The 104,918-nt window shown below is 36.6% G+C and overlaps 9 protein-coding genes, 1 long non-coding RNA gene and 2 other non-coding genes across 12 annotated transcripts; 8 read left to right on the top strand and 4 right to left on the bottom strand.

Moving 5' to 3' along the window:
* The first annotated feature begins 12,305 nt into the window (after window positions 1-12,305).
* Window positions 12,306-18,652, top strand: LOC104698780 (ABC transporter G family member 38). The gene is made up of 21 exons (XM_087456331.1): window positions 12,306-12,731; window positions 12,839-12,959; window positions 13,129-13,217; window positions 13,360-13,444; window positions 13,547-13,706; window positions 13,772-13,848; window positions 13,936-14,080; window positions 14,171-14,472; window positions 14,654-15,252; window positions 15,348-15,508; window positions 15,599-15,702; window positions 15,771-15,906; window positions 15,985-16,056; window positions 16,131-16,234; window positions 16,316-16,651; window positions 16,747-17,037; window positions 17,116-17,199; window positions 17,277-17,410; window positions 17,492-17,891; window positions 17,982-18,236; window positions 18,332-18,652. The coding sequence occupies exons 1-21, from the start codon at window positions 12,424-12,426 to the stop codon at window positions 18,587-18,589; spliced, it is 4,221 nt and encodes a 1,406-aa protein (XP_087312457.1). The 5' UTR covers window positions 12,306-12,423; the 3' UTR covers window positions 18,590-18,652.
* Window positions 18,653-18,748: 96 nt separating this feature from the next.
* On the bottom strand, window positions 18,749-21,002 carry LOC104790610 (uncharacterized). The gene is made up of 6 exons (XM_010516389.3): window positions 20,847-21,002; window positions 20,407-20,739; window positions 20,175-20,320; window positions 19,814-20,090; window positions 19,448-19,720; window positions 18,749-19,375 (listed from the first exon to the last, which is right to left on the bottom strand). Exons 2-6 carry the CDS (start codon window positions 20,716-20,718, stop codon window positions 18,896-18,898), a joined length of 1,488 nt encoding a protein of 495 aa, XP_010514691.2. The 5' UTR covers window positions 20,719-20,739; window positions 20,847-21,002; the 3' UTR covers window positions 18,749-18,895.
* A 1,097-nt stretch (window positions 21,003-22,099) lies between these two features.
* LOC147942382 (uncharacterized) lies at window positions 22,100-22,541 on the top strand. Its single transcript, XM_087456036.1, has 2 exons — window positions 22,100-22,241; window positions 22,360-22,541. Exons 1-2 carry the CDS (start codon window positions 22,100-22,102, stop codon window positions 22,539-22,541), a joined length of 324 nt encoding a protein of 107 aa, XP_087312162.1.
* A 173-nt stretch (window positions 22,542-22,714) lies between these two features.
* Window positions 22,715-23,347, top strand: LOC147942381 (uncharacterized). Its single transcript, XM_087456035.1, has one exon. The coding sequence runs from the start codon at window positions 22,715-22,717 to the stop codon at window positions 23,345-23,347; it is 633 nt and encodes a 210-aa protein (XP_087312161.1).
* Window positions 23,348-32,810: 9,463 nt separating this feature from the next.
* LOC147942380 (small nucleolar RNA R71) lies at window positions 32,811-32,917 on the bottom strand. The gene has a single exon (XR_015560508.1). It is a non-coding gene; the product is annotated as a small nucleolar RNA R71 (small nucleolar RNA).
* Window positions 32,918-42,949: 10,032 nt separating this feature from the next.
* On the bottom strand, window positions 42,950-43,617 carry LOC147942379 (uncharacterized). Its single transcript, XR_015559555.1, has 2 exons — window positions 43,359-43,617; window positions 42,950-43,282 (listed from the first exon to the last, which is right to left on the bottom strand). It is a non-coding gene; the product is annotated as an uncharacterized LOC147942379 (long non-coding RNA).
* A 1,628-nt stretch (window positions 43,618-45,245) lies between these two features.
* Window positions 45,246-62,116, top strand: LOC147942377 (uncharacterized). The gene is made up of 6 exons (XM_087456034.1): window positions 45,246-45,273; window positions 45,358-46,841; window positions 58,884-59,089; window positions 59,192-59,441; window positions 59,879-61,476; window positions 61,546-62,116. The coding sequence occupies exons 1-6, from the start codon at window positions 45,246-45,248 to the stop codon at window positions 62,114-62,116; spliced, it is 4,137 nt and encodes a 1,378-aa protein (XP_087312160.1).
* On the top strand, window positions 55,950-56,056 carry LOC147942378 (small nucleolar RNA R71). The gene has a single exon (XR_015560523.1). It is a non-coding gene; the product is annotated as a small nucleolar RNA R71 (small nucleolar RNA).
* Window positions 62,117-83,222: 21,106 nt separating the features above from the next.
* LOC104790609 (proline dehydrogenase 1, mitochondrial) lies at window positions 83,223-86,356 on the top strand. The gene is made up of 4 exons (XM_010516388.2): window positions 83,223-84,403; window positions 84,975-85,626; window positions 85,712-85,952; window positions 86,050-86,356. Exons 1-4 carry the CDS (start codon window positions 83,834-83,836, stop codon window positions 86,087-86,089), a joined length of 1,503 nt encoding a protein of 500 aa, XP_010514690.2. The 5' UTR covers window positions 83,223-83,833; the 3' UTR covers window positions 86,090-86,356.
* Window positions 86,357-91,565: 5,209 nt separating this feature from the next.
* LOC104698779 (uncharacterized) lies at window positions 91,566-91,964 on the top strand. Its single transcript, XM_010414173.1, has one exon. The coding sequence runs from the start codon at window positions 91,566-91,568 to the stop codon at window positions 91,962-91,964; it is 399 nt and encodes a 132-aa protein (XP_010412475.1).
* A 7,724-nt stretch (window positions 91,965-99,688) lies between these two features.
* Window positions 99,689-101,008, top strand: LOC104698778 (uncharacterized). The gene is made up of 3 exons (XM_010414172.2): window positions 99,689-100,128; window positions 100,329-100,556; window positions 100,687-101,008. Exons 1-3 carry the CDS (start codon window positions 99,689-99,691, stop codon window positions 101,006-101,008), a joined length of 990 nt encoding a protein of 329 aa, XP_010412474.2.
* Window positions 101,009-102,330: 1,322 nt separating this feature from the next.
* Window positions 102,331-102,957, bottom strand: GDU6 (glutamine dumper 6). Its single transcript, XM_010516387.2, has one exon. It carries the CDS (start codon window positions 102,910-102,912, stop codon window positions 102,577-102,579), a length of 336 nt encoding a protein of 111 aa, XP_010514689.2. The 5' UTR covers window positions 102,913-102,957; the 3' UTR covers window positions 102,331-102,576.
* Between the last annotated feature and the right edge of the window lie 1,961 nt (window positions 102,958-104,918).

Below are 104,918 nucleotides of genomic sequence, written 5' to 3'. Positions count from 1 at the left end.
AAGTTGCTAGATAAGGCTAAGTCTAGAGATTATCATGAAGCATGCTAAGAGATTAGATGTTTAAAGTGATTTTTGACATTAATGATCTGATTCTTAAAGCCTGTTTAGTATGGTTTCACCAATGAGAGTTGGGTTAGGATGTTACTAAACTTGATTACCTCTGTCATGAGAGTGGATTGGTAAGCCCTTAAGATCATTGTCTAAGGATTAGCTCTTTGTTGATTGAGTTTTGTTAAGCAACCTAGATAGATTAAGTTTAATACCAACCAATAATTCTCATCCTTAGGATCTATTTGCTACTTGTTTGCTTCTGTTTCTTGCATTTAATTACTTGTCTTTTTCTGCTTTATTGTTTCTGCTTTTAGTTTTAAGTTTAATCTTCTGTTCTGCATCACTCGTCCATGCACTCGACCTTGGTTCATACCATGCTCGATCGAGTGCTAGGTCGAGCTCCAGTTGATTTTCTTATTTATGCTCTGCTCTTTTCTAGTTTTCTCTTGTTACTTCTGCTTATTAGTTAATTCTGCTTAGTCTTGTTTATTGCACTTGTTTAGTAGCTTAATTTCTGCTTAGTATTTCTTTAAGTTGTTTTGATTGCTGCATTTTCATTTCTGCTTCATTAGGTTGATAGATACCACCCCCATATCTGAATTGGCTTAACTTGTACTATCTTGATTGCATCTTTTGTGATTAGCATAATCCCAATTGGATTGACACCTTAAGTACTACAATGCATAAGGTTAATTGAACCTACTAGGATAGAGACACAAAAATCGTAGTATCAATTGTCTTTCTTATGGAATTTGAATACTTGCTCTTGGTAACTCTAAACTCGGGTTGACACTTCATTTTTGCCAGTCTTTTCGTTTAACCCAATTTGTTTTTTCCCTACCCTTGAACCCAAACCTTTCTTTAAAACTCTATTGTGAATTGTTGAGTGAGGCCTTTTCATTGTGTTATAGGTTCACATTGACAGTATTGAGAACGACAAAGAACTGACTCTTGTTTTAGCTAAGTTAGAACTTTTGGACTAGCTAATAGAATCGGTTTTGAAAGATAGGTGGTTAGCATGATTATTTGGGTTGGGTTGGGGAATAAAAGAGAAATTAAAGAAGAAAGTACCTAAGGTTCAGTTTAATTAGCCCTAAGTCTCTAAGTAAAAAAAAAGAGAGGGAAAAAAGATCTTGATATAGTCTCCTAGAAAAAGAAAAAAATAATATAGGAATTTTATTAAGAGTTTAGCAAAGATAGAAAAATAAATAAATAAATAAAAGAGCTAGATGTTTAAAGTTTAAACCTTGGGGATTGTAAAAAAAAAAAAAGAGTTAAAATCAAGGTTATGGGTAGTTTTACTCTAGGGTGTTGGACATAAAGAAAGTGAATAAGAAAAGGGTAGATTATCAATAGTTAAGCTTTGTTTGCCCTAATTGTTCTCAATCTTAGATCGTTTTCACAACTGTCTAGCATTTCTCCTTTTGAGAGTAAGCCACCCAAAGTTATTGTTTGAAACTCACCTACCAAAAAGCCTTACCCTTGAAATCGATTGAGCTTGATTCACTTTCCATTTGCAAGAATTCGCCAAACACTTTAATGAATGTGAAAGAGATGTTCTTTGGAATTGTAAGTCTTTACTGATAGTGGGAGGATGAACTAGATCGATGCATGGTAATGAGCAAGGAAAACTATTTGTAAGTATGTTGATTGATCTTAGCACCGTTAAACTATTTTTAAGGACTATAGCTTGAATCCTTCGTTTAGCACAAAAAAAAGGTTATGAGTCCCCATTTTCTTACCTCATCCTCCTACTTCCTTGCTAGAGGACTAGCAAGATTTAAGTTTCGGGGTCTGATAACTCTCAAATTTACATGTTTTAGACACCCATTTTTGTCCATATTTTGCATTATATATACCTAACCTTAGCATTTTTAGGTCTTTTACTGTAGGAATTTGCATTTAGGCCATTTAGGGTGCTGCATTCTTGCATTTGTGCATTTTCGATGAAAACAGGTCCTTTAGAGCCTAAAATGGGGGAAAACAAAGTCAAATCCGAACATGTACCCGTAGGAGCTTTTGAGCAAGAAGAACAGTCTGATGCTCAACCCGATCAAGGAGGATCTAAGAGCAGGAAGAACAACCCGAAGACCTATCCGAGGAGCCACCCGACTTGAACCTCGTGCACCGCCTCGAGCGACTCAAACACTTTTTCCACTTTGTTTGGAATCGTTTTTATTTTCTTTTGCATTTCTTTATAGATTTAGATATTGTACTCTTCTACTTTTACTCTATTTTTCAAGACAATGCAATCTTCCTCTTCTTGTGTTTTTATGCTTTCTACAATGAGATCTGAGTAGTGAAATAAAGTTTCTAGGGATGGGATAGACAAATAAGTATTCTTGATCGGTTAGGATGTCTTAGCTTGAATGTTTGTTTTATATAATTTTCCTTCTAGATTGATGTTCTTAATGCTATTTTCAGACCGAGAGGTTGAGACTAGATCTAGGGTGTTTTGCCATCGACATATGTTGTTGAAATGCTTGAATCAATCAATGCTACGACATCCCAAATTGGTCAGGAACACTGAGGAGTCGATTACCCCATCCTTAGGAGCTTTCACATTTTGATCTTTTAGCCTTTTATTCATAACTCGACCCCTTATCCGAAATGATACTCGATCATCAGTCTCTTGTATACCTTCGATCTGTTCATACTCTTCTTCTTAATACGATCAAGCCCACCCGATCATGTACTCGAATGCTTGCATCGAGTGCTTAGGTCGTGTGGTTCTTGTTCTTTTATTTACCTTTGCTTATTTTAGGATTGTTAGATAAAACCCCAATTATTGTTTGGGTTGACTTGCTTGTCTTTGATCATATCTTATCTGTTAGCAATACAACTATTTGGATTGATAACCATTTGTACTACAATTGCATATGGAATTGATACCCTGGGTGAAAATCCTACTATCAAAGCCACCACATCCTGAAACGTGTTACTTTCCTTAAAATTACCAATTAATCATTTGAATCCAGAATCAGAGGAATTCACTTTTCTGCTTCACACAAACCATCTTTCGCCGCCTTGGGATCTCGAGTACTTAAACATGAGGTAAATTCCCTTTCTTTTATTTTATTTATAATCTTTGGTAGGTTTTGAACTTATAATAATACGCCTAGAATTGCAAAACATGGTCCGCACTTCTGGTAATGTTGCTTTCTATGAAACCTCTCCACCAACAGAGAGCGATAATGTCCCGTTTATTTGTTACTCGGCTAACGGCGGGCAAGATACGCCAAGAGCATTACGACTTTGCCTTGTCGCTTTGTGGATTTGGGGCTCAACACTATAGTGCTTGGTCATCATGGCTTTGATCTTGATGTTTTTCTTGTTCAATGCTCCGGCCAGCTCGTTAGTGGTGAAGGCACGCGGTAATCCACTCTTTATAGGTCTAACAGGCACGTTGCTCCTTACATCCCGCCCACGCTCCATGACTTCGACTTAACAAATATTGGGGTGCATAGTTGCCTAAAAGTTGGTATCCAAGTTTCGTACTATGTTATGTCTACGCTCGAGATATATTGCCTCTTAGTTACATACGGAGGAATGTTGGCGATCTCCTTTATCCTTTTTTTGATTGGATACAATGTTTTCTCCAGGCTTGGCAAAGCTTTCAAGCATGACCCGCATCAACTCACGATTCAAGAACTCAGTGACCCCAGAGGGTGGAGTCCTTACTGGTTCTTCGTCAGTTGTTCCCTCCGGACCTGCTTTCGGGTGGACGTTGGTCTCCATGTTTCAATATCCGGTCTTGTGTTGCTCGTCTGGCTCCGAGCTCCTCTCTGATATGCTGTTTTGGACTTCACTAGTGTTTGGCGACTCGGAGGATAGTGTCGTCCGTCCCCCTGGGAGGTTTGGGGCTGTTATTTTATCAAGCAGAGTCCAGCCATTGTGATTCTTCCTATGTCTTTTCTTTAGTAGTAGAGTGAAATAACGTAGAACTGTGGTGTAAGTGATATGATTCTCTTAAAGAATCGACACCTTCGAGTTGGTAGATAGAGACACCTTGATTCTAAAGACGATAAAACCTCAAGAATAAGGATGGTGGAATGACTCTTGATATACCGGCTTGATCTCTCACCCTTGCACCAAAAAGATTGGACCTCTCAGAATCGCACCAAGGAGATCAGGTTTTGACTGTTGGAATCACACCAAGTAGTCAGTTTTGATTGTTGGTATCACACCAAGCAATCGGTTTTGTTCACAAATAACAGAAAGGAATCACTCTTAAAAAAAGAGAAAAAGTTTATAAATTGTTTATTTCATTGCTCTTACATGAGTTTATATAGGAAAAGAAACTTGGTAACAAAGCCAAGTAGTAATTATTCTTGAAACTAGAAAACAATAAAGATAGTAGGTTGAATCAAGACTCAACTCTTCAAGTTTTCCTTTCCAGTGTGACTCTTGAACTCTATTTTCGTCAGTCCTCTTTCATCAAAAAATAATGTGATTATTTTGGATTTTCTTGGATTTGAATTAGGCTCAGAGTGGGCTGGAATTGATAGATGTCATCCCCAATATAATTTTTCATACTCTCTTTGGCCAAAAGCTCTTTTAATAGCTCATTAAGTGCCTCATTGACCTTTTATCTCTTTGACTCATTGCTCCAATTTGCTGAGTCATTTCTTCACCTTGGGATCAGTAATAACAACTCCCGGTTGCCAAACATAACTCTAAAAGCTTCTAAACCAATTGGACCTATAACTCTTCAGGTGAACAACTATCGTATCCTTGTATTATGTGGACTAAAGCTTGTATTCTTGGGATTTGTGGAAACATAAGAGATCCATTGACATCCTCCAACTTATGTCGTGTCGAAATTGATGCATAGTTGGTCTGTGTAACATGAACTTTGGCTCATAGGCGGCACCAATTGTGCAAACTGTAAACCGAGCGGTTAACAAAAGCTCAATAGATTCAAGAGTTAGATCCGACAGTTTTGTATACAAGAATTGCTAACTTTCGGAAGGGAAAAGCTAGGATTTTCTAGTCACAAACAGGGTTACGGCCGGTGGTGGCCAATCGACAATTATGCATTATAAATATTTTGGTGATAAGTTAACCTCAAAACTTTTGTTGATTAGTACATATTACATTATATTTATTTATTTGGACAAAAATTACATTACTTATTAGTTATTACAAATAGTAAAACCCATCTGTTTCTCTAATTATGAATAGTAAATATATTAAAAATTAAATTAAGTTTTGAAAATATACTATTTTGAAAAGAAACCCATTAAAATGTATTGATAAGTCCACAATTTGTTGTATATGTGTATGTGGTATTAATTTGAAATCTGGTTAACAATATACCTTATTGAAAAATGAATTTTTGATGAATATGTTTAAAGATAGACACCATGATCATTACGGCACTACCTATCCATTTGACGGTTGCATGCTTGTAGTGTTTGTTTTAGTTAACGAAGAATATATGTTTACGAAAGATATCTTCAAACACTAAATGAAGCACACACAGATAATCTTAACCGTGTAATTAATATAGTAGATTGGTTTTAAGTGTTTGGAGATGGGATGATCAAGAATGAATGTCACATTATCAGCGGAAATGTAACATTCGCGAACCAAAATGTGCATTTTGGGGAGGGTGTCGATCGACACCAACATTTTTCTGGTTCGGCTTGATTTATTCATTGATTTGGGTCGGTTTGGTTTAAGGAAAACCATAGGACCAGACTATTTAAGTGGGAGAATGACCTAGGTCGTGTTTTTATTGTGTTGTCGCCTCTGAAAACAGAGAGAAAATGAGAGAAACAGTTTCTTAAGGTTTTTGTGAGGGTTTGTGAGTTTTGAAGGCATTTTTGGTGAGATCTTGCTGTGGGAGTGAAGATCCAGGGCTAGGTACGTGTTAGAAGTTTGCTGGGAGTGTTGGATTCGTCATTGTTTGTCAGAAACTTCCTGCAAATAGGTGAGTGAATGACCATGGCTGATCTAAGCCTGTGATTCCTTGTTCTTGCTTGCTTGTTGCTGTTTTGTGTGTTTTTCTTGCTGGGATTGATTGGTACAGGTTTTTACGGATGTATATGGCTTGGGGTTTCAGTATTGGGCGATTTGGTGGAGTTTGGGAACAAAATTGGACTCTCGGCGTTGAGCGGATTGCGGTTGCCGAGGTAGTGTCGATCAACACCAATTGGTGTCGGTCGACACCAGTGAAGCGACATCAATCGACACTATGGGGTAGTGTCGGTCGACACCTCCCTTCCAACGATGATGTTTGTTTTCCCTGGTTTGTATGTTTGTTTGTTGATTGTTTTGGACATTGGTATCACAGTTACTTGTGTGTACAACCCAATAGATGGGAGGATTGCCTCACTGAGTGTTTATCAAATACTCATGCATCTCAATTTGTGTTTGTGGTGCAGGTAAAGGCAAAGTGTGATCGTGGAATCAAGGCAATGAAGAGGAGAATGTTCTACGAACTCGATTGGTTGTTGTCTGGCATTACTAGGTTGCTAGAGTTGGGTTTTTAGAACTTGCTAGGTTTCTGGTTCCTTGTACATTGAACTCGATTGGTTGTTGTCTCGCATTGAGGGTGTGTGCTATTTCTCAGGAGCCGTTGGGTTTGGAGGCGGCTGATAGAGCAGATCTTCTGAGCAGGGATGTGGGGCTGGTGAATGCCTCTAGAGAAGGATGTGGGGCTGGTGAATGCCTCTAGAGTTGCTGGTTCGGAATATCATGTCTTTGCCAATGGTACCATACTTGTGTACAGTCTGATCTGTGTGCCCAAGGATGAGGAGTTGAGGCAGGAAATCCTAAGAAAGGCTCATGCGAGCATATTCTCTATTCATCCAAGAGTGACCAAGATGTACAGTTACCTCAAGAGGTACTATCACTGGTCGGGATGAAGAAGGATGTAGCTAGTTGGGTCGCAAGGTGCAATGTTTGCAAGCTAGTGCAGGCTGAGCATCAGGTTCCAGACGGGTTGCTGAAGAGCCTTCCTATTCTAGAGTGGAAGTGGGACATGATCAAGGGTTGCGAGAGTCTCGGACTTTTGATGCTATTTGGGTTATTGTGTACCGGTTGACTATGTCAACACATTTTCTGGCCATTAAAAAGACTGATGTAGCAGCGGTCTTGGCTAAGAAGTATGTGAAGGAGATACCCAGATTACATGTGGTGCCAACGAGTATTGTGTCTGAGAGGGATTCCAAGTTCACTTCGATGTTTTGGAGGGCGCGCACTATGGTGCATATGAGTAGAACTTATTATCGCCAAATAGATGGGCAGTCAAATAAGACGATCCAGATGCCAGAGATTTTGATGAGAATATGTGTGTCGGATATGGACGGGTTCATGGGCCTAGTGAGAGGACTTGAGACCCATTAAGAAAATTGGGGTCATGGACTGGTATTAGACATGGGGCCTATTGAGAGGTTGGCGGTCGGGGCGTTACAAGTGGTATAAGAGCCAAACCTAGACGAGTATGGAGTCGAGTTGACTCACACACCATCGGGGGTGACGATATTAGTGCGCAACGAGGACGTTGCTATCTGTTAGTGGAGGTGAATTGTGATATCCTGGCTTGCGGAGAGGTTTAAAAGAATTGATTTATCCACCTATGTCACCAAATTGCACTTATCTTTTCGGTGAAGGGTCTTGAGAGAACTACAGAGTTAAGTGTGCTTAAGCTGGAGTAGTCTTAGGATGGGTGACCTTCAGGGAACTGACTGTTGAAACTTTGCAAGTGAGGACAAAACACAGGGAAAGATCATGTGGTGATTTGTAGGGACGGTAACAAGTCTTTAAAGCCTTTCGGACATAGAAAATGGACCATCGGGTATAGATGGGCTCACGGGTCTATTGAGACGACGTGAGGCCCATTAAGGAGGGTGGATCCATGGACTGAGATTGAACATGGGGCCTACTAAGAGGTGGTGGTGAGGGAGTTACACTTGCACATAGTAATTATACTTTTAGGTTTTTTAAAATTTCATTAGTTTTACCAAACCTTCAAATTATTATTTTTAGTTTTACAGTTGATTAAACTTAATTAACCTATAATTATGTGTTTTTATGCATTCATATGTTAATAACTATTATTTTTATAACTTTGTCATCGTAACTTGGTTATTATTTACCAAGTGACCTTAAAAATATAAGGAAACACTTGTTTAAGTTCTTTCATAACAATTCAAAATTGATATATTTCAAATAATTATTCATTTATAGTATACATCATTTAAACAATATGTATTATCAACACTTTTTTTATGTTTTATTAATTCATTCTTAATTTTGTTATTTTCTACTTTTTATATGGTAGTACCAGTTTTATCTGAGTTATGCCAGTTTTACTCTCTTGTTTACACATCTAATGAAAGAAAATCAAACATTACTAGACTTCAAAATAAGTTTCAAGATAGAGTTTTGACATAAAAAATTAGTACTACATAAACCAAACATAATTCATAAATAATTCAAACATGAACATTAAAAGAATCTCAAATAACAATCATTGGATTGCTTGTCTCCGCTGCCTTTTCTTCCGCCTTCTAGGTCGAGTTTTTTTGTTACTTTCTCCCAGTAGATGCAAACCTTTTTTTCCCCTCTTTGTTTTCTGATTCGGCAGAATGATCAGCACATCTTTGACGTCATCCGGGACATCCCACCGATACTTATCCGGTACTAAGTAAATTATCTTGTAATATGCCATTGCCCACAGTTCCGTCCAGTAATACTTATGTACCAGCCACGAACCGGATTTCCGGTTTGTGCATAAATCGACGCCAAGGTAGAGTATCGATCAATGCTCGTAGTTGGTTCATGTATGGGTTAATTCTAATATCTCTGGTTTGACTCGGTTTGATAGGGAAAAACATAGGGATTACCTATAAAATGGAGTTTGACGCCCTACGACCCTATTTGGCCGTTTTCATTCCAGAGAGAAGAAAATTAGAGATTTCTTAGTGTGTTTGGAAGGTGGAGAATAAGATCAGAGTGTGGGTGTCGAGTAGAGGTTGTTCGAAAGCTTGGATCTTGTTGTTCTTTGTCAGTTTCAACCAAAACAAGAGGTGAGTGCATGACCATGACTTATCTAAGCGATTAGATCTGTTTTGTATGATTTTGTGTGTTTGATTGTTTGTGTTCTTGTTTTTGAGTGTTTTTTGTGGTGTTTGTGGCCTGTTGAGGGTGGATTTAGCATCACGAACTTTGTGGCGACAGTTGGAGCCGAGAGGAGTCGGGAGAGATCGTGTTCGGCGATGCTTCACGCGACTGCATTGATCAACGCAAGGAGTGCATCGATCGATGCACCAAGGGTTTGGGTGGAGACACAAGGAGTGCATCGATTGACAAAAAGGGTTCAGTGTCGACCGTGATGACAAGGAGTGTGACTCGACGCATGTGTTCAGAGTTGTCTTGTTTGTTTGCTTTTGTGCATTGTTTGTGTTTGTCTTTTTGGTTGTGTGTATAGCCCAGTAGATGGGAGGATCGCCTCATTGAGTATTTGTGATAATACTCATGCATCTTAATTGGTGTTTGTGGTGGAGGTAAAGGCAAAGTGTGATCGTGGAATCAAAGTTATGATGAGTAAGATGTTCTAGCGGATCAGTTATTTATGCTATTGATAGTGTTGGTTGATATTGGGTTATTCAGTATTTAATTCATTACTTTACTGATAATGGTTTATGTATATGTGGGTTGTATTTGACTGGGGTTAGGATGCTAGTGAGTATTGGATCACGAAATATTATAGTGTTGAAAACAAAAAAACGGGTCGGTTGTTTTAACATAAAACACAACTCATGGAATGGGATATCCTTACCTTCATAACTTTGGAATGTAATGAAAGCCGCCGGTGCGTGCACACAAGGGTACCTTTGAACATCGAAAAACTTGCAACTGCAACTTCTCAATCGCAACTTCACCAAATAAGGCTTTCTTTCACTATCAATGACATTGTATTCAAGTTTGGAAGTATTTAACTCTGCACCTTTAGTTTCTCACCAATTGCCCATAAATCTCGTAAGTAGTTCTCCACTAAAGAAATAAATGTATTTGCAACCGATCCAGACATGGCATCTTTCCAATGTTCATTACACAATTTAGAGATTTTTTAAGTATCGCATTAAGCATGGTAATAAGGAGTACCTCGTTGCGTCTTTAAATATGCTATTAATCGATTCCTCATAGTTGCTTGTGTCTAGATTGTATCTTTCTCCTGTAAAAACACATCTCACCCATTTTTCTTTCTTGAAAAACTTGTCAGTATGTTTAAAACATATATGACTATATTCGCTTCTAATTCTTGGTTTTTTCAAATTTTGCCTAACAATGTGATATTTGGCACTCTACTTTTGTGACACATGTCTTTCTCGTTAATTTTAAATTTAACATTATATTTTTTAATTTGACTTTATTTTATTTGTTAAAAAAACTATAATTGTTGGTTTGCTTTTTGAATTTTTATAAGATTGTTACAAAAATATATTCCTTCGATTTTTTAGTTTTAGCATCTAATATAATTCATAATAAAATCATATAACTTAGAACCTAAAAAAAAAAAAACTATCAACCCAACTAAAAACCGAAACCAAATTAATTTATGATAGACTAATTTAAAAATATAGAAGATTTTCTAATATATATATATATATATATATATCACATTATATTCAAGAATCATGTATAATGTATTAAAGACACAACTCAAATTTGTATTTAATAGTATTCTTTTCTTCTTTTTTTGCCAACCATTTAATAGTATTCTATAAGTTACAGTTTGACTGTCTTTAAAACATAAACATATGTACTAAAAAAATGGTTTTATAACATAATTATTTTATCTCCCCCATGAAATATATGTATATATAAAAACACTAATTTCTGTTAGATTTCATTTCTAATATTTTTAATATAATTATTATTTTCATTTGGTTAAATTAATTAAATTTTATTTTAAAACTTCTCTTTTGAAAAAAATCCAAATTATGAAAATTTCTCTATAAATTAATAATTCTTATTTTATTGATAAATTAAAACTTCTTTAAATTAATAAAATTTGATAATCCCAACTTAATTAATTTAGAGGTTTTACTGTACCTTGGAAAAGTTCTGAATAATATGTGGATCGGTAACAAACTGAAATATCCTCTTCTAAATCATATGTCATGTCTTTTCATTTCCTACCTATATAATGAACCTCAACAAAAAAAAAAAATTGTGCAAATGGTGAGTTTTTCCTTTGGATATAATCGACATACTAAACGATGCGAGATGGAATTGTCTTCCGACTGAACGGTCTTAATCCCATCACGTCCATCGATGTTCTCTTAAACTATTTCCACAAACTAGAACTGGAATGTTGGTGGATCGACAACTCTAACTGATTTTAAGAATTCAATTGTAGCATATATTTAGCTAAAGATGGTCGTGAATCAGACAAAATTGGTAAAAGTCTCATGTAAGCGATGAAATAAAAAGATATCAAACGTTTCATATTTTCTCTTATTTTGGTTATTTGTTTATTTTATTTTTTTCTTATGATCGCCGTCGCGCGGGAGGAGAGATGGCACCACAAGGCTTCGTGGAGAGTTAATGGCCGTTCCTACCTTGTCACGGATCTTTAAAATCATTGATTCTCTTGAGATCCCTTTTGGTTCCTATGTGTTCCTCTCTCTTTCCTCAATGATCCTATGTCTCCGTCTCACAACTTCGAGATCTTTTTTCTCTGTGAGGCGAAAATATGATTCTAGACTTGAAAATCTGTTTATGAATCTAGAAGCCATTGTAAGAGATAAACCCATAAAATTAAAATTGATCTTCCTCTTCGTCTTTAGAACATGAAAGGATATCTTGTTTTTTTTTGGTTTGGTATTATATCTGATTTACATGTTGTCATTTTTGCTTATTAATCATTATAATTTGATTGGTTATTTATTTTAAACCAGGTGTCACACATGCTTGAATTTAAAATCTGAGGTGTCAATCTCTGGATAGAAACATACTAATTTTATTGTATTGATTTGATAAAATAATATGATAATAATTTTTGTGAAAATCATTTATAAAGATATGGTCCAAACAACTCCTTTTATTAGTTCATGTTGTATGAATGCAGACACTTGTTTATTTCGGTGAGGTGTAGAATCTGTTTAAGATTTGGTCAATTCACTAATTAGATATAGTCCAAATATTTGAATCAATGATACATAGATACAGTCATAAATAGATCTAGATTACACTAGTCACCAGAATCCACACCTTCTTAATTATTTCCAAATTGTACATGTGATTCAGTGTATCATAATATAATCAGGGGTCTATGAAATTCAATAGTCCTGTTATTTTTTAATCACATGTAAGCAAAGAGTTGTGAGAGAAAGAGACTGAACGAGAAAAGAAACGATGGCACACTACAGAGCGAGCTCAGAGGAAGAGAACATGATGAACAGGGCCAGTAGTAGCCGAAAAATCGAAGAAGAAGACGAAGAGGAAGCCATGAAAGTAGCGGCTATGGAGAAGTTGCAGCGTCTTCCGACGTACGACCGGGCAAGGAAGGCTGTTCTTAGAGGGATCACAGGAGGTTTCAAGGAGATTGACATGAAAGATCTTGGCTCCGCGGAGAGAAGAGAGTTATTCGATAGAGTGATGCCGATGGATGACGAGGATTGGCATGGAGAGTATCTACGGAGGCTAAAGAGTCGTTTCGATAGGTAAATCTACTTTAAAATATTAAATTTCTTATGTGTAAGATTGTTTAATCTGTTAGATAATAAACTTTGTTTTTTTTTTGTTACTATGTCACAAACAAAAAAACCAGAGTCTCTTTGAATCTACCAACGATAGAAGTCCGATTTGAGGATTTAAACCTGACCACAGAAGCCTATGCAGGAAGAAAAGCTGTTCCCACAGTCATGAACTCATTCGTTAACGTTGTAAAAGTAACATCTCATTCCTCATTGGATTTCTTGTACAACAACAAAAAAAATCATTTGCAAATCCATTTTGTCCTCATTACGTTTCTTGTATAGCAAGAAATCAATTTGAAAATCCATCTTTTTGGCATCTCTCTGATCTCGCCTAATCGTCTAGTTTTCTATTAAAAAAAAGGGTATTGGGACGACAATCGGAGTTCTTCGGATTCAGAAAAAGAGAATCTCCATTCTTAAGGATGTGAGCGGGATCATCAAACCCGGCAGGTTCATCAACCATCCTTAGCTAGCTATTCGTCCTTTCATTTTTGTTTCGATTCTAAATCCGTTTATGATATTTGTGTGTTTTGCACCAAATAATTTACAAAAAATGAATCAATTTTTCATTTTGTTTCTTTTTACTACACAGACTGACTCTACTTTTGGGACCACCGGGCTCTGGAAAGTCTACCTTACTAAAAGCATTGTCTGGAAAGACAGAAACTGGACTAAAAGTAAATAGACACACTACTTCAATCTTTGAAAGATATCCAAAAAAAAATGTTTTTTTATTGGTATGAAGCAGTGATATGATAGTGTACTTGTTTAATGGTTAGTCTACAGGGAAAGTGACGTACAATGGGCATGAATTGCATGAGTTCGTGCCAGAAAGAACTGCCGGCTACATTGACCAATACGATGTTCACTTGCCGGACTTAACAGTTCGTGAAACATTAAAATTTTCTGCAAGATGCCAAGGAGTGGGAACAAGCTACGGTATAAAAAAAAACATGATCCTCTTTATTCTGTAATGATCTCTCCAAACTAATTATTATTGACAGATATGCTTGCGGAGTTACTGAGACGGGAGAAAGACTTGAATATCAAGCCAGAGCCTTACCTTGATGCGTTAATGAAGGTACAATAATGAGAAATTATTAGGTAGGTTAAGAGATGTTAAAATAGAATTTTTTTTGTCTTTATAATGTTATGATATTATTTACAGGCATCGGTTATGAAAGGTCACAAGGAGTATGTAGTCACAGATTACGTTTTAAAAGTCTTAGGACTTGAGATGTGTGCTGATACGATAGTTGGGAATCATATGAAAAGAGGAATCTCTGGTGGGCAAAAGAAACGCGTAACCACTGGTATCGATCGATCGATGAGGAGTTCTTATTGATAGTGTTTCGACGGTATATTGAAATGTGTTCTTAAGGTTTTTGGTTTGTTGTGTGTAGGTGAGATGTTGGTCGGACCAGTGGGAGCTTTCTTCATGGACAACATTTCAGATGGTTTAGATAGCTCTACGACGTTTCTGATCGTCAAGAGCATTAAGCAAATGATCAAAGTTTTCGATAAAACCGCTCTTATATCTCTTCTTCAACCTCCTCCTGAGACATTCGAGCTCTTCGATGATGTCATTATTCTTGGAGAAGGCCACATTGTTTACCAAGGCCCTCGGGAAAACGTCCTTGAATTTTTTGAATCTATGGGGTTTAAGTGTCCTGAAAGAAAAGGGATAGCTGATTACTTGCAGGAAGTGAGTTCTCCGACAACATTCTTGTTTTTAGTGAAACATATATATATATATATATTTATAACTCAGGAGGGATCCTAAAAGCTTCCTAGGCCCAAGACTAATCTCCTAGGGCCTCCGAACATATATTTTTCTTTTACTTTGCGTTATATACTAATCAAGAGATTACACTTTTCATTTTTAGATTTTATCCAGGAAAGATCAAGAACAGTATTGGGCTAATCCAGAGCTGCCATATCGTTATGTATCAGCACAACAATTCAAGGAAGGCTTCAAAATGCACCATTTCGGGAGCACAATGCAGTCCCAGCTTGCAACGCCTTATGATCGATGGGATAATCACAGAGCAGCCCTGACAAGGACGAGATATGGAGCTAGCAAGTTGGAGCTACTAAAGGCATGCTTAGAACGAGAAAGAATTTTCATGAAGAGGAACTTACGCACTTTTCTCTTGAAGTCACTTCAGCTCTTTATCAATGCAGTTATAATCACAGTTGTGTTTTCACAACAAAAGGAACATCACAGTACGGTAGAGGATGGAACCATATACATGGGAGCTATCTATTTGGAAGTGCAAATGATTGTATTCTCTGGTTTTTTCGAACTTCCCATGACTATTGATAAGCTTCCAGTGTTCTACAAGCAACGCCATTTCAGCTTTTACCCATCATGGACCTTCTCATTACCAACCTCAATCATAACCTTCCCTTTATCCTTCGTTGAAGTCTTCATTGTGGTCTTCTTTACTTATTACTTCATTGGATATGATTTTACCATCACATCGTAAGCTTGTCTTAACAAAACCATAAGTTTTTCTTTGCTCTATATATTTATTGTTAACCGCTTCTTTTTCTATTTTTTGTTTTTTGTTACTATAGGATCTTTAAACATTACTTAGTTCTAGCATTGTGCGGACAAATGTCGTATGGACTATTTCGGTGTATTGGTGCAGTGACTCGAAATCATGTGGTTGCAAACACAATGGGATGTCTTGCTGTGATGTGGCTAATGACATTCAGCGGCTATGTGTTGTCGCGAAGTAAGTTTTAAGGAGGTTGTTGTTGTCCATATTGATTCTTTTAAGTGTATGATCCATAAGCTATAATTAGTGATGCATTGTGATGCGCAGATCAAGTACACAAATGGTTAACATGGGCGTATTGGACATCACCAATGATGTATATACAGACAGCTGTTTCGGTTAACGAATTCCGTAGCAAGTCCTGGAAAGATGTAATTTTCTGGAAACCGTAACACATTTTTTGGAATCCATACTTTTACTTATGTACTATTATTTGCAGGGTCTAGGAGTTGCGGTCTTAAAATCGCGAGGATTTTTTGTAGAAACTTACTGGTATTGGATTGGACTTTTAGCATTGATCGTATCTACAATCATGTCCAACATTATTACATCTTTGAGTCTGGCTTATCTTAAACGTGAGTGTCCTCACTTGCTCTTCCTACATCTATGTATTAGATCAATACTTTTAAACGTAAAAGTTTTTACTTTTGTAGAATATGGAGTATCCAAGTATGCCGTTATACCAGACGAATGTGGAGAGACTGATAGCAACGATATTATAACGGGTAAAAAACTATTCATCTCCTTTAAAAAATTCATGATTTTTAAAATATATGGTTAAAAACTTAAAATTATATAGGAGTGGCAACAACGAGAACATGCAACGACAAAAAAGTTCTTATACCTTTCAAGCCTCTATACATGACGTTTGAGAACATCACATATTCTGTTGATACTCCGAAGGTATGTGAATAACATTTTCAATAAGCGTAAGAGATTATTCAAAGACTCAAGTATATAATCTTTATAAAGAGGAATTTGTAGGAGATGAAAAAAGAAAAGGGCATAGCAGAGGATAAACTGGTCCTATTGAATGGATTAAGCGGTGCTTTTAGGCCGGGTGTTCTTACTGCACTTATGGGCGTGAGTGGGGCAGGCAAAACTACTTTGATGGATGTTTTAGCCGGGCGTAAGAACACAGGATACATTCACGGAGATATACATGTTTCTGGATTTCCTAAAAAACAGGACAGCTTTGCCCGTGTTTCGGGTTATTGTGAACAATCTGACATCCACTCCCCTCTATTAACAGTCTATGAGTCTCTTCTTTATTCTGCGTGGTTAAGGTTGCCCCCTAATATCGACACACATACTCGAGAGGTAATTAAGTGTTTTATTTAGTTATATAATATAACCAAAAGATCACTGTTATAAGATTCAAGAAACCATATTAACTAATAGAAGAAACGTTTCAGCTCTTTATTGAAGAGGTGATGGAATTGATAGAGTTAAAAGCATTGAGGGAGATGTTGGTTGGACATGTGGGAGTTAGTGGGCTTTCGACCGAGCAAAGAAAAAGAATGACAATCGCAGTAGAGCTTGTAGCAAATCCTTCTATTCTTTTCATGGATGAGCCAACATCCGGATTGGATGCAAGAGCGGCCGCAATTGTCATGAGGACTGTTAGAAACACTGTTGACACTGGAAGAACTGTTGTATGTACCATTCATCAGCCGAGTATCGATATTTTTGAATCCTTTGATGAGGTAACTTTGACTTATTATTATTCTTTGTGTTTTTATTACTTGTACCTTTAGCTATGCACCTAACTTTCATTTGTTTAGCTTTTCTTGTTGACAAGAGGAGGAGAAGAGATCTATGTTGGTCCAATTGGCCACCATTCCTCTCAACTAATTGAATATTTTGAGGTAAAAGAGAGAATAAGTGAAGTTATTCGATTAACACCATCTCATTCCTCATAATAACTGAACAAGAAAAATTTTAGGGAATAAGAGGAGTAGGAAAAATAAAGGAAGGTTACAATCCAGCAACATGGGCCCTTGAAGTTACAACAAAGGCAAAAGAAGATGTTCTTGGTGTCAGATTTGCTCAAATATACAAAGACTCAAACCTTTACATGTAAGTGGAGTTGCATTCATAAAAAAAAAATTACTTGAGTCTTGAACAATCTCATAAATATTTGTTTGTCTATGGATGCAGGAGAAACAAAGATTTAATTAAGGAATTGAACGTGGTTCCTCCTCATGCACAAGACATTCATTTCTCAACAAAATATTCAACATCCTATTTCACTCAGTTCCAAGTTTGCATGTGGAAACAGCACAAGTCATATTGGAGAAATGTTCCTTATAACGCAGTGCGTCTCAGTTTCGGGGCTGCTGTTGGGATCATGTATGGAGTCATCTTTTGGAGCCTCGGCAAAAGAAAAGGAACAAGACAAGATATCTTCAACAGTGTAGGTGCAATGTCAACTACTATTGGCTTCTTAAGCTCACAAAGTGCGGCAACTGTGCGTCCTGTCGCTATGGCTGAACGTACTGTTTTTTATCGAGAAGCCGGTGCTGGAATGTACTCGGCTCTACCCTATGCATTTTCACAGGTACCTTCATTTCTATGTACCAATTAATAATCCTATATCATATGCATGTTTTGGTTTCTAATCTTGAAAACATGAAAACCATTTTTGAAGGTGATAATCGAGATTCCATATACAATGGCTCAAGCTTGTATCTATGGAGCTATCGTCTACGGGATGATAGGATATGAATGGACAGCTTCCAAATTTTTGTTGAACATATTCTTTACCTTCATCAGCGTCTTGTACGCTATATACACTGGTTTTATGGTCATGGCCGTAAGTCCTAATCAAGAAATCGCTTCGATACTCAATGGTATCATATCCACATCATGGAACGTCTTTTCAGGATTTGCCATTCCTCGCCCAGTAAGTAACCAACCCTTTTAGTTATCGAGCCTCTTTTTAAAAGTGTTTTAACAAAAATATTCACAATTAAATGTGTATATTGAAATATTTTGCAGAGAATGCCGCTATGGTTAAGATGGTTCACTTACGTGTGTCCAGGGTGGTGGGGACTGTACGGAGCGACAATAGCTCAATACGGGGATGTAGAGACTCAGCTCGATACGGGTGAGAAGGTTGTTGAGTTCATGAAAAATTATTATGGTTACGAATACAGTTTCTTGTGGGTTGTTTCACTTGCCCTCATTGCTTTCTCTTTGTTTTTTGTAATTATTTATGCTTTCTCTGTTAAGACTCTCAATTTCCAGAAGAGATGAGAAAATTTGTGGACACCAATACCTCATTATCTACTTGTTTGTTATGAAATTAAGTTTGTGTTATCGGATGATATCTTTTGGTAATTTAGTTTTTGAATGTATCACTGGAAGCTTAACAAACTCTTTGTCCTCGTTGGAACCATCTTACCAATCAAATCCTTATAGGAAAAAAGTGATGTAAATAAAACCAAAAGAACCGGATTAGATATGTTTCAACTTGGAACGACAATAACTAAACCTATATTGTCAAGAGTTTGATTTATTATTACACTTGCAATATTCTCAAAGAAAAATGCGAAAATAAATTCATACCTCTAGCTTAAGAAACTTAGTGATGACTCCCATCATTTCACCGCCATGGAAACGGCCAAGACATCCTCTTGCAGCTGCAGTCTCATTCAGCTCTGCAACTGAATCTCCACCAATTGCTGGAAGAGCTTCCCTACTCCCACTGTCTTCTTCTTTTCCGGTGACATCTTCACCTGATTCCACAACCGTTGGAAGTGGAAAAGGGTCCAAAGACGTCTCTAATAGAACTGATTCTCCTCCAACTGCGTTCACAAAGTCTCTTAATCGGCACATTGTGAATGGGACAGGCTCGAAGCTGTGGTCTCCATACTCAACAGGAGTAGAATGATCACCAGTCACACATAAGAAATACTGGTAATTTGTACAAGACTCAGCTTGCCATAGAAGCTTAGCAAGCTGACGTATCGCCTTATCCACAGCTTCTAAACCTCGAACTTTGAACATTGTCGCCTTGTCATGGCCAGCATCGTCTATAGCCTGCAAGAATATAAAATCAGACAGGAAACTTTGATGTTTTGGGATAAAAGACAGAAAAAAAAAGGTCGTTACCTTTATGTGAAGGAACCCGAAATCATAACCATCTGACCTTCCTGGTTTGTGCCCGTCCTCTCCCGGTACAAAGACATTAGGGCAGGGATTCATTGGAGCTGAGAGCGCATTGGCTATAGCAGTTGCTTTCGATGTCAGAAGCGTCCGGTAATCTCCAGTGGCTCCTGGAGCTTCTAGAATATCAATACCAAGAGACATACCAAGTCCTGCTATAATCTTTGTTGGTGCTACCATACACGGCCACAAGCCGTGCTTCTCTTGGAAAGGAGGTACCTAAATATACAAAACCCGTAAAAAGAGATGATGATACAAGAAAGCACTTATAAGCATTTCTACTACGAGGCAACATGATTCTGAAATACAGACCTCGATTCGAATACCACAGCCTCGTAAAAGGACGAGATTGGCAATATTCTTGCCTTGTGCAGCTCTCTCTGCATTAATCGGGTGGGAAACAAGAATGCGTGATATCTCCCTGGATAACTCGTTAACTACTTTAGCAGTGTGATTGGCTTCTTCTGATTCATCCAAAGGTTTAGCCTGAAGAAGCAAACGGTTATCTTTCAGTGGGTCTGTTCCAGATATATTCCCACTAAGTCTTGGCCCTTTTACAACCACACCACATCTATGTTCCGTTGCATATCTATAGGAACAAAAAAGCCAACCTTAAGCCAAAAAAACACAAGCCACCCAAAATCAACAAAGCCTCAGGAAAACATTTTGCAACCTGACTCTCACTTCATACTCAGGGAAAGATGGAAGTTTCATGCCATCAAGAGCTGCACAAAGTATAGGACCTTCTTCTTCGAAATGTCGATCAGCTCTCCTACTAACAACAATCCCAGATGTCTCATCCAAAGTTGCAAAATTAGACTGCAATAACAAAAACTAATCAGAACCTATAAATGACAAAACAATGTTACAAAACAAGAAGATTAAAAAAAAAAAGCACCACAAACCTTGAAAGCTATATCACCTGGTGACATTGCTAATCCAGCACCCATAGACTCAAACGCACCACGACCTCTGTAATAAACCCTTGGGTCATAACCCATGAGAGAGAGATGAGCTGTGTCACTACCACATCCTAATCCAACTTCAACTGGATCCATCAAACCATTGATCCCAGCTGATGCAATTGCATCTAGATTAGGTATATTTGCTGCCTGTAATGGAGTTTTGTAACCTAATTTTGGTATTGATACATCTCCTAAACCATCGATTAGGACAAAAGCTACTCTCATTTTCACTTCTCCGTGACCTTGTTCCATTGTTTTGTTCAAATGGGTAATCTTGCAAACGAAAAAAAAAAAAGGGGAAGAGGTTTTAAGAATTCAACATCAGAAACAAAAACGATATAATCTGATCGGACACAAATCAAAGTTTCGAACTTGTTTACCTGAGAAACAGAGAGAACTGATCTTTCAATTCAGAGAATGTAATTCTCGAGCATCAATGACAGATTGGTTTTTTGGCTTTCTCTTTGTTTATTTGTTTTAAAAGTATCTTTAAGGAAAGACGAATAAAGGATTTAGAGATTTTTAAACCCAACCGAATCGAAACAAAAAAAAATTGACCGGTTAAGTTTAAACCAGCCTTCGAATGGGTCTACTACAACTTTTGATTATTATATGGACAGTTGATGGGCCACTTACTAATTCTAACTTCTAAGTACACTAAAACCTCTATAAATTAATAATGTTGGGACCAATACATTTTATTAATTTATAGTGATATTAATTTATAGATATATTTTTAATTGTTTATTTTTTTTAAATTATGAATTGGAACAATTATAGCAAAATAAGATTAAACTTTCGGATGTTATAAATTTTATGGTTTAGGAATTGAACTTGTAATATTTATAAAGCATTATTGACAATAAATTACAAATACTATAAACAAATTGACTTATACACATGACATACATAAATTCAAATTTATGAATAATAATAATATTAATTCTCATATTTTAATAATCTGTCCAATTATCAAATTGTAAATGATGCATATCTAAAAATTAAAACTTTAAAATTTAATTATTTGTATGACATGTTATAAAATATTTTAGAGATATCATTATAGTTTGAAAATACAACATTACAAATGTTCTATAGAAATGAGTTTTAGGAGAAACATACACTATTATATCAGTATATATATATATATATATAAATTTACATGATTATTAATTTATGATATTATTGGGACCATATTTTACATTGAGATTTCAAAAAAATTGTTATCTTATTATCTTATCGAATATTGTTAATTTTTACACTGGCCCGACTTGGGACCAGCAAAATTTATTAATTTATAGTGATTATTAATTTATAGAGTATTAATTTATAGAGGTTTTACTGTAGCTTACTTTTAATATACTTATCCGAGGTCCATAACTATATTTTTGGGTCTCGTTTAAAAAATCGCTAGAACTAGTGAGACGTTCGGAATAGATGTTACTAATTCCTTGTTTGAGTTTAAGACTCTCTTTCTGAACTAAGTTGGAATAGAGCTTTGACTGGAAAAACCATTTTCCCTTTAGTTGATTCTAACCTGTTTACACTAGCGTTGTACGTTTTCATCAATGTTAGCCAAGATATTTTAAAGAGCTGAAGTTGGGCAAAGTTAGGTTTCTACTCTCAGGAAGTGATGTCTTCTGCAATGGATAGAGCTTTGATGGCCATGTCGCTGGAAGAGGAGCACGTTCCTTTCGATATGCCTGACTTGCCAGAATTCTTATCGGTTAAAGCAAACGTTCTAAGCTTAGTGGGGAGACTTCTGAACCCCAAATGTAAAGAACTTAGTTCGTAATATACCCCGTAAATGGAAGAAAGAAGGAAGAACAAGAGGAGTTGCGCTTTCAAAAGAAAAATTCTAGTTTTTCTTCAATTTTGAACACGATATGGAAGATGTGTTGCAGAAAAGGATCCATACTTTCAATGACTGGTCGGTGGTGGTTGACAGATGGTATGAAACTCCCCCACACGATTATCTGCAATTCACTCCTATTTGGGTTCAAATCTGGAATTTACTGATCAACTACTATACAAGCAATCATAGAGCTCGGAGAAGTAATTGGTTAGGTAATTGAGGTTGCTTTTGATACGGAGAAGCCACAACTGGAAAATTTTGTAAGGGTAAAAGTAATTTTGATGTCTCTAGACCACTTAGACGATCAAAGTTAATGAATTTACCTAAGGGTGGAACGACAAATGTTTTCTTCGAATACGAAAAGTCCAAAAGAGGTGTTTTGAATGTCAAAGTATGACACACAAGGTGGATGATTGTCCTTTGATTATCAAGAGGAAAAATGAGATGCAGGATGCAAAAAGATCAGGGATATCATTGGGTATTGCCAAACAAGATCCGATACTGAAAGAATCAGATCCTCTTTATGGAATCCTAAAAGAAGACCAAGTGGGAACTGATCCTCTAAGTGGTAGACCTAGGATTGCTCCAGCAGTGTTAGAAGGTATGAGGCAATACATGAGGGTATCTTCTCAAGAAAAGAGATTGCTTAGAGCTGACAAAGTTAAAGCATTTGTAGGAGAAGTGGAAAAGGATCCTCTAGCTGCAAAGTCTATTCTCAAATTGGAGTCGGCACCTATTTTCCATCATGATAAAAACAAGAATAAAGGGGTGGTGTTATCTTATGATAAGTCTGATCCAGCTTCGAGTGGTAAAGTGTTGTTGCCAAAAGATATTAATATGGGAGAGTATATCGGTGATACCACAATGAACAGGTTGAGTTATGAGCAAGGTGCTAGTTCCTCGTTAGTAGGATCTGGTGAATTCTTAACGTTATCCCAGCCGTTTCAGAACAATGCAACAGTTTATGGATCTAAACCTTTTGAGGTAGGATCCTTCAGGATTGTTCTGAATAAGGCCAAAAAATAAACCAAGGAAACGACCAACAAAAAGCAATAGAAATCCAAAACCGCTTACTCCAAGCGTAGGAAAGTTGCCAATGGAGATAAAGTCGGGATCAAAGACGGGAAGTTTGGAGAAAAGAAAAGCAGATGATGAGGATACAAGCACTGCAAAGGTGGCAAAGCTTAATTCTCAAGAGGTGAACCCAAAGGGGGGTTTGCCTAAAATTCAATGAGTATATTGAGCTGGAATTGTCAAGGTTTGGGACGGCCTCAAAAATTGACATTTCCTCGCCTAAAATAATTGCTTAAAAAACAATTCCAAGAGGTGTTGTTCTTGATGGAGACTATGTATAGGAGGGATTTTCTAGTTGATCTACAAGTTTGGTTGGGGTACGAAGGGGTGTATACAGTGGATCCTATTGGTAGGAGTGGTGGTCTAGCATTCTTTTGGAAAATCAGCATGAATGTAGATATTAAGTTTGTGGATAAGAACCTATTGGATGCTCAAGTTCAGTTTGCAGCTTCTAATTTTTTATTTCATGTGCGTATGGGGATCCAGATAGTAGTAAAAGATCAGTGGTGTGCGAAAGAATCGCTAGGATCAGTATAGGTAGAAGAGACAGATGGCTTATGCTAAGTGATTTCAATGAGATTCTGCACAATGGTGAAAAGTTGGAATGGACTAGAAGAAGTGATAATGACTCAAAAGACTTTGCTGAAATGATAAGAGTCTGTGGAATGTCAAAGTTGCCAAGTAATAAGCAGATGAAAAGGATTGAAAAACTAAAAGACAATAGTGGGAACTTCCAGTTCTCCGAGGCTGCAAAAGGCGAAGTAGCAACAACTTACTTCCAAAGGTAATTCACTTCCTCAAATCCAGCTAGCTTCTCAGACTAGTTTATTGGTTTCACTATAAGAGTTACTGACCAAATGATTGACGTTTTGATTGAGGGTGTTAGAGCATAACAAATAAAAGAGGCTATTTTCTCAATCAATCCAGCAAAAGCTTCGGGCCCAGATGGCATGTCAGCACTATTTTTCCAACAGTATTGGTCAATTGTGGGATCAAAAGTCATTTTGGAAGTAAAACAATTATTTCAGGATGGGATTCTTCCGATGGAGTGGAATTACACACATCTTTGCCTCATCCCAAAGACTCACCACCCTATAGAGATGGTTAATCTACGACCAATTAGTCTCTGTTCGGTTCTATATAAGGTTATTGCAAAAATCATGGTGAAAAGAATTCAACCCTTTCTGGATCTGATTGTGTCTGATACACAGTCAGATTTTGTTCCCGAAAGACTTATTACCAATAATATATTAGTGGCTAAGGAACTTTTTCATAGCCTCAGGGTGCATCCTCAAATAGCTTCGGAGTTTATAGCAGTTAAATCGGATATGTCAAAAGCCTATGACATAGTCGAATGGAGTTACCTTAGATCCCTCCTCTCGGCTATGGGGTTTCATCAGAAATGGGTCGCCTGGATAATGGTCTGTGTTTCTTCAGTCACATATTCAGTGCTTATCAATGATACTCCTTTTGGAATGATCATACCTGAGAGAGGATTGAGACAAGGAGACCCCCTCTCTCCCTTTATGTTTGTCTTTTGTACTAAAGGTATAACACATCTATTGAATAAAGCTCAACTGGAACAAAAGATCGATGGTATCCAGTTTCATCAGTATGGGCCAAGTGTGCATCATCTCTTATTTGCAGACGATTCACTATTCCTATGTAAAGCGTCAATGGAGCAGAGTCAGGTGCTGCACAACATTCTCAAGATCTATGGGGAAGCATCGAACCAATCTATAAATTTAACCAAGTCCTCTATAACTTTCGGAGCAAAGATTGTAGAAGCTACAAAACTAAGTATTCGAGATATCTTAGGGATACAAGCAGAGGGAGGAGCAAGAACATACCTTGGCCTATCGGAATGTTTCACTGGGTCTAAAGTCGATATGCTAAGTTATCTGAAGGATAGGCTAAAGTCTAACATGTTGGGCTAGTACACAATATTTTTATCACAAAGAGGAAAAGAAGTGTTGTTGAATTCGGTAGCTTTGGCAATGCCCGTCTTCGCTATGTCCTGTTTCAAGCTTTCAATTACGACTTATGAGAATATACAGAGTGCAGGGGCTTCTTTTTGGTGGAATGCAGATGAACATTCAAGGAAAATTCATTGGCAAAGTTGGGACAAATTGTGTGTACCAAAAGACTATGGAGGCTTGGGGTTCCGAAATATTCAAGTCTTCAATCAAGCATTCGTAGCAAAACAAGCATGGAGATTACTTCAATCGCCAAACTGCCTCCTCTCTAGGCTTATGAAAAGCAGGTATTATGACGATTCTGAGTTTTTGGAGGCTTCCATGGGAAAGAAGACCTTCTTCTGCATGGAGATGCATCCTCTTTGGACGGATGTTGCTGGAAAAAGGTTTGGTAAAGAAAGCATAGAATAGGGAGACAATAAGTGTCTGAACAGATAAGTGGATTCAAGATAATGAGTATAGAGCACCTTGGAGGAAGAATATGTTTTTTGAAGTAGTGTTCAAGTTCAATGAGCTTATTGATGACTACTAGTTTCTGGGACCAATAAATGCTCGAAGAACATTTTCTGCCCCAGGATATAATTAGAATAAAAGCCATAAACCCCATTGTCTCCCAACAAGATTTCTTTGCATGGAAGTTTAATAAAAGTGGAGATTTTTCAGTAAAATCAGCTTATTAGTTAGCCGACCAAGAAAAAAATGCCATTTTGATCAAAGTAGTCTCTACCATGCCATCCACTCTCGAGTTGAAAAATTTGGTATGGCGACTACAGACCGATCCATAGCTAAAAAAAATTGTTTGGAAAGTTTTGTCAGGATTTTTACCAGTAACAGAAGCACTAAATAGAAGAGGTATAGATATGGATAGTGTTTGTCAACTTTGTGGAAAAGAATGGGAGTCCATAAATCACTTTATCTTTACCTGTTCAACAGCTAGACAGATATGGGCTTTATCTGATTACCCTTTTCCGATTGCGGGTTTCCAAAATGGTTCGGTGTATTCCAATGTATATCATCTTCTAGAAAACAAAAACAATAAAGATTGGCCTATTTATCTGTGAAGGAGTTTTCCCTGGATAATATGGAGAATCTTGAAAAACAGGAATTGTTTGTGTTTTGGTGGGGTTAGTTTCTCTGTTGTGGAGTCAGTGGGAAAAATTAGAGAAGATGTAACAAAGTGGTTTGAGTCGCAGAGTGAAGAAATGATTGGAACCTCAGTACAGGGAAAACAATATTGCAGGGGGTGCCTGGTTTTTAGGAGATGAAAAAGGGGAAGTGTTGCTTCATATTCGAGCTTTTGGAAGTATTTTGAATGCGGAAGATGCAAAGTTCAGAGTGGTTTTATGGGCAATTGAAAGTATGAACAGACATAAGGTAAATAGAGTAATCTTTGGGGTTCAAGATAAAGGTATTGTGAAAGCGGTGGAGAGACCAATCGCTTGACCAAACATTGAAGCTCAGTCACTGGCTTTAAGTAGTTTTTTGGGAAGAATGCAAGAATGGAGAATGTGTACTAAAACGATCACATCAAACCGAGGTACAAACTTGATAGCACAAAGTGTTACAGGGGACCTGAGACTACAATCTTATGTAGAAAGGGGTTACCTAACTTGGATGGCTACTGTCTTCGAGGAGGAAAAAACTTGAACTCTCATTTTGTTGAGGATCGGTTTTCTCAGGTAGGGTTGTTTTTTGGTGAAAAATTTTAGTTAGGATAGACTAACTGAAAAAAGGTGAGTTGAGGTTTGAGTGGGCTTTTGTAAATCATACAAGTGTAGGGCCTTCAAGGCCATAATACAATATAAGTTCAGATGACAAAAAAAAGTGAGACGTTCGAAATAGGCTTGTTGCCTAAAAAAAATCAAAATATTTTATTAAATTAATAATATATTAAAAATATATAAATTAAAGTGAAATTGGCAGAAACAACTTAAACAAACTTTATACTTATCCTGCTAACTATTATAACCATCAAAAGCTATTTTATATAATACTAGATAAGGACCCGCCTGATACGGGTTTAAATTTTTGAAAATAAATTAAATTTAATAAAAATATATTAAAATTTATTGTACATTATTTATATTTTTTTTTGCTATAATACACTAATTTATATCCATATACTAATCTTTTATGTATATAACCATTTAAAGTGTATTTTTTAAACCTAGGTATAGTGTATGTTACAAATATATCACCAGCTAGAAAATGTTTCTATAAACAAATTAAACCAACAATTATATGTCTTTTTACTTTCACTTTTGTATAGTTTATTTAGTCTCTAAAATTGTTGGCTCAAAAAACATTTTGAATAAAAAATAAATTACATCACAATAGTGTATGACTAACCATGGAGAGAACTTCGGTTCTGCCCTCCTCCCTTATGGAGAAAACCTTGCGTCAAACCTCTTCTACCATTGAGAGAACCTTTCCTCCGCCTTCCTCCCTTGGGGAGATAACCTTGCGTCCAACCTCCTCCACCATAGAGAAAACCTTGGCTCTGCTCTCCTCCTGTGTGAAGAGAACATGTTTACGTCTTTTAGCTATCTCAAAGTGGCTTGCTCCAGCAACCAATGAAACTAAAGACAATTTTCCAACGTTACAAAATCTTTTGATAGTAACTAATGTTAAATTTCCCAATGTATTTCATGAAAGTTTCTTTGACACACCATGATGTATCCTCTATCTCCAGCCTCCTATGGATCTATCAACAACGATTTATGTTTTTCCAAACTATCTATGTTTGTTGTAGGCTTGTGTTTAATTAGCCTATTTTATCCAACCATTAGGTTGATAACCTTCTCCTCTTTATCTCCTTTTGAGATTGAACGAATGGTAACAATTATGTTTGCACAAAAAAATGTTCTATGACCAACCAATTAAGGTTGAGAAATTAGAAGAAAATTAATTTTACATAATAAATAAAATAATAGAAAATTATAAGCATGGTAATATATGAATCTCAAATAATTCAAAGATGAAAATATTTAAATAAAACAATATAAAACTACTACAATAAATTTTAAAATACAGTATTAGAAAAAGAAGATGCATATATTAATCTTGCATTTTTTTTTGATTCAACATATTAATCTTACCTATTCCTAACTGAAAAAAATAGAAAGTAGGAGTATATTTTGGTTTTAAAAAATAAGGAAAATTTGTCTTCCCATTAAAAAGGTTTGACCAATAAAACAAAGTTGAAAACAATAAGTTTGAATAAATTATTTTATTAGATGAATAATATGAGACGATCTATGTTTAAATAAAAGTGAGTATTTACATTTTTTAGAATTAATAATTTTCTATATATTTTTCTTAATCCTTTTTCTATATTATGAGAAAATTTATTCCATTGAGCCTATTATTTTTAAAAAAAAATTATTGCTTTCCACTTTCTTTTAAGACGTACTACCGTTCAACGTAAGAACGCTTTTGTTTAGTTGATCTAGTGGTATCTAATCTCTGTTGTTATCTTGCATTTGTGTGTTCATCTTTTTTTATGCTACATGTCCTGCAAATTAATAGAAATAATAATAACACTGTGAAAAATTTGTTAATCCCAAAAACTTTAGTTATTATGCATAAGAAACCTTGTTAACACTTCAAAGTCAAAGATTGCGTAGTATGCATTATGAAATTGAGAAACGAAACAAAATTCAAAGAAAAGACGACAAAAACACGTGGTAATATCTAGAAATATTTTTATATAGTTACTTCGATTAGACAACAAATAAATTTCATATAAGCTAGAGGGGTGAAATTATTTTTTTTGGTGAAAAATATGTCATCATCTATTTGCTTATATGGAAGGATGTATTTACAATCTTTTTCCTTTTAAGATTAACAAAGTTTCTTTTTAATATAATAAGAATACAATTATCTTATGCATCGTTTTACCAATCTTCTAAACTGTGATTTCTGATCGTTAAAATTGACACGTGTTGATCTGATGAGTTACTATCTTTGATGTGTGATTTCTGATCGTTAAAATTGACACATGTCACCATCTTATGAGTTCTTAACTTGGATATTTAATCGTTAAAACTGACACATGTCACGATCTGGTGAGTTTTTATTGTGATCTCTAATCATTAAAATTGAAACGTGTCACGATCTCGTGGTTATTAATTTTGAAAACCAAGCTTTATATAATAAGATTTACATTACTAACCTTGTTGCATGATCAACAATTGTCTACCCTTTGTATCTCTCTTACAAGCCAAAGAACGTCAGTGTTAGGTTACGAAGGAGAGAGAGTTTTTTCCTGGATTGTAGAAAGATTCGCCAGCGATTCACGGAGAGAGATCTGGCATGAACTGTGACTAGGTCGGAGGGAACGATGGCTAGATGGCTAGGAGAGACTGGGAATCGATTCGGCAAACAGGGATTTCGATTGGGCGCTCGAGTATTACTTTTTCTTCTCTCTAATCACAGAACATAAAGTATTTTTTTTTTTGTTTTTCTGGGTCATCTTCTCCGGCGAGAGAGAAAGAGAAATGGACTCTCCGTTATCAAAACCAGATGCGTCGAAAGAGAAATTAGTGGGTTCACCAGGACCATCAACAACGACGGCTGATTCAAAGTCGATGAGAGGTTGTGGACTCGCTAATCTTACATGGGTTAGTGTTGATAAAGTGGAGCTTCGTCAGAAGTTTATGATGTTTGAGTATCGTAGTCTAGTGATGCGTGAGTATCTCGGTCTAGCTATGCGTGACTGTATCAAATGGAAATATTCAACCTGATTTATGTGTTCATGCCCCCAATGGTTGTTTTCATGTGTGACTGTCGATCCCACATTTGGTTCAACATTTTATTCCATTTTTTAATTTTGCAAACAATTATTCTATATCATGTTCCTTTGCAATGCTATTACCCAGTTTGAGTTCTAAATGTAGTATCAAATAGGATTTACTGAACCTTTTTTATGCGTTAAATTCAAAATTGTTTTAATATATGGATTAGCTTTGCACACGAAATGATAAGCTCTGCAGAGTAATTTTAAATTCATTTGACTAATTTTCATTACCGCATGGTCACTAAACTATAGCTAAAGAGACATAGGCTGCCACATTCCCCTTGATGTTCACATATTTTACCTTCTCTTACCTTAATTTATTTACACATTTTGCATGTTTTACTAGCGTGTTAGGTCATCATTGAGTAGTTTTAGGGCTGTTTATGCATTAGGGTAGATTTGCATTGCATTGCATTGTTTCTTGCATAAACAGGTGATTTAGGACCCAATGGAGCATGGATAAGTGCTGAGGGAGAGTGAAGCCATCAAGAGAAGCAGACAAAGGAGCTAGAGCAGAAAAGAATCAAGGTCCGGGAGTTCACTCGACCACCACACTCGACCAGACACTCGACCGTGTGCTGAGAGGGACTCGACCGACTGAAAGGAGCAGAAGAAGACCTGACTCGACCATGCACTCGACCAAGCACCTGATCGAGTCAACCGAGCCGTCTCTCTATTTTGTCCTGTAGCCACTTTAGGGCTTCCCTACTTTTCTATATATACCCTTTGTATTCTATGGCCGCTGACAAGCCACTTTACAGAGGAAAAATATCACAAAAACCTAGTTTTTACCCTTTTTGGGATTTTAGCTTTTAAGTTTACATCATCAACAATTTTAAGCTTTTTCCTTAGATTCTCATACTTTGTGGCTTCTGTAACTTTCTGGGTATTGAGAATCTAAGTTTATTTCCTTGAAAAAAGTTGTAGATCTTCATCGTACCTTTCTAATCATGCAAGTTTCATTGATTTATGGGTTTATGATTTTGTTCATCATGTGTTGTTCATCTGAGTAGTGTGTTAGGATCTTAGGGATAGATTAGGCTGGATGAGAGTTATGGTAGTTTAGACTGACCAAGCTTGATTGTTTAAATATCTCTTCTGGTTGGGTGTGCTCTAAGCTGTTCTTATATCTGAGAGGGTAAGAACAGATCCAAGGTTGCTTAGCATCATACCAATGTTTAAGCTTCTGGATAATACTAATGCTGGAGATTACTGTTCCTATCCCAAGAGATTGGTTGTGCAGGAAGGTTTTTGACATATGATGATCTGGATCTTTATGCCTGCTTTTATATGCAATATCTAGTGAGAACTAGATCTAGGAGTATCTAAGCTTGATTGTTATTGTCATGAGAATGGATTAACAAGTATTGGAAGATCATTGTCTAGAGATAACTCACTGTTGACTAAGGTTTGTTGGTCAGTTTAGATTAGTATAGCTCAAGTCTAGCCCATGAATCCATCCCTAGGACCTTCTGTGTTTATTGATGTCTCTATTTGATTGCTATTATCCGCTTTCTGTTTAATTTACTTTCAACCTGCTCTGTTTGATTGTTAAGTTCTGAATCTGTTCTTCGTAGCTTCCCACTCGACCCAATACTCGATCGAGCATATGATCAAGTGCCTGCTCGAGTTCGTTTCCCACTACTTGCTTTATGTCTTGCATCTTTCTAATTTCATTCATGTTTCATTGCATATTTTAGTTTCATTCATGTTTCATTGCATTTTAGCTTGGGTCTGTTGTCTGATTGCATCATTCATAAATTCATAAGTATTTCAAAACCACCAAAAAAAGATATATTTCAATTTGGCGCCGTTGCCATTTGAGTAGTTGTTTGTGACAGTCAGGATTTACACAAGTTTAAGATTAAGTTCTATTGTTACACTTGATCATTATTGATTTGAATCTTCATCTGCTTGGTTGTTTTGAGTTTCAGGTACCAACTCGACCGTTTGCACGTTCGAGTCACCAAGTCGGATTCAGTCAGTCTTCTAGTTTCGGTCAGTTCGATCCTCAACTCGAGCCAGTGCTTGACCAAGTGTCAGTTCGAGTGGTTGATCGAGTCACCAACAAAGGTTCACTCGAGCCAGTGCTCGACCGTCTGTCAGTTAAAGTAGGTGATCGATTCCGTACATGCAAACCAGATCGAAAGGAAACAAGAACCTTGAAAGATACATTGAGCACATCAACTGTTTACCAAGAGATCTGAGGCAACAGAAAACCAGAATTTTTCAGGAGCAAGAACACCTGCTGCTCATAGATCCACCCATGCAGAGACAAAGACAGATTGGAGCAGGTGATGTTCCAAACACTCACACATAAAGGGCAGGAATAGTTCCACCTGCATTAGCAAATAATAATTTTGAGATAAAAAGTGGGCTGATTACTATGATTCAGTCAAACAAGTTCCAAGGTCTGCCTATGGAGGATCCCTTAGACCATCTTGATGAGTTTGATAGGCTTTGTGGCCTGACCAAGATTAATAGAGTAAGTGAAGACAGTTTCAAGCTCAGACTCTTCCCATTTTCTCTTGGAGATAAAGCTCACTTGTGGGAGAAGACTTTACCAACAGGAGCAATCACAACCTGGGATGGCTGCAAAAAGGCTTTCCTGGCCAAGTTCTTCTCTAATTCTAGGACTGCTAGAATGAGGAATGAGATATCTGGTTTTGCATAGAAAAATAATGAGACTTTCTGTGAAGCATGGGAAAGTTTCAAAGGCTACCAAACCCAATTTCCTCATTATGGGTTTAGTAATGAGTCCCTACTTAGCACACTGTACAGAGGAGTTCTACCAAAGATCAGAATGTTGCTGGACACTGCATCAAATGAACTTTCTCAACAAACATGTGGATGAAGGATGGGAACTGGTAGAAAATTTGGCTCAGTCAGATGGGAATTACAATGAAGACTATGATAGGACTGTCAGATTTGTTGAACCTGCCCAGGATGAGAAGTACAAGAAAGATTTGAAGATTGTGCATGGCAAGTTAGACAAGATTCTGCTTAGTCAACAAACTAACATTCACTTCCTTGCTGATGAAGACACAACAGTTCAAGCTGGGGAGAATGAAACGGCTGAGTTGTGTTATGTTCAGAATCAAGGTGGTTTCAAGCCTTACAACCAGTTCAAGAACAACAATCTGTCTTACAGAAGTAATAATGTGGCAAACCCACAAGACCAAGTTTATCCAGCTTAACAGCCCCAGCAACATAACAATTATGTACCCAAGCAGAAAAACCAAAGTTTCCAGGCTCCAATGTGTCCCCCACCAGGGTTTCAGACTAACCAGAGCCAGGAAACAGATTTAAGAGCTATGATGCAGCAAATGCTACTTGAACAAGAAAATGGGCAGTTTGAGACAGCAAAGAAGTTGGCTGAGTTAAAGTAGAGGCTGGATTCTTCTTACAATGATCTGAATATTAAGTTTGAGAGTTTGAATTCTAAACTCAAGTTCATGGAGAGCAACATAGCTTCTACATCAGCACCTAAGCCAAACCAACTAACTGGTAAGGCTGTTCAAAACCCAAGAGAGTTCACAGCTAAAGCAATCCATTTCTATGAGGAAGCTGTCATTGAGGACAGTGAAGTCCAAGCTGGGGAGGATTTTTCACAAGACAAGGCTCAAAGTAAAGGTTTTACACAGCAAACAGAAAACAGAGTACCACTCGACCGTGTGCTCGACCACTCACACGATCGAGTGCATGATTGAGTGGCTGATCGAGCTGATTCCGTAGAAGGCCTTAAACCTGTTAGATACATCCCTCTTGCTTACAAGCCTCCTCTACCATTCCCAGGGCGTTTCATGGAACAAAAACTCAAGGAACTCAGGGAAATATTGAAAAAAAAAGAATTGATGACTTTGAAAGAAGAGGTTATCATTCAGTACAAAGAAGAAGAGAGAGGACCTGCTTTGGAACAGTATGCTTCATACCCTCTCTACCAAAACATACTACTTGAGATATCACAACAGAAGGCTCAGAATCAGGATAAGAAGGATCTTGAGGAGATTGAGGGAGCCATCATTCCAACCAAACTTGAAGACCCAGGTCCATTTGATCGACCTTGCTCTTTCAATTACTTGCATTTCAACAAATGCTTGTGTGACCTAGGAGCATTTATTAGTGTAATGCCCTACTCCATTCCACAGAAGCTTGGGCATACTGAATTCAAGCCTAGTAACCTCTACTTGTGTCGAGCTGATGGATCACATAAGGATGTGGTTGGTAAGATGGAAAATTACCCAGTCAAGATAGACAAGGCCAGAATTCCCACTGATTTCCTCATTATAGACATGGATAAGGAGTTTGAAGACCCTATCATCCTAGGAAGACCATTCCTAGCCACTGCTGGAGCTGTAATTGATGTCAAGGAAGGGCTGATAACCTTGAATATAGCTGAGGGTCTGATCATAAAATTTGATATCAACAACCCAACCAACTTGCCCTCTATAGGCCAGCCTTTTGTTCTTAAAGACAAGAGAGATCATGAGGTATCAAGTGAAGTGGGAAGTCCAAGGGCTAAGTTCTTTTCTGATGAGCATTCAGTTGAAAAGTTCAAGGGTTCAGTTCAAGAGTTGACTAGCTTGGTGAAGGAACTTCAGGTTCAGATCAACAAGAGGTCTTTGAAGAAAGAAAGGCCAAGGTTCAAACTTAAGCAAAAACAATGTTCAAGTTTAAAGGGTGAAGTGATCAAGAATCAGCTTCACAGTGATCAAGTTACACCAGGGAGGATCTCATCACCTTCTTGGTCTCCAAACCAAGCCTGAAAAGGCATCAAAAGTCAAGCTCAGTGACTTTAAACAAGCTCACTAGGGAGGAAGTCCCTTAGGTATCATTATACATAAGTCTTATTTTCCTTGTAGTTTTGATATTTTTCTTTCATATTTGTGTTGGAAAGGCCTTTATTAGAGAGAATAAATGGGTTTAGGAAGAATTGAACTTGTAGGAAGGTGTTTTTGGGGCCACTCGACCAGCCCACGAGGGGTACTCGATCGAGTGACTAGAAGCCCAGGCCCACTCGGTTAACTTTCTCTTTTGCTCGATCGAGTGGAGGGAGAAGCAATTTCAAAAAGTGGGGTCGAGTGGTGGGGTCGGGCATGTGCCAAGATGAGTCAAAGATTCCAATTTCAAATTCAAATGGTAAAAACGCTCCACCTTGTTCCCTTGTCCCCTCCACTCCTTTATAAGAGCATAAATTCGAGCATAAGCTCCATACAATCTCTCTTGAATAAGCATTTCAGATTCTTGATAAAAACCTCTTTTAAAAGTTTAAGGTTCAATTCCTTCATTCCTTTTGGTTTACTAACCTATTAATTGGAGTTTTGAGTTTATTCTTTCAAGTTTCTTTTGAAATGACCTCACAAGAAAGAGCTGCTGCTCGCCGAGAAGCTGCTAAGCTTGTAGCTGCCAGTTTTCCTGAGCTTCAAAAGGTACCCTACAATCCAAGAGAAACTGGGGAAGACACTCGACATAGGACTCGACCACGCACTCGGTCGAGTGACTCATCGAGTCGTAGAGCACAACAAAACCAAATTGAGGAAGAAGATTGGGTCATGAGTGAGAGTGAGGGTGAGTTGGTGTTTGACTTCTCTAAGCAAAGAAGACATAAGGCAAAAGGGTAGAGGCCAGCTCAAGAACACCAAGAAGAAGAGAATGAAAGTGAAGAAGAAGAAGAAGAGATGGAAGAAGAAACTGGTTCTCAAGCCCCAAGCCAACTCTATGAAGCCTTCATGAAGATGAGCTTCCAAGGAACAAGATATCCCCATAAAGAAACCATGGAGAAGATGGGTATGGCTGAAGATGTTGAGTTTCTGTTTGAGAAATGCAACCTAAGCAAATTCATGGGTTTGTGCTTGGAGGGGTATAGGGAAGAGAGTTGTGAGTTTCTATCCACCATCAAGCTTCATCTCTTCACAAGCATGGACCAAGACATGGGAGCTGGTTACATTGACTTCACCATCAAGGGCAAGAAGTATAAGTTGTCACTCAAGCAGCTAGCCACACTCTATGGGTTCGAAGTTGGAAGTGAAGAGGAAGTGGTCATACCCAAGGAAGAACTTTTTGTTGTTTGGGAGACAATTGGAGACAACAAGCTTTATTCTTCTTCCAAAACCAAGAGTTCTGAAACATGTTCTTTTCTGGTGGTTTTGAAATACTTATGAATATATGAATGATGCAATCAGACAACAGACACAAGCTGAAACCAAAGATATATAATAAGGTGGAATGCAAGAGGTTTCAATTACTCTTATGCAGTTGCACTATAAGAGATGTCAATCCATAATGAGTATGATGCAAGCAGTCAAGATGTAAACACTTATCTAAGTTAAGCCAAATATGAAAATGGTTTTGGTGTAACAGTTTGATGACAAAAATGTAAATGCAAGATAATAACTGAAACTAAAATATGCAATGAAACATGAATGAAATTAGAAAGATGCAGGACATAAAGCAAGTAGTGGGAAACGAACTCGAGCAGGCACTTAATCATATGCTCGATCGAGTATTGGGTCGAGTGGGAAGCTACGAAGAACAGATTCAGAACTTAACAATCAAACAGAGCAGGTTGAAAGTAAATTAAACAGAAAGCGGATAATAGCAATCAAATAGAGAAATCAATAAACACAGAAGGTCCTAGGGATGGATTCATGGGCTAGACTTGAGCTATACTAATCTAAACTGACCAACAAACCTCAGTCAACAGTGAGTTATCTCTAGACAATGATCTTCCAATACTTGTTAATCCATTCTCATGACAATAACAATCAAGCTTAGATACTCCTAGATCTAGTTCTCACTAGCTATTGCATATAAAAGCAGGCATAAAGATCCAGATCATCACATGTCAAAAACCTTCCTACACAACCAATCTCTTAGGATAGGAACAGTAATCTCCAGCCTTAGTATTATCCAGAAGCTTAAACATTGGCATGATGCTAAGCAACCTTGGATCTGTTCTTACCCTCTCAGATATAAGAACAGCTTAGAGCACACCCAACCCAGAAGAGATATTTAAACAATCAAGCTTGATCAGTCTAAACTACCATAACTCTCATCCAGCCTAATCCATCCCTAAGATCCTAACACACTACTCAGATGAACAACACATGATGAACAGAATCATAAACCCAGAAATCAATGAAACTTGCATTATTAGAAAGATAAGATGAAGATCTACAACTTTGTTCAAGGAAATAAACTTAGATTCTCAATACCCAGAAAGTTACAGAAGCCACAAAGTACGAGAATCTAAGGAAAAAGCTTAAAAGTGTTGATGATGTAAACTTAAAAGCTAAAATCCCAAAAAGAGTAAAAAAATAGGTTTTGTGATATTTTTCCTCTGTAAAGTGGCTTGTCAACGGCCATAGAGTACAAAGGGTATATATAGAAAAGTAGGTGCTCGGTTGACTCGACCAGGTGCTCGGTCGAGTGCATGGTCGAGTCAGGTCTTCTTCTGCTCCTTTCAGTCGGTCGAGTCCCTCTCAGCACACGGTCGAGTGAACTCCCGGACCTTGATTTTTTTCTGCTCTAGCTCTTTTGTCTGCTTCTCTTGATGGCTTCACTCTCCCTCAGCACTTATCCATGCTCTATTGGGTCCTAAATCACCTGTTTATGCAAGAAACAATGCAATGCAATGCAAATCTACCCTAATGCATAAACAGCCCTAAAACTACTCAATGATGACCAAACAAGCTAGTAAAACATGCAAAATGTGTAAATAAACTAAGGTAAGACAAGGTAAAATATGTGAACATCAAGTTCAAAGATAAGGAGTCCAGTCCTAAGGTACTTTCACAAAGCTTTAGCAAAAACATTCTTTGCTAGGAAGGAAACTGGAAACTTGAATGAGGGAGAACTTAAGATGATTGATGTAGCACTCTATGGGATCAGCACACAAGCAAGAGATGAGACTGTTATCCTTGGAGGTAGTGTGGATACAGATTTGGCTATGGTCCTCATTGACCAATTCATCTATTATAGAAGTTGGGTTAGCAAGCTGCACAAGAGGAACTCAACTGGAGTTCTAACCATTGGAGGTATCATCACTCCAATCCTTGTAGCTGCAAATGTACCACTTCAAGGAGAGAAAGCCAAACCAAGATGGATAGATGATGTTCACATATTTTACCCTGTTTTCCCTTAATATATTCACATCTTTTGCATCTTTTGCTATCCTTTTTGACCATTATTGCATAGCTTTAGGATTGTTCTTGCATTAGAGTTTAGTTGCATTACATTTGCATCTTTTCATGCATAAACAGGTGATTTTGGAGCTTAAGGAGCATGGAAGCAATGCTGAGGAGAAGTGAAGCAATCATGAGGAGAAAGCAAGAGAGTTAAGGCTGAAGAACCAAGGTCCAGAGTCCCACTCGACCGCCCACTTGACCAGACACTCGACCGTGTGCAGAGAGGGACTCGACCGAGTGGAAGGAGCATAAGAGGATCCAACTCGACCGGTCACTCGACCGAGCACCGGGTCGAGTTGGCCGAGCCGCCTAGCTATTTTGTCTTTTAGCATTTTTAGGGCTTCCACTACTTTTTCTATTTAAAGGCCTTGTACCAGCAGCCACAAAGGAGTCCAGCTTTTCAGAGAGTCAAAAACCTAGTTTTTACCTTTTTGGGGAATTATTCCTTTTGCACTTTTATTTTTAGATCTTGTACCTCCTTGAAGGAGAAAAACATACGATTCTTGGATTTTGTTGGTTCCATAACTTTCAAGATATTAAGAATTCATGTTTGATTTCTTCTTCAATATTGTAGATCTTTGCTTTATTTTTCTATTGATGCAAGTTTCGGTATTTTTTGGGTTTATTACTTTGTTGTTCATTATGTGTTCTTGTGAGTAGTTGCTTAGGATCTTGAGGATGGGTTAGGCTGGGTTGTGTTTGAGGTTTGTTTGATTTGGTCAAGCTTGATTGTTGTAGATCTCTTCTAGGCTAGATGTTCTTAATGCTGGTCCTATAACTGAGAGGGTAGGATCTGATTTCAAGCATCTTAGCATCACACCAATGTTTAAGAAGCATAAATAAGGCTAGATCTAGAGTTTACCATTAGGCTGGCTAAGAGATTAGAGGTCTTGTTTGGTATTTGACATATTGCTTAATGCCTACTTGTGTAGATTCTTTACTTTGTGAGAACAAGTCTAGAGATGCATGAGTTTGATTGTTTCTTGCCATGAGAGTGGATTAAACATGTCTTAGAAATATATGTCTAGAGATTAGCTCAAGTTGTTTGAGATTTGTTGACCAAGTTAGATGACCTCAATCATAGTCCAGCCCATGAATCCCTCCTCAAGGCCTTCCTTGTTTATTGATTTCCTAGTTTAAATCTTGTTGTTTGATCGTTGTTTGATTTGCTTTTGTATTGCTCTGTTTTTCTTGCATTGCTCTGTTTTCCGGATTTGTCCAGCTCGACCCTACACTCTATCTACACTCGATCGAGTGCTTGCTCGAGTTCATCCCCAGAACTTTCATTTATGCTTTGTAGTTGTCCTGTCTTATCTCTTGTCTCATTCTAGTTGCATTTTTGTTGCATTTACTTAGTGTCATGTTCATTACTTGCCTTGCATTAGTTCATTACCATAATTTCTATTTCTGTTCTAGCTTCATAACTGTTATAATCATTCTGTTTCATTTACATTTAGCACCTAGTTCTAGTAGCTTTTACATTCTGCATTTTACATTTCATCATAGGATTGTTAGTGACAAACATCCTTAATATTTGGCTTGACTTAGACATATATGCACATCCCGATTGCTTGCAAACACTCAGATTGGATTGACACCTCTTATACTACAACTGCATAAGGGGAATTGAAACACCATGCTTTCACCATTGTTCATCATCATAACATTCATTCACATTCCATCACACACACAAGAAAGATACTAGTTTCAATAGACACCCAATATCTCACTTCCCACCCTCATTCTAGCAAAGGAGTTGCACCATGGGAAGCACCTCTTAAACTTTGAGCATCCAACAGTGGGGAAGACTCAGCTTGTTCTACCTAATCAAGCACTCACCACCATAAGAGAAGGGCTAAACATTGAATTTTACCCAGCTGCTGAATTCTTGTTTGATGGTACAGCCCAAGTAAGAGAGGATCAAACTAGAGTTGTGGAGATGACTGATGGGGAAGAACAGTTTTATTTTGAAGAGTATGAACCAAGCCTAAGAGATAGTAGAGGGGTTAGAGAGACAAGCAAAAGGGTAACATTTTTACAAAAGTGGAACAAGTGGCATGGGAAGACTGTGGATAAATTGAAGAAGAAGATGGGTAAGATGGCTAAGTCCATAAAGAGTTTGAAGAAGGAAATTGCTGAGCTAAAGAGTGGAGATTCATCACCAGCACCATCAAGACCTTTGAGGAGGAGCATCTCAACTAGAGCATTGTCCAGTGCTGAAAATCCGGTGATACCAGCCAGAGCTTCACTGCACGAGCCAATTCAGAGGGAGAGAGGTTCAGACCGCACAGAACTTCAGTTTCCGAGGCACTCGACCGGTGCACTCGAGAACCCACTCGACCGAGCACCTACGATGTACTCGATCGAGCACCTGCCCAGACATCCCTATGGCGTTCCAGCTCCAACAGGTTATCCACCTTATCCATATGGTCCAGCTTATCCACCTTTTCTACCTCAGTACTTCATGGACCCAGCCCTTCTGCAACAATACTATGAGCACCCAGGTAAACCATTCTACCCACAACAGGCCACTCGACCAGCCAGCTCGACCCAGCACTCAACCGAGCGCTCGATCGAGTCGCAACCGATGGCCATAGTCGAGTTCCCTGTTTCTCCACTTCAAAGTCAGAGTCAAGACCCCAGCTACACATTTGACAGCATGAACGAGGATGTGGACAGCTTCTTCCAACATCCATAAGGTACCAATTTCACCTTTACCTTGTAAATACCATTGCATTTCTTGTTCTGTTTTTATTTTAAGTCTATAATCCTCTTTCCAATTTCTCTTACAAAAAGGACTTTGTCATTTAAGTTTGAGGGAGGGTTTGAGATGACATTTGACATTGTTTTCTATTTTCTTAGTTCAAATTTTTAGCATTATCATATTAGAATTTGCATTTCATCTAAGGTATAGAAAATACCAAAAAATTTGAAATTTTTTCACAAAAATATTTAAAAAAAAAACTGAGTGTTCATGTAGTTTTCATTGCATATTAGGATCTTGTTAGTATGTTCCATGTAGGACTGTTTCATATTGCATTAGAGGTCAATGATGAGTTTAGCCTTGTTAACTTGCTTGAATTCACTAAACTAGGATCAATGCCCAAGTTAATAGTACTTTGATGCTGGTTGAGTGGCTAGAAACATAAGATTGAACCAAGTCTAGAATTCTTATATTGCATTCTGTCTAAACTGAAGCATGTTGTGATATGAAACCATTTCCTATTTATAAGAACCTAATATTGACTCTTAAATATCAGTTTGTGCAATGCTTTAAACTCATGGATACATTATACATATTTGGATCATCTTTCCCATTTTTACCACTCTTGTTGATCCATGTAGCTGCTTTCATCATCGAATCAGTTTCCCCTACCCTTAACCAACCTTTCTTTCAAACCATGTTAAATCTTGTGAGTGTGAGGCTTATTTTGGGATTGAGCTTGGTAGAAAGTGTTAGGTTTGAACTGACAAAAATAAAACTTTGTGTAGTTCTAGTTTATATTTTTCAAACTAGATAGGATTAGGAGGTTTTAAAGATATGTTTCCTTTTCAGTGCGTGTGCAGCACTTGGGACTATAATCGTAATTTTGAATACCTCTTGGTTAGTCATCTAATTTATCGGATTAACGTGTTTGGGGTTATTACCATATCATTTTTAAATGTTTTTATACAAAAAAAAAATTGTAAGACGCTGATTTGAAAATTTACTTTCTATCTCCAAAAACACACAAGTTAATTATGAGAACTCAAAAATATTATGCAATATAATAATTTCTCTTCATGATCAAGTTTTTAAAAGTTTTATTAATAATATATCAAAATGATATCTACTTAGCAAAGAATTCAAGTCTATTTTTTAATTTTTAAATATTATATTTCATGATAAAACATTTTTTTCAAATACGTATAAAAATTATATATATCGAGAATAAAATTATAACAATGACAATATGAAGGATTCTTTTGACTATATACATTATCTTAAACTCTGCGTGTATTTTATATATAAATAGATCGTTGCAAGTACTACTAATCCAACGCTGGTGATATGTGTAAGAAGTTGAGTGACACAACTACTTTGTACAAGCTCAACAGGTATGATAGTATCCTCATCATTAAGTTGTAGAAACTAATGATTCAGTAGTAATGATACATACCAGAAAATCATGCAGAAAATGGCATGTTGGCCATGTCGAAGAAAACTAACGTCACAAAATAATGTTTTTGGAAATTTCTAATGCACCAGTGAACCAAAAATATATGTTATATATAAAATACAATTTTATTCTTTTAACTCTATATCATGAAATGGTAAAAAAATGTAGATCAATTCAGTTTCATTGGGTTTGACGTTAACCGAACACGTTTAGATAATCTGGCTCCGAATGGTGAAAGCAGTTCAAGCGTTGCAGATCGTGCAGATCATGCTGAACAAGTGTAGATCATGCAGATCATGCTGAACAAGTGTAGATCATGCTGGAAAATTGCAGATTATGCTGATTGAGCAGTCCAAATTCTATGCTTGAATGGTAAAAGCAGATCAAACAGTGTAAATCAAATATTAAACTGTAAATTATTTAAAAACACATCCAATTCAGCAAATTTATTTAAACAAATGATAAAATTCTTGTAAAATAAACATAATTTTTTTTTAATATAGAATATTTTCTAAACAATTTCACAGTTTGAAAACATTATACACAAATTATCCAAATGCAACAAAGATAAAAATTAGAATAGTTTAATGGAAATTATTTGATTTTCCCATAACATATCTGCAATATTTTCTCTAATATTTGCCATTAGATCTCCATCAGTTATAGCCGTAGTCTCCATGTAACCTTCATCATTCTCTAAATTTGTGTCGCTAATATCATTATCCTCCATTACTTCACCAAAATCTTCATCAAAATAATTTGAAATTCTGATAAAGTTATATAGTCTCATTGTAGCCATCACCACTCTTTTTTTAACATGAGTGTTATATCTAGGAAACTCACAAAGGATCCTCCATTTCTTCTTCCAAACTCCTAATGTTCTCTCAATGACTGAACGTAATGATGCATGGCAAATGTCCTCCATTTCTTATTGCACTTAAATTCTAACTAAAACTTAGACAAATGTGAAATATTATACTCGTGTTGATGTTTCTGTAGGAAAATTTGTATCTTCTTGCACGGACGAATTTCTGTTTTGTCTGCGGTTAGCCATACCTACAAATACAATTTTAAATTGATTTTTAGTTATTATATATAAGAGAAAATTTTAAAAATACTATGTAAGACATATGCATATATATTCAGTATAAGAGACTTATATATATATATATATATGTACTTAAAAAATATCATAAGTTTTAAAAGTTTCTGAGAAAATAGATTTACAATATTCTAAATGATTATCTAATAGTAATTATTGAGTTCATAGCACATTTGTTAATCTATAATAAAAATAATTTTATATCTTTAAATCTGATTAAATAAAGATTTATGTATATAAATTTTTTCTAAACATGTAATCCTATACAATATATATTCATATTATATATTAATATTAGGAGAAAATGTACCCAACAATTATGAATAAATATGATAAAGTAACTTATTTAACTTAAATTAGATAAACTATTATATCTAACAATAAATCTTATAGTAAATTTTACTTATGATTAAAATAAATGATTCCAATTTTTTTTAGAACAATATTTTACAAAACTAAGTGAGACTCACAAAATAATCTACAATTTAAGTGAGATTTATAAATAATCTACAAAATATGTGAGACATATGCATATATATTCAGTATAAGAGACTTATATATATATATATATATATATGTGTGTGTGTGTGTGTGTACTAAAAAAATTTCATAAGCTTTAAAAGTTTCTGAGAAAATAGATTTACAATATTTTAAATGATTATCTAATAGTAATTATTGAGTTCATAGCACATTTTTAAATCTATAATAAAAATAATTATCAATCTTTAAATCTGAGTAAATAAAGATTTATGTATATAAATTTTTCTAAACATGTAATCCTATACAATATATATTCATATTATATATATCTAATAACTAAGAAAATATTTTATCAAAAAAAAAACTAAGAAAAATATTAAGCACCACCATATATATATGTGTATATATATACATATATACATATATACAAATATAAGATCAGCATTCTCATTACATAATTGGTTGAAAAATAAGACAGTTTACAGTAACTAATATATAACATAAATATAGAATTGCTTAAACAGTCAAAAAAACTCTCTCGATGGCGACGGCGGATCTAGGGTTGTAACCCTCCAATGATCCTGTTGATTTTGCTGGTCAAAGTATGGGTGTTTATTGGGCTTCTATGGGATTCAGATCTGTGGTGTGGGAGGTCTCGGTATCTCCACACGATTGGTTTTATGATATTGCAGTTATGGGGGAGATTCTGGTGGTTTAAGAGGATCGGGCAAGGGGATTTCTGGCGGAAATCCTGGGTGCTCTCTTTGGGTCTCTGTCTAGCGGTGCAATCATGATTTGGGTCTCGGAGGTTGCAATCTGTGTGGGTATTAATGAGGATCAGGATCGAATATTGCGGGTCTTTATGGGGGAAATTTGCAGTCACGGATTGGAGAATCATCTCTCTTTGGACTGATATGGGTTTCCTTTCCTTCCATGGGAGGATTCTCTGGTATCGGAAATTTGGGCAGATGTTATTTCCTTTTCTGACGGATCTGTTCAGATTGAGGTTTTGGTGTTTTCACTACTATAAAAAGCAACTGAGGTTCTTCGAGTTGAGACACACTACATTTGGCTCTCTCTCTTTGAATATTTGCTTAGCTTTTTTCTTTCTGTTCACGAGTTCTTGGTTTGGGTGTGGTCGGGTAGTGATGTCGCAAGTGGGGCTTATGGGGAAAGGTTTGGCGGGGCAAAAGAAGAGTGTGGTGAGACCGAGGTGCAGGATTAAAATATCCTATTTTGATAATTCTGAGCTTATTGCAGGCTACTCCAAAACAGTTATTGGGAGGTGCTTTAATCCACCAATGCAGGATATGAAATCACTGTTGCTCATGTTATCTCGCATTTGGCAAGTGGAAGGGAGTGTCGCTGGTGCGGATCTGGGTTCTGGAAAATTCCAGTTTGATTTTAAGGAGGAAGAGGACATCGTCGAGGTTATGTCGATGGAGCCTTTCCACTTTGATTCTTGGATGGTGTCCTTGGTACGGTGGACTCCAGTGGTGGACCCTGCTTATCCATCATCCCTGAAGTTTTGGATTCGTGTGTCGGATGTCCCAATTCAATTTTGGGCAGAGCCTACGTTCCGTGACATTGGGTCAGATTTGGGTGTGGTTGAGGCGGTGGATATCGACAGAGCAAGGGTGCAGGTTACGGTTGATGGGTTTAAACAGCTTTGTTTTGAGCTTGACATTGAGTTTTTCAAAGGAGAAGTCACAATTGTAAAACTTTTTTATGAGCGGCTTTATGGTTGGTGTAAGACGTGTTTCAGTCTGTGTCATGATGAGACTGTCTGTCCGTTGTCCAAGGAAGTGACTCAAGTTGGTTCTAGGGGCCGTATGGAGGATCAATCCGAGAAAGCTCAAATCCTGACTTATAAGGGAGCGGTCATGGTGGATGGGAGGAGGGGTGCAGATCAGAGTGGGTCTTCCAATGGTAATTCTCATGGACCTTCACATGGTGTTTCTCGATCTAGTTCGGATCATGGTATGGGAGACTCGTCGCGACACAAGAATTCCTCCAAAGGATTTGCTAGTATGGGACAATCTCATGATCAAAGGGGGAGAAATGGTGCTGCTAGGGGACAACCACGACAGCGGTATGGTCCGAACTTTTCATCGGTTTCCGAGGAGGTCCGGGTGTCTGTTTTTGCACAGAAAAAACAGAGGCAGGTTAAGAGACCTCTTTTTCAGGAAACAACAGTGGGGGAGGTCCTAATGAACCAGTCTGCCCAAGCTACTCATACTCTCGAAGAAGGACAGATATTAGATGGGGCAGGAGAGGTTGCGGGAGCTGATGTTGATGTTGGGTCGAATGCGGGTTCTGTTGAGGATAACTTGAAGGTACCAGTGGAGGTTGCTACGGAACTGGGGACATGTCCTGCCCAGGTCCTGGATTTAGGGGAGGGGGCGCTTAATACGGTGGTTGATGTTGTCTCCAACACTTCAGGGATGGTTGACCAAACTGGTGTCGTTAAGGATTCTTTAGATTCTGATTCCTCAGAGCCGATTATTTTGGTTCACGATGCGGCTAGTGAGGCGGTCAATGCGGAAGGGATGGTGGGAGATGTCGTTGGGGAGACGGTTGACTTGGAGGTAGAGTTTGCTGATCTTGAGGATGCGGAGATGGATCAGTCCCAAGTAGGTTTTGAGGAGGATAAGATTGCTGGAGGTCATGTGGTTTTTCCAGACCATGAACAGGGAGCTCCTAATAAGTTGGAATTGGGCGAGAAGGGGAAAAAAGGGAAGGGGGTTTTGGTGCTTAGAGGCATTTCCACAAAAAAAGAGAAATGCTAACATGCTTTTATCACCAAGGCGTCGACCTCCTCCCCATGGACAGGAGCTAGGGGTATCCGGTACTAGCAACAAGACTCAGGAAGGGGTCAAAGGATGTCATGTTGGGGCCAGAATATTTTAAGTTGGAATTGTCAAGGTCTCGGAAATAAGACCACCATTGGAAATCTTAGAGATTTATGGAATAAACATAGGCCAGATTTTTTATTTCTTATGGAAACAAAACAATCTCTATCTCATTTGAAACAATTTGTAGGCCATTTTGGTTATAAAATTTTGAAAACTGTGAAACCTATTGGTTATAGTGGAGGTTTGGCGCTTTTTTACAACTAATAGAATAATTGATATTGGCAACCAATAGAATAATTGGCAACCATTAGAATAATTGATATTGAAGCTGTTCATAATGGAAGGATATTTAATATAACATTTGTATATGGGGATCCGGTACCCAAAAACCGTGATATGGTTTGGGAACGGTTATTACGGATTAGTATTTCAAGATCAACGCCTTGACTTGTTGTTGGAGATTTTAACGAATTACGGGGAATCATGAAAAAAGAGGGGGGCATGCGGCTTCGTTTCGTTCTTTTAATGGGATGATCCAGGATTGTGGGTTTTTGGAATTCTTGTACCTTGGTGATTATTTGTCCTAGAGAGGTTGGCGGGATAAGAAACCGATTCGGTGTAGATTGGATAGAGCTCTGGGTACTGAGGATTGGCATGACTTGTTTCCGGACACGGTCTGAAACTCATATTTTTGTGGTGGTGGATGAATGAAATGTGAATGTTATGATGATGAACAATGGTGAAAGCAAGGTGTTTCAATTCCCCTTATGCAATTGTAGTATAAGAGATGTCAATCCAATCTGAGTGTTTGCAAGCAACCAGGATGTGCATAAATGTCTAAGTCAAGCCAAATATAAAGGATGTTTGTCACTAACAATCCTATTGCAGAATGTAAAATGCAGAAAGTAAAAACTACTAAGATAGATGCTAAATGTAAAAAAAACAGACTAATCAAAGCTATAATGAACCAAGAACAGAAATAGAACTATGATAATGCAAGTAATGCAAGGCAAGTAATGAACATGACACTAAGTAAATGCAACAGAAATGCAACTAGAATGAGACAAGAGATAAGATAGGACAACTACAAAGCATAAACAAAAGTTCTGGGGATGAACTTGAGCAAGCACTCGATCAAGTGTAGATCGAGTGCAGGGTCGAGCTGGACAAATCCGGAAAACAGAGCAATGCAAGAAAAACAGAGCAATACAAAAGCAAATCAAACAACGATCAAACAACAGGATTTAAACTAGGAAATCAATAAACAAGGAAGGCCTTGAGGAGGGATTCATGGGCTGGACTATGATTGAGGTCATCTAACTTGGTCAACAAGTCTCAAACAACTTGAGCTAATCTCTAGAAATATATTTCTAAGACATGTTTAATCCACTCTCATGGCAAGAAACAATCAAACTCATGCATCTCTAGACTTGTTCTCACAAAGTAAAGAATCTACACAAGTAGGCATTAAGCAATATGTCAAATACCAAACAAGACCTCTAATCTCTTAGCAAGCCTAATGGTAAACTCTAGATCTAGCCTTATCTATGCTTCTTAAACATTGGTGTGATGCTAAGATGCTTGAAATCAGATCCTACCCTCTCAGTTATAGGACCAGCATTAAGAACATCTAGCCTAGAAGTGATCTACAACAATCAAGCTTGACCAAATCAAACAAACCTCAAACACAACCCAGCCTAACTCATCCTCAAGATCCTAAGCAACTACTCACAAGAACACATGATGAACATCAAAGTCATAAACCTAGAAAATGATGAAGCTTGCATGATTATATAGATAAAGCAAAGATCTACAATATTGAAGAAGGAATCAAACACGAATTCTTAATATCTTGAAAGTTATAGAACCAACAAAATCCAAGAATTCTTTGTTTTTCTCCTTCAAGGAGGTACAAGATATAAAAATAAAAGTGCAGAAGGAATAATTCCCCAAAAAGGTAAAAACTAGGTTTTTGACTCTCTAAAAAGATGGTATCCTTTGTGGCTGCTGGTACAAGGCCTTTAAATAGAAAAAGTAATGGAAGCCCTAAAAATGCTAAAAGACAAAATAGCTAGGCGGCTCGGCCAACTCGACCCGGTGCTCGGTCGAGTGACCGGTCGAGTTGGCTCCTCTTATGCTCCTTCCACTCGGTCGAGTCCCTCTCTGCACACAGTCGAGTGTCTAGTCGAGTGGGCGGTCGAGTGGGACTCCGGACCTTGGTTCTTCAGCCTTAACTCTCTTGCTTTCTCCTCATCATTGCTTCACTTCTCCTCAGCATTGCTTCCATGCTCCTTAAGCTCCAAAATCACCTGTTTATGCATGAAAAGATGCAAATGCAATGCAACTAAACTCTAATGCAAGAAGAGTCCTAAAGCTATACAATAATGGTCAAAATAGATAGCAAAAGATGCAAAAGATGTGAATATATTAAGGGAAAACAGGGTAAAATATATGAACATCAACACCCCCAAACTTAGTCTTTGCTTGCCCTCAAGCAAATGAACAAGACATAAGAAGGTAGGTGAGGTTTGAAAGTGGGATCTCAGCTCCTAAAGCTTGCAAATAGACCATCTAGAATCAATGTCCAAGTTATTAGTACTATGATGCAAGTTGAATGAGCTGTACTTAAAGATTTTAGACAAGCATATCACAACCTTTACTGATTTGAGCCTTAGATGTCCACATGCATTCAAATCAACCATTTCCTTTAACATTCATTAATCAAGAACATGAATCAATTCTATGCAATGCTTAAACTCATTTGGCTTTGTAGTAAAAGGTTTAGAGACAATGATGGTCTCTCTTTAGAGTGGGGCTTATCAATATCAAGGTTCTCTCATAAAAATGGATTGAGCTTTAGAAGAATGCTAAAGGTAAGAACACTTAGACACATACAAGAACAAAACCTTGTCTACCCAAAGGCACCCAAAGTGTTTATCCTATCAATCTAAACCCAATTGATCATAGTGCTACCCTTTAACTTCTTCTCTTCTCTTTCACCCTTTTCTCTTTCACCCTTTTCTCTTTTGATTTTAAAGTCTTAGGAGAGGTTTCTTATTTGATCTTTCTAGTGGAATGGGGGATTCTTACTTATTTGCTATGTTCTCTTTTCTTCTTATTCTTAAGACATACAAGCATTTTGCTATACTCTTCTTTTTCTTTCTTTCTTTTCTTTGACTGAAACCATCTTTAAACAATATCATACTTCTCATTCTTTCATTAGACTTTGATTTTACTTAAACACATTCCCCTCCTAAAGACTCTAACCTTTTCTTTCTCTTTTCCTCTTTTCTTTTCTTTCTTTTTCAAACAACCAAATCCCAAACCCAACAATGAAATCACCTAGTCCTATCTAGTTTGGAAAATGCAAACTAGAACTACACAAGGCATTATTCTTGTCAGTTCAAACCTAACACTTTCTACCAAGCTCAATCCCAAAATAGGCCTTACACACTCAAGAATAAACATGGCTTGAAAGAAGGGTTGGTTAAGGGTATTGGAAACTGGTTTTAATGATTCAATCAGCTATTTGGATCAACAAGAGTGGTAAAAAGGAGAAAGATGATCCAAATATGTATATGATATCCATGAGTTTAAAGCAATGCACACATTGATATTTAACAGTCAATATTAAGTTCTTATAAGTAGAAAATGGTGTCAAATCACAACATGCTTCAATATAGACCAAATGCAATGCAGGAATTCAATGTTTGGTTCAATCTTATGCTTCTAACTACTCAACTAGCATCAAAGTACTATTAACTTGGGCATTGATCCTAGTTTAGTGAATTAAACAAGCTAACAAGACAAAACTCATCATAGATCCCTAATGCAAATAATTAACAATCCTACATGAAACATGCTAAACAAGATGCTATTATGCAATGCAAACTACATGAACACTCTTTTTTTTATAAAGATTTTTGCAAAAATTTTCAAATTTTTAGGGGTTTTCTATGCCTTAGATGATATGCAAATACTAACATGATTATGCTAAAAATTTGAAATAAGAAAAAAAAACACAACATCAAATGCTATCTCAAACCCTCCTCCAAACTTAAATCACACAGTCCTCTGTGTGAAAGAAATTTGTAAGAGGATTCAAGACCAAAAACAAAACACAACATCAAATGCTATGATATTTACAAGTGAAGGTGATAGTGGTACCTCAAGGATTGGAGAAGAAGCTGTCCACATCCTCATTCATGCTGTCAAAAGTGTAGTTGGGGTCTTGTTGATGACTTGGAGGTGGAGATTGAGGCAGTTCGATGATGGGAATCGACCGGGACTCGGTCGAGTACGTGGTCGAGTGGGGGGGGGGGTCGAGTTGGACTGCGGATGTCAAAATTCTGACCTTGCTGCTTGTAGAACTGCTGGTAGAGTGTTGGATCCATGAAGTACTGGGGTGGGATGGGAGGGTAACCTGGATATCCTGGATAAGCAGCTGGAGGTGGGAAGCCATAAGGTGATCTGGGTTGGAACTCGGCCGAGTGCATCTGGGGTGCTCGGTCGAGTGGGTGCTCGAGTGACCCGGTCGAGTACCTCAAAAATTGTTGTTCTCGGCTACTTGAACTCCTCTTCCTCTAATTTGGCTCGTACATTGAAGCTCTAGCTGGTTCCACAGGGTTTGCAACTCTTGAGAGTGCTCTAGTTGAGCTACTCCTCCTCAAAGGGCTTGAATGGCTTGGAGATGAGTTTGCACTCTTCAGCTCAGCAATCTCCTTTTTTAGGCCCTTGATGGACTTAGCCATATTGGTCACCTTCTTCTTAAGCTTATCAAACCTCTTCCCATGCCACTTGCTCCACTTTTGTAGGAGAGTCAACCTCTTGCTAGTCTCTCTCACTCCTCTACTATCCCTTGGGTTGGGCTCATAATCTTCAAAGTAAAATTGCTCCTCCCAATCAGCCATTTGTACATCTCCAGCTTCATCAACTCTAGGTTGAACTATCCCATCAAACAAGAACTCATCAGCTGGCCAAAAGTCAATGTTTGCTCCTTCTTGAATGGTGGGGAGCTCTTGGTTAGGTAAGATCAATTGTTTTTTCCCAACTGTTGGAAGCTCAAAGTTGAAGATGTGATTTCCTTGGCCAATATGAGAGTAGAGGTGAGGTAGCTTGAGTCAATCCATCTTGGCAAAACCTTCTCTCCTCTAAGTGGGACCTTGGCAGCTTGTAGTATTGGAGTGATGATGCCTCCAATGGCTAAGGCTCCTCTTGACCCTTTGTTTTGTAGCTTGCCTACCCAACTTCTCAAATATATCATGTGGTCAATGAACACCATTGCAAGGTCAGTCTCCACAGTGGTCCCAAGAATGATGGTTCCATTTCTTGCCTCAAGGATGATTCCATTGAGAGTCATGTCAATTATCTTGAGCTCACCCTCATTGAGATTTCCAGTCTCCTTCCTAGCAAAGAATGTATTTGCTAAGGCCTTGTGGAAGTACCTTAGGACTTGGCTTCTTATCTTTGAACTCTTGGTCTTGGAGGATGAATAGGTGATGTTGTCTCCAATGGTTTCCCAAATGGCATAGAGCTCCTCTCTTGGTATCATCAAGCTCCTATTACTACCAACTTCAAAACCAAACACATTTGCTATCTTCTTCAATGAAAGCTCATAGTTCTTCCCCTTGATTATGAAAGCAATATGACCAGATCCAAACTCATCATCCTTCCTTGCATATGTGTGCAGCTTGACTGTGGCTAGAAACTCACAACTTTCTTCTTTATACCCCTCCATGCAAAGCCCCATGAACTTGGTTAGGTTGCTCTTCTCAAAAAGATACTCCACATCTTCATCAATGGCTAGCTTCTCCATGGTTTCCTTGTGTGGAAACCTAGTTCCCAGGAACTCCATTCTCATGAAGGCTTCATAAAGTTGCCTCTTTGTCAATCCACAAGATTCTGCTTCTCCATCATCCTCTAACTCTTCTTCTTCACTTTCTTCCTCACTTTCAATTTCAATCTCCTCTTGTTCAACCCCAACTGATGGCCTCTTCCCCTTGGCCTTGTTTCTCCTCATGAACTCACTAAGAGTTGGCTCCCTTTCTTCTTCACTTTCAGTTCTCTCAGGATCTTCCTCAACTGACTGATTTCTTGAACACGGCATCTGACTCGATCGACCACTCGTACCACCACTCGGTCGAGTGCATGCTCGAGTGGGGCGTCGAGTGGTTCTTCCAACTTCTCCTCTTGATTGTAGGCGATCATCACAACGTTCCATGGAGCTTGCAGCCACTTGTTGAGACTTCCTAGTAATCCTTGAAGACATTTTCGAATAGAACTGAAGGGAATAGACTCAAAGCTTAAGGTTAATAGGTTAGTGACCCAAAAACTTAAAAGAGCTAAGCTTGAGCAAAAAATGAACTTTGAGAGAGATTTTAAAACTTGATTTTAGTTGTTTTGAGCAAATGAGAGAGTGTGAGAGATATAGGATCGTGTAAGGCTCTATTTAAAGAAGCTAAGGGGACAAGGAGACAAGGGTGGAGCGTCCATACCATTCAAATTTGAAATAGGAATCTTTGACCTGCTTTTTGCTGCCACTCGACCAGCACGTGGTCGAGCTCCTTGACCAAAGTTTGAAATTTCAAAAAATTTCTTCTTTTTCTTCCCTCCACTCAATCATTCTAGAGAAATGAGAATCGAGTGGGCCTTACTTCTTTGCCAACTCGGTCGAGCACCTCTCTTGGGCTGGTCGAGTGGGCTTGCGAATCTCCTTCCCCAAGTCCAAATCTCTCCATACCCATCTACACTTTCATTGAAAGGCCTGTCCAACACAAACATAAAAGAAAAGACATCAAAACTACAAGGAAAATAAAGCATATTTACAAAGGATACCTTAGGGACTTCCTCCTTAGTGAGCTTGTTTAGAGTCACTAAGCTTGACTTTGGTTGCCTTCTTAGGCTTTGTTTAGATACCAAGGAGGTGATTAAATCCTCCCTGGCACTTCTTGATCACTGTGAGTCTGATCCTTGATCACTTCACCCTTAACACACAAACCATATTTCTTCTTGATTTTGAGCCTTGGTCTTGCTTTCCTCAAAGACCTCTTGTTTATCTTGACTTGGAGATCCTTAACCATACCAGTCAACTCTTGAACTGACATCTTAAGCTTTTCCACAGAATCTTCTTGAAGAGAGAGATTGTCCTTTGGAGCTGCCACTTCACTTAAACCTTCATGACCACCTTTGTCCTTGATAGTAAAAGGTTGATCATCAATGGTAGGAAGGTTGGTTGGGTTATAGATGTTAAACTTCATAGCTATACCCTCAGAAATGTTCAAGGTCACAAGACCTTCCTTAACATCAATAACAGCTCCAACTGTGGCTAAAAATGGCCTCCCAAGGATGATAGGATCTTTAGGTTCCTTGTCCATCTCCAATACCACAAAATCTGTATGAACCCTTGCTCTTCCTATCTTGACTGGAATATTCTCCAACTTGCCAACCACATCTTTGTTTGAACCATCAGCTAGGCATATATAAAGGTTGATGGACTTGAAGTCAGTGTGCCCAAGCTTTTGTGCTATAAAATAGGGCATCATACTGATAGATTCTCCCAAGTCACATAAGCACTGGTTGTAGTGAAGATAGCTAAGTGTGCAAGGCAGGTAGAATGGACCTGGATCTTTAAGCTTAATTGGGATGATAACTCCTCCAAGGTCTTCAAGATCCTTCTCATCTTGAGCTTGAGCCTTCTTCTTTGATAAATCAAGCAAAAAATCCTTATAGAGAGGATATGGATCATACTGTTCCAAGGCAGGTCTTCTCTCTTCTTCTTGGTAAGCAATGATGATCTCTTGTATTGCCATCACTTCCTCTTGTTTCTCAATCACAACCTCTTCTTTCAAAGCTTTCTCTTCCTCTTGTTGCAAAGCCAACATTTCTTTTTTCTCAATGATTTCCCTTAATTCCTTAAGCTTCTGTGCCTTGAAACGTCCTGGGAATGGTAGAGGCGGTTTGTAAGCAGGAGGGATGTACTTAGCAGGCTTGACAGCTTCTGACTCTTCAGCTCGATCGACCACTCGAACACTCACTCGGTCGAGTGCTTGCTGGAGCACCTGGTCGAGTGCAATACCGGATTCAGTCTGCTTTGCACAAACTTCACTCTGAGCTTCAAGAAATGACCAATCCTCCCCAACTTGAACTTCATTGCCCTCAGTGACTTCTTCTTCAAAGATATGAATGGCTTTGGCAGTAAACTCCCTTGGGTTTTGAACTGCTTTTCCAGGGAGTTGGTTGGGCTTAGGAGCTGAAGTAGATGCTATATTGCTCTCCATATACTTCACTCTTGAGTTCAGACCTTCAAACTTCATATTGAGATCATTATACTGTGATGTTAACCTTTGGTTCAACTCAGCAAACTGTTTGGCTTCCTCAATCTTTCCATTGGTTTGCCCAATCAACAGCTGTTGTATCATTACTCTTAGGTCTTGTTCCTGGCCTTGGTTAGTCTGAAACCCTGGTGGGGGACACAATTGGGGCTGGAACACTTGGTGTTGCTGCTTAGGTGCATAGTTGTTCTGTTGTTAAGGCTGAGGAGGTGGATAGACTTGGTCTTAAGGGTTGGCTACATTGGTGCTCCTATAAGAGAGGTTGTTCTGCTTGAATCACCCACCTTGGTTGTAGCCTTTGTATCCTCCTCCTTGGTTCTGCATATAACACAACTCAGCAAATTCCCTATCTCCTTCTTGGACTGGAGCTTCTTCTTCACCAATGAAGTGAATGGTTTTTGATTGTCTTAGGAGAATCTTGTCAAGCTTCTCATTGACCATCTTTAAATCCTGCTTGTATTTGTCCTCTTGATCAGTGGAGGGGATCCTTATGGTTCTATCATAATCTTCATTATAATTACCATCTGACTGAGCAAGGTTCTCAACCAATTCCCAGCCTTCTTCCACATTCTTGTTGAGAAAGTTTCCATTGGAGGCTGTATCAAGAAGCATTCTTATTTTGGGAAGCACTCCTCTATACAAAGTGCTTAGAAGGGACTCATTGCTGAAGCCATGGTGAGGACACTGAGTCTGGAATCCTTTAAACCTCTCCCAAGCTTCACAAAAGCTCTCATTATTCCTTTGAGCAAACCCAGAAATTTCATTCCTCAACCTAGCAGTCCTTGCATTGGAGAAGAACTTGGCCAGAAAAGCTTTCTTGCATGCATCCCATGTGGTTATTGCTCCAGTAGGAAGAGTCTTCTCCCATAGATGAGCTTTTTCTCCAAGGGAAAATGGGAATAACCTTAACTTGAAGCCATCTTCACTTACTCCATTGATTTTTGTGAGTCCACATATCCTGTCAAACTCATCAAGGTGATCTAGAGGATCCTCCATTGGCAACCCATGAAATTTATTGGCTTTTATCATGGAGATCAATCCACTCTTGATTTCATAATTATTATTGGCAACTGCAAGAGGCACAATACCAGCTCTTTGGTTGTGTGTGTTAGGTGCATCCCCAGCACCAATGTTCCTTGCCCTTGGAGCTTGTTGATCTTGCTGCTCCATGACTACTTGTTCTTCTTTTTCCTGAACTACTCTTCTTTGCTTATGTCTCAAACCCTTTTGTAGCATGTGGATGTTGTCAATAGGCCTTTGAAGATTGTCTTTGCCTTTTGACCTTGTGTGCATCAACAAACTCGAGTACATACTCGAATAGGTACACGGTCGAGCGCAAGCTCGAGTGGGTGGTCGAGTCGACTGGAAAGTGATGTCTATTTGTATCCGGCTTCTGACTCTATCAAGTGCTCGATCACTACTCGGTCGAGTGGTGGTCGAGTGGGTACCTGAAACTCAAGACAGCTAAGCAAAAGAAGATTTGAGTTCAGTAACTTCACAAGTGTATAAACAAACTTAATCTTAGACTAATAATGATCCTAAATGTCACAAAACAAACTCAAATGGGCAACGGCGCCAAATTGAAACTCATATTTTTGTGGTGGTGGATGAATAAAATGTGAATGTTATGATGATGAACAATGGTGAAAGCAAGGTGTTTCAATTCCCCTTATGCAATTGTAGTATAAGAGGTGTCAATCCAATCTGAGTGTTTGCAAGCAATCAGGATGTGCATAAATGTCTAAGTCAAGCCAAATGTAAAGGATGTTTGTCACTAACAATCCTATTGCAGAATGTAAAATGCAGAAAGTAAAAACTACTAAGATAGATGCTAAATGTAAAGAGAACAGACTAATCAAAGCTATGATGAACCAAGAACAGAAATAGAACTATGATAATGCAAGTAATGCAAGGCAAGTAATGAACATGACATTAAGTAAATGCAACAGAAATGCAACTAGAATGAGACAAGAGATAAGATAGGACAACTACAAAGCATAAACAAAAGTTCTGGGGATGAACTTGAGCAAGCACTCGATCAAGTGTAGATCGAGTGCAGGGTCGAGCTGGACAAATCCGGAAAACAGACCAATGCAAGAAAAACAGAGCAATACAAAAGCAAATCAAACAACGATCAAACAACAAGATTTAAACTAGGAAATCAATAAACAAGGAAGGCCTTGAGGAGGGATTCATGGGCTGGACTATGATTGAGGTCATCTAACTTGGTCAACAAATCTCAAACAACTTGAGCTAATCTCTAGACATATATTTCTAAGACATGTTTAATCCACTCTCATGGCAAGAAACAATCAAACTCATGCATTTCTAGACTTGTTCTCACAAAGTAAAGAATCTACACAAGTAGGCATTAAGCAATATGTCAAATACCAAACAAGACCTCTAATCTCTTAGCAAGCCTAATGGTAAACTCTAGATCTAGCATTATCTATGCTTCTTAAACATTGGTGTGATGCTAAGATGCTTGAAATCAGATCATACCCTCTCAGTTATAGGACCAGCATTAAGAACATCTAGCCTAGAAGAGATCTACAACAATCAAGTTTGACCAAATCAAACAAACCTCAAACACAACCGAGCCTAACCCATCCTCAAGATCCTAAGCAACTACTCACAAGAACACATGATGAACATCAAAGTCATAAACCCAGAAAATGATGAAGCTTGCATGATTAGATAGATAAAGCAAAGATCTACAATATTGAAGAAGGAATCAAACACGAATTCTTAATATCTTGAAAGTTATGGAACCAACAAAATCCAAGAATTCTTTGTTTTTCTCCTTCAAGGAGGTACAAGATCTAAAAATAAAAGTGCAAAAGGAATAATTCCCCAAAAAGGTAAAAACTAGGTTTTTGACTCTCTGAAAAGCTGGACTCCTTTGTGGCTGCTGGTACAAGGCCTTTAAATAGAAAAAATAGTGGAAGCCCTAAAAATGCTAAAAGACAAAATAGCTAGGCGGCTCGGCCAACTCGACCCGGTGCTCGGTCGAGTGACCGGTTGAGTTGGCTCCTCTTATGCTCCTTCCACTCGGTCGAGTCCCTCTCTGCACACGGTCGAGTGTCTGGTCGAGTGTTTGGTCGAGTGGGCGGTCGAGTGGGACTCCGGACCTTGGTTCTTCAGCCTTAACTCTCTTGCTTTCTCTTCATGATTGCTTCACTTCTCCTCAACATTGCTTCCATGCTCCTTAAGCTCCAAAATCACCTGTTTATGCATGAAAAAATGCAAATGCAATGCAACTAAACTCTAATGCAAGAACAGTCCTAAAGCTATGCAATAATGGTCAAAATGGATAGCAAAAGATGCAAAAGATGTGGATATATTAAGGGAAAACAGGGTAAAATATATGAACATCACGGTCACAGAATATTTTCCAATGATAGCCTCGGATCACAAACCATTGGTGGTTAGTATTGGTGCCAAGCGGCCATGGGGGCGTCAGTGTTTTATGTTTGATAGATGTTGGGTTGGTAAAGCGGGTTTGATGGAGGGTATTGCCGCAGGCTGGGGCGGTGTTCCAGTCCAGGACCAGCAAAACTTTGTGGCTAAACTTGGTAATTGCCGACGGGAAATATCTTAGTGGCGGAAAGCACATGTACCTTTTAGGAGGGATGTGATTGAGGATCTTAAAAGACAGCTGGAGGTAGCTCAGGCGAATGATGCGGTAGATCCTAGGGACATATCGATGTTAACCTCCCGGCTGCGTGAGGCTTACAAGGATGAGGAAATCTATTGGCATCAAAAAAGTCAGAATAGATGGATGCGTGTGGGGGATAAAAACACAAAGTGATTTCAGGCCCAAACAAAGCAACGCCGGGCATGGAATCGAATTATTGGTCTGTTTGATAGAAATAGCATTTGGTCTACAAAGGATGACGTTATATGCAGTACTGTTGTAACGTATTTTGAGGATTTGTTTACTTCGACTAATCCTGACACTTTTGAGGAGGCTCTAAGTGAGGTTACACCGGTACTCTCGGAGGAGGATAATGAGCGGTTGACAGCCCCGGTTACGGATATAGAGATATGTAAGGCTTTGTTTATGATGCATCCGGATAAGGCTCCAGGCCCAGATGGCATGACCGCTTTGTTTTTCCAGAAGTACTGGAGGGTTATAAAGTCGGATCTGGTTGCTATGGTTAATGAGTTTTTTGTGGAGGGTATTTTTGATAAGAGATTAAATCGGACGCATATTTGTCTTATTCCCAAGGTTGCCAAGCCTACTCGGATGGCAGAGTTGCGTCCGATTAGCCTGTGTAATGTGGGATACAAGATCATTTCTAAAATCTTGTGTCAACGGCTCAAAGTGGTTTTACCAAACCTTGTATCGGAGACTCAATCTGCCTTTGTGCCAGGTCGGCTGATTTCTGATAATATCTTGATAGCCCAGAAAATGTTTCATGGTCTCCGGACTAACCCGTCCTGTAAAGGAAAATATATGGCAATAATGACAGATATGAGCAAAGCGTATGATAGGGTCGAGTGGGGTTTCGTCGAAGCTTTACTACGGAAAATGGGTTTTGCGGAAAATGGGTATCTTGGGTTTTGTTTTGTGTCTCTTCGGTCGAGTATCAGGTACTGATTAATGGCCAACCCAACGGGCTGATAGCCCCGGAGCGAGGGTTGAGTCAGGGTGACCCTATGTCTCCCTATCTGTTTATCCTTTGTACGGAGGTACTTATTGCTAATATTCGGAAGGCTGAACGGGATAAACTGATATCAGGGATCAAGGTCGCTAATAAATGTCCACCGATTACGCATTTGTTGTTTGTGGATGATAGTCTTTTCGTTTGTAAGGCCGATCGGGTTCAATGTGGGGTCATATTAGATATTTTGAAGAAATATGAGGAGGTTTCGGGCCAACAGATCAATTTTGATAAGTCCTCAATTCAATTTGGACATAAGATTGCTGAAGCGGTAAAAAGTGAGGTCCAAGGGGTGCTTGGGATATCAAATTTGGGCGGGATGGGGTCTTACCTCGGGATTCCCGAGAGTTTGGGAGGATCCAAAACAAAGGTTTTCTCCTATGTTCGGGATAGGTTACAGGGTCGAACGAATGGTTGGACGACAAAGCAACTTTCTTGGGGCGGTAAAGAGGTGATGATAAAATCAGTTGCTATTGCGGTACCGACTTTTGTTATGTCCTGTTTCCGGCTGCCAAAAATTGTCACGTCCAAGCTAACTAATGCGGTGGCAAATTTCTGGTGGCATTCGGGACAGTCTAGGGGTATGCATTGGTTAGCATGGGATAAATTATGTGAGAGCAAGCAGTTGGGTGGTTTGGGCTTTAGGAATATTGATGACTTTAATACTGCTTTGTTGGCTAAACAATTATGGCAGCTGATTGAGGTACCAAATTCCCTTTTTGCACGAGTGTTCAAAGGCCGGTATTATAGGAATTCTCATCCTATGGATCCGATACGTTCATACTCCCCTTCCTATGGATGGCGGAGTATTGTTTCTGCTAGATCTTTGGTAAACAAAGGGCTTATTATACGGGTTGGTTCTAGGGAGTCCATTTCTATATGGACTGATCCATGGATACCAGCTCAATTCCTAAGACCAGCTTTGAGTCAGGGTCTTTTTCTGGACTTTTCCTTACAAATTTCACCTCTCATCGATCGCCAATCTAATTCTTGGCGTATGGATATGCTCAGTGAGCATTTTACCCAGGAGGATGCGGCTTTGATCGGGGCTTTGCCTTTGGGTAGTTCACACCAGGAGGACTTGATGGGTTGGCATTATATCAAATCCGAAAAGTACACGGTTAAATCAGGTTATGAAATGGAACGTTTGGCGAGGCTTCGACTTTCCCAAACTACTAGGTATGGGCCGAGTATTACCCCTCTCCTAGCGGGAGTTTGGCGAGTGGCTTGTCCACCGAAGATCAGGCATTTGATGTGGCAGGTCTTATCCGGGTGCATATCGGTTACGGCAAATCTGAGGAGACGGGGCTTTGCTTGTGATTCAGTTTGTGCTCGTTGTGGAGCAGAAGAGGAAACAGCTAATCATGCGATATTTAGGTGCCCACCAGCTCGACAGGTTTGGGCTTTAGCTCAGGTGACGGTTGGCTCGGTCACTTTCCCTACCGAATCCTTGTATGCAAATGTGGATCATTTTTTGGGATCTTCTAATCCGGGTTCTCAAGTTGCGGCTTTCCCTTGGATCATGTGGTACATATGGAAGGCGATGAATGCATGCGTTTTTGAGAATGTTATGGAAAAGCCAGAGTAGGTTGTTAGGTTAGCGGTGGGGGAGGCAGCTACATGGTTGCATGCTCAGGTGGATGAGGGGGATAAGGATTCGCCTCCTCTTCCACCGGGCCCTCATAGAGGGGAACCGGCAAGCCGGGTTTCTATGCCCACTGTTTTCTCAGGTTACCGGTGCTTTGTAGATGGATCCTGGAAGGCGGGTGATGTTTTTGCAGGTGCAGGATGGGTGTTTTCTTCTTTTCAGGATGACACGCCGATAAGGGGAGCCTCCAATTTCCGCCGTAGTCTTTCCCCTTTGCATGCTGAAATCGAAGCTTTTGTTTGGACAATGCGGTGCATAATTGGTCATGACTTTCGAGAAGTGGCTTTTTATACCGATTGTTCGGATTTGGTGAAGATGGTGTTTTCTCCTCAAGATTGGCCGGCTTTCAAGACATACCTCGACGATATCAAGATGGACAAGGAGGAATTTTCATCCTTCTCTTTATCTTTAATTTCAAGAAATGCTAATACTAGTGCGGACTCTTTGGCACGCCAAGCGCGAACCTCTCCGCATCCTGTTTTATTTGTAAACAATTTCTCTTCTTATTGGCTCATGTGAGCTGATCTTTTATGTTGTTAAAAAAAAAATAATAATAATAATAATAATAATAATAATATTAATAATAATAATAATAATAATAATAATAATAATAATAATAATAATAATAATAATAATAATAATAAAACATAAATAGAACTACTAACATATTATATAGCATAAATATATTTATTTATGAAATAAAAATACACACCTTTCAACAAAAAAATGTGGAAACAAAATGTGATAGAATAGTTTTGATTGTCCTTTAAAATTCTGCACAAAAAAAATAGATGTTACAATAAATAAGAAAAATAAAAAATAAAAAATATGTTTATTTATAAAAAAAAATACCTTTGATGGAGAGAAGATGAATGGAAATAAAGTTGAGAGGAATTTGAAATATTTTTTTTGTGTTGGTTGTAAAAGGGAAGAATTGGTGTGTTATATATAGAGGATAAATGTGTTGAATCTATGGGAAAAAATTTTGATCTGCCGATGGACAGCTTCAAAAAGCCTGTGGGTGAATTAACCAGTGTTTCTCCTGCATTTATGGCTAAAAGACAAAAAAAAATAAACTGTACACGGAAGAACTGCATAACTTTTTTAAACGAAAAAAAAGGTTGAATGGTGTTTTTAAGACAGTGGAACTGTAGGTGCGGATCCCTGCCTTTTATCAGCCATGCCATTCAAAGCCTCTACATTAACATTTTTGAAGTACATTTTGTGCTATGCCCTTTAAGTTTTTCTTATTTACTTTTTTTTTACAAAATGAACTCCTAAACAATTTCCAAAAATAACAATGCAGAGAACTTCAATTATTAAACCTTCTTAATTCAACCAACATTTGTTACATTTCTTGCCATAAAATCTAGACAACATCTATACGTTCCGCTTTTTCCAAAAACTACTCTATCCATTAAAGTTTTATTCCCATAAAATACCCAAAACTATGTATAATCTCTCAAATTTAAATGATACAACTGATTTTCCATAACAAAAAATTACAATCCCCATAATTATTATAACATTAATAAAGTTACTACAAACGCAGAACGCAATTTTAGGTTGATTAGAAAACTAATATTCTCAAATATTTAACTTCATCAAGAAGTTATTTAACTTCTTTAGTAACTGAATAGAAAATAGCGAAAATATAAAATCACTTAAAGTTTTATTTTATTGAAGTAAATTTGGGTTCTACCTTTATAGTTTAACTTATTTAAAAAAAATTTCGGATAAATCTTTCTCTTCTTAATAGATCTCTTCCTTTCCAGTTCCAGCTAGTATTAATTTTCAAGCCTGAGTATTTTAAGCAAGTTTCTAGCGGAGGCAATCAACCATAGGTGTGGCCTTTGCATCGGAACGTATAAAATCTGATGTGAATAGAAGAAAAAGAAAGAAGAAAGATAGGCGGATGACTTTACTATAGTATATGTCGAAAAAAACCTTGAGCCCTCGGGGCTCCATCCGAACATGTGACTCAACATGAAAAAAGCCCTTTCCCCTTTCTCTGATAATAAGGAAAGCTTCTTAGCTCCAACCTATACAAGGGTAGCAAGAGGGCGCTTATGCCCCGACGGTGGGGCCTTATGGGGAAGGGCGAGTCGAGTAGCTTTAGCCGCGACCCCCCGGGAAACTAACCTCAATTTTTTTTTAGAAAGAGCAGATAGATCCTATCCCCTATATCGAACACTAATTCCTCTATTTACAAAACTGATCCCTACATATTTGCACAAAATAACATTAAGTTAAATATGGAAAATCAAAATTGATCACACTAATTGAATATTTCTAATCGATCACAATAGCTAATTAAAATCAATTAAGTTCCTAAATTATGTTTCCCACTAACTAAAATATTCCTAAACTCAATTATTCCTAAAATATCTTTAGGAAATCAGTTTATGTTTTCCTTTTTAACTTAAAGGATTTAAATGTTTTAGTGAAAAGATTAAAATAATCAAATCGTAATAACTAAATATTTTTATAATATCTACAAAATCCTAAAATACTGCAAATAGAAACTAACTAAAACACACACGACTATTTAATTAGATATTCCTTATGTAAACATTAAATATTTTCATCAAATACTTTTGATTGCTCACCAATATTTACTTAATTTGATATCACACTAACACTATAAATAACCTATGAACCTACCAAATAACCTCATTTGTACTTTGTTATTAGTTTTTTTTTTCAATCCATCACTAATACATACTTCTTATTGTTTTTTTTTTGCAGCTCAATTGTAATCATGGCAATAAGAGTGGGATTGATGCATCAAAAGGTATATGCTTTTTCACCATGGTCAAATTGGGTTTTAGATCTAAAATTTATTAAAATTTTGCTAATCTCCACCTGATTTTTTTTTAATTATGCTACAGATTTCTTTACCAGCTAAACCAAAGAGTCATTTTATTCATGAACATCATGGTGATAAATAACTTTTCAGTATTTTTCTTACATGGACATCATCTTTTTTGTCTATATCAAACTTCTCTTATTTTGTTTTGTCTTTCATGTTTATTTTTTCTTTCTAAATAACTGATTTTTTTATTTTTTATTTTATGAGATGTAGAATACATCACCATATTTCTGTCCATCATATGAGCATAAGTCTTTTGTTTTCTAAAAAATCTTATTCATTTTCATTTTCATAGATTTTTATTTTGTTTTAAAGAATTGGTTTTAGAAAAAAAAAATTTGGTTTTTTAATATTATATAAAAATATTTCATCAAATTAAAGGTTATTTCTCCCCGACTTTTAAGTCTATAACAAATTTTTTTATAGGGTAACATATATATTATTTATTTTTATTTTTTTGAAGGGTACGTATAATAATGAAATTTCTTATTTTTAAAATTTATATATTTTTTTTCAATTTACGATTTTTTATGAGGTTACTATATATTTTAAAGTTTTTATTACTAACTTCATCATATATGTTTTGTTTTTATAAGTTTTCTATGTGTGCTTTTCTTTTTAATTTTATTTAAACAAATATCTAAGATCTTTAATAATTTTTTTTTAATTTCTTGCAGGAAAATAAAAATATGTAAAATCCTCTTATGATTTGATCTCATCTTCCAAATTTTCTAAAACATTAGAGCAATTGATGTCAAAATGGATAGAAAAAAAAACAGAATACTAAACTAAAGACCATTGTACAATTTTATTATACTATGTGTTTTTACTTTTTATGTTCAATTACACAATTTACAATTTGACTAAATCAAATTTAGTCCTGAATAATACATACAGCAATGTTACTTTGTGATAAGAAAACTAAATCTGTGTAAATACTGATTTACCAATTTAACGTATGCATAATATTAAAAGAAAAACAACACTATATGCAAAAATATATAATTGTACCATCAATCTTGTAATTATTAGTATTATAATACATAGTAACATTTGTTTAGTTTCACACCAACTAAATTTGATTGATTAAATTCCAAATGAAAATAATTTTGAATGATTAAATTTCAAATGAAAATAATTTTGATTGATTAAATTCCAAATGAAAATATTTTATAAAATTCTAAATGAAATTAATATTGTGTATATACAAAAAGCAATTTTAAACATATCTAATTAAGTTGATTAAATTACAATTATGTAAAAAAAGTTGTCTTGGGGTTAAATCCTAAAATTAACAATCAAATAATAAAATTATACAAAATCTATTTTCAATTTTAAAATTACAAAAAAATGTTCCGCGGTGTACCGCGGGTTAAAATGTAGTATGTTGATGTTCATATATTTTACCTTGTTTTCCCTTAGTTTATTCACAACTTTTGCATCTTTTGATATCCATTTAGGTCATTATTGTGTGCTTTAGGACTAATCATGCATTAGAGTATAGTTGCATTGCATTTGCATCTTTTCATGCATAAACAGGTGATTTTGGAGCTTAAGGAGCATTCAAGCAATGCTGAGGAGAAGTGAAGCAATCATGAGGAGAAAACAAGAGAGTTAAGGCTGAAGAATCAAGGTCCAGAGTCCAACTCGACCGCACACTCGACCAGACACTCAACCGTGTGCTGAGAAGGACTCGACCGAGTGGAGTATGCACGGGAGAAGCCAGCTCGACCAGCCACTCGACCGAGCACTGGTCGAGTTGACCGAGCCGTTGAATGCTTTGACTTTTTGTATTTTTAGGGCTTCCACCTCATCTCCTATATAAGGCCCTTGTACCTGCAGCCACTAAAGAGTCCAGCTTTTTAGAGAGTCTAAAACCTAGTTTTTACCTTTTTTAGATTTATTCCTTTTGCACTTTCTTTTATTTTAGATTTTGTACTTGTTTAAGAAAGAAAGACTAGATTCTTGTATTTTGTTGGTTTCATAACTTTCAAGATATTAAGATTTCGAGTTTCATTTCTTCATCAATATTGTAGATCTCTGTTTCATCTTTCTAATAATGTAAGTTTCAATATTTTCTGGGTTTTTGACTTATTTCACCATGTGTTCTTGTGAGTAGTTTGCTTAGGACCTTGAGGATGGGTTAGGCTGGGTTAATCTTATGGTTTATTTGATTTGGTCAAGCTTGATTGTTGTAGATCTCTTCTAGGCTAGATGTTCTTAATGCTGATCCTATATCTGAGAAGGTAGGGTTTGATTTCAAGCATCTTAGCATCACACCAATGTTTAAGGAGCATAGATAAGGCTATATCTAGAGCTTACCATTAGGCTTGCTAAGAGATTAGAGGTCTTGTTTGGTTTGAGATGTATTGCTTAATGCCTGCTTGTGTAGATTCTTTACTTTGTGAGAACAAGTCTAGAAATGCATAGGTTTGATTGTTTCTTGCCATGAGAGTGGATTAAACATGTCTTAGAATAGTATGTCTAGAGATTAGCTCAAAGTTTGCTTGAGATTTGTTGACCAAGTTAGATAACCACAATGATTAGCTCAGCCCATGAATCCCTCCTCAAGGCCTTCTTTGTTTATTAATATCTTAGTCTAAATATCATTGCTTGCTTGTTGTTTGATTCGTTTTTGCATTGCTCTGTTTTTATTGTGTTGCTCTGTTTTCACGTTTAGTCTAGCTCGACCTTGTACTCGACCTACACTCGGTCGAGTGCTGCTCGAGTTCGTCCCCAGAATTTGTGTTCATGCTTTGTAGTTGTCCTGTCTTATCTCTTGTTTCATTCTTGTTTCATTTCCATTGCATTCACTTAGTTTTCTGTTCATTACTTGTCTTGCATTAGTTCATTAGCATAGTTTCTATTTCTGTTCTTGCTATTATAATCATTCTGTTTCATTTGCATTTAGTTCTTAGTTCTTGTAGTTTGCTTTCTGCACTTTGCATTTTCATTATAGGATTGTTAGTGACAAACATCCTTTACATCTGGCTTGACTTAGATTCATATACACATCTTAATTGTTCACAAACACTCAGATAGGATTGACACCTCTTATACTGCAACTGCATAAGGGGAATTGAAACACCCTGACATCCATTCATTCATAAATCATCATTCCATTCATCATTCACCACACCACAGAAAAAAATCAGTTTCAATTTGGCGTTGTTGCCCATTTGAGTGTGTTTTTGTGACAATTAGGATCAAAAGAAGTCTAAGATTAAGTTCGTTTATCCACTTGTTCACTACTGATATCGTTTCTTCTACTGCTTGTCTGTGATTGAGTTTCAGGTACCAGCTCGACCACCAACTCGACCACCACTCGACCGAGTGCGTGATCGAGTACTTGATCGAGTCAGAAGCCGGATTCAAATAGACTTCACATCTCAGTCTACTCGACCTTCAACTCGTGCCAGTGCTCGACCGAGTGTCCGTTCGAGTCTGTAACCATGTTTCAAAGCAGTCAGTTCCATTATGCACCCATGCACCATCAACAAGGTTTCCAGACTCAATGGTGTCACCCTCCAGCGTTTCAGACCTACCAAGCCCAAGAACCTGACTTAAGAGCTATGCTGCAACAGTTGTTGCTTGGGCAAGCCAATAAGCAGATTGAGGAAGCAAGGCAGTTTGAAGAGCTGACCCAGAAGTTGAATTCTTATTCTAATGACCTGAGTAACAAGCTTGAAAGTCTGACATCTACATTCCAGTACATGGAGAGCTCCATTGCTTCTACTTCAACTCCTAAGCCCCACCAATTTCCTGAACAAGCTAGTCAAAACCAAAGGGAGTTCACTGTTAACGTCATCCATCTCCATGAGGAAAATGTCACTGAGGACAGTGCGATTCAAGGGGATTCGTCACTAATTGAAGCCCAGAGTGAAGGTTTTACTGAGCAGACTGAAGCAGAAGAACAACTCGACCAGGTGCTCGACCACACACACGGCCGAGTACCTGATCGAGTGGTCGAGCGAGTTGAAGACACAGAAGCTATCAAGCCTGCTAAGTACATTCCTCCTGCTTACAAGCCACCTCTACCATTCCCAGGACGTTTCAAGGCACAAGAGATAAGGGAACTGAGGGAGATCATTGAGCAAAAGGAAAAGATGGCTTTACAACAAGCGGAAGAGAAAGCTTTGAAGGAAGAAGCTGTGATTGAGAAGAAGGAAGTGATGGCCATACAAGAGGTCATCATTGCTTACCAAGAAGAAGAGAGAGGACCTGCCTTGGAACAGTATGCTCCATATCCTCTCTATCAAGATTTTTTGCTTGAGATGTCAAAGAAGAAGGCTCATGATCAAGACATGAGGGATTTGAAAAAGATTGGAAAAGCTGTTATCCCAACAAAGCTTAAGGATCCAGGCTCATTCAACCTACCCTGCTCCATCAGCTACATGCATTTCAACAAGTGCCTTTGTGATTTAGGGGCTTCAGTGAGTTTGATGCCATACTCAGTGGCTGAGAAGTTAGGTTATGAAGATTTCAAGGCAAGCAACTTCTATATCACTCTAGCAGATGGGTCCAAGAGGGATGTGGTTGGAGTGATCGAGAGCTTCCCAGTCAAGATAGGAGAAGCAAGGATCCCAACTGATTTTGCAATCATGAGCATGGAACATGAGCCTGAAGACCCTCCTATCTTGGGAAGGCCATTCTTAGCCACAGTTGGGGCTGTAATTGATGTGAAGATGGGGACTATCAAGCTCCACCTGACTGAAGACTTCACTATGAAATTTGACATTAACAACCCTATTAATCTGCCTTCCATCAATGATCCACCTTACACTATCAAAAGAAACGAGGATCATGAGGTCTCAAGTAAAGAAACACCTTCAAGTGCTAAGCTATCCTTTCAAGACGAATCAGTGGAGAGGCTTAAGAATTCTCTTCAAGAACTGACTAATTTGGTGAAGGAACTCCAAGTTAAGCTGAACAAGAGGTCTTTGAAGAAGGCAAGACTAAGACTCAAGTTTAAGAAGAAACAAAGTTCAAGTGTTAAGGAAGTAGTGATCAAGAAGGAACACCAAGGTTACCAAGTAGAACCAGGGGGGATTTCAACACCTCCTTGGACTCCACACCAAGCCTGAAAAGGCATCAAAAGTCAAGCTTAGTGACTTTAAACAAGCTCACTAGGGAGGAAGTCCCTAAGGTATCCATGTACATAATGATTAGGATTTTGTTATTTTGATATTTGTTTTGTTGTTTTCATGATCAGGGAAGCAAGGGAGACCAGATAAAAGAGGAAAAGAAGACTCGTGGTCCAGCTCGACCCCCCCCCCCACTCGAGCACGTACTCGACCGAGTCCCGGTCGATTCCCATCGTCGAGCTGCCCCAATCTCCACCTCCAAGTCATCAACAAGACCCCAACTACTCCTATGACAGCATGCAGATGGATGTGGACAACTACTTCCACAATCCCTAAGGTACCACTATCAGCTTCACTTGTAAATATCATTGCATTTGATGTTGTGTTTTATTTTTTTTGTTTTTAATCTTGAATCCTCAATCAAATTTCTTTCACACAGGGACTATGTGATTTAAGTTTGGGGGAGGGTTTGAGATAGCATTTGATGTTGTGTTTTGTTTTCTTATTTCAAATTTTTAGCATCATCATGTTACTACTTGCATAGCATCTAAGGCATAGAAAAACCCTAAAAATTTGAAATTTTTTGCAAAATTCTTTATATAAAAAAGAGTGTTCATGTAGTTTGCATTGCATATTAGGATCTTGTTTATCATGTTTCATGTAGGATTGTATAGTATTTGCATTAGGGATCTATGATGAGTATTCCCTTGTTAGCTTGTTTATTCACTAGACTAGGATCAATGCCCAAGTTAATAATACTTTGATGCTAGTTGAGTGGTTAGAAGCATAAAATTGAACCAAGCCTTGAATTCCTACATTGCATTTGGTCTAAATTGAAGCATGTTGAGATTTGAAACCATTTCCTATTTATAAGAACCTAATATTGACTTTAAATTATCAATGTGTGCATTGCCTTAAACTCATGGATACCATATACATATTTGGATCATCTTCTTCCTTTTTACCACTCTTGTTGATCCAAGTAGCTGATTTCCTCATTAAGAATCAGTACCTGAAACTGACTTTCTTTGTGGTGTATGAATGAATGATGTATGGAATGATGATGTATGGAATGAATAGAAGTCAGGGTGTTTCAATTCCCCTTATGCAGTTGCAGTATAAGAGGTGTCAATCCTATCTGAGTGATTGTGAACAATTAAGATGTGCATATGAGTCTAAGTCAAGCCAATTGTAAAGATTGTTTGTCACTAACAATCCTAAAATGAGATAAGAAATGCAGAAAGTAAAAACAACTAGAACAAGATACTAAATGCAAACAGAACAGACAAATTAAAGCTATAATGAAACTAGAATAGAGATAGACACTATGCTAATGAACTAATGCAAGACAAGTAATGAATAGGAAACTACGTGAATGCAATGGAAATGAAACAGGAATGAAACAAGACAATCACAAATCAAAAACACAAGTTCTGGGGATGAACTCGAGCAGCACTCGACCGAGTGTAGGTCGAGTACGTGGTCGAGCTAGACTTAAACGTGAAAACAGAGCAACACAAGAAAAACAGAGCAATGCTAAAACTATCAAACAACAAGCAAGCAATGATATTTAGACTAAGATTTCAATAAACAAAGAAGGCCTTGAGGAGGGATTCATGGGCTGAGCTAATCATTGTGGTTATCTAACTTGGTCAACAAATCTCAAGCAAACATTGAGCTGATCTCTAGACATACTATTCTAAGACATGTTTAATCCACTCTCATGGCAAGAAACAATCAAACCTATGCATTTCTAGACTTGTTCTCACAAAGAAAAGAATCTACACAAGCAGGCATTAAGCAATACATCTCAAACCAAACAAGACTTCTAATCTCTTAGCAAGCCTAATGGTAAGCTCTAGATCTAGCCTTATCTATGCTCCTTAGACATTGGTGTGATGCTAAGATGTTTGAAATCAAACCCTACCTTCTTAGATATAGGATCAGCATTAAGATCATCTAGCCTAGAAGAGATCTACAACAATCAAGCTTGACCAAATCAAACAAACCACAAGATCAACCCAGCCTAACCCATCCTCAAGGTCCTAAACAAACTACTCACAAGAACACATGGTGAAATAAGTCAAAAACCCAGAAAATATTGAAACTTGCATTATTAGAAAGATGAAACAGAGATCTACAATATTGATGAAGAAATGAAACTCGAAATCTTAATATCTTGAAAGTTATGAAACCAACAAAATACAAGAATCTAGTCTTTCTTTCTTAAACAAGTACAAAATCTAAAATAAAAGAAAGTGCAAAAAGAATAAATCTAAAAAAGGTAAAAACTAGGTTTTAGACTCTCTAAAAAGCTGGACTCTTTGGTGGCTGCAGGTACAAGGGCTTTTTATAGGAGATGAGGTGGAAGCCCTAAAAATACAAAAAGTCAAAGCAGTCAACGGCTCGGTCAACTCGACCAGTGCTCGGTCGAGTGGCTGGTCGAGCTGGCTTCTCTCGTGCATTCTCCACTCGGTCGAGTCCTTCTCAGCACACGGTCGAGTGGTGGTCGAGTGGTGCGGTCGAGTTGGAATCTGGACCTTGATTCTACAGCCTTAACTCTCTTGTTTTCTCCTCAGGATTGCTTCACTTCTCCTCAGCATTGCTTCCATGCTCCTTAAGCTCCAAAATCACCTGTTTATGCATGAAAAGATGCAAATGCAATGCAACTATACTCTAATGCATGATTAGTCCTAAAGCTACACAATAATGGCCTAAATGGATAGCAAAATATGCAAAAGTTGTGAATAAACTAAGGGAAAACAAGGTAAAATATATGAACATCAGTACCCCTACCCCTAAACCAAACCTTCTTTCAAGTCATGTTTATTCTTGTGTGTGTGAGGCCTTTTTTGGGATTGAGCTTGGTAGAAAGTGTTAGGTTTGAACTGACAAGAGTAAAGCCTTGTGTAGTTCTAGTTTGCATTTTTCAAACTAGATAGGACTAGGTGGTTCACTTGTTGGGTTTGGGACTTGGCTGTTATGAAAAGAAAAGAGGAAAAAAAGAAAGAAAAGAGGGTAGAGTCTTTAAGAGGAGAATGTGTTTAAGTAAAAGTCTAGTGAAAGGATGGGAAGTAAAAAATGTTGAGAATGGTTCTAATTAAAGAAAAGAAAAGAAAGAAAAGGAAAGTCTAGCAAAGTGCTTATATGTCTTAAGAATAAGAAGAAAAGAGAACCATAGCAAATAAGTAAGAATCCCCCATCCCACTAGAAAGATCAAATAAGAAACATCTCCTAAGACTTGAAAACCAAAAGAGAAAAGGGTGAAAAAGAAAAGAAGAAGTTAAAGGGTAGAACTAGGATCATTTGGGTTTAGATTGCTAGGATAAAACAATTTGGGAGCCTTTGGGTAGACAAGGTTTTATTCTTGTATTTGTCTAGGTGTTCTTACCTTTAGCATTCTTCTAAAGTTCAATCCATTTTCATGAGAGAACCTTGGTATTGATAAGCCCTACTCTAAAAAGAGACCATCATTGTCTCAAAGCCTTTATTTCCAAGCCAAATGAGTTTAAGTATTGCATAGAATTGATTCATGTTCTTGATTAATGAATGTTAAAGGAAATGGTTGATTTGAATGCATGTGGATGTCTAAGGCTCAAATCAATAAAGGTTGTGATATGCTTGTCTAAAGTCTTTAAGTATAGCTCATTCAACTTGCATCATAGTACTAGTAACTTGGACATTGATTCTAGATAGTCTATTTGCAAGCTTTAGGAGCTGAGATCCCACTTTCAAATCTCACCTACCTTCTTTTGTCTTGATTATTTGCTTGAGGGCAAGCAAAGACTAAGTTTGGGGGTGTTGATGTTCATATATTTTACCTTGTTTTCCCTTAGTTTATTCACAACTTTTGCATCTTTTGATATCCATTTAGGCCATTATTGTGTAGCTTTAGGACTAATCATGCATTAGAGTATAGTTGCATTGCATTTGCATCTTTTCATGCATAAACAGGTGATTTTGGAGCTTAAGGAGCATGGAAGCAATGCTGAGGAGAAGTGAAGCAATCATGAGGAGAAAACAAGAGAGTTAAGGCTAAAGAATCAAGGTCCAGAGTCCAACTCGACCGCACACTCGACCAGACACTCGACCGTGTGCTGAGAAGGACTCGACCGAGTGGAGAATGCACGGGAGAAGCCAGCTCGACCAGCCACTCGACCGAGCACTGGCCGAGTTGACCGAGCCGTTGACTGCTTTGACTTTTTGTATTTTTAGGGCTTCCACCTCATCTCCTATATAAGGCCCTTGTACCTGCAGCCACCAAAGAGTCCAGCTTTTTAGAGAGTCTAAAACCTAGTTTTTACCTTTTTTAGATTTATTCTTTTTGCACTTTCTTTTATTTTAGATTTTGTACTTGTTTAAGAAAGAAAGACTAGATTCTTGTATTTTGTTGGTTTCATAACTTTCAAGATATTAAGATTTCGAGTTTCATTTCTTCATCAATATTGTAGATCTCTGTTTCATCTTTCTAATAATGCAAGTTTCAATATTTTCTGGGTTTTTGACTTATTTCACCATGTGTTCTTGTGAGTAGTTTGCTTAGGACCTTGAGGATGGGTTAGGCTGGGTTGATCTTGTGGTTTATTTGATTTGGTCAAGCTTGATTGTTGTAGATCTCTTCTAGGCTAGATGTTCTTAATGCTGATCCTATATCTGAGAAGGTAGGGTTTGATTTCAAGCATCTTAGCATCACACCAATGTTTAAGGAGCATAGATAAGGCTATATCTAGATCTTACCATTAGGCTTGCTAAGAGATTAGAGGTCTTGTTTGGTTTGAGATGTATTGCTTAATGCCTGCTTGTGTAGATTCTTTACTTTGTGAGAACAAGTCTAGAAATGCATATGTTTGATTGTTTCTTGCCATGAGAGTGGATTAAACATGTCTTAGAATAGTATGTCTAGAGATTAGCTCAAAGTTTGCTTGAGATTTGTTGACCAAGTTAGATAACCACAATGATTAGCTCAGCCCATGAATCCCTCCTCAAGGCCTTCTTTGTTTATTAATATCTTAGTCTAAATATCATTGCTTGCTTGTTGTTTGATTCGTTTTTGCATTGCTCTGTTTTTATTGTGTTGCTCTGTTTTCACGTTTAGTCTAGCTCGACCTTGTACTCGACCTACACTCGGTCGAGTGCTGCTCGAGTTCGTCCCCAGAATTTGTGTTCATGCTTTGTAGTTGTCCTGTCTTATCTCTTGTTTCATTCCTGTTTCATTTCCATTGCATTCACTTAGTTTTCTGTTCATTACTTGTCTTGCATTAGTTCATTAGCATAGTTTCTATTTCTGTTATTGCTATTATAATCATTCTGTTTCATTTGCATTTAGTTCTTAGTTCTTGTAGTTTGCTTTCTGCACTTTGCATTTTCATTATAGGATTGTTAGTGATAAACATCCTTTACATCTGGCTTGATTTAGATTCATATACACATCTTAATTGTTCACAAACACTCAGATAGGATTGACACCTCTTATACTGCAACTGCATAAGGGGAATTGAAACACTTTGACATCCATTCATTCATAAATCATCATTTCATTCATCATTCACTACACTACAGAAAAAAATCAGTTTCATATGTATTTAAAATGTAGGGCAATCCAGGTTCTAGTAAGTTCAACATTGAAACATTACTTAATTCTTTCTTTTATAATGAAATATCATAAAACATTGTTTAATTTATTGTTGAGATACTGAGATTTAACATTCTAATTTAGAAAAGAAAAAAAAGTTATGGAAACAACAAAACTTATGCGGATCTTGCATGAGTTTAACTCACTTTAATCAAGATTACGTAGTGGAGGATAAAAGATACTTGTATTACGTAGTTTTGTTATATTTGCCTATTTGGTGTGTGTGTTTTTTTTTCAGTTTGTATCCGTTAATCTTGAGTCTTGACTCCACGGTAGAGAAAAAGAATTCGAAAATTTCACCACACAGAGAAATGAAGTATTATTATATCTATAGAGAGCGACCAATAGATTATGACTAGATTCATTAGAATCTCGCTTTGCTTGTAATATAATAATATTCTCGTTGAAAGAGAAAACTTGCATTTGGGTACATATGATTACGAAGTGGTCAAGTTGCACCTCTCATTCTCCACTAAACATTAGTTGACCTATAACCTAAACAAACACTTTAATATCTTTCTGAACAATTGGTCGGCTTTGTTATTTTATCTTCGGGGTGAGTCGGCGATAATTTGTTTTCTTTTCTGTATTGCTTGTTAATTAATGCTATGAGATATTGGGTATGATTGGAAGCACTCAAACGCCTCCTTTACAAATGAGCTGCTCCAATAATCACCAATCAACAAGTTGTTTGGAGAGAGCGGTTGGATATCATAATTGGAGAAAGCGTTTGAACATGGTGGTTAGAACCTGTTTTTGGTGGTTACAACCACTCATCCTAGCCAATATCAAAAACCAACATTTGGCTTTATAAAGATATTACACAGTTTTTTTTTTCTTTGGACAAAAACCTGCATAGTTTTATTTATTTATTTATTGTTCAAACCTTAATCTTGATTTAATATATATTACTATTCTTCTCAATGTTTTTTTCTTATGAAAAGGTTAGTAAGCCAATAATAAATAAAAATTTAGTAAATCAAAATTATGATTTGAATAGTAACATACATGGAGATTATGATTTTGTTAATATCATATAATGAAGATTTTAAAAATAAATATTTGCTAATTTTGTTAATATCATATTTGATCATTTCGTTAATATCATTTAAATATATTAGTATTTTATATTATGAATTAGATAATGGTTTATTATTTCATTTTTTTTAACTAAATTAATTTCAATTTTTTATAAATTATACTATTCAACCGCTAAAATGTTACCAATTAAGCTAAATACTCAACCGCTTTCTTTTACTGTGTCATCTTTTCCATCCGTTAACTTTAACCACTTTCTTTATAGTTATCTTCTTTACGACCACTATAAAAAATTTAACTGGCTCTTTAAAATGTGGTTACCAATCGGAGCCATTGATTCTGCCTTGTGAGATGCCTTAATTCGTTTCTATTTTGGTCGGTCAAATGTGCATTGTCAATGTTAACTATCAAAATGCAAAGTACATGTGAAAATACTTCAGCCTGCTCTTATCCTTTTGTTAAAAAAAAAAATTGTTTTCACAAAAAAATTATAAAATTTAATATTATATATTGAGCAGTGTTGCTGTGCTGGTTGGAGAATTCAAGTTAAGTATATAATGGTAGTGTATTATAAATATAGATATAGTGATATATTCATATATATAATCTGTTCACGCACCTGTGAATATCTTAGATTTCACTGAGTTTACTATTTGAGTTTTGACAGTCTTTAATGATGAAATTATTTCTCGAGATATTCTACGAACAACATGACTTTGTAAGGAATTACCGAATTAGTAATCATGGATTTTTTTTTAGAAATACACTCTTGTTTATAACTTCATTAAATAGTATATATAACTCCAATAAGTGAGTTGGATTTCAATTTTTATAATTAATCTACAACTAATTGCATACCGAGGAATATTTATGGATTGGTGTTTTGATTTCTTAAGAGAAAAATAAAATAAAATAAGAGAGAGATAGGTTTTGTTGTTACTTGGAACTACAAGCTAGTACTATGGTAGGTATAAACTTTATCAAACTAAAAGCAAACGCATAAATAAATGAACTTAAACAATTAGTGAACACAATTTTGGTCGCGGTTATTTGATCACATCATGGTTTTGACTTTTTGTAGAACATAGAACATAATTAACCTGAAAAATAAACTAGAAAAAATCAGCTGAATCCCAAAATAATTTCACCAAATATATTACATGAAAGACCAAAGCTTATTATTATCATCTTTAGGTGTTTAAAAATTCTAGCCTCTCTGTTGAAAATGAGTAGCTATTTGATTAAAAACACATATATGATTAAAAACACATATTTGATTAAAAACACATATATAAAACTAAATATTCTTGTATCATATTCATTCATGTAGTCATCTGTTTAACTTTAAACTGTACTGCGTTTGTAACTAAAGTATTGGTAGTAGACTAAATATCATATTCATGCTATTTCACCGCGTCTAACTAATATTTTTCCTTATATAGAATAACATACACAGAAGTATGTTTTATTAAGTCCAAAAAGACGTATATATAAAAGCTTTGATAAAAAAAAGACGATGACGAAAATTTGTGAGTTTTAAAAATATTTTTAAATAATTAAATTGATATGTGAAATGCATATATACATACATATATATATATATATGTATTAGCTTTATAATTTGCGAAGTTTCCTACATTGTTGGCATCGACTCATTGTTGACTCATCACGATGAAATTAATTTGGCAGCTCATGGGGCTGTCTTTTTCACTTTACTAAAACCTTTGGCATGTGGGTTTTGAAAGGACTCAACTTGCTTTTTGTCAAAAAATGACTCAACTTGTTGCATTCACTAATCAGTATTCTATATTAAGTACCTATATAAATTCATCCAAGACCCCACGAAAATATTACACAACAGGATATAATTAAGAACTAGTTCGAAATAGTTTGCAAAGAAAACATGAATAAACCTACATGTTAATTTAATATGTACTGCTATATGCTATCAGTTTTATGTGGTAAATTTCTATATTTGTGTCATTCTATTGATATGCATATGGCATATTTGTTATAGATGTGTACACTTTGTTTTTAGTTCCGTTTTTAAGTCTCGATTGACGGACGAGAGGTGAAGCTAAAGGAAAAACATAATGAATAGGTGAATACGACACAAAACGAACAATAATAGTACCAAAGGTCGACGATATATAATTACAAACGCTCGGTATATTTGTTCATTTAGCTACTCGAAACACAAATACTCAACTAGGACGAAAAACTGTATAAGTCTATGATCATTATTGTTTACACTTTACATTATCAGCATTTTATATATAAAAACAGAAAAATGTACGAGTTGTAGTATAATAGTTTTAAAGGACACTATTATACTATAAGTGATGTACGAGTTGCATTTTATATAAGTGATGCTCCATTTTAAATACACGCTTATATTTTACAGTTTGATTTTGATGTTTTTGAGTCTGATTTTTAGCATAAGTGGCAAGAGTAACGCGGTAGTATTACTTTAATTATTCATGGGAGATCTAGTTGTATTCATCTATCATCTAGTTTGTTTTATATGTGGCGTGATAGTGAACAGTTTCCTAAAAAATGGATGAAAAAATCAACTTTTGAAATGAAAACTACTAAAGAAACAATAAACATTATGTTGTTTAGAGTTTTCTTTTGTTAACGATGATTTAATATGCGATACATTGCTAGCTAAATATAACTTACCTTTTCGATATAATGATTTTATTATTTATTACATATTAATAAATTCTTCATGTTTTTTTGTATTCTTTTATATAAATAACATAGTTGAAGGTTATAAATACTATTATTCGTAATTGTTATATTTTTTTGGGTTACAATTTTTTTGTTTTAGTTTCAACGTTAACCAACAATTTATTGTATAATATATAATTATATATGAATATCATATAATCTGTTTTGTCATATTTTTCATCTTCTTGTATTTTCAGGTTACACTTTTTAAAAATGAATACTCGATTTGTTTTTCATGTTTTAACCATATTCTAAGTTTAATGGAGTATAAATATCATTGAAAATATTACTCCCTCTAGTTCATTTTAAGTATTGTTGTAAGACTTAATTCTTTTTAGAATAAGTGTCTGTTTTAGGTTTGCATTGTAATTTTTTTATATATTTTTTGAGTTTTATTTCTATTATCTAATTATATTAATCTAATAAAAAATAGAAAATGTATCTATATATATATTTTTGGAGACATTTATAAAATAAATCCTGAAATTGACACTTATTTACAGGCATGCTATTGACATTAAGTAATTAATTAATAAACAAATTAACTCTACTTATATTCGATTTTTTTTATAGAAACTAAGTGTTTTAAAAGATAACAAATATAATTGTAAATGTATATGGATTTTATTTCCTTATTTTATAAGGAGGTGAGTGAAGAGCTATTATTCTTTCAAATTTTGAAAAAATAATTTGATAAAAAGTGAATTTTAGCCTCACATACTATATTTTACTTTCACGGGTTTCATATGATAAGTTTTTGCAAATTAAAAATATTTGAACATGTTGCCTGATCCGCCTAGCATGACGGGTTTGGACTATAGAACCAACACTAAAACTATTATTTTATTTCATATACTATAGATTTGTAGTCATTGTTTGGAAAATTAACTTATAAATTATTTAATATATAAACTACAAAATATTATACATACTACAACACATTCTTAATATTAAAAAAAAAATTGTATACACATAAAAATATACACTAATATACCATATATTCATATACCTCTGTTTAATTATAGAAAGCAAAACTAAATTTTTTAAAATTTTATATTCTATCTAACAAATAAATTTAATGTAATTAGTTTATAAAATGTATAAAGCATAAGAAGAAGAAAAACATTCTAAACAAAATTATAAATTAATTAGATAAAAATTAATTAATTAGAAATTTGAAAATTAAATAAATGAAAAATTATCATTTTAAATACAATAATTTATAATTTAGTCTTACAGTGTACCGTGGGTGAAAACCTAGTTATATTAGTAAAATATGAAACAGAAAATTGAGTTACTTTTTATTTATGTTTAAAAAAAGAGTATATTCTTAAAACATTTATAGAAACAGTGTATTCTTAAAATTATATTAATCATCGTTTAACCCATTATTATTGTCATATTTATTAGTAAATTATGTTATCGTTTTTCCAATCCATACCCATTTGTGTGAGTTGTGAGTGACTCACGAAGTAGTGAAGAGTGAAGACGAACCAACCAAAGCTAAAAGATAAGTTACAAAATAATGTCAAAAAAAGAAAAAAATTTACAAATATAACCATAGAACATCTCCTAGTAGATATCCGTAATTGGGCGGATCACTTTAACTCGATTTCATTCTTATTTGTTGAAAGAAAATGTAATCATGGTGCTGATAAGTTAGCTAAAACAGCTCAACATCAAACACAAACTGCTCAAGTCTTTTTCTATCCTCCATTGTATTTATAGAGCTGTTTGTTTCATGACTATATACCAATTTCTGATAAATAAAAACCAAGACGTTAAAAAAAAAAAAAAAAAAATTAAGTTGCAAAATATACTTAATGGACTTGAATTTTGATGTCGCACCTTTTCGAAAAATTACACACAATAGAGAATCTTTGAAAAAAGCAGATCTTTTACAACAACAACAAATGTACAATATACGATTGGGACCCATTCGTACCCTCAAAAAGGTAATGCTACCAATTTTTGGAAATAAAATAAAAGTTAAGTATTAAATTTAATTATATTTGATGTGATTTGATTTCAGCCGTTAAATTGAGGGAGTAAGAGGGTGAAGAGGTCACGTGAGGAAGTAAAGAGGGTAGGTGTACATATATATAAGACACGACAGTTTCCAGCTGTAGCCGTCATTTTTATTGGTCCAACCCAACCCCGCATGCAATATTCAGTTTTTCTTTTGTCAAGTAACGTTTGAATATTCATTTTTGTTTTTAGTCAAGATATTAAAATTTTATTTGGATTGTACTTTTGCCATTTATTATTTATTGAAATTTGAAACTCCAAATGTAACTGACATTTAAAAAAAAAAAAAAAATTGTAACTGACATTGATTTACATATATTTTAAGAAACCTAAACTGATGTCTAAATCAGATTTGCATTATGTTTAATTAATCTACATTTTTTTTACATGTAAATAATAGTCTCTCCATTATGTATTAGAAAATAATTTTTTAAAGAAATATTTCTATATTTTATATGCATTTTTATTAAGAGAATTTATTAGAAACACCTTTTTTGATATATCTTTTATAAAAAAATACTTCTTTTTTGGTCTTTTTCATTTTTACCATTTTTTTAATTTTTAATAAACATTTTAGCTTTACATGAAAAATATTTTAACCAATAAAATAAAAAACAAAATTTTTCTGTCAAAAATACTTTACAATGCTTTAAAAAAGTTTTTATAAGTAGAAACCTTATAAAAACATTATAAACACTTTATAAAAAACCTTATAAAAACTTTGTAAATGTTTTATAAAAATCTTATAAAAAACTTTTTAAAAACCTTGTAAAAATGTTTACAAGATTTTTATAAGGTGTTTATAAGATATAAATTTTCAAAAATTTGGCGGAAAAATTCAATTTCGTAATTTTAATGGAAAAATTTTCTTCATTTTTTGACGGAAATTTTTACTTTTGTTGGGATTTTTTTTATTTTGGCGGAAAAATAGTTATTGGCGGGAAATTTTTTTCATTTTTTGACGGGAATTTAGATTTGGGTGACTGTACATTTTTGCTATCACTCAAAGAAAAAGTAATTTAGTCATTTTGTATATATAAAAAAAGTAGTTTTGAAAATAGTTAATATGGAAAAATATTTTTAAAAAGGAGTATGGAAAAATGATATTTTTGAGAATGACCTTATTATTAATTATTGATGACGATTTCACCGGGAAGAATGGCGGAGGAAACCCCACGAGCGAAGGAGACACTCGTGGAAGATGAGGAGGTTGGGCCTTTGAGATCTGGAGGTTATGCAGAGAGCAGATCCAAACTCATAGTTGTTCAGTGTAGCAAACCGCGCACGCAAGTGAAGAAGAGGTCAGTGCATGATAGCAAATCCCCCATGCGAAGAAGAGGTTAGTGCACTATAGCAAATCTTTCAGGCCGCAAAGCAAAATAGAAAAACCCACATAGGTCAGAGCTCAGACACAGCTCGGTCACCTTAGCAAAACCCACATATGTCACAGCTCGGTCACAGTTCGGTCATCGTAATATACTATAGCAAGTCCACTGTATATAATCGTCACAATAGGCATGAAAAAATATTTTTAAAAAGACAAAAAAAGGTATTTCATTATTGTGTTATTTTTTTAAACAAAGACAATCTAATACATGACTCTTAATTTAATTAATAAAGTAAGAGATCAATAAAAAAAAATTAATCTGATATTGAATTTCACTTTTTCTTATAAATAGAAGAAAAACAGAGGTGGATCTAAATTGAAAACATTTTTTGTTTTAAAGGTTTTACTTCAAAATCTATTTTTAAAACATCTATTTACCTTTTTTTCTAAGGTCGGAATCTTTGGTTGATTAATTCAAACTAATAGTCATTAAGATTCCGGAGATTCCAATTTAGAAAAGTCAAAGATTCAAAGAACAAGTCCAGGTCCACATGTTGAATCCTATTCATCATCCACTCATCCTTCATATCTTCCCTCCACCGTCTCCGCCCAAAAAAAAAAAAAAGCCTTTTAATTAATAAAATATATCAATTAAATAGTTATCCGATGACTCATCCTATGGTCAGGACCTTGCTGTCTCTGACGTCCTTCAGTATTTATTATTTTTTGAATTTTGTTTCACTCAGAAAATTACGGCACAATCTTGCTTACCCTTTTCAGGAAAACAGCTAATATTTGTGGACCTAAAATACATAACGTAGCATCTAGAACTGTAGTATATTCTTATATTTTGAATTCCGTACCCTGATACTAGTACTAATTAGTAAATTACTACTTATATAATGCAAATCAAGCAAGAGTCAATAAGACGTGAGTAGAGAGAACTTTGCTATCATGACTACAGTTGCAATAATTAATTACATTAAGAAAATCCCCAATTTTTTTATTTTTAAGATTACCCATTATACGATACCATACCATAATGGTTTAGAAAAAAACTATACCATAGAGGGGTATTTTGAGATTATGGTATTTTAGGATTCCCTTTTGAATTGAAATGGATGTAAATCATCGAATTCAAATTAGTAGGAAGAATAAAACTTACAAGATTAGTTTTAACTTTCTTTACACAGATTCCCTTGTAATTTTAGAATATAGTTTTTTGTCACTATTTTTTTTTTTAGATTATTCTATCTGAATCAATCCGATTAAAGAATTGTACACATGGACATCTATATATATCGACCAGGCAAAACGTGTATGTATATGCATAAGGTTTTACGTTCTTCTATATATATATATATCATTGGAGTAGGAAAAAATCACACAACCAAAAGCGTTGAGAGAAAAAACAAGAGAAGAGAGAAAAAAAACAAAAGCTTAGGAAACATCAAAAAAAAAAAAAAAGAGAAGAGAAAATAAATTTTTGTTTTCGTTTTCAAAACCAAAGTCTTTGAATTTTATGGCAACCCGTCTCCTCCGAACAAACTTTATCCGGCGATCTTACCGTTTACCCGCTTTTAGCCCGGTGGGTCCTCCCACCGTGACTGCTTCCACTGCCGTCGTCCCGGAGATCCTCTCCTTTGGACAACAAGCACCGGAACCACCTCTCCACCACCCAAAACCCACCGAGCAACAATCTCACGATGATCTCGATCTCTCCGACCAAGCCCGTCTCTTCTCCTCTATCCCTACCTCTGATCTTCTCCGTTCCACCGCCGTGTTGCATGCGGCGGCAATAGGTCCTATGGTGGATCTAGGAACGTGGGTCATGAGCTCTAAACTTATGGACACTGCCGTGACGCGTGGCATGGTCCTAGGGCTCGTGAAAGGTACGTTTTATGACCATTTTTGCGCCGGTGAAAATGCCGACGCAGCCGCTCAGCGCGTCAGAAGCGTTTATGAGGCTACTGGTCTTAAAGGGATGCTCGTCTATGGCGTCGAACACGCCGATGACGCTGCATCTTGTGATGATAACATGCAACAATTCATCCGAACCATTGAAGCTGCCAAATCTTTACCTACATCCCACGTAAGCCATTCCTCTCTGTTTCTCTTCTTTCCTCTGTTTTTTTTTTTTTTCTTTTTTACATTTTATAACAGTCAAAAAGAAAAAATAATCTTAGATTTAATTATATTATTAAACATTTTCTTAAAATGAAATAATTTGTTGATGGTAATCAAATATGGGCAACTTGTTTTGTGTTCGACAGCCAAATCTCCGTACTCTGACAAAGTACACTTGCATAGATATGTACATTTTATATCTATCTATTTTTTCATATGAACAATTAATAAATTTGTTAAATTACTCTTACGCGTTTTTAACAAGGAACAAGTACATGGATAGATAGATTTGCAATATATTTACCTTTTAAATTCGACGTTTGAATTTTATCAATGCGTCATTATCGGATTAGATTTATACGCACGAGGTCCTCCTAGTTGGAGATATTAGCTGACCCTTAAAGGTGGACTAGAACTTTCTGAAGAAAAACACTTTAGGAATATTCTCTCCGGTTTATTGTTGTGAAATCCCGGTTTATTCCGGTTTATCTATGGGTTTTTAATAACCGGTTATTTGTTTCTTTATGTCCTAACAGTTTAGCTCAGTGGTCGTGAAGATAACCGCGATTTGTCCAATTAGTCTTCTGAAACGAGTGAGCGATCTGCTTCGATGGGAATACAAGAGTCCAGGTTTCAAACTCTCCTGGAAGCTCAAATCGTTTCCGGTTTTCTCCGATTCGAGTCCTCTCTACCACACAAACTCAGAACCGGAACCCTTAACCGCGGAAGAAGAATTGGAGCTGGAAGCAGCCCACACAAGGATCCAAGAAATCTGTAGGAAATGCCAAGAGTCCAATGTACCTTTGCTGATCGATGCGGAAGACACAATCCTCCAACCCGCGATCGATTACATGGCTTACTCATCGGCGATCCTGTTCAACGCGGACAAAGACCGACCGATTGTTTACAACACGATTCAGGCGTACTTGAGAGACGCCGGCGAAAGATTGCATTTGGCTGTACAAAATGCCGAGAAAGAGAATGTTCCTATGGGGTTCAAGTTGGTAAGAGGCGCTTACATGTCTAGCGAAGCTAGTTTGGCAGATTCCTTGGGTTGCAAGTCACCCGTCCACGACACAATCCAGGACACGCACTCTTGTTACAACGACTGTATGACCTTCCTGATGGAGAAAGCCTCGAACGGATCAGGTTTCGGGGTCGTTCTTGCAACACATAACGCTGATTCGGGTAAAGCCTTTTCCATTTTGATCATTAAATCCATCGCTTAAGAGTCAAAACGGATTACTAATTATAGAAATGTTATTAATTTCAGGGAGACTTGCGTCAAGGAAAGCGAGTGACCTCGGTATCGATAAACAGAACGGCAAGATAGAGTTTGCACAGCTATATGGAATGTCAGATGCATTGTCCTTCGGTCTAAAGAGAGCTGGGTTCAATGTGAGCAAGTACATGCCGTTTGGACCAGTTGAAACCGCTATACCGTATCTTCTCCGACGTGCTTATGAGAACCGGGGAATGATGGCAACCGGAGCGCATGACCGCCAACTCATGAGGTATATTTTAACCCTCCTGTTTACCTTCTTTAAACATTTATATATAGTCTGGTTATTTTGGATTTATTTTAACCAATATTGGTATTGGTTATTGCAGGATGGAACTCAAGAGGAGGTTAATCGCCGGAATTGCATAAAGAGAAGTGTTTTAATGTTATTATGTATGGATTATGTATGGATCGATTAAAATGGAATTCGGAAATGTAGATGAATAAATTTCTTCTATGTAGATTAAGAAATTGGAAAAACATTTAAAAAAATTATAATATAAGAAATGGAGGTAGGAAAGAACATTCCATGTGGCTTTATCACAATGGACTACATCTTTGTATCGATATTTTATTCACCAATGTATATTCATCCTCCCTGATCAATAATAATGAAAGTACCTTTTTTTTATTTTACTTAACTCTCGTTATATTTTCTTTTGCCGTGATAGTTTCGGGTTGTGTTGCTGGGACAATTTTTTCTTAATAAAAGTTTATTTTATAATATTTTTACTTCCGAATATATTCCCAAAATTAGAAATCTTGAGATACATTATTATGTCTTACTTTAATAAATAATGGATTTCATTTTTTGTGTATTAAAAAAAGTGTAAACACACACAAAATATGAATGTTTTGAATATTTGAGGATTTATTTTTAGATTTTTGTTTCAGTACTTCAAAATTTAAATATATTTTCTTATCTACATATCATTATCAATATTTTATTACCTTTGCTTAAATTGGCGAACATTAAATTACCCTAAGTTGCATATAAACGAGTAGTTTTGGGAATTTTTTTTTTTTTTTTTTTCAGTTTCTTGGGTTTTTCGGATAGATATTTTCGGTTTCTCCAACACGAAAAACTTACGAAACTAACGGAGAAAAACTTTGGTTCGGCTGATTCAGTTATCACTTATCAGTGTTCTTTCTGTTCGATAATCAATTTATTTATTGCCTAACAAATTATTATGGGAAAATTGGAAATAAAGGATCACTAAAAAAAATTGTCCATATACACTTTTTTTTTAAAATTGTCATTTTTACCTAAAATACCCATACAAATTAATATACCTAAATTTAACAAGTTAGAACAAGTGAAATATAGAAAAATAAGTAGATATACAATAATAGAGGTAATATATTTTTTTATAAAAATAAATAAAATGTATAAGTTGTTTTTTTATGGATAAAATTTGATATAAAACATTTAGAAAACGTTTTCCGCTGTTCTGAAAATTAAAAATGATTTGTTCTAACATTTTGTACATGTTATACTAAATTCAGAAATAGTTTTTGTTCTAAATAGTTTAGTAGCCCGAAATTCTGAATTCTACAAAATTCAGAGTGTGTATTCTACGGTTTACTCTATGTTCTAAATCTTTTAGTACAATCCTTCTACGATTTACTCTATGTTCTGAAAACGTTAGAATATGTTTTATTCCTTTTACTCTATCTCTGAGAAAAATTTGTAGATATCTACTACGGAAAAGAGAATGCATACACTGAAACTTTTAGAGACAACTAAATATAGGAAGTGAGTCATTAATCAAGGAAACTTAATATTTATCCCAGATCGTATTTTAAACAAATTAAATTAAAAAGTGTATACACTCTAATCACCCAAGGTTATTTTCTCTAGAAGATTTTTCTCTAATTTCTAATTTAAAATAAGGCGGATGGGGAAGGAGAGAGTAGTCGTAAGGTGGAGAAGTGATACGGAGGATAATGTCGTCGACAGTCATATTGTGGTTACGGTCTATAACTTCTTCTTCCATCATCATCATCATCTTCTTCTTCCTCTTCTTTGCTCTGCTTCCTTCTCTGTTCTCATGTAAAAGTAAGTTTTGAGAATGAGATTAATCACGTAATCCTTTGCCTTTGGAGTCTTGAAGTTGCATAGGCTTTATAGACTCGGTTTAAAGATTCTGGTTCAAGTTCGGTTTAAATTAATATAATCCACACCAATGATAATTTACATTAAATCTACGCCGCCGTGATGAGTGTCGCCGACGTCTACCATTTAACACTTATGGCGAAGGTATTCATGTATTGACATTTCCATCAACGATTCAATTTATGTATCTTGTGTACTCTCTGGTTGATACATTCTCTCCTTGATTCATGAATAGAATTCTGACAGTAAAGCTACATGAATATTGTTCTCCATCATAACATACTTGAGCATGAACTCCGGTTCAATAAGGATTATCCCTCATGAAATGTTTGACTGTTTTAAGAGTAGCATGAAACAAAACCTCATCAGTTGTTGCATTCAGACTGACAGCCAAAGCACAGTTTGACTCACGGAAAAAATGCTTCAGCTGAGGAACAAGGCCGCTGGTTGAGATTGTGACCTTACGGGAACTGAAATGAAGTCAATGCTCATCTACCATTATGTTTGCAGCTTTGATGACATTTTCAATGTTGTGAAATGGCTCTTCCATTCCCTACAAAACACATCCAGCTTCATGAGAAACTGGAGACACTGGTTTAAACAGACCTTAAATATGATCTAAATATGTTGAATGCCACCGCCGCCGTCGATGTCACCGATTTTTTTTTTTTTTTTTTAACGATTTGGTAAAAGGTGAAAGAGAAGAAAGAAAAGAGGGTTTTGATGGTTCATAGAAGTCTCTTAATCAATTAGAAGTTTAGGTTACCTATTTTGTTAATATATATATGTAAATATATTAACTTTTTTAAATATATGTATATTTTTGTTAATTTAGTTTTTTAAAATTGAGGGTAAAGCTGAGTTTTCATTATTAGAAAACCTATATAACCAAACATATCAAACTAAAGTCTAGGTGGACATTTTTTGTTAAAAATGTCCTTTTTCCAATTTCCCCAATTATTATAGTATGTAGATATAGCCATATAGGTAGTTGCTTACTGTATAAGTGAGAGCTTTCTTTACTCATGTAAACATATATAAGCATGCGCTGTTCAGGTTCACTAAATTACGGTAATGCAACTTTCCCAATAACATAGCCTGAAAAAAAATAGGCGAGTGAATGAGTTGAGCAATTAAGTGAAGCATACAATAAGAGATATAGATTAATGTAAGGAAGTGCATATTTTGTAGTAGATGACAACTTATGGATTGAGTATAGAGATTTTGGAAATCATGTGTGTGCCTAATTCTATCTAGCATACAGAATCATCAGTTACATTGTGTAGAGAGATCTTACCTCTGTCTGAAACTCTTTTTAGCCCTGTTAAGAATCAATGGCTAGAATTTTCACAGCAACAGTCTCACCGGTGAACATTTAAGCTTTCTAAGCAGGTCCAAACGCTTCTTGCTATTGGATCAAACCCAACTTTCCCATTGCTTTAGTCTAACAAAACCGTACCAAAAAACTACATGTTTATTTGGTTTCTACCTCTTCTGAAACCTCTCATTCCCCGACTGTAATCTCCTTGTGGCTCCTCATCGTCTCTATTGACTTCATCTTTGTATTGTTCATTTTCATCTTCATGGCAATACGTGTGACGCTTAGGAATGGGTCTACTATACATAGGATGACTCTCTCGATTCAACCTTATCTGATTTTAGTATCTAGTAAAATTTTGCCTTTTTTGGTTTCCCTGTTTTTCATCTTTGCTGTCACCTTCAAACAAAACCCATAGCCATAGGCTTCGTATGTATTTAAACAATTATGTACTTTAGTGTTGGTATTGGTAAGACATTGTAATTATTTTTGTACTTAATTCTTTTAATTTGATTGGTTAAAGATTTTAAAAGAGTCAGCTCCATATTTGTATGATTGATATCATAGATTTGTTATTTTGTAAATTTAAATTTTACAAATATTGAAAAAGTTATACTTCTACAGTTCTCTCTCTCTAGATTTGTCTGATTAGAAGACATATTTGCCTCTATAGGAAGGTTCTCCGAGTGTTCTTCGTTCTCTGCAGGAGGCTGTAATTTTTAATCTGAACATTTAAATTTATTTGTGTATGGTTCTTGAATTTTGGGCCCTCGTTTGATCATGGGAACGAAAAATTGTCCTGGTTCTCATTACAGGTTATCTGAAATAGGGAAAGGGGTGACTCTTTTTTTTTTTTTTTCATTGAATGTTAAGTAGCTCTTGCATTTGTCATATTCTATAAGCTAAATGATATAAACGAGTGTTTCGGTATCATCACTACCAACTGTGCAAGTTTAGTATTACTCAATCTGTTATTTACACTCATGTTTTAGACAAACTAGATATGTTGGACCAGTTTCGGGTTATATAGGTGTTGCATAATCTTATACAGCCATCAACAGAACAATCTATGTCTCGTCCTACTTTGCAAAATCAATTTTTAACCTCATGGCTTATCTTATTTTCGTAATTTCTTTCTGCATTTCAGTTTGTTCAAGTACGGCATATCACTTCCAAGGAAAAAAATGGCAAAATGGAAGAAGAAATGGCAAACGCCACAACACACTTGAAGGTAACAACACCTGAATCCTTATTCTTTGGCCAACACCTCTGGAAGAATAGTTGTGTACATACATTTTGCTATATACATTTTACATTTTTCAAAAATTTGATTTCTAAGAACCTCAATGAGGGTCTACCATTGGAGAAGGTAAAATTTAAAAACCCCTCTTGAGTTTCTAAACTTTTGAATTTGCAAAATTTAACTTTTAAATATTGGTAAGATGTTCTTACCAATGGAGACCACCTCAATCGGACAATTAATAAGGGTGTCTTCAAATAATTCTTTCCTGTGATCTCTGAGTTTCTAATCTTGGATGTGGTGTAATAATAACTAACAATGCTCTTTTAAAAAGCTGGATTCATGTCTGTCTATGATAATGTTATCGTGTCCGTCTTTGTGATCTGATGCAACTGAAACTGTTGGAAGTAATGAACAAGTTTGATCATTGGTTAAAATGGTTTGGATTAGGATTTGATCCGAATCTGCATTTTAGAGCACTATACGATTATGGGAAGGTTAGTCACCAATCAAAGCATGAATACTTACTTTTCTGCTTCCAATTTATTACTCCAATTCATGTTTATTGACTTCCAAATTTAAATACCAAGAACATATTCAGATTAATGTCTTAGTACCAACTTCTGCGGATCAAGACAAAAGTCGGGCAAAGTAATGACTCAATATTATGGAATATGAATTCTCTGTTTTAGGTTATACACTTATACTTGTATGTTTGGTGTTGGTTTTACCTTTGGTTTCGTATATATGCAATGATGAAGTGATTTTGGATTTTTCTAATGATTCAGGTTGCAATAGTGAGCTTTAGTCTGACCTTAAGACAATTCAAGCAAGATTTTGTTGATGATTCAATGAGACAAGGGAGATGGTACTGCAACTGTGTATGCACATTTTGTTCTTGCAGTACCATCTTGTAACTACAACTGTGTATGCACATTATGAATCAGTTTGTATGAAATACGCAAAAGCTTTGTTGCTTTTTCCCAAAAAAAAAAAAACACAAAAGCTTTGCTTTTTGCTTGTTCTTATGTTCAAAGTCTTGTAAAGTCCTCTGCAACTTGAATAGAATTGAACATTTGATTAAATCTTGTACAAAAAATAAGCTTCAGTGAGACCAAGAAGAAGAAGAACAGAACAAGTAAGAAGAAGAGCAAAAAGGAAGAAGGCGATCATGTCAAGAAGGAGTCAACGAGGAAAGATGTGGGCGACCAAGCTGCTGAATTTGGACATAAGGACTGCCCAAGAAAAGAGAGTAATGAATCTCCATGAACTCGAGGAGATACGGCTAGAGGCTTATGATAATTCGAGGATCTACAAGGAAATAACCAAGGCTTTTCACGACAAGAAGATTCGACACAAGGATTTAAAAGCTGGAGACAAAGTCCTTTTGTTCAACTCGAAGCTTCGGATATTCCCTGGGAAGCTCAAGTCTAGATGGTTAGGACCTTTCGAAATTAAGGAAGTTCTTCCCTATGGAGCAGTCACTCTGCTAGGTAAAAGTAAGAATGAATTCACTGTGAATGGGCAAAGAGTAAAGAAATACATGGCAAATGAGAGCACAGAGGTGTAATCATCTCTGCGCCTCGACGATCCCGTGCCAGTCTAAGACGAATTGAAATTCAAGCTTAGGGACTATAAACAAGCTCACTTGGGAGGAAATCCCAAAGGTAGATCTGTAAATATGATTTATATTTTTTTCATTTTGTGTTTTCCGTCGTACTACTCGATACCCTACTCGATGAGCTACGTGATCCCACCCTCGATCAACCCCTGGGATGCTGGTCCGGGTAAGTCATCCGTGCGCATTTCTGAGCTCTTTGACGAGCAAACACTGGCACCTGCTGAAGCCGGAGATGACCCAGGCTACACGTTGGCGAGTATGGAGGCTGCTGCAACCTCATTCTTCACCAACCCATGAGGTACCACTTTCATCCGATCCTTGTAAATAACATTGCATTTAGTTTATTTCATTTTGTGTGGTTCTTGGATTCTTTTTCCAACTTTTATTTACACAGAGACTGTGTAATTTAAGTTTGGGGGAGGATCCTAGAATGTATTTAACATTGTGTTTTATTTTCTTAATTTTCTTATTTATAATCTTTGCATGCTAGTTTTATTCATTTGAGTATGCATCTATTTGCATTAAAAAACAAAAAAAAATTTTGAAAAAATTAAAAAAAAAAAAAGAATGTTCATGTAGTTGCATTTACATATTATGATCGAGTCTAGTTTGTTTCATATATGATTGTTGCATTTGCATCTTAGGGGACAATGATTAAAACTACCTTGTTTAAAATCAAACCTTAGGATTGAAGCTATAGCCCTTACTCACAGTTCATTGTTGCTATATCAATCTTTGGAAAAAAATGAAAAATCTTTGCTTAGAACCTTGTGTCTTTTGAATGCTTCCTCCACTTGCTTGAACATTAGAACATCTCTATATTATTGGATTTAGTTTGAACTTTAAATGTCTTGGTTATGGAACTTGAATACTTGCTCATGGTAACTCTAAACTCGGGTTAGCACTCTATTTTTACCAATCTTTTCGTTTAACCCGATTCATTTGTCCTACCCATGAACCCAAACTTTTCTTTCAAACCTTGTTGTGAATTGTTGAGTGAGACCTCTTTCATTGTGCTATAGGTTGTGAAACCTTGAGAGTATTGAGAACGACAAAGAACTGCCTCTTGATTTAGCTAAGTTAGAATTTGAACTAGCTAATAGATTCGGTTTTGAAAGATAAGTGGTTAGAATGTTTATTTGGGGTTGGGTTGTGAAATAAAAAAAAAAAAGGAAGAAAAAGTCCCTAAGGTTAGAGTCAATTAGCTCTAAGTCTCTAAAAAAAAAAGAGAAAAGCTCTTGCTATAGTCTCCTAGAAAGAAAGAAAAAAAAAATATATATTCATATTAGGAGTTTAGCAAAAAAAGAAAAGAGAAAAAAAAAGAGAGAGCTAGAAGTTTTAAGTCTAAAAGTCTAAACCTTAGGGAATATATAAAAAAAAAAGAGTTAAAATCAAGGATGTGGGTAGTTTAATTCTAGGGGGTTTAATAATAAAAAAAAGAGGTGAATGAGACAAGGGTAGATCATCAAGAGTTAAGTTTTGTATGCCCAAATTGTTCTCAGTCTTAGATAGTTTTCACAACTATCTAGCATTCCTTCTTTTGAGAGAAAACCACCCAAAGAATTTGTTTGAAACACCTTACTAAAAAGTCTTACCCTTAAACTGATTGAGCTTGATTCACCTTCCATCTGCAAGAATTCGCCAAACACTTAATTGAATGTGAAAGAGATGTTCTTTATCTTTAGTTGGAGGTTGAACTAGATCGATGCATGGTAATAAGGATAGAAAAATATTTGTAAGTATGTTGATTGATCTTAGCACCATTAAACTATCTTTAAGGACTATAGCTTGAATCCTTCGCTTAGCATCTTAAGGTTACGAGTCCCCACTTAAAAATCGCACCCTCTTACTTCCTTGCTAGAGGACTAGCAAGATATAAGTTTGGGGTTCTGATAACTCTCTAATTTATATGTTTTTAGCATCCTTTTTTGTCCATATTTTGCATTGTTCATACCTCTAACTTAGCATTTTTAGGTCATTAACTGTAGGAATTCACTTTTAGACCACTTAGGGTGTTGCATTTCTGCATTTGCATATTTTGGATGAAAACAGGTGCTAAAGAGCCAAAAATGAGGAAAAACAAGGACAATCCGAGCATGTACCCGAAGGAGCCATCGAGCTGCAAGAACAAGTCCGAACCCCAACACGATCGAGGAAGATCCGAGAGCATGAAGAACAACTCGAAGATCCACCCGAGGAGTAACCCGACTTCACCCTCTTGTACCCCATCGAGTAGACCATCAGGCAGGTCTGGGAAGCTAGGTCAAAAGGGTTTCCATATATAAACCCCCTCCTCTCCTAGCTCGCAAGGGAGCACGCCGCAGACTCTCAAACCAGAGAGCGAGAGCTTCTGTGAGAGACCTAAGCGACTCAAACATTTTCCTTCTCGTTTTGCATTTTTATTTCATAGTTTTTATAGTTTTCTTAGATTTCTATCTTGTACTCTTTCTACTGTACTCTATCTTTTAATACAATGCAAGTTTCATTCATTTTCGTTATTTTGTTCCTTGTTATCATGTCCGAGTAGTGTAGTAAAGTTTCTAGGGATGGGATAGAAGATTTTGTGTTCTTGATCGGTTAGGATGCCTTAGTTTGATTGTAAATAATTGATAGATTTCCTTCTAGGTTGGTGTTCTTAATGCTGTCAACAGACCGAGAGGTTGAGATTAGATCTAGGGCGTTTCAGCGACCGAGAGGTGTAGATGAGATGCGTGAATTAGCCAATGCTAGAGGTTTACTTGACTCTGAGTAAGGGATTAGATGAGTTTGAGTTTACTGACAATAATGAATCGTTCTTAATACATGCTTGTTCATATTGCTAGTGCGAGAGTGTGGTAAGTGATCAAGGTTGATTGTTGCTAGTGCGAGAGTGTGGTGACAAGGTTTTAGAGATTCATTGTCTAGGAAATAATTTCTTGAGGCATGTAAGGCATCTGTACTGGTCTAGAATACTTAGGATTCGATTACCCCATCCTTAGGAGCTTTCGTATTTTATTTGTTTACATTTTCTTTACTTACTCGACCACTTACCCGATCAGGTACACGATAACCTGCATCGAGTAATACCTCGAGCTGTTCATATCTCATTTGCTTACTCGATCACCCCACTCGATCCTGTACTCGACTGCTTGCATCGAGTGCTTAGGTTGTGTGGTTTCTTTGTTTATATTCCTTTCTTTTATTTATTTTAGGACTGTTAGAACAAAAATCTTATCTGTTTGGCATGACTTGTATTGTCCTGATCATATCCTTCCTGCTAGCAATAAACAACCATTTGGATTGATAACCGTTTGTACTACAACTGCATAGGGAATTGATACCCTGGGTGAAAACCCAATTATCATGTACGTTGTTTTGTAATAAAGAGACAATGGGCAGTTGAGATAGGCCCAACTATGGAATTATGTTGTGTTGTAAGTTTGGAAGTCTAGCTAAGTAGAGTTGTCAAGTGTACTAGTTAAGAGTTGATGTTGTGTAATAGTTGGTGGTAAACCTTGCTTGTAAGCTTGGTATTGTCTTAAGGTAATGATGTCTAAAACTAAAGTCTAGGTCTAAGTAGAAGCATGGTGCAAGTGTGTATAGTAAGTAGAAGTAACTAGTATAAGTGTGTGTGTGAGATTATGTAAGAAACCATCTGTGGATCCGATTTATAAAATGTAGAAGATTATAGTTTATCTCTCTAAGCTTCTTGTTATTCACTTACACAAATCTGATGAGAGCGAGCAAACACAAAGAGAAGTAGAGAGGAGAAACTAACCTCTATGTGTATGAGGTTAGAGTTGGTGACGGTGAACCTCTAGAGTAAACAGAGGAATATCATGCAATGTCAACAATAATCAAATCACATAAATTTTGAATTCAAAGTCCTCTGGAAATTCTGTAAAAGAAGAAACAAATGCATGCAACACTTGAATTATCAACAAAAATCATACACATACAAAAAAAAACATTTTCTATGTAAATTAATTTTTAATTTATAAGACCCCATATTTAGAGATCATCAATGGAGAGGCTGATACGTATGAGGCAAGGCACCAGCCAATCCTGTTCCAATATCAAAGGAGGCTCAAGGCCTAAGAAGGATCCAACAAGTGAGGAAGGACCTAGAAGTAGTGAGGTGTCCTGTTAACTAGATGGATCAGGTTAAGACTGTTCACCATGGTTAGGAGTAAAATAACCTTAGTTAAGTAATAAGACACTAGGCTAGCTGGCATGATCACCGTATCTGGTCACAATGGCTACTAGGGCTAATAAGACAATAGTAGTATAAAGTAAGAAAGGGGTGAGAAGAGAGAGGATATCTAGATTCTGGATCATCTTGTAAGGGGGAGGGAGAGAATCCGTAAGTTCTCTCAAATTTGTATTCTGATATCTCATTAATAAAAGAATAATTTCTTATCGTTCTGTTCTTTACAAGTTTGGCACCCTAATACTTATCAAATTGGTATAAGAGTTGTTTAATCTTGGAAAGGCAAACAAGTCATGAAAAAGAAAATGGAAGAGTTAGAAAAGGCGGTAGAGCACCTCCAACAAGATGTCAGCAAGATCTCAGACCTGGAAACCGAGGTCAAGGAGATGAGGAAACAAATGGAGAAGCTAGACGTCATTGAGAAACAAATGGGTAAGTTGAACGCCTTGGAGATCATTCAGAAATGTCTGTTTGGAGAAGAACAGCGCTCATGGGTAGTCGAGGAGGACACACCACCTTCCGATGACAATGTCCATACAACCGATGTTGCATATCGCCTCTTCACACCCAATCAAACACTGTTACCTGTTCTGAAGGAGACAAAGAGTGACGCACCAGAAAAGGAGTTCTCAGAGGAAGACAAACTCAAGGCGGTGCGTATGTGTTTCGACGGCGAGGCACTAACCTGGTACCGGTGGGAACGCGATCGAAACCCATTCTCAGGTTGGGAGCAGATGAAGGAAAGGGTGTTGGACGATTTCGCGGTGTCCCACGACCTGACAACAGGAGAAAGGTTGTTACTGTTGCGACAAGACGACACAACAGGGCGCTACTGTAAAGATTTCATCGCTTTGGCGACAAATGCCCCGGAGGTTTCAGAGAAAGTTTTGGAGTGGGCTTTTATGATTGGCCTTAAACCGAAAATCAGGGCAGGAGTGAAGATGTTTGAGCCTAGGAATTTTAAAAAAATGATGAGCCTTTCCAGGAAGGTGGAGGATTGGTCTGGAGAGTCGTCATCGGAAATTTCCTCAGGGAACAACGGCGGAACGTTGATAAGGTCTGGTGGCGAGAGGGTAATCACGCGTGGTAGTCAACTCTAGAGTGGGGGTCAACAGTTCAATGAAGGGGTAGTTTCGTCTTTGCATAAGGGCAACAATACCCTAGAAAAACAAACGTCATCGTCTCGCCAAGCTGGAAACCCGAAACCTAGCCAAATCAAGACGAGTGAAGCGAAGCGATTTCCTTACCGGCGGGTGACGGATTCAAAGGCGAATGAGAGAAGAGAAAAGGGGCTTTGTTTCCAGTGCGATGAGCGGTTCTACGCCGGCCACCGGTGTAGGATGAAGGAGTTGCAAGTAATGGTGGTAAGTGAAGAAGTGGGAGATGCGGAGTATTTCTACGATGTGGAAGAGGAAACATTCGATGCTTTCACAGGCGAAGCGGCGGAGTGCACGGTTCTCTCTCTAGGTACGGCAGCTGGGATCTCCTCACCACGAACCATGATGTTAAGGGGGTCCATTCAGACAGAGGAAGTAATAATCTTGATCGACAGTGGAGCTACCCACAACTTTGTTTCGGGTCGCGTGGTTCGCCAACTGGGGATAGCATTGCGGGGAACTCAGGAGTATGGGGTTCGTATGGGAGCAGGGATTGTAGTTCACAGGATAGGCGTTTGTCAGAACGTAAGGTTGGACCTTCCTGGCTACCACCTCGTTACGAGTTTCTTGCCACTGGAGCTAGGAGGGGTTGATGTGATCTTAGGAATGCAGTGATTGGTAACACTGGGAGATACATACGTCAACTGGAAGGAACAAGTAATGTCGTTCTGGAATCAAGGGGAACCCGTTACTCTGCTAGGAGATCTCAGTCTTTCAAACATGGCTATTTCTCTCAAAACTTTATGGAGAATGTTTAAGAAAGAAGGAAAAGGAGGTATCCTGTCCGAAGGAGTTTAGACAGTTACTGGAGGAGTTTAGCGAGGTGTTCAAAGAACCCCAAGGTCATCCACCCTCAAGAGGCAAAGAGCATTCCATTAAAGTCCGATACAGACCCAGTAAATGTGAGACCATTCCGGTATCCGCATGCCCAAAAGGAGGAGATCGAGAAACAAATCTCCAATATGCTCACTGCAGGGATCATCAGAGAGAGTGAAAGTCCATTCTCCAGTCCGGTTCTACTGGTGAGGAAGAAAGACAAGAGCTGGAGATTTTGCGTGGATTATAGGGCTCTCAACAAAGCAAACAATACCAGATAGCTACCCTATTCTGATGATTGACCAGTTGCTCGATGAGTTACACGGTGCTCTCATCTTTTCCAAGTTGGACTTAAGGTCAGGGTACCATCAAATTTTGGTAAAGGCGGAGGACGTGCACAAGACAGCGTTTCGTTCCCACGATGGTCATTACGAGTTTTTGGTCATGCCCTTTGGGCTTACAAACGCCCCGACCACATTTCAATCTCTCATTAATGATGTTTTCAGGCCATTTCTTCGATGACATACTGATTTACAGTAAGTCCATAACCGAGCACCAGTAGCATCTGAAGACAGTGTTGCGAACTCTTCATCAGCATCAACTGTTTGCCAACCGCAAGAAATGCCAGTTTGGAAGCCAACAGATTGAGTATCTTGGGCATGTGATCTAAGCTGAAGGTGTAGCGGCTGACCCAATCAAGATTAGAGCAATGACGAAATGGGAAGAACCAAGTAACATCAAGGCGTTGAGAGGTTTTCTGGGGCTAACAAGCTATTACCGCCAGTTTTTTTTGGGCTACAGAGACATTGCCTGACCCTTAACTGAGATGCTAAGGAAGGATAAGTTCGAGTGGACCGACAAAGCTAGAGAAGCCTTCAGCAAGCTAAAGACAGCCATGGTATCGGTCCCGACTTTAATGAAATATTTGTGATAGAGTCAGATGCATCGGGAAAAGGTCTGGGAGCAGTGTTGATGCAGAAGGGAAGGCCACTGGCATACTACAGCCACTCCTTGACAAATAGACAACGCCTCAAGTCGGTTTATGAGAGGGAACTGATGGCAATTGTCTTTGCTATCCAAAAATGGAGGCATTACTAACTAGGAAGGAAGTTTCTAGTGCGAACGGATCAGAAGAGTCTGAAATTCTTGTTGGAACAGAGGGAGATCAACATGGAGTACCAACGATGGCTTTCCAAGTTACTTGGGTTTGATTTTGATATCCAATAAAAACCAGGACTGGATAATAAAGCATCTGACGCCCTATCAAGCAAAGAAGTGGTACCAACCTTGTTTGCCCTATCGATTCCTGCGGCTATACAGTCGGAGGAAATCTGTTCCAAAGTGGATAAGGACGACGAGCTACAAGACATTATATGTGACCTCGCTTCAAAGGCTGACTCTCATCCGAATTTCTCAATAGTAAATGGTCGGTTACTGAGGCAAGGCAGACTGGTTATTCCAAAGGCGTCGGCAGTCATTGGAGTATCCTAAGGGAGTTTCATGATGGAAAAATGGGTGGACATGGAGGGGTACTCAAGACGCAGAAAAGGATAGGCGATATATTATATTGGTCGGGGATTATGCAGGATATCCGACAATATGTAGCTGCTTGCCAAGTCTGTCAGAGGTACAAATACTCAACTCTGGCCCCAGGAGGACACCTACAACCTTTGCCTATACCAGAGAAGATATGGGAAGACTTGTCCATGGACTTTGTCGAGGGACTTCCCAAATCAGGAGGGAACAACGCGATATTAGTGGTGGTAGACAGGTTGTCCAAGTATACGCATTTCTTAAGGTTAAAGCAACCCTTCACAGCTGCGGACGTGGCTAATCTCTTTGTACAAGAGATCATCAAGATACACGGGTTTCCTCAATCCATTGTCTCCGACAGGGATAAGGTTTTCACCAGCCAGTTTTGGAAGGTGTTGTTTAAGCTAGCTGGACCAAGGTATGCTTTAGTATAACGTACCACCCTCAGTCTGACGATCAAACAGAGGTAACGAATCGAAGCTTGGAGACTTACCTACGATGCTTTGCGGGAGATCAGCCTCGCACTTGGATTTATTATCTGGCTTGGGCGGAATACTGCTATAACTCATCGTTCCATTCAGCCATAGGGACGACACCCTTCCATGGGGTGTACGACAGGGAACCTCCCCCAGTGATCAAGTACGAGAATGGATCAACAACAAATGCGGATTTGGAGAAACAAATGCTGGAAAGGGATGCGGCGAGAGTAGTGATCAAGGCTCAACTTCACAAGGCTCAACAACAAATGAAAAAAAGAGCTGATGGACACAGAAAGGAGGTGGAGTTTGAGATAGGGGAGCAGGTATATTTGAAAATGAGACCATACCAGCGTCGATCATTGGCCAGGCGAGTCAATGAGAAGCTGGCAGCTTGCTACTATAGACCCTATCCCGTAGAAGCAAGGATCGGTAGGGTAGCTTATCGGCTGAAGCTACCAGCTGAGGCGAAGATACACCCTACTTTTCATGTGTCACAGAGGGGAAATTCCAGCAGCAACCCCAATTTTGGCTCAGTTAACTGACAAAGGGTTTCTCCATGCGGAACCAGAAGCAGTAGTAGGCACCCGCAAAAATCCTGTTACCGGAAAATCTGAAGTACTTATCAGGTGGAAGGGATTGCTAGACTATGAAAGTTCCTGGGAATGGGTCTCCACCATCAAAGGACAGTTTCCAAAGTTCAACCTTGAGAACAAGGTTGCACTTGAAGGGGAGGGTAATGATACATATGAGGCAAGGCACCTGCCAATCCTGTTCCAATATCGAAGGAGGCTCAAGGCCCAAGAAGGATCCAACAAGTGAGGAAGGACCTAGAAGTATTGAGGTGTCCTGTTGACTTGTTGACTGGATGGATCAGGTTAAGACTGTTCACCATGGTTAGGAATAAAGTAACCCTAGTAAAGTAATAAGACACTAGGCTAGCTGGCATGATCACCGTATGTGGTCACAACGACTACTAGGGTTAATAAGACAAGAGTAGTATAAAATAAGAAGGGGGTGAGAGGAGAGAGGAAATATAGATTCTGGATCATCTTGTAAGGGGAAAAGAGAGAATCCGTAAGTTTTCTCAAGTTTGTATTCCGATATCTGATTAATAAAAAAGGAATTTCTTATGGTTCTGTTCTTTAGGCACTCTAATACTTATCAAAGACAAAACAATAATTCAAAGTTAATAGAAATACTTAGATTTAATTTAATATTAATTATACTTAAGAAGCCCTTACAAGGTTTATCATAAATAAAGTGATCTCAAGAAAAGAGAATGGCGACCACTTAAGAGCCGCACAGTGCAAAAGTAAGAAATTCCACTTTGGACCGTCCAATTCTTTGCGTTTTCAGGCCGCGGCGTCCACCAATAGCCGCCAATCAATGTGAAAGTTATCAAATGCATCATTTTATAGTTTCTTATAAATTTTGAATTAGAAAACCCCACTTTGTTAATATTTTTTTTTAATCGGTGCTTTTATTCCTTGATAGTGTTATTGAAGACGTTTGGTAGAATCACTGTACGATGTCTTCAAAAACAAACAAAAAAAAGAACATCGTAGATGATTGACAGCGAATTAATTATAAGAATAAGAAAAATGATGTGTAGTTTCCGAACCCAAATTATTCTTATCTACTTTGTAAGCATTTAAGCAAAGATCTTAAAACGAGTTTTGAAGAATCATATATGTATTATATTAGGATTTAACACGTACACTATACATGACAATTTTTTCGTTTATTTATATATAAAATTTTTATGATTTTATATTATAACTGATTTAGTTTTTTTTTTTTTTTTAGTATAGATAATGCATTTGTTATATATATTTTAGTGTATTGGCAATAAAAAAGTCATGTTATTGAATTGTGATTTTGTATTTTCATAAAAAGAATTATCGTTAAAGAAGGTAAGATATTGTGATTGATATTGTTGATTAAGCTCATGAGTTTATTACAAATATTCCATCCAAGTTTTAATATTTATTCATATGGTAAAGGATTAATTATGCAAATTTTACAAATAAAAGGTTATAACATAAAATGTACTTCAAAAATGTTGATATAGATACATAATGAAATACTCTCATCTTTTATCATTTAATTAAAAGAGAAATATAATTTATAAAGAGAATATATTTGATAGATATAATTTTTTTTTTGTCAATCTATTTGATAGATATAATTCCAAAAATAAACTCAACATACAAAAGCACTAGAGCATGCAGGAAAGCATTAAAACAATAAAACAAAACTTGAAATCTAAACTAATTAACATCCCCACAAAAATTGTCGACTGTTACAAAATTGCCGATGATTACTCAAAGTTGAAATCTCTTATTCTTTTTGTTGGCAAACAAAGAAGAAGATGTCAGTGGTTAGGCTCAGACAACAGTAACATTGTCACAGTTACAACGACAAATGGAAGACGGTGGAGGAATCACTACTGGAACGGCCAAGCAACTAGGAATATCGTCTCCGGCCAAAATAACGACAATCTTAGGTAAGTACTCTTCTGTAATAGTCTTAGCTTCCTTGTCACCGACGTCATCATCTTCGTCGATATGATTGTTATTGCTAGACGAAGAAGAAGGAGCCTTTTGGTGTGTGCAGACCAATGAGAGTAATGCCAAAGCTATAAGCAAAACAAGAAAAAACAAACCACCAAAGAGATATGGTACTGGTGACTTCCAGATTTCTACTTTTGGTGTCGTCCTCATTTTTTTTTTTTTTATAAGTCTCTTTTTTCTTTGTGTTGTAAGTGCAACTATGAAAGTTGTAGTTTAGGTATTGAAGAGAATTTATAGTGAAAGCTTATGAAATTACTTTAAATTTTAAAATTTAATTTATTACTTATTAAGAGCTTTTTCTCTTTATTTATAGTTGAAAGTTAAGTAGGAAGATTCCTTGTGCGTTCAGATATTCCTTTTCTTTTGTTAACTATTTCTTTTTTAACTGTTCATGTCATGACGACATTTACTTTAATTTCTTCTTACTTTTTTATTCGACACATGGACACTGTAACGTACATGGTATATATACATGCAAATATTATTTTGTTTTTGTGTTAAATTAAATGTATAAGGACGTCAAAAAAGTGTTTTATTTGTATAAGTATGTTTTTACTTATACAAAAATGAATGTTTTGAGTGTACGAAAATCTTTTTATTTATTAAGCTACAAATTATCAAAATTTGAGTAAGTATAATCATTATATGTACCATTAATTATATTTAAAGTAAAGATACTAATATGTACTATATTATTATAACACTCCAATTTTTTTTTTTCAACCAAACATTAAATTAGAAAATGATTCCTATATTGGTTGCCCAAACTGAAGGATAAGAGGTTACAAAAGATAATTCTGAGACTAAAGATCTCGAAGAACAAGCAAGACAGTCTGCCCTTACATTTGACGCTCGCCGAACTCTGGTAAGAGTGAAGCCGGAAAGAGATGATCTGAAGTGGGTGAAATTATCTAGCAAATTGGAGAAAGCGGGCCATTCATCTGAAGACTGCCCCATCGCCACTAACTCTACACAATCCGTCTCATAAGCATGACACTCCAGTTTTAAGAAATTTGATTGATCACCTGCAGTTATAAGGTTAAACAGGGTGAGAGAACTCTCATAATTAAGCATGTGTGAGCTGTAGTGGTTTAAAAATAAGTGATTTTTCAAAAGTGATTATCAGAAACCGTGCGAGATAGGATATAACATGAAAAAAAATCATGTGTAGAAACTGTAAACAAATCTTCAAAGCCTTTCAAACATAACCAACCGAGTGTAAAGATAGGCTCACAGAATAAGAGAAAACGTAAGATTCATTAAAAAAGATGGCGATCAATATGTTACAAGTATAATATACGATGATATATTTTAGGTTTAGTTATACTTTTACATATAATATTACATAACGATTTTGGCTATACCATGGTTAAAATATTTTTTTGATATAATATAATAATTTATGTATTGTGATATTATTTATAGTTATGGTTATTTACACAAAGTGTTTTTTTTCTTTCTAAGATTGAATATTGTAAATTTGTATTTCAAAGTTAAATGATGTTATTAAAGTGAAATAACACTTTTATATCTTATTAAATCTTATAAATCAGATAAAGATCTAATGTGAAGTATAATGATTTAAATTTATAAATTAAATATGTTTGTATTTATTAAATTATATAAATATCAGAGGTGAAGTATAAATGAAAGATATAAATGTGTTTAGTTGTTTTCTGATATAAAATAAGAAAAATAAGATCAACACATTTCTATTAAGTTTATCAGACACAATATTTTTTTTAAAAAGAGAATCATATAAAGACCAAAAGTGAAGGATAATGATTAATAACAAATTAACGTGGTAAGTTATATATATCAAATCTTATATGTTCATTTTGAATTCATTTTTTAGAAACTAATATAATGTATTTCCTTTTCAAATATTAGTATTTGACAGTGTTATCCTTAATAGCTATTATCAATTTGTTCTTTGAAACCTATACATGTAATCATAATTTGATGTAATTACACATTTAGATACAAAATGTATTTTCCTAGTACTATATAGGGATGTTAAAGCATATGGGTTATAAACAATTTTAGACTTATGAATTATATATATTTTACTTATCTTCTAAAGTACTATTATTTAGATAATTATTTTCAACTCTTTCACAATTCAAGAGCGTTCATATAAACACACACAATCACAA

Source organism: Camelina sativa, chromosome 6 (genome assembly GCF_030686135.1).
Source record: "Camelina sativa cultivar CO46 ecotype springtype chromosome 6, ASM3068613v1".
NCBI classification, from domain to species: Eukaryota; Viridiplantae; Streptophyta; class Magnoliopsida; order Brassicales; family Brassicaceae; genus Camelina; species Camelina sativa.
This window is presented reverse-complemented; position numbering and strand designations above follow the sequence as displayed.

Coding starts and splice junctions, on each gene's coding strand:
- LOC104698780 (XM_087456331.1), top strand. CDS start 12,424: ATGGCACACTACAGAGCGAGCTCAGAGGAAGAGAACATGATGAACAGG. Junction 15,253..15,347: donor TATGATTTTACCATCACATC/GTAAGCTTGTCT, acceptor TTGTTACTATAG/GATCTTTAAACATTACTTAG. Junction 16,057..16,130: donor TAGCAACGATATTATAACGG/GTAAAAAACTAT, acceptor AAAATTATATAG/GAGTGGCAACAACGAGAACA.
- LOC104790610 (XM_010516389.3), bottom strand. CDS start 20,718: ATGGAACAAGGTCACGGAGAAGTGAAAATGAGAGTAGCTTTTGTCCTA. Junction 19,721..19,813: donor GCTGTGGTATTCGAATCGAG/GTCTGTATTTCA, acceptor TTGTATATTTAG/GTACCTCCTTTCCAAGAGAA. Junction 19,376..19,447: donor TCGGGTTCCTTCACATAAAG/GTAACGACCTTT, acceptor ATATTCTTGCAG/GCTATAGACGATGCTGGCCA.
- LOC147942382 (XM_087456036.1), top strand. CDS start 22,100: ATGTCTTCTGCAATGGATAGAGCTTTGATGGCCATGTCGCTGGAAGAG. Junction 22,242..22,359: donor GAGACTTCTGAACCCCAAAT/GTAAAGAACTTA, acceptor ACGATATGGAAG/ATGTGTTGCAGAAAAGGATC.
- LOC147942381 (XM_087456035.1), top strand. CDS start 22,715: ATGACACACAAGGTGGATGATTGTCCTTTGATTATCAAGAGGAAAAAT.
- LOC147942377 (XM_087456034.1), top strand. CDS start 45,246: ATGTCGCAAGTGGGGCTTATGGGGAAAG. Junction 45,274..45,357: donor AGTGGGGCTTATGGGGAAAG/GTTTGGCGGGGC, acceptor AGCTTATTGCAG/GCTACTCCAAAACAGTTATT. Junction 46,842..58,883: donor AGGGGAAAAAAGGGAAGGGG/GTTTTGGTGCTT, acceptor GAAATATCTTAG/TGGCGGAAAGCACATGTACC.
- LOC104790609 (XM_010516388.2), top strand. CDS start 83,834: ATGGCAACCCGTCTCCTCCGAACAAACTTTATCCGGCGATCTTACCGT. Junction 84,404..84,974: donor AATCTTTACCTACATCCCAC/GTAAGCCATTCC, acceptor ATGTCCTAACAG/TTTAGCTCAGTGGTCGTGAA. Junction 85,627..85,711: donor AACACATAACGCTGATTCGG/GTAAAGCCTTTT, acceptor TATTAATTTCAG/GGAGACTTGCGTCAAGGAAA.
- LOC104698779 (XM_010414173.1), top strand. CDS start 91,566: ATGTCAAGAAGGAGTCAACGAGGAAAGATGTGGGCGACCAAGCTGCTG.
- LOC104698778 (XM_010414172.2), top strand. CDS start 99,689: ATGGGTGGACATGGAGGGGTACTCAAGACGCAGAAAAGGATAGGCGAT. Junction 100,129..100,328: donor TTTAAGCTAGCTGGACCAAG/GTATGCTTTAGT, acceptor GGTGTACGACAG/GGAACCTCCCCCAGTGATCA. Junction 100,557..100,686: donor CAGCGTCGATCATTGGCCAG/GCGAGTCAATGA, acceptor CATGTGTCACAG/AGGGGAAATTCCAGCAGCAA.
- GDU6 (XM_010516387.2), bottom strand. CDS start 102,912: ATGAGGACGACACCAAAAGTAGAAATCTGGAAGTCACCAGTACCATAT.